Genomic DNA, 143710 nt, shown 5'->3' with positions numbered 1-143710 from the left:
CAGAAGCTGCTGTCCTGTAAATTGCGAATCTTTCTGCAGCCCCCTTTTTATTTTAAAGACTGTATGGAAGTTCTTGGAGGGAAAAGTGGGAGGGTTATGTATTTTTTCTTTTTGTTGTTGGGGTGTCAGTCTACATTTTTGATAGGGTTTGATACCTTGAAGTTTTCCTGATATATTTTGTCAGGGTTAGTTTAGATTCAAAGAATTTCCCCTTGGGGATTAATAAAGTAACTATCTATCTATCAATGCCTATATTATTTGACTTATGCATTAAGAAATATAAACAAAAAGATGGCATCTTGAGCCTCAAAGTTCGGCCCGGACCTCTTACACTTGTTCACCTGTAAGTCCCCTTCCATGTTAAAACCATGACAACTGTGCAGAGTTAATCATTTGAGGGCACACGCAAGTTTCTTCTGCACACTGATTGTGTATTTGATATTTGTACTTACAAGCATCATAGGATGTGATTGACATAAGACATCTGCTTAATGTCTAACATAATATATTGTGGCACCAGTGCCCAGTTCATTTATTTAGTGACAGCAATAAGCATTTATTCAGCAAATCTTCCTAGAAAATAGAGTTTCTGGAGTATTAACAGTTTTGTTTGCTATGAATATCTTGTTTTGACATCCTGGAAAGATGTTATTGCAGGCAGTACAGAGTCACAGAATATTTTCCAAATAATACTTGGGAGGGCCTTGCATGTTTAATAAATCAATACAATATATAAGCTTGAGCCCCCTTCCCCTCCCAATAATTATTAGTACAGTAGTTTTATTGTATTTGTAATTATGAGACGGAGGGCATGTAACATGTCTTCAGGGATGACACAATAACGTCCAAGATTTAAAACTATTGTGGTCTTGGATATGATGAGAGAGAAGATGTAGGAGTCCAGGTGACTGAGGCATCATGTTATAAAAAAAAAACAATAAATATTGACAATTTAAAGAAATCACATATAACTGATAGGTAGGATGATGAACTTCTACTTTCAGTCCTTCATACTATGATTTGCCCCTTTTTAATAAAAAAAAATCAGTTAGTTACAAATTTTACCTGAATGTGCAAAGTCCACTTTTTCTAATTCCTGCCACAATGTAAACTAAATGATCAGTTTCCATGTTTGTATAGGAATGTATCGGTCCGATATGCTGTATCGATATTGGCATCAAATCTGATTTTATTGAGTAGATTGGTTATTGGCTGGGATGTGACTGATCAACACTAAATACAAGCTTAGAGTCATTATGAATTTAATGTTCGTGGTATTGTTTCCATTCTTTCTGGTATGGTGGTCCACTGAACTGGTTTTTGGTTCGTTTTTAGTTTAGTCCCGAAACGATCCTTGTCATGGTTCTGCTTTTTTACTTTGTTTTATTTCATACTGTATTTTGGAATCTCCCACCCATGTGTTTTGGCTTGTTTACTTCCTGCTTTTGTACCTTTCCCCCCCCCCAGAGTTTTCATACACACCTGTATCTTATCGGCCAATCAGCCCCAGTGGGCGGTTACAATCCCGTCTCCTCTTTTCAGTTGTCAATTTGTCATGTCGTCGGTCCTTCATGTGCTCTTTGCGTTCCCGCTGTGTTTCTTCAGTCCCAGACAGCAACCCTAACTAGAGTCTGTAACTATTGCCAAAGTGAAAAGTTTTCTCGGACACAGAATAAATTGGAAAAAACTAAAACATAACATTTAGTGTGAGAGAGTGAAGGTGCTCAGGTTTGAAGTCTTCCCTTGCAACACAATGTTTTGAGAAAGAGAGATAATGGCTTGCGTATAGGGAGGGGGTGTGCTCATATGTACATGAGGAAGACTAGAAGAATCACATTACTCAGCCACATCTCAACATGCTGTAATATGGAAGAGCAGACTCTGTACCCTGGAAACAACTTGCCGACACTGCCATGCCTAATCCTCCTTCGTGGGCAGGAGAAACATGTATTTTGCCATTTATCATTAGCATAATAAGCCAGCACATGGCACTTTGCTGTTTTGCATAAATAGTACACCCCAGTTTATGATTATAAAGAGGCCCTGGGGCTAACTAGCCTCTTTATTCAATTAATGAATAGTTAATGTATTTAAATTAGTCCTGCCTGGTCAATTTGAATCAGAGTGTTGTGAAGACATGAAGAAATACAAATGTGTTTTTTTTTCTTCTCCAGTGAGATGCAAAATGTACTAAAAATATATGAATCAGTGGAAACCTTATAAAATGTGAGTTGTATTAAAATAAATCACATATTGATGTTAGAAAAACATGTCAACCTTGACCTGCTAAAAGAAATGATATTTTCTCTCTCCTTCTCTCATGGATTTTTAAGCCTCAACTGCGGCACTAATCTCATCAGGATTACGAGTTTCACCATTTAGTTTTCTTAGGATCAGACAATGGCGGCAGTTTTTGAGGTGTAATCTAGATGTTGAAGGTTATATTAATCTCAAACAATGAAGTCATGGCTGAACCAGCGCATGTCGGAAGCAGAAGTAGACAGGAAGAGTGGCTTTCAACATGAATATTTCACTGAGGAATAGAGAGGAGGGGGCTGCAGCTACAGGGGTGTTCAGTTAACCATGAGATTGCACACACTACAGAGCGCATTTGGTTAACGTAATTAAGAAAACCCTATGGTGGGAGACACAGAGCATTAGTGTCCAGGATTTACAGTTCTGTCGTGGCCTCTTCCTGCCCCACGCGCACAGCCACTTGGTGTTTATCTATTTCACAAACATTTTTATTTTTTTTGTGTGTGTGCAACAAAAGATTTGTAGTTTAAGCGTAAACAATTCATCTGAACATTTGAATAATTAAGCGGTTATAAAACACTGAGGTCATATGCAATGGAAGTGAATTTGACTGCCAGCGAGATTATATTACTTTTTAAAATTGGTTCACATACCTGAAGGTGCGTGGATGTCATGGTATGTGTAAATTAGAGCTCATGGACTTCTGCTTTTGCTGTCAAAATTAAATCTGTTGCTCAGGCATTTGACCAATTAAGGTAAATTGAGGAGTTTAGTTTGCTCCATGCTGTCAGTCAGCTGCAGCTCAGGGTGAAGCGGGTTCATCTTTTTGTTTCATTGTGGGTTTCTCCTCTGTATCTTTGAGCCACATTGACGAGAAAAATAACAAATATAGCTGAAATAATGATTTTCATTTTAAATTAGAAGCCTCATAGCCCGTTAAACTAAAACACAAAACCTGAGCCAAAATACAGAATAGGATAAAAAAATTAAAGTTTAATCTTTTCTAACTGTATTTGTACCAGCAGACGTCCCATTTGCTTTAAGGACCAAACAATTCCTCTATTAATCAGGAATAAAAGTGACAATTTAATCGTTAGTTTGGGCCCTAGATTACAAAGAAAATGTATCAAATGTGTTGTTGGAATGAAACTAGTATCACAAAAGCAGATTAGACCAAAACAATCGAAGGAATCATTGGCTGACCAACAAGCAATGCAACTTTTACCTCTTTTTATTGCCACAGAGTTCATTTGCTTCTATTTCATTTTTTAAGCACATTTTTAGAGGTTGCAGTTTGTTCTTGGTATGTCCCTGTTCATTTCTCCATTATCATGAGTTTTGTGGCACCTTCTCTACACCAGTTTTCTGTCAGGTTTCAGGTTGGTGGCTGACGTGAAGCAGAATACTGATTTGCCTGAACAATAACAGAGAATATAGAGTCTCTCATCACGAAATTACCCTCCACAATTTCCCTCTCCCTTGTGAATTTTCATAGTTATAATAACTCACCGCCCCTACTATTCTGGATAGATTAATAAACTTCTCATTGCTGCCACATAGGAGAAAAGAAACCTTTGCTCTGTTTAATGACAACTGTAAAGTGGAGGCAATCATGGGATGCCTCCCATGACATTTCCCCGTTCCTGTCCGCTCCACTTATCTTAGACAAATGGCCGTGCCAGGCCACTATCGAGATGAAGCGTTTTCCCCGAGTCATTACGTCTGTCACCGGGGCCATTTCCATATTGAAAAATCTGAAACAATAAACGACGCCTGAGCCTTTAATAACTGTGAAGGAATCATATTTGGAAAATTGCATTGAAGCAATAACCTTTTCTCCCTGTAATTAGATGACAGAGAGGTCCTGGTTTTAATTAAGTCAGCAATTTATAGTCGCACAGCCATACCTCAGCGTGCTGATTAGTATAGGAGGGATCACAGAACAGCGTTGCTTCAATTTGAACAGATTTGATCTAGTAATTACTGTGTTATATGGCAAAGGCCGCAGCAAGTCTCAGACTCCAGACTCTGTTGAGGCAGTGCTCCATGAAGCATGGCCCTTCCTTCCCATCGTTACTCGAGCTGAAAATATGCGGCGAGCAAGTGTCTGTCTGAATAGGTCTTCAAAGGGGGTCATCAACAGAGGACATAATGTTTGAGGAGGCATATTAAGGTGGAATTGTGGATGTGGGGGCCTGTGTGTGTGTGTGTGTGTGTGTGTGTGTGTGTGTGTGTGTGTGTGTGTGTGTGCGTGCGTGCGTGCGTGCGTGCGTGCGTGCGTGCGTGCGTGCGTGTGTGTGTGTGTGTGTGAGAGAGAGAGAGAGTGTGTGACAGTGTGTGTGTGTGTGTGTGTGTATTTGTTTGAGTGCAGCGTGATTTTATGCTGCTACTTAATTGATCCTCTCGGTCACTGTTAAATGTTAACATTTGCAGGAGGGGGCAGGAGAGTTAAGGATGCCGTTTCAGTGCTGTGTTAATAAACATGGCAATTTACTGTCAATTTATGTCCTGACAGGTCGTAATGAAGACCATGAAAAGAAGATTAGCTGGAGCTGTTATGGTAGACCGTCAAGGGACCATCATCATGAGACTGTAGGGACCAGCGCTTGTTGTGTGAGCTGGCAGCCTCTGGCTTGCTGTCGCCGTCCACATGATTGACATTAATGGTCCAGTTTTAGAAAAACAGTGGTAAATTTGTGCTCTCTCATTTATCACATTATACAGACATGCATCTATAGGCGATCAGAACAATAGCGCATGGCAGCCCCCCTGACATATCATTAGTGACATCAAACAGATGCTTGTGATCTGTGCCGCTAATTTCATTAGCTTCTCTGGCTAACCATAACAGCATCTTCATAATGTGGTAAAAGCCTTCGGAGACATTCAAAAGCACTGAATTTGATCTTTTTCTTTTTGTCTGGTGCTTATTTGTCCTTTCTCTCCACTGCATGTCAATAAGTGTGGCTGACAAAATTTCAAAATCACAAACTCATCTATGGTTACCATACAAAATCATGGGTGGCTCTAAAGTCACAGATGTAATCATACTAAGATGCTCAGGAAGGAGTTATGGGCTGTAGGAGTTTAACAAGAAGTGTCTTAGGGATGAAGGTGCTGTCCATGAACCACAACATTCCTGGTTTTAGTTGGTGGGAGACTTTTATTACATGTCATACCTCATCCTTTTCCCATCATTTCCTGTCATCTGTCCACTGCTAAGATAAATAAAGGCACAAAAAAAAAAAAGCCTCAACAAAACAACAAGGAGTGAACACACCTGGTAGAGATCAGAGGGACAGAGCATGGAGACTCCTGCAGGATTTCTCCCAATCTAATATGCAATCCCAGAGGCTTAATGGAAGAATGGGGTTAATTAATCCCAGAGGACATCTCAGATTGAGGAGAAGGGCTCCTCGAGCCCCCTAGATCTTCCCTCAATAAAGGTCACACTTCACAATAAGAGAACAATGCATGTGTTGCCCCTCTGAGGACTTCTCATACTCTCCGTCAAAACATCTAATTTCATCTCCTTCCTTCAATCAGCATAACTATATCGCCTGAGAGCAACCCCCCCCCCCCCCCTCCCAAACACACTGGGACATTAAGTGCTAATACTAAATGTCGTCCGCGGGCTCTGAATCATCCATAGATCTGTGACAAAGTGCCCTCAGAGGCGGTGGAGTCTGGTGCTAAATGTCCGCCACTGGCTAAACATCATTTGTGTGCTGACGTTAGATGCTAAAGACTGTCTCTAGGCCTTGGCTGCGTGACTGTGGCCTGTGATTTATGGGTCATCATTTGGGTGACATTTTCCTCTGGTCCAACATTCTAGTCAGTTGGCATTACAATACTTTCTTTACACCTTCTCTGTACTGTGGCATGTTCGAGGGAGACTGTGCTGTAAGTGTGTGCACGGGCCACAAATGCCAATTCCAGCCTTTGCGCTATTGCTGCAGGGTCTTTCTGTGGCAGAGGACACTCTCGTAGCAAAGCAAAACCGCTAGGACCTTAATACTATGTGATGTAAAGAGGTTTGTTTGCGTATTCAAATGGCCCTAATTCTTCTCAGAGCACTGCATCAAGAGATCAATGTCAGATCAACGAGATATTGGCACAAAAACTGAAACACAGGAACAGAGGGGATTAAGAAAGTAAACATCAGGGTTTTCTCTTTACTTCTTCATCTTTCACTCTTTAGGTTATCAACTGCAAACTCTTTCTCTGACTTGGTTCTCTACTCCTTCATCCAGGAGATAAGGTGGTGGAGGCGTTTTGGCTGCAGAACGAGAGTCTCCCCTGGGCTGCAGCGCAGCTCCTGTCCCCTTCTCTCCCTGCAGCTGGAGCTACCAGAGCCAGATGCTTCGTAGCTCCACCACCCTCTGTCCCCCCTCTCTCTCTTCCAGGAGGATGGTGCCCAGAGAGGAGGATGACAAACGCCTCTGCCTCCTCTTACTGACGGATTTGGACGACCTGACTCCAGCCCCGCACTGTTCCAACCGCCAGCACAAGATGTTGACTTAATGGAAGGGGGTTGGCTGTGGAAGGGCCCATATGCGTTTGTATTGGGAAAATATGGCAGGGCGGCGTGTCTGTATCTGTGTATTCAATAGGATTGTGTGTGTGTGTGTCTTTTCACCTAGCCCAGACTGCCTACATCCATCATGCCATGGCGCTCTGGCAAAGAGTGGAATTCAGACAGCTTCACTAACACACGGTCAGTTAAATTGCCTGTTAAATTGTCCTGGTCCGTAGCTATCTTAGGTGTAGATAAAAACACTGCACTTAAAGCCTGCACTTAAAGGCAGAAATTGTCAAGTAAATGCCAGCCTCCTTCCATGCATAGAGAGAGAGGAAGAGAGTGAGGGAGGAAAAGAGAGAGAGAGAGAGAGAGACAGAGATCCTCTGAGGGAAACATTTCCATTACAAGACAAATTTTTGCAGCGCACTAAAGGGGCTGTATGTGTGTGTCTATTGTAGCTGCCACACCTGTTAGGTTATTTCAGGATTATTTCTAAAGATAAAATATCAGTAATCTTCATTATATTTTCATGGAAATATGGCATTTTTACTATTATATTTTGTTTTGGCTATTACGATATATATTTCTAACTCCACAATACTTTTTTCACTCTGGAAACACTCACAAAATGATCAAAGAAGCCGATTACAGTATGAGTATGAGCGCCAGGCCCACCTGATCAATAGGCTAAATTATGCATGAGCAGCAAAACCTTAATACCTCTTCATCAGCCTTCACTGTGCTCCCTTAATGATTAAAACAACGGTCTCAATCCGATACATTTGACATTTCTCTCCATGCAACCAGATGGAAAATGAAGTCCCATTCTTTTAACATTACAGGGATATTAAGGATAATTGCTTTCCTCCTGCTTGTGTACCTGGAGCAGAAAGCTTTACAGAACTGCTCTGCTGTAACAAGCGATGTAGTGATAGTGAAAGAGCTGGGTTAGTTATGGCCACTGGTCAGTTTTCATAGAAAGATCTTTTACTTTCTTATGAGTTTAAGTGTTGAAGTGCAGCAAAACTTTGTTAAACTTTCCACTAGAGCAACAACTAAAACTCAGATTCTGTGAAGTGAACTAATATCTAGTAAGAAATAAAGCTTCATGCACTAAAATGTTTCATAGGTTTGGATTTGGCACAAAACTCAACCTTTGTGTGTATTGAAATTATTTTTTAAAGACCAATAGTCATGAATTATTAATGCTTGTAGTATATTAATGATTTCTCAAATTGATTCATTATTTTATTGATCATGATAATTATCATTCAAGTCCAAAGTCAGTGGGCGGTAACCTGACACTAAAACATTACATTTCAATTGTTAGTCCACTGACACAATGGTCTCTTTTGTTTTTTTACTCAGGATAATCATAAAAGATTTAGAAATATTCACAGTAAATAGACAGGCTGCCTTTTTATTCCTAAACATGTCGAGTTTTATCCATTAATATGTCCTATTTTATATACTACCCTATTTAAGCCACAGACTGTCACATTTATAGGAGTATTATAACCTTGATAAGTAGATGGATGCGTGCAGTCTGCCAACATAGACTGAGATGATATGGTAGGTAATTTCTATTGACACAACAGGGAACTACATACAAACATTAACTGCATCAATGAGCAGTTAATGTCAGTCACTAGTGCTAATGACCAGTGACTGCAAAGACATCAATATATGTCAATCGCTATTAGAATTTTTATGTTTGCGTGAACCCATGAAAAATTCTATTTAACACGTTAACCAAAGTAACAAAGACAAAACCTGTTTATAATATAATTAAATCAGTTGTCATCAAATCATATTAGGTGTCACACCTCGTACGTCCTTGTTAATGGTAAAAACTCTTTGATTTTTAAAACAGGAAACTGAATTAAGTGAACAGTCTGCAGTTAAATTAGACTAGGTTTAAGTAGTTGAGTAGTAGCTGCATGTCTCCAGAAGGTTATAGTGCATTGATTAAGATCAGCAATAAATCTTCATCTTTAGAATCTGTAATTCACACAGTACCAATAATACATAAACATAACAGACAAATGAACAAAATGTCCAATTTTTAATTATATTCAGAAATTTTACGAGAGCCACAACAGAGGCAGTGAACTCAAACAGTGAAAGCAATTATTAAGCAAAACATCCACCACTTCACCTGATTATAAACAGTGCCAGGTCACTTTTGGTCAGGAGAGCAGAAATCAACTCAGCAGCACGTTTCTGTATTAAACTCTGCAACATCATCATCACTCGAGAATTTTGTGGATGTGTAGTTCGGCGCTAGGGGGCAGAAAAGCTCCACAAGTGGCGATGATGGAGCGCAGTGTGTGTGACAGCGGGACTGAGAACTGCTGCAGCTCACAGGCCAAGTTTGTAATCAGCTGAAGATGGTTTTGTAAGATTTAGACGCTCGTTTGAATTGAAGGCTTCAGATGTACTTGATTCAAATATATTGAATTGCTTTTATTGTGAAGGTTTGCTGAAATGGCGTTCCTTCCATAATTGTGATTTAAGTGAAATCTTGAATACGAATACAATTATCTATTTATAACCGCTATAAACTGCGGATGCCCTATCATAAAGCATCACATAACTATATGTCAGTGTAGACCCCACATGTCTTTATATCACAGGAGTGTAAGGTAGGCCTACTATGGGAAAAGTGTGACTATTTTGTCTCGTGTAGCTGTTGTGCTTGCATGCGTGCTTGCTGGGCAAAGGTGGAGTGGTTTTAAATGTTTTACTTTAGATCCACATGGTGGAGTGCCATTTGTTAAAGGAGATACGACGAGGTCGAGAAGTCAAAGTGCAGTCTTGGTGTATCCCTTCTCCAGTGGTGGCTGAGAAAGCTGGGAACTTTGCGGGAGATTTTTGGCTAAACTTCTGCCCATCTGTTTGCCCATCTGAAGGGGGTAAACCTAACTTTCCTAGTGCAATTTTAGGAGGAAGACAGGGAGTGTGTGAGCACGCGTGCGTGCATTTGACAGAAAAGGGATCCGTGAGAACAGACTAAAACAAATGTGAATGTTTATCACCACACATGCCAGAGTTTAATTGTCTTTGGTTTAACGTGGTCTGTGTGGTTGGGTGTTGTAAGTAGGCTCAGCAGCATAATCTGAGATATTCCAGGTGCACTCTTATGCACAACGTCTCCGCATAATAAATGAAGACTCGGTTTGAGAGGGTTGAAACGGTTCTTGTACCTGCATGGAACCTTTTCCCTTTAATTATTCGCATAAAATCTTGTTAACATTCAATTGAGAACGTTTTCAAGCTAATTGAATCGAACTAAATACGGTGAAATAATAATATGTGATACCAACTTTTACGCGCGCCTTCAACAGCACGCTTGTGTGCGCTTATAATAATGATATTGTCAAGCCCCCGTCCTATTTGGACCCTCAGATGTCGGGCTAATGCGCAGGCATCACACTAATGCAAGGTGACCGGGGGCTCTCCCCTGCGACAAAACCCTACAGCTGTCCTCAAATCAATACATGTCAAAGAAATATGAAAACAAACACCCAGACCGCCGCCACTCCCCTCAGTAAACGGGAGAGCCCCTCTAATCTCAAATTAGGGTTTGATACTTTAGTGGAAAGTATAGATCCACCTACCTCGTGGCAGGAATCGAGTTTACTCCCCTAGAGTCTGACATAAATATATGTTTGATTTAAATCCGGTGCCAGTTACGCAAGAGAATAATTGTTTTTTAGATCCTGCTTATATTTCGTGTCGTGATGCATTATAATGAGCAGCCACCGCCAATCATTGTTCAACCATCATTATTTATTGAATATTATGCATAAATGAATGTGCACGTCTTGATTTGTGTGCTTCCTTTTTTTTTTTTTTTTTTTTTTTTTTTTTTTTTCACCAACGCAGGAGGAGGGTTGCATCTGTTAGGGTCCAATGTTAGTCTTAATTACTGGCCTTCATGTTCTCCCTGGCCCTCAACTGTCTTTAATTAAAACCTTGATTAGGGGGGAGGAGGTCTCGGGCAAGACTATTACCAGATGGGTTTCCAGCAATAATAATAAAGACTTTATCCGCTGCCGCTGCTGCTGCTGCCTGTGTGCCATAAAGCGCAGAGCTCGCTGCCCGTCCATATCAAAGCACAGCGAGCAGAAAGAGGCTGTTAATTACGCCGGTAATTACTTGTCTAATTACGGTTCGTTTGTGATTAGATTTAGAACCGTTTCGCGGTGTATGCAGAGGCTCTCTGTAGCCAGTATGTAGGCTTAACACTGTATAGACTGAAATGTAGTGTGTATCCACAGCGGGGTGCTGCTGAATAACCGGCCTGTAAGGGATGTAGTGAATAAGATCAATGGTGAAGCACTGACCCGAAAATTATCTTTATTTTTCTCAGAGAAGTGCTCAATAATCTATACGTTCAAGGCACAATAAAGTGTCTCCTGAATAAGAGACAAAAATCTCGTCAAACAAATTTCGCCGCTTTCCTTTCTCACCTTTTACATGTTTTTCTTCCCTCCAGAGTTTGGCAGCTGCTTTAGTGAGCTTTTAGTGAGCTCTAGTGAGTTTTCTTAAAAGCAGCAAAGAGGTCACCTCATGTCACATTTTAAAGAGGAGATTTTTGTGTAACCTTTTCGGGAACCAACTTACATTTCCAGTGTTAAAAGAATATTTGCGTTTCGCGAGAAAAGACAGAAAAGCCAAATCAATAATGCATCCTGACACATTCTGTAGAATTGCATATTAACGATTTCAGAGTCCCCACATTATGAATATATCTTGCCAATGGTCTGAAAGTCATTATGTGTGCGCGCAGGCACGCCGCCGCTTTTATATTCAAGACAGAGAAACTTGCAAATAACAATCAGTTCAATTATCCTCAAAATATTTACTCCAGGATAGGATTTGTCATCCAGACACAGAGAAGGAGGGAGGGGAGGAAGAAGTGATTTCTTGCTGCACTATGTGCGTCCATTTTCCACACGGTTTGTCGTCGTTATTGCCTGATTTAGTGTGTGTTGTTTTACATAGCCCAGTTATCTGTGGGGGTTCATGTACAGCGTTGCGCCGCTGCATCTATTTATACATACCACAGAGATCTGCGTTGAGTTTGTCACATTTGGTGTTTTATGTTCTGCCTCCTCTCTTGCTTGGAGCTATAGGCTCTCTAGCTTGTGCGCCATACTGGGCATTTATTCGGATCATGCATTTTTTTTATAATTCTAATTTCGATTTCCATCTGTCTGTCTCTCTGTCTGTCTGTCTCTCTCTCTCTCGTGTAGCTGGATACTTCAGTGTGTGGCCAGTGCAGCAGCGGTACCGATGGTGTAATTACCTCTCCTCATCGGATCCTCTGCTACCCTGCAGCAGGTGCCCCGGCCTCTCTGACCCTGCACAGAATAAGTGCCAGAGGCCAGGTGATGGCATTAGCGAAATAATGTCTATTTTTACGCGCACACCCCGCCTCCTCCATCAGGAGAGAAAGGAGCAGTGCCGAATAACAGCTTTACAAATGCCATTCCGTCACCTGTCTGTCATCATCCTTGTTGAATTGAGGTGAGCTCTTCATGCAATGTAATGAATCGCTATTGTCATGTAGTGGAGGGTAGATAACCTTACTTTACTCACCTTTTTGGTTGACAAATAGGCTATTACTGCATTTATTTTTGTTGGTAGATACTTGCCCACTTGTCCATAAAACAAGAACTAAGATTTTATTTTTGAGTCAAATCTCTTAATCTGTGTTCAAATATTTGGCCCCTTGTTTTCATCAGAGCACGACGATTAGCTGTTCATTTATCCAAAATTGAAATAACATGCTCATCCCAGTCAATGTGAGTCAGCTGGTACAGCATCACAGAAACGATCATTATGAGTGCTCATGGAGAGTTAGAGCAGATCCGACGATGGGAGACACAGCTGCTCATAACAGGCGACACATCAAATACATGATCAAATAACTAAATATAAACAATACAAGGCAGCTCGCCGACAAACAGTCTCAGCAGCACGGTTTATTTCGAGGCCAGCTTCTGCCCAGCCCTGGGGATTATGTATCATGACCACAACTACCATACCGTGTGTTGGCTATATCGCACACCATGAATTACACAGAAGAATGCACAACCTCAGCGCTCAATGTTATTCACAAAAAAACAGACAGATCACAGCCCTAGCATGAGTAAACGGTGAAACCCTTTCAGCGCAGACCATTGCAAAGGTTGTGACAGGTGACAAGAGTTACATTTTATCATAACACAGCTTTAGTTCGATGTGGAACCGCAGATCTTAATATAATTTAGTTAGTGAATATATAATAGAGACTTCCTGAAAGAAGCATATGTTGGAGCAAAATAAAAATAAAAAATAATAAGGAACAGAATAATGTTAAATCTTTAATGCAAATACCGCTTATCAAAGTCAAACTTTAAGATGCACATTTGCCAGAGACTGGTTATTATGTAACATGCACATCAGGTCAACATCAATACATATCTGTTCCTTCCAATAAACTGGCCGGTTAACGTTGGAAATCTATTTTGACAGATGAAAGCTCGTGTCTTTACAGTGATTTTTTTGTTTTAATTCCATGTGTAAACATGTCCTCCGAATATTTCTAACGTGTTCTGAAAAAGACTCTTTTATATATTTTGGTTAAAGTGACCACAAAGTCACTTTTGCCTTAATTATTTAGCTTTTGCCTAATTAGGTTTTGAAAGTAACAACACAAACTTCAAGGTCGAGTTGGTCTGTTACCTACAAATCATAGGTGTTATATAGTTAGTCCTCTTTGGTGGTGCTGAATTCAGGCCAACACCCTTTAGCTGATGCGTAATTTACCTCGCCGTGCGTAATTAACTGCGTCGCAGTCAGACCCCGGTATGTGTAACACTTTATTTTGAACGGCGCAATACGTTTCCATTAAACGTTATTAAAGCGCAGGGAGTGACGAGCTCTCATTTGTCTTGTCAGGACATCTGACAACCTCGTTAGCTCCCATTTTCCCCTGTCAGCTCACAGCGCGACACGGACACTGACTTCAGCCACTCCTGGCAAGTGAGTGATAAATGCGCCTACTCAGCCCTGCGCAAAACAGCAGCATTATTGTTGCCAGCACGAAGCATCAGAATCAATCACGAGCAAGTCTGCGTGGCAGGTGTCAGTCTTAGTTTTTTTATTTTTTATTTATTTAAATATTTTTTTTATTCCAGCCTAATGTCAATCTTTAATCTAATTTAAAGGGTCATAGATTCGGGGCACAATATCCCCTCGTTTTGACTTTCTCTCTCCTGTCTGACTCGGCGAACTGACCATGTGCAGCACCGTCGTTACAGCCCACATTTAACGCTGCACACAGGCCTCACCGGGAGATTACAGGTTTCACAAATTGAACTGTTATGAATATTTGTGAGCAAATGGATGATCTTGTTATTTTGCAGAAAAAAAGGGGCAGAGGAACACTTAATGGCATGGGATCTTTCCGCTCCCTGCACTTTCAGATGTAGTTGTAGATCGAAGTCAGACTTGTCACGTTGAGCCAAAGTGAATTCCTAACATCCAGGACGTGCCTGTCTACTCCGGACAAATTGCATCCAATCACCCCGGGGGAATTCGGCTAATGTCTCGATCCAGGGCCGGGGAGCATGGAGAGAAAACAAATCAAACTCTGCACACAGAGCGTGTAGGGCTTATTAAAACATTTCACACAGGGGAGAGAAAGAGAGAGAAGCGAGGAGTATGTGTCTGTGCATGTGTGTGCGCGCGTGTTTGCGTGGGGGCTGGGGATAATTAGGCTACATTATTTTTGGACACTGTATATTACATTGAAAATATCAGATGACCTCAACATCTTTGCACACATACATTCCTGCTGTTTGAGGAGGCTGCAGGGATAGGCCTGACCGTTTTAACCACTCCATCTGGTATGGAGTGATTGACTAACTTTGGCCTTTCTTATTTATACTCACGTGGGCTTGAAAACTCAATATGCTATGAAAAGCCTGTATCTGTATGCAACAAGTACTACAACAAGTTCTAAGAAAATGTAGGGCCTGTTTTTACAGCTAGTTTAAACTAGAAGTTGAGTTCAAACTTACCTCCTCGTCTCCGCTGCAATTAATCCTAATTTAGATGGATGAAATGCCCCCTTTGAACGCAGCATCAACTCTGTGTGCACCCTCTGCTTTCTGGTAACGTGCTCGGTCCCCTGGACATTTTTCTCTGTCTGCTACAGCGGCAGTAAACAATAAGATCATGAGGCGTAGGCTATGGCAGCATAATGTTCTGCATGGCTAGAGAGGGGAGGTCGATCATTACACAATTTGTTTTAAATTTGATCAGTCAGAGTGAGCAAGGGATTGGCATCTCCCCGGAAAGCCCGCACAGGGTTCCTATGGTTTTAATCTAAGTTTTATATACTGAACGGCCATGCATGCCTGTTCAATACCACATCAACATGTAACTGTGAATACTGTCAGATATTTAACGTTGACTGAAATGTCTGTAATTGGAAAATATGCAGTAAAGACTGGAATTACGCAAATATAGGTCGATGGTTATTATCATGAAGATTTGAGTTGTAAATTAGTTTCCATACTTTCATACAAATTCAGAAAGAACTGTCAGTGTGGTTTAGTGTGTGTGTGTGTGTGTGTGTGTGTGTGTGTGTGTGTGTGTGTGTGTGTGTGTGTGTGTGTGTGTGTGTGTGTGTATGTGTGAGTGAGAGAGGGGGACGAGGGGGGGGAGCGTCGCGTTGTGTAGCAGCGTGGTGACGGCAGAGGGAAAACCGGCTGGACAGATTTGCGTTTACGCCTGATCTGCTTCTGGAGAGCGAGGCTGTGTGGGAAGGGAAAAGGAGCACCTGGCTCGACCGCTGTATCCCATCTCGTTTTATTGACAGCCTGATAAGCAGGGACCAAGCCGTGCGGTTTCCAGCGCGGATGTCGAGCACCCTGCTGCGTTGCACAGTATCAAGGCCTCTTAATGGCTGTTCCTCCAAATAATGGCCCAAACACAGCCAGTCTTGACTGGCCCGTACCTGCGCTGCCCCGGTCTCTTCCTGAGAGACAAGCGGCGGCGCGGTTGCCCATTTGCTCACTGTCTTGTTCAAATTGACACAAACATCAGAGGTTGTGAAAGAGGATTCGGGGCTTTTAGCCTGCCTTAGTAAAGTTAAAGTCCCATTAGGAGTCACTGATGGCAACTTTATAGGGCTGTAGAAATAAAAACGTTTTAGCGCAGGCTGCAACAGATAAACTGTCTACAAATATAATTCATGTTTATGACTAAAAATTGTAATCCTTGAAACAGAGCAGTGCCCGGATGTGCTGTAACATCTGAGCTTTGGAAATGTGTCTCTCCTCCCAGTCCAAATACATCACGAAGAACAAAAAGAGAGACATTTATAGGCCCTTAGAATGGGACAAGGCTGCACCCGTTCTGCCCACCTGTTGCACACTGGGCATGCTCAGATTTAAAAACACAACAACAGCTTCTTGCTCATTTGTTAATACCCTTATATTCAATCTGCCCCTGTCCCCAAGCATCTGTTAAAAACTGCAGCTACTCAGGAGAAATTCAGCTTTTAAAATCCACTGTGGTTTTAGTATTTTAAATTTATATAAACAAAATATTGCAAAGTCTTTTCAGTTTTAAGATGAGCTCATTTCCATTTATTCTTAAAATCCCTGGGACCGCAGCTGGAGCCTGTGTCTTGACAAATAGTGTTTATACATAGGAGGAGATTGATAGCAAATAGCAGCTCTCTAACCAAAAAGCGTCTTTCTTGCTGAAGTACTCTTGAGCAAGTCGTATCAACTCCATGGTCCCTGTATGGTCTAATGTATAAAAAATTGGAGAAAAGACCAATTAGAAAGGAGAACAGCGCATCCTGTATCCAAGAGTGAATAACTGCTCACTGGCCATCTGGAAATTTGGCACAGTTTGGGACAACAAAAGACACTCTGGGATAAAGTAAAATAAAATAATACACGCACATATTAAAAAAAACAAAAAAACGAATTCAGGACGGGGCCCTGCGGAGTGAGTTGTTAGCTGTCAGCCTCTGCGCACAGCAGACACACTGGGACAGTAAACAGGCCGGTGTGCTCCACATGCAGGCTACCTTGCGCCTTCCCCATTCTGCGCTCAGTGTCCTGTCCAAGGTATGACGTCGACCCGTCGCTCCAGCCAATCACTGCCAACTCGAGGCTGATGCTGAAGGGAAAGTTGCTGTAAGAGCCGCAGATTTTTTTTCCCACTCTCATTGACATTTCAACTCCACGACGGATCCAAAGGTAGCTAGATATTAATCGGGACTTATAAGTTTCTGTTTCTGTGACACGGAGGAGAGATCCGGGGCGGGAAGAAGCGGCTTTATACGCACAGGATACCGGTCCGACACCTCTGCTGCCTTTCGTCCGGTGAGTTTATGTGGACTATACTTCCAAACAGTCTCCTTTTAAAATTGAAACCCATCATAACCTTATTTTAAAATGCGTGCTTCTATATTTGTCCACATCTCCCGCAACCTGAAAAGAAGGAACTTGAGTGTGAATGCCGATCATTTGTGAGCCCGATGCACTGGAAAAGTTCGGCAAAATTATTGGTTAAGTTCCTGCACGTTGCCCTGTGTCGTCTACAGGAGGTGTACACCCACACAAAGTGGAACACAGCGAGCTGATTTCGTTTTTGTTGTCATCCATCACACACACACACACACAATACAGCGTGTAATTAGCAATCTTCACTGAGGAATTAAGCGAACGTCACTTCTTTAAAAAGCGCCTATTATTGTGAGCTTTACGCAGGAGAAACGAAAGGCTTCGACCTGTACAGTAAATTCAGTGTGTGGGGGTCAGCTCTACTCGATCCATGGTGGAAATGTCGCCGTCCATCAGCGGAATATTTTACTTTTTTTTTTTTTTTTCCCAACTTCAGACCAAAGAATGCTTCCCCGTTATTTTGGAGAAACAACTTCATATTTCGTTTTAAATGTTGAGTTAAAGAAGTTCATGGTTTTATAATAACGTAACAGATTTGTCAAAGTTTTGGCAGCAACTTACCAAAAGAAGAGTGTGTAAAATGTTCAAAAACATTTTAGCATGCAGGGGGATGACATGGCGTGCGCCTTGATGGTTTTCAGGTTGACTTTAGTGTATGGAAAGGGGCTGAGTCTGGTGTTTGTGTTTTCAATTTTTTTTTTTTTTTTTATATTTCTCTTCTCTGATGAGATAAGCTCCCATGTGTATTAGCCTACTATATATACTTATAGATCCATCGTACAGGTAAAAGTCCAATGTGATTTCCAAACAGTAGCTAGGAGTCTTTTTTGAATGCCTCAGGTCCAGGTTCTTGTATGTTTGGCTCCAGTGTTTCTTCCTGTCACGCTTGCCGAGCAGCGCTGTGACACCATTAGCCCCGGTGTTTATCCCAGCCTTCAGCCTTTTGCCAGGAGAGGGCTTTAGTGGACTGTACACCTTCTGTGGACTGCACAAGGAGCCCATCGCTCCTCTACACGTCTCTCCTCAAACTTTGAAGATTGTGCAGTGTGGAACATTAATTATAGTTGAATATAAGCTAAATTGACTCAGGAGGGTGTAAACCTTATTCATTTGAAAATGCAGTCATGAGGCATGGGGACGTTTATTGTGACAACGTGTTTTAAAAGCGCCTGTAAGCAAAAGGTTTGTGCGTGTTAGACATTTAGACCCAAGTAACATCTGCAAACATTTCCTCCTGAGGAAGCTCCATGGACGTGTCCACGCCGTGATGGAGTTGTGGTTCCTCAGTGTGCTGAAAAACTACTCTTCTGTCGCGCTCCACGTTCAGCACCATCTGCAGATTGATGAAATAGCTGCGCTAAAATCGAACAAGCGTGAGACTCTTTAATTATTGCTTATAAAAAAAACAGAGTTATACCTTATAAAAATAAATAAATGATTTACGAAAAAAACAAAAACTGGCGACGTCCTCGTGAATCTGTTTGCAGTAAATACATGACAGTCCGTTGTTTGATTAATGACAGTTGATCTTAAGAAGAATGCAGCTGCATATTCAGGTCAATATAATTACAAGATGAACAACACTAATAAATAATAATAATAGTTGTATGGCATTTCCCAAATAATAAATTCATAGTTGTTTGACTTTTTATTTATTTACAAAATGTTTTAATTTCAAATTTAATATTTATTGTAACAGTCCTAATCATGCACAACACTGTCAACAATATTAAAAGAGAGCTAATGATAAATCAATAAATAATAAATAATAATAAAAGCTAATAATTTACAATTAATGTTAGATAGAAGAAATAATAACAGAATAATAGAAATAATAATAATACTCAGCAAAAGAATTATATAAATAATTATATAACAATAAATGTGTAAAATATTATAAATAGTATACATACATATATCATTTTGTTAACTTTGCTAAACAGGTGTTACAAAAGAATTGGTGGCCTGTAAATTATATTATTATAATCAGTAGTGAGGCAGCAGCACTTACACAGCACTTATGATGTATGTGCACTTCTGTCCTGATTCAAAACAAACAGGGCTTTAGAAAATGAGTGACTCCAGTTTTACAGACAGCTATTATACAGATTTAATAATACTGTAACACTTTCTGATAGACTTCTACTGATGACCTGATAAACAAAATGTGAGTAAACTGTGACCTCCAGTGGGGCATCATCACAAACAAATATCTATTAAAAAAAATATTTAAGAAACACATTTTTTTAGTAGTTTTTCAGACGAAACAAAAACAAAATACCACCGGATTATTTTTTTTTTCCTATAAAAACAGTACAAATAGGCTAAACTGTAAACTAAGTAAAAGCAATACATTTGATTTAGGTTTGGAGTTTACCCTCCACATCATCCCCTTTCCCTGACCAAAACCAATGTTTTCCACTGCAGCTCTCTCCTTATGTTTTTTTTTTTCTTTTTCTGTCTTTCTTTCTTTTTGTCTTTCTTTCTTTTTTGTATTTAAAAGTTTATAGAGGGGTACAAATACCACATTGCCTCAGGGGAAAATAGCGACCAGATTAGTCTTTCCTTTCAAAGCCTGTGACATTAGTTGCTGCTAATCCGAATTGGGCTAATTGCTTTCCCAACATCAACCCCCCCTCCCCCCTCTTTTTTTTTTTTTTTTTTTTTTCTTTTTTCTTTTTTAAACAGACTCCTACATCAACGCCACCTCCCACAACACCGAGACATGTATATAAATATATTGAGGAAATATTTTATTCCAACATTGTTCCTAGATGCTCTTATGGCCTACTTGGTTTACCAGTGAAGGTTGTGAAAAAAACACAACCCTGAAATCTCTTGAGAGTGGAGACAACGAATTAGCTCTTGGAGCGGATTTACAGCTTAACCAAAGAAATCAATAACCTACTGGAGGTATTGTTTCCAAAAGAAAACTACTTGACACACTCATCGGGGAATCTGTCTTTCAGCAGAGGCAGGTTAGTGGTGTGAATTTTTGACAGCTGCAATCTGTGACAAGTGAGTGGCAATAACATTTGCACTACAAAGGTAGGTCATACAATACTTTGGATGATCAGAGGCCGCTGTGGAGAGTTACGCACGATAAATTCTAATACGTGGACGAGATCTTTGGGCTGCGACTTGTTACATAGAGTTCAAATCTGATATTTTAATTATTAAAAATTATATTTGTCATGACTAAAAACCATTGGCTGTCAACAGTCCCATGCAGCTGTCCAAGGCACTCACTGTGGCTGAGCAACACGAGAACGCACAGTTTAGTAAACACTGAAGTTCAAACTCTGCTTTGGTCCTGCAGTCAACAATCAAAATATTACTTTTTTGGTAACACACTACCTCTACCTTTATTTCAGATCAAGTAAATGCTCTCATAATTTCCTGGAAAGGATTTAAGATTTTGAAAACTGGCATTTAATATTTTAGAATAATGTGAATTCCCTATTAAAAGTTTAGCTCCACCTGCAGTGTCCACTGACTCATTTTTTACAGTAAATTATAACCAACACGATTCCCCCCAGCACAAGCTTCCGTCGGGTGGGGTGACTTATGTGTGTGTGTGTGTGTGTGTGTGTGTGTGTGTGTGTGGGGGGGGGGGGGGGGGGGGGGGTGTTTGTGGTCTAATGCATGTCTAATAGGGGGGTCCTTGACGTGAAAATGTTTGGGGGAACCCCCCCCCCCTCCCCCCCACTCGCTGATATAAGCTGCGGCCATTCACGGTAGGCCTATAGGCTGAGCCACCAGTCTAAGTGAGTAGAAACAATGCAGCAAGGAGAAACAGATGAATGTGCTCGTTTAGTTTACGGGTTGTTTGATGAAGGAGTATTGGCCAAAGTGTTGTTCCTCACCGCGGGACCCTCGGTGACAGTTTGAGCCGGTCCTCTCAGCTCATTATCTCGCCGGCCCACTGAGGGCCTCATTCAAGCCGGGCAGTCCCTGACCCCCTCCTCTCTCCCTCCCTCCCTCTCTGCCTCGCACCCTCTCCCTCTCTCTCTGGCAGCGTCGTTTGTCTACTCATTGAACCCATAGTCAGGAATGCGATGGTTGTTAGGGAGCCCTCTTTCACCTCCGAAGTGTTTTATTGATGAGCTCTGACTTCTCCTACTTTTTCACATGTCAAAGAAAGTCAAGTGTAGGCCTCCATGACTTCATTTCATGGCCTCCCATCCCAAAAAAAAAAGCATTTTTCTCCCCTCCCCCTGCTTATGCTTGTGTCTCTCTCTCTTTGCCCTTTCATGCACCCCCTTTTCTGCTTTAGTTTGGCTTCAACATCCACACAAACCTCATTCTCTTCCACTCGGTTCTCCTCCTTTTGGAGTAAGCGGCGGGGCTTCTCAGTGCTGAGACTGGTGCTGCCCAAAGCCTCGAGTGTATGCTCAAACACGGGCGCAGAGGGGTTGCTTTTGGGTGCGTTGAGGTGTGCGTTAATAGTCAGTCATTCAACCAGCTCAGTTTGGGAGCGTGTGGCCATGGCTACACAGTCATTTGCTTTACTTTATTTACGCGTGCTATTTGCTGTCAGGTCGTAGGAGTGACGTCGCCGTGCCTCGCAAATGTATCCATAAAAAGCAGCCGAGCTTGCCTAAAGGCTGCGCTCTTTACGCATGGTGCTCTTGTTGACAGGAGGGGTAAGACTATTCAGGGGAAGGTGATACTCAAAAGAATCAACAAAAGCACGTGGTGGACATTTTTGATTGTTTTCAGTGAGGCAAGGCCCTTTCAAAGTAAATATGTTTTAATTTGGAGCTTAAAAAAACAACTTTTCCCAACTCATCTGCATGCAGCACCAGAGAGCTTCTCTCCGGGATAGCCTACTTTCGGGACTTGCTATGTTGTTTTATTTATTGTTTATGGAGCAATATAGAGCCAGTTTTCTTCCGTAAAGCTGACGTAGCTGTAAAGAGTAGAAAACTGGTGCGGGCTGAGGATTTGATGCTTTTCAAAGTAAAACCTTTTTGATTCTCTCTACCTGCAGGTCTATATTTGTCTGATGCAGTACCACAAAATTTAGAAAAAAAAAAAAAAAAAAAAAAAAAAAAAAAGTAAGAGGTGACACTTTACAACATGTCCCCCAAACTTTTAAACAGCATCATTATATGCGTCTCTATAACATTAATCGCATCTGTAGAGCGTCGGCTGCTTCATAAAGGGCACGCTGCAGCTCTTTGTAATTTTAATTTGGTGTTACGAGCTCCAACATTCACGTGTGCGCAGCTCCACTGCTAGTTTCCGTCCCCCTTTGCAGCACCAACTAGCCTCAGGTTGGAGCTGAACATGCCCGAGATTCCCTGTGAGGACCCAATTCAGCCTCGAAGAATAGAGCTCTCCGTCCAATAGGCATTTCCGAGGCAGTTGCTTTGCAATAGGGCAATATTCAGCAAGTGAGCGCAGGGTATTTGCATGCGTGGGCTGATTAGTGGGTTGGAAAGACGAGACTCTCTCTCTCTCTCTCTCTCTCTCTCGCTCTCTCTCTCTCTCTCTCTCTCTCTCTCTCTCTCTTTCTCGCTGTAGCTCGGCCCCGTTTCCCGCTTTGGCTGTGGTGCAGGGGGAAGTGTTTATATGGGGGATGATGACAGAGGTCGGGTCGCGCTAATGGGCCAGTGAAGAGCGGCGGAGGGAGGCGAGGAGAGGAGAGGCGAGGAGAGGCGCACAGAGCAGACCAGGAACACATACATTAATACACTTGTTCCATCACCAATCAGCATAGGTGTGTTCATTCTCTTACCCCCACCTCCTTCCACCACCGCTCTCCCTTCCCTCCCTCTTTTCCCTCCCTCCCTCCCCCCTTTCTCTCTCTCTCTCTTTCTCTTCCCCACTCTCTCTCTTCCCGACTCTCTCATTCGCTCTCTCACACGCCAGCGCACATCCTCGCCAAACTCCGTGCGTCCTGACATCTGAGTTCACTGTCAATCTCTGTCTCCTTCGCAGGGATATCCCCTCCGTCTCCGCCGAAGACCACTGGAAACTAATTTTTCCTCTTCTAAACTTCCCGAGAGAGACTGGTCCTGGTCGGCTGTGGTTTTTTTTCTCTTTCTGTGGTGTGGAGAACTGGGCTGTAGCCTATAGTTTACCAAGGACTTTGACAACGACGCAGGATGCCCCAAAAAGGTGAGATCCTGACTGAAAGTTTGTCCATACTGTTACATTATGGATTTATTATTTTGGACATGCAATAAATGTGTTATTATTATTATTATTATTATTGTTGTTGTTATTATTATTGTTGTTATTATAATAGTACTAATCATTATTATTATTATTATTATTATTATTATTATTATTATTATTATTATTATTATAGCTCGTGCATTTTCGGCTGTAGGTTGAGGTGCAGTGAGGCTGTGGGTGTTTTCTCGTTTGGACTGTGCAGCCTGTCTTCTGACTGGACTCTCTCAGAAGTGCGAACAGCCTTTAGCGTCTCTGTCTGTTTTATGTGCTCGATTTTGTTGTTGTGTTTAGGCCTACGGATAGCTTACCGCTTATTTATGACAGCAAAGAGTAAAAAGTCACGTTGGGCCAGGACAGTGATCATCGTGGAGAATGGGGCGCAATGACCCGTTGAGGAAAGGTGTCAGATTGATTCATGCAGGCGAGTCACCCAAGCGCCTTCTAAAAAAGAAAAAAAAGAAAAGAAAAGTGCTCCATGGAGCACTTGCGGAAGAGGCCGGTTTTTAGCATGTTTGTTTGTGTGCCAGTGAAAATACAACTTTCTTCCTCGTTTCTGAGCTGATTCGCTCTGTACTTAATGACAGCGACTTAAACTGCTTTTACATTTTAGCGGTCAGGCTGTGGAGGATTTTCAAATAGTCAGACACAAGGCCTGACTGGCCTCTACGCCTTTAACAGTAAATAGCCCTTCAAATAATTTCAGTCATTTAATAAAACACAACATTTCAATACAAACTGCTACCGCTGTTAAACTATTTGGTTGCAACTATATAAATTAATAAACCAAAACAGATGCAATGATTTAATGCAGTTATGCATATTTTTTATTTTGTAATTTTAAAGATACATTTGTCATAATTCAGACAATGCACTTAAAATAATAATATTAAAAATAACATTAAAAACACACCAGGCCTATCAGCTCTAATATATTAAGATGCTATTTTGCTCTCAGTTGAGATTAAACCTGTTGGCTCTAATTCACAAACTATTCTGTAATATGTAAGAATTTAAAAAAAAAAATTAAAAAAAAAATTGTCCCTCATGTTTATAATTTTCTCTGTTAGCCTCCAACTTGCAGCGGGACCATTGTAGCCAAGGCCTACATGGACAATTTCTGCATGTGAATGTTGAGCGCGCAGGAACCACCGGCCAGAATAAGCATGTTGAACTAAAACACTGTTGTTTGAGATTACTAAAAGAAAAGAAATGCAGATTAGACCGTCGTTAACCTCAGGAACAACAACGTTTGAGCTTTCGACCTTAAATAAATGATTAACCACTTTACACGGCTAAAAGCTACTGACTGCAGCGCACTGACCAGCAATTATACATTATTTTATTCATATATATGGTTCCACATGCATTTGTGAGATTAGGCCAGAGATATTAAAATATAAAGAAATATTTAGAAGCTGTTTTGTTAATTTTCTAGGTTACAGGGTGACGCGGACTATGTGGGCCAGTGTGAAGGAATCTGAATTTGATTAATGACCGAGCAGCCGATTAGTTCAAACATAAAAGAAAGCTGCAATCTAGATGTAATGGCGGCCCCGTACGTGCATCCCACAAACTATGTCTTGGTCTAAACACAGTCTGCTAGACGTCGACATTATAGGCCATTTTGCTCTGCACACAACACAACTTTGCACGGAGGGAGAAAATGAAAACTCCAGACTTCTCCCTCACTGGCCCCCTTTTTATCTGTTCCCCCATTCAATAGCTTCTTTAATGCATTTGTCTTTTCCAATTGAGCGCCCTACTGCGCTGTTGTGTCTTTAAAACCCGCTTTACAACCAGCACCAGCAGCACCAAATAACCACCAAATATTTATAACAAGAAATTACTTAAATATATATATATATATATGCATATATATATATATATATATATATATATATTTTTTTTTTTTACTAAGAAGGCAGGGCAAACAAGACCCACATTCACGCACTGGCAGCGCCGGGGTCATGGTCGTGTGTGTGTGTGTGTGTGTGTGTGTGTGTGTGTGTGTGTGTGTGTGTGTGTGTGTGTGTGTGTGTGTGTGTTTGTGTGTGAATGGTCCCGGAGGGGGTGGATTCATGCCTCCGGCTCTTTGTATTAATCTGAACTTGTTGGTGTGTTTAGTGGGGAAGCTGCGTGTTTCTAGTCGCGGAGGCCGAGTGTTCGCCTCGGGTTTGAGGTATATGGAGGCAGAAAAAGGGGGTGCATTGTTGGAGTCCACCAGGCTTTGTACTCCAGCTTTGTACCCCCTCCTGGTCTGAACTTTTGCAGAGCAGTGAGGCGAGGTAGACAACGTGTGTCACTGTACAGTTTCCCCGACAGACTCCACAAGAGGAGGGTTATCAAGTTTTAAAAAAAATATATAGAGGGAGAGAAGCGTCTTGCTGGGACGATGAGGGCCGATTTCTTAAATAAAAAGAAAGAAGAAAACATCAGGACTAAAAGCTTTGAAACGGACGGTGCTGTAAAAGAGTTGCAGGCCCGATATCAGGCTGTTAGTTAGAATTTATTTTGACAGGCGCTTTCGGAAACAGGCCCAACAGAGATGTTAAAATGATTAACATGAATGTTGTCCCGCGCGTCAATTTTAATTTCTTTGCTTGGCAGCAACATTTAGGTTAATTGTAAATGTAGGCCAGAAAAAAAAAAAAAAAAAAAAAAAAAAAATGAAGATGCAGTAGGTTTAATCCGTGTAGCTATGGCTGTGCTAATGTGTTGTTTTGCTTTGTCCTATAGGGAGACATTAAGTAGTGAAAACGGCAGATGATTGACTAAATTGTTATAGAGTGGACAGTCAACTCTGTTTCCAGGCAAGTTTAATTAAAATCCATACATACACTGAGGATGTTCAAATTCACTGTGCATCTTTAATGTTAAAGAAGCAGATCCGCAAAAAAATTCTAATCGAACGAGATGAGAAACTTTCTGTATTTTAAAAAGAAATGTTGTAAATAATTTTACACTAGAAAAAAAAAGAAAGAAAAAATATGTGTACATCACCAGATTTCTGATTTGATGCTAACCAGTTTTGTTATTTCCTTGTGACGCTCAGAATACCACAACCAAGCCACGTGGGAGTCTGGCGTAGCCTCAATGATGCAGAACAGTAAGTTGTTTTTATGTCTCTTATGTTTTGAAACTTTTGATTACAACCACAAGTTCTAATGTGGTTGCATGGAAGCAGCACCCACTGACATTTTGCTCTGGTTGTTAAAGCGCTATTACTTTAAGAAGCACTTGAAAGGGAAAGAAAGGGATGAAATGTATGTGCAGGCTTAGATTTGCATGACTTTGAAGTGCAGGGAGGAAATATTCCAAGTTATTTGATGGTCGTTTCATTGCTGTTAATTTATAATTCCCCCCCCCCAATGATAGGTAGGCAAGTTATTATTGAACAAGTTAATCACACGTCGTTCTTCTCCAGAGAGAGAGAGAGAGAGAGAGAGAGAGAGAGAGAGAGAGAGAGAGAGAGAGAGAGAGAGAGAGAGAGAGGGGCAGAGAGGGAGAATAGAGGGGGTTGGGTTGGGAGGGAGATTTTTGTTTCTGCTTGAGTTGGTATTAAATAATTGCACAGCCGTCTGCATTAGCGTTAGAGCTGGCTGCCAGGCTGCATACAAGATTAGCCGCGCAGAGAAGAGCCCTGCATGAAACATGAGGAATAGCAATAATGTCTTATGTAGATTAGTCCATATTCTTCACGGACAGACAGCATGAACTAGAAAGAAAATGCTCATATTATAACCACAGGCCTTACTGTCAGGTGTAGGCTCAACTCAGAGCGGGACGATAAATATTAACAACCATATTGTCGTGGGTGCCAATCCAAAAAAAATTAAAAAAAAATAAAATAAAAAAAAAAAAAACATGGTAGATGCAGTTGCTTGTAGGCCTCTGTGTTTAAAGTGGCCCATGAGTTGAATTTCTGTCTAATTCCTGGTGTGTGTTGAAACAAAAAAAGATAAACATGAAACATTTTCTCTCTTGCTGCTGGACAAGAGGTGTATGACATCTGTGATGAAGGTGTGTGGAATAATTTTATTACATTATTCTCCATATACCTTGATGACGTGTCTGTGCTGTAATCTGTGCGCATTAGTCCAAACATGTTTGAATCCAACGTTGGACCATATGACAGTTGGATTGCTTGATGTGTAGAGAGGTGTGACACATGATAAAAAAAATAATAAAAAAAATAAAGAGACCTGTGATGCACAACTGAAGTAAGCTGTTTTTACAAACTGGTGGCATTAGTTTTATTTTACAGGCCACAGCGCTGTTTTTTTTTTTGTTGTTGTTGTTGTTTTTTTTGTTTTTGTATCTTGCTAGCTGTCCATTATAGAGATGATAGGGCCTTATCAAAGCTGTGTGCAATACCCAGTGCTCCTGCTTTGCTGCGGATTGATGTTAATGGGATGCTCCCCTGGCTTAGCGTGTGATGTCTGGTGCGAATTGTCGAGGAGATATCATTGGGCCCGGCCCTTTGGGTTGTCTAAAGGTCGCGACGGCCTCGCTGGCTTTTGTGCTAATAACTCCTGGGTGTATATGGTGGGGAGCGTCCAAATTGACACCATATGTTTTCCTATTAGTCGACTTGCAATAGAATACAAGGCGCATAATCAGCGCCAGCGGGCGAGATCGACTCTGGGCACTTGAGGGAATTGTGCCATGATTAAGACTTAACCTTAGGACAGTCTGATTTTTATGTGATGTCGTTATCTGGCGGTTTTATCGATCCGCAGGATTTATGTGATAGTTATAAATCAGAGGTGATTGAGCAGCCCCGGAGAACCCGCTGAGCAGGACTGCTTAATGTGGGTAGGCCAATTTCATCGTAAGAAGTCTATTAATTCCACTTAATCCTGGAATTACCAAAGAGCAGGAGGGATGATAATGGATTTACTATCAATCAGATCCACGCTGTAAGATTATTACACACGGCGGCCAAAAGGGATACGTTGCTCAGTTAAAACAGGTGTATTTTCCCTCAAATATGAACGCACCCTTTTGCCATTTATATAAAGTGCATAGCTATAAAAGTCTGCATTAAAAGCCGAGTCCTATATGGCACGTTTCAGTGTAAAGACGCCCACCGATTCCACACAACAGGACTGCAGTGGCTGTGAGCATTTGTTGTCAAATACAAACAAGGGGGGAAAAAACTGCATGTCACTTTTAATATGTTAAGAATCCAGGCGCGCCCTCGTTTGTGTGACCGCGCGTAGCCCCTGGCCACCTTAAAACGAAGTCTCTCCCTCGGAGGGTAAACGAGTAGCGTCCAATTTTGTCTGAGTGATATCCAAATGCAGACAGAAAGGGTCGTTTTATCATGCTACTATTTGTCGTGACGATGCGATTTTCAAAAGCAGAGCGGTGTCATAAAGTGACATGCCTGCCACAAGTGCTCCAACTGATCTTTTCAATTAGCCTCCCATGCATGATCCGAGGCGACTTCCGCCTATTTCCAGAAATTAAGCTCAAACTTGACGTGCAGCTAGCTTTATTTTAAAGACAAATGTCAGGCAGGCTCATCATATTTTCCCCCTCTTCTATATTTGGAGCTTATTTATTGCTAAGGAGCCTCTGCTCCCGGAGTCAATGTACCGGGCGGCAGCGCAGGGGAAGGGAGCGGAGAAACAGAGAGCAGCTCAGGCACTCCGGGGAGTCAGCTCTCCCATTTGGCTTCAGGTTTGCGGGTTTATTCTGTGCTTTAGACAGATGCCATAGCCCAGTTTAGGGATAATTTCCAAAAAAACGATCATTTTTAGACAATAACTGCTCATAAAAACGGCTGTTTTGGAGCTAATATCCTTGTGTTTCCTGTCTTTGTGATGCGTAATTATTGTGTGTTTTGAATCATGGAAAGGATTTACCGATTTAATGTCATTTTCTAGAAAGCGATGCTTTTATATACGAGTGCTAATTTAACACATTATTTCAGTCTAATGTTTTATGGCATTGTCGGTGTTGCTGGTTATCATTTCGAAGATAGTTTATGAGTGAGGTGCTGGTCTTGGTTTTACGCAGCTGTACATGGAGGAATGGATAACGGTGCGAGTGTTTTAATACTGAAGTTTACCGGTTTGATAAAAGCTCGGTTGAGATTTGTCGGGGCAGATGACCAACTGGATTTTTAATTTATTATTACAAAATTACATATTGAAATGTTTTGGTTCGGTTTATGTGATGCTGCTATCGTTTATTCCATGTTCTGCATGCGTACCTGCGCAATGTTTGTCTTCAGAGGCGGATGCACTGACCGGTATAATAGTTTCTTAAAAATCGTATTATCACCAGTGCTCTCCGATTATTATTATTTTTTTTTTTACATAGCATATGACAGTTATTTTTTGAAGTAAACTTCTTCTGTCTGCTGTCTTCATGTTGCATCTTTAACTCGGTTATCTTGAACGCTTAAACCATTCTCCTCACCATTACATAAAAAAAACAAAAAACTCATCTGCTTTATCTCATATTTTACCTGGACCGAGTGGTGACGTGACTTGATGACTCCGATGCTTTTGTCTCCGTGTAGGTCACAGTGGCGTAAACCAGCTTGGTGGTGTGTTTGTTAATGGTAGACCGCTGCCGGATTCCACCAGGCAGAAAATAGTTGAACTTGCTCACAGTGGCGCTCGACCCTGCGACATCTCCCGGATACTGCAGGTGACCATCACACTCCTTTCTGAGCAGAAAACAGGTTTACACAGACTTTGTTTTCAGTGCATACAAAGTACCGGTTAATAATTCAATCACTAAACAAAAGGTGAACGACATTACGGTTTGATTTCCATTATTAAATCTATGTTTCCTGTAGCAGAAATGTTACATTCTGGGGTAGTTTTAAAACAGTGAAATTATGACTTATTAGTTATAGCTATAATTCCTTCACTGGAAATATAATAAGGCCGACAAAAAGGAAAAGTAATCTGCCTGCTATTACAGTATAGAGAATAAATGCCGAATATACCATTGAAGGCATATTTTTTGTGTTTATAGACCCATGATGAAGTCCAAGTGCTGGACAGTGAAAAGGTGATAATTATTTGAGCCATCTTAGAAATTCCGTTAATAGTCGTAAATAATGTATGTGAATTGTGTCTTTTGTTTTCTATCCAGGTGTCCAACGGCTGTGTGAGCAAGATCCTGGGTAGATATTATGAAACTGGCTCCATAAGACCGAGAGCGATAGGCGGCAGCAAGCCCAGAGTCGCCACTCCGGAGGTGGTCGCGAAAATCGCTCAGTACAAGCGGGAGTGTCCGTCTATCTTCGCGTGGGAGATCCGTGACAGACTTCTATCGGAGGGGGTCTGCACCAACGACAATATACCCAGTGTAAGTGTATTGACTGTAAGTTGTGTGCATGATTTAATTTGCCACATGAAATGACTTTTTTCCTCATGCAGTGGAGGAAAAGGAGATGGGCATCCAAGCATTCAGTCTTATTAAATACAGTGTGGGGCACGCATTACTGCATATGTGATCACCAAAACACAAACTCAATTAGAAGGAGCCCGCTGTCCATTTGTGTGCTTGCAGGAACACCTTCCCGTGAAGATTTATTGTTATGATAAGGCGCGTGGTGCCGTGAACACCGACATCTTTGTCCCCTCATGCAAAGACACACCGACGCGGCGCTTCCATCTAATCCTAATCCTCACTTTTATCATATGTAATTTGTCATTCAGGTGTCATCAATAAACAGAGTCCTCCGCAACCTGGCTAGTGAAAAGCAACAGATGGGCGCAGATGGCATGTATGACAAGCTGAGAATGCTCAACGGTCAGACAGGAACTTGGGGGACCCGGCCCGGCTGGTACCCCGGAACATCAGTGCCAGGGCAGCCCAACCAAGGTGAGCCTCATTATCACACAGTGGCAAATAAAAACACCTTGAAGCACGCTCGGCTGTAAATTTGGAGCTAAGAAGGATGCAACCGCGCGGTCGAGCTTCGATTTGAATTCTCAGTATGTGATCAGTCACAAAAAAAACCCAAAACAGGCTATTTGACTCGAAGATAGATGCATTAAAGTAAATTCCACAGAGGTCCCCATAAATTGTATGAATATGAATAGTTTTGCAGCTCACTATTCCAGTGGTTCCGGTCCACGGCTCTGTTTGCAGAAAGGTATTGTACTGGCAAGCTTTTGATGCCCTGGACAAGACCCCCAATTAAGACTTGCCGATTAGAGGAAGCCATAGGCCATGCATGCAGTCTGAATGCCTCCACTGTCCCAGACATGGATGTGCGTGACAGCGGCTTGTCCTTTCAGCAGAGGTGTCCATCCAACAGCCTGCGTTTTCCTCCCCTCCTGATGGGGAGGAAGAGCCGGGGAGCTGTGTGCGGGGATATTAGTACAAAGGAATGTTTTCCTTCACACGCAATGATTGGTTATGGGAACGGCCCGCACTACGTGTAATTGCTCATTAGAGAGGGCTTTGTCTCTCATTATGGCAACATGCAGGAGTGTGGAGATGGTAAGGCTGCTGTGGAAATGTTCCACTCCAGAGGGTTTTCCTGTCGGCCTACTGCAGGCCAAATACTCAGCACATTTTCTTATAAGAAACGATACTTTTTTTTTTTTTTTTTGCTTCTTAAATACTCACTAATTAAACAAGTACCTATTAAGCACTGTGTCTCATTTTATATGCCCCCAGAAAGCAAGTGTTGGAATTTAGTCGAAGCAAATAAAAATTAAAAAAATTAAAAAAAAGTATTTGTTTGATGACCGTTTGGACACGTGGGGCTGTCATCAACAAGCAGTAAGGCGGAAATGATCACATTAGCGCCTAAAAATATTTATTTAAATTTGTAATGATAATAGCTAATTTACGATTATTATTATCCTCATTATTGATAACAGTTATGTCCACCATATCAGATTAATTATTATTGGTTCCTCATACATATAATATTGCATTATTAATATTATAATTACGTATAGCCTATTATTTAGATTATATGAATTATTATATTATCGGATAGAACAACAACAACAACAACCATACCAACAACAACAGCAAGAATAATCATAATCATCATAATCATAATCATAATACTATAATGAGTTGTTAATGCGGTCATTGTGTTTTTAAGTATTTGGGTAAAGCAGTTGTCTCAGGGGAACGTAAATATGTTTTCGATCAGACAGCCGAGTAGGCAGATATAATGGCTACATGGAGAGTGACAGGGCCCCAAAAGAAGACAACTCTATCCAAAGAGGAACGAATAAAACTCCGCACCGATTTCGTCTTTCATCCCTTTCTCCTTCTCCTTCGCTGGCTATATGGCTCTAAATCCCTTCCATAGGATTTAGTCTCTCACTTTCTCTTTCACTTTTAAGCGGTTTCTCAAGAGTGTTTTGATCCAGTCTCAGCAGCTGAAAGGTGCCGCAATTGGTTCGGTATCTTTTTTTTTTTTTTTTTTTTTTTTTTTTTTGCTGCTTTTCCGCCTCAGTGGTTGAGACATCGTGATACTAAAGAATGAGTTTATTTCCCAGCGCTTTTATAAAGAAAACAAATCCCATCCTAGCGTCAGTGGGTTTGGCAGACGGATAATAGCTGCACATTCACTCCTTTTTATGGATTATCCGGAGTGAAGAAACAAATAGCGTGGATACAAACTATTGGCCTATAGAAGAATACTTTGTCTATTATGCAGCAAGGGGAATTGTCAAGAAACGTGTCGCATCAGGTTTCCTCCAGTGAACCAAGACTGACACATATAGACACATTAAAAATATTTACGTGAAGTAGGAGGGACAATTTCCTCGCAGCAGAACTATCGGCAAACACTTGCTTGATTTGAACATAAAGAAAACTTTTTTTTTTTTAAATTTAACAAAATCATTTGTTGGTTGTGCATGGATAGCCTTTGGTTTTTAGGAACATATGTAGGCTATGTGTGTTCTGGCCGGCCTGCACCTGTTTCAACTTTGCAACAACCCCAACCGAGGCACAGCTCGCATGCAACTATCCCAACACGTTTACAAACATTAAAAAAAAATTAAAAAAAAATAAAAAAATAAAAAATCTGCATACAAAGAGCTGAAATTCCACTTCATGAGTTCAACCCATGGCGCCACAGACATGAGTGAGATATTACATAAACCTCCCTTTATCAACGCACCCGCTGCTTAATTTCGCATTAACTTCTCGGTGTGATAATGATGTCCAACAACAAGACAGACATTAGTCGATAAGCCTCGCCCTGCAACTGAAGGGGCCTTTGGGCCCACCGCGGACAAGCAGGAACAGTGAATAGATTGGCCTTATTTTGGTTGTTCAGGGGGTTGCATGCTCTCTCCTCACTCATTTGTTTCCAATTGAAGACAGAAATCCTGACTGGCGTGTAGCTGGCCGGGGGACGTGATTAATGATGGTAGTGGATAAGGGTTAACACACTGGACTCAAAGCTCTGTTGACTGGGATCCTCGTGCGCACAATGCCAAAGTACTATAGCCTGTGCGCCTCCAGAGGGAGAGGATCCTTTTGTCATCTCCTCCAATAGCCCCCCTCCCATATATTACACCCACCGAGGGCTCACTGCTCGTCCCTGGCTGTGTCCATAGTTTAATGGTTTCCCTTACTCCTGAAGGCATTGTATCATTCTGAAAAGCGTCTTCTCCTATTCAAAAGTTGGTGGTCACCTCAATGGCTATACCAACGCCCATATGGGAACGACCATTGAGGCACTGCTCTGCCCTAAAAAAAAAAAAAAAAAAATAGGGGGGCTAGAGAGTTTGGGGTTTTAATACATTTCATAGGCTCTGAAAAGAGGCTCGCCACATCTTGTCACATTTCTCTTAACCTTTTGAGAACACACGCCATTGTTGGGACGCGATAAGTACGCGCAACCTTTCCCTCTCCAGCCTGTTTTTCCCACAATATTTTATAAACAGTTAAACTGTGAGGCCTTTGCTCATATTGTTCCTTCTCACGCAGGCAGCCGTCTTTAATCTGGAAGCATTAAGAAGAAATTGCAATAATTCCTCCGTATTTTGAATTAAATTAACCATGATGGGAGCTTTAATTAATGATGTAGCACCGCGCTCTGTACAATTAGCTGTAGGCTGATACAACATGAGGCCCGATAATTAATTATTCAATTAGTTTAAGTGAATGTATATTTCCATTAAATGTGCGTTGTTGTTTCTTTTCAGATGGCTGCCAACAACAGGACGGTGCAGGAGAAAACACAAACTCAATCAGCTCGAACGGCGAGGACTCAGAGGAGACACAGATGCGACTGCAGCTCAAGAGGAAACTCCAGAGGAATCGCACGTCCTTCACACAGGAGCAAATCGAAGCACTGGAAAAAGGTCAACTAATCACTCAATAATGTGTAGCCTGTATTTTAATCCACTGTCTTCAAATTGAAAATAGAAAAAAAAAAAAATAAAAAACGTACAAATGAAACGCAACATGTTCTTGAAGTTTGCTCGAAAATTGTGCGATCAGTTTTTATTGACTTTTATTTGGGGGTGTTTTCTTGCGTTACAGAATTTGAACGAACTCATTATCCAGATGTTTTCGCGCGAGAAAGACTAGCAGCGAAAATCGACCTGCCCGAGGCAAGAATACAAGTGAGTTATCGCAACTTTTTTTTTTACACCACGGTTTAAAAAAAAAAAAGTGTTCAAAAAGTTACCTTTTAAAACTAAGTGAAAATTAAGACGAAGTTATTTCCATTGCAGGTATGGTTCTCAAACAGAAGAGCAAAGTGGAGGCGAGAGGAGAAGCTGCGGAACCAGCGCCGGCAGGCCAACAACTCCTCCAGTCACATTCCCATCAGCAGCAGCTTCAGCACCAGCGTCTACCAGGCCATCCCACAGCCCACCACGCCGGGTAGGTCCAACACAGCTGGGGCCGCACTCCCGCTACCGAAAATAACATTCAAATTAAATGTTAAAATATAATGTGTTGGCTGCATAAACGCTACACCAACCACGTATTAATTTGTCATATACATTGCATAATAATACATTGTAACAACACATTTAACGGGTTGTTCAGACAAACAGAGTCGATATGAAATATTACTAAACAGTAATATGCGACATCCTGCGGATTAATATTAAAAAAAAGGGGGGGGGGGGGGAGAAGTTCGCCTTGCGGTTGTGCGCTCTAGTTCACATGAAGAAGCGGTCGTGCTTTCCTTTTAATGGATGATTGAGCAAAACTTCTCAGCTGACTATCCGCGTAATTACCGAATCAAGCACGAGGGCACACAGGCAGAACTGAAGCTCATGCTTACAAGTCAATCACCTGAGACAGGCACTGTACAGTATCTGTCCAGGCATATCAGCTTGTCAAATAAGGCGTCACCTTCAAGCACGCACTACTTAAACGCTAATGAGACTCGACTATCACGCTGGAGGACCGTGAGTGACTTCTGCGGTTTTAACCACGTTTTTTTTTTTTTTCCCTTTTTTTTTTTTTTTTTTTTTCATTTCCATTCACAGTGTCTTTCACCTCGGGGTCAATGCTGGGTAGACCCGACTCTGCACTCACAAACACCTACAGTGCGCTGCCCCCCATGCCCAGCTTCACCATGGCAAACAATCTACCTATGCAAGTAAGTGAAGGATAATCCTCAGTCAGTAGACAACAATGTTTAAATATATGACGTTTAAGTAACATTTTATGATTATTGATGTGGTTGTAAGAGTGGAGTCAAACACACCAATAACAGTAATTTATTGTGTTTCCTGGCCAAACAAAACTAAGGAGCGACAGGAAAAGAATTAAACTCGATCCGAATCAAAAATAAAATCATACATATGACTACTGAGATGAAAACTATGGTTGGCTAAGCTAATGTAATATTCTCTTCTCATCTGTAGCCCAGCCAGACCTCCTCTTATTCCTGCATGCTGCCTACCAGTCCGCCTGTGAATGGGCGGAGCTACGAAACATACACGCCCCCTCATATGCAGGCACATATGAACAGCCAATCAATGACCACTTCTGGTACCACCTCAACAGGTAGGCAGAAAGTTCATTGCTTACCAACATGCTTGGGAGTTCATAATATCAAACAGTGCACTCTCGGAAATATCTGCCACCTTTCCTGTAATTAGGGGGTACTACATAGCCATCTCTGATTCATGACATGTCACAGCAACTTTTCCCTCTCCTTTCCGTCCATTTGAGAAACTTCACGGTTTAACTGTCTGAGGATCGATATCTCTGCATCCCATATCATTTTCGCTCTGCAGTTGCATGAACGAAGCTCATTTCATCGCCACTCTAGGCCATCATGTCAATCCCACGACTCCAGCCCATAGTTTAGTTCCACCCCATTAGGATGCTGTTACTGAGAGCCATATATACCGGTTATAGTCATGAAGAGTTAATCATGCATAACCACATTTCCTCTGTGGTAAATTGCTAATTAATTTGATTCATTTGCTGTTGTACTCTCTCTGTTTAAATGCCTTTGCCAAAGCCTCAATTTATCGAGCTTGCAAGCATTTTACTGAGCAACCATGTGCAGAGTATTCTGTCTCATTGCAGCCCCATGCTCATCTACCTATTTGCAAGCGTTTATAGCACAATACTCTGTGCTATAAGGCTAACTAGTGTTAGCTGTCACACTTAACTGTGCATGGTGCATCCACTCATCTGATTTAATTCAGCATGTAGACTTCTGGGGCTTTTATTTTAGATTCTCGCTGTGTTTAGTTTTTTTTCTTCCTAACATCTTTTCTCTTTTTGTCTCTGCAGGACTCATCTCTCCTGGAGTGTCTGTCCCTGTCCAAGTCCCAGGGAGCGAGCCTGACATGTCTCAGTACTGGTCAAGACTACAGTAGAGAGAAGAGCTACTTCACCCTGTAACCACCCACTCCACCATCGCCCTCCGGCAGTGCTCCTCACACATACACGGCACAGGAGAGTAGAGAAGGCGAGAGTGGGTTGAGAGGAGACAACAGACAGGAGAGGAGGACAGAAAAGAAAGAGAGAGACTCTGGGAGAGCCTTGGGACGTCTGGGCTTTGTTTTTCCAGTGGGACAGTGTGCTGTTGTGTAGCTCTAGGCACATTCAAACGAGGACTTGGAAGAGAGAACAACGATGGAAAGAAAAAAAAAAAAACGGACCTCTGTAAAGTGCCCGGTGTTAAATTTTTATGGAACAAAAACTTATCTGTTTTTTTTTTCTATTTCCAACTTCAGTCATTGTTTCCTTTTTTTCTCTGGTGTGTTTGTAAATGGCCATTTGTATGTTAATATGAAAAACCAAGATCAAGTACTGATAGATGGACTGCTAGAAAACCATGTTGGTCTTGCGTTTGTTTGAGAGAGGAGAACCTGAGAGATTCTGCCATGACTATCTTTTAATCTGCTTATATCGAGACTTTTTACCAGCCTTTGCATGGTCTCTGGACACTGTTGCATATCATTAAAGACGAAAAGCTGGAGGGAAGACTCTTACTGTGTCAAAAAAAAAAAAAAAAAAAAAATATTTATTGGTCTCATTTCTTACGAATGGATATTTAGCAGAGGAAACCCAAACTCGATCCACCCACTGAAGCTGTGGTCTTGGCTCCTCTGACACGGGCCCGTATTTTCTGGCTTATTAGACACGGATCACTATCAACAGCTCCAAGTGTGCAAAGACGGTGCGGCATGCAAACACAACTTGGACCTCTTGCTTCGGTGGTTGGATTGACTCTTAAGTTACCACGAAGAACATTCAATGTGGAAAACAGGTGTAAAAGAAAACCTGTAGTCTGTAAATGGTAGACTGCGTCTTCGATATAATCCAGTTTGTTTATGTCAAAATGTAAAGTACTTGTCTTCCCTAGAAATCTTCCAGAAAGATTTCTCCAATAAAAGTTGATTTCATTTATATCCCTGAGAATATTCTATAAATGTTCCATGCATCATAAAATACATTTCTTTAGGGTCAGGTACAATTTGTCTCTTAGGTATAGTTGTAATATAGTGTCCTATGGTCAAAAAAAAAATGTGCAACTAGAAATATTTAATTCCTATAATTATGATTAAACATTGCTTGACAGAGTTTTAAACTTAAGTGTTTGGCAGTTGTTTACAAGTACATATCAGATTTAATCATTGTTGATTGTAAAACAGACCAAAGCCTTTGTATTTCATCTAGTACACAATGTTTTGTTTTTTTAAACGATATTAGTCTTGTGTTGCAAAATTTTGTAAACACGTTCTGTTCAATTACATTGGCTTCGAGTTCGTGAGACTGCAGTCGAACCCCGCAGTCCTTATTTATAATTGAAGACCATGGGAGGGTTTTTCTAGCATCATCTGTCATGCTCTTTTGAGTTTTGCATTTTTATTTCAGTGTGTACGCAGAACATGGACACATACTGGGTTTACGTCTGAGCATTGCTTCTGAGATAAAACGTCTACACGCTGTCTCTTAAATATTTCAATTTAATTTTATTTAAAAATGGAGCTTTTTAAATGTATTTTGTGAAAACTATAAAACATTTTGTACAGTAAAATTGTGTCTTAAAGAAAGCCTTTTTGCCTGGTCAATGCTGTGTCGGTTTTCACTAAGCAAGGAGAGACAAAAGTTTGACAAAGTGCATCACTGTTGCAATGTTAAACAACGCAAATCCTAACTAACGGCAGTAAAAAAAAAAAAGAAAAAAAAAAAGAAAAAAAAATAGCTTGTAATACACATAACAACACTTCTAATTCCCACCACACAAAGGTGCACAAAATAGCAAACCTCTCTTGATGTATGGGGCTGAACCAAGTCGACACAGACCACACAGCACAACACCACCACACAATGAGAAAGGTCAAGCAATTCACCATCGCTAGCTCTTGTTTTAGTAGAGTTACGATGGTATGAAAAAAATACAGAAGCAATGAGGAGGAGGGAGCACAGAAGAGAGAAAAAAAAAAAAAAGTCGTGGAATAAAGCAGTCAGTGCCTAGAGCGAGGCAGAGGAGCGATTGTGTGGCAGAGTGAGTTATTTTGCTTCACTTGCTGCCTCAGCGGGGGGCGGGAGGGAGGAGGGGTTGTGTGTGTGTGTGTGTGTGTGTGTGTGTGTGTGTGTGTGTGTGTGTGTGTGTGTGCGCGTGTGTGTGTGTGGATTTAAAGGGGTGTGTGGTAGAGAGAGAGAGAGTGCCAGACCATCTAAAAGGAAAAGATATCCAGGAGAGAGTGAGGTCAGGTAACATTCACACAGCACGTATCAGCACCAAACATCTCACTAAATTGATTAATTGAATTTACATGTCTGACTCGATATCAAATAGTCCAATCAGGAGTTTGGTCAGATTTTAATGCAATTTCTCTATTCATTTAATGCAGTTTATGACACAAATGGAGGAATACTGTCGGAGGGGAAGACAGAACAGACGAGACGACTGCACCGAGACAGAGGAGGAACATTAATAATTACAGAGAGAGAATGAAAGAGAAATTCAAAATGCAAGAAAGACTGCAATTAAGGGAAGTCTAAATAATACACAGCTTTGGGGATGAAATGGTTTAAATGTAATTCTCACTAGGAACAAAGTCATGTAATGTAAGTTTCTGTAAAAGTTCCCTGAAAACTTCATACTTTTTGATCTATTTTTTAATGAGAGACAATAATTTGGAGCTGTAGTGATCCTTATTCGAGTCCCCACAGCAGTAAGCAGAAGCTGACACCCTCCTGTTCCCTGTCAGCAGTTATATTCTGGGCTCTCTTTGTGAGTGTGGGCTTAAAGCACATATGAAGTAACATTTCCCTGATCATTGTAAAAACAAATACATTTTGCGTTGTGTAAACTGTGTTGAACAGTTATGGTTTAAACATTTAAATTCAGGTATTTAATGTGGTTTAAAAAAAAAAGCTGTTGTCCACCTTAATGTTAATTTACCAGTGCTGCAATGTGATGGCCCTTCAATAACACAACCCACAAGACCTCAATTAAAGCAGCTGTAGGAAAACAGCTACGGCTTTGCTTGAGAATCAATAGGACATGAGTGGCAGCTACCAAAGATAAAAGCCTATTCTCTGCACTCACTCCCATGTTTTTCTTTTTTTTTGCCATACGGGCGTGTGACGCTTTTAAGAAGTAGGTTTTGTAAAATGGGCCGACGGCACTGAATGTTCATCTTATGTATTGTGGTTACAGATTCCATTCAGATAAAATATGTTAGCCTACTTACTGTCATAAAAATATAAACACAATAACTTGTTTGAAATACGTGTTGACTTTTGAGCAATAAGAAGGAAACGTTAGGAAGAAAGCTGAAAACAGCGAAACAGAAAACTACAATTCAGCCTGGGTTGTTTTAAATAGTGTACTGTTTCTTACTGAGGGTGAAGTGAAGCGCATACGAGCATCTGAAGAGCCACATGTGATCGTTTATAAAAAAAAAAAAGAAAGTAAAGAAAATAAAGAAATAAAATGAAATGCCACATTCTCTACCAGATTGTAAAATTCCAGTTTTTGTGTCCTTAGGCTGAAATTAATTGAACGATCCTAGTATCTTGAACTACTTATCACAGCACTGTCTAACCAATTTCATCTAACAGGAGGAGACCAACAAACATGCTGTCAATCAAAAATTAGAAGTATTTTAAATGATGTTTATTTCAATGGAAATATTAAGACTGGCACCAATTTAATTCTAAATAAACCTGCACTTTACATCAAGTTGTGACAACACTCAGTCCTTTATGTTTACCGCAGAAGCTGACATTACAAAACTTTGTTGATAGTTTTAAAACTTAAAAAGTAATGATGAGTCATAACTCACTGGACAAAAAGCAAAAGAGCATGTTTGTTGACATACAAACTTGGCAGGGTTAAAAAGTATAAAGAACAAACACACTAGTTGTATGGCAACATGCCCAAATAAATGTATTCTACTTAAATCTACCTGAAAAGTTTACCCCGAATATGTCAGCTCTACAACTACAATATATTGGAAAACTGTTTTTATCTTGACAACACGAGCTTTCATTCATCACCTGTATACGTGACCTGTGTATGTCATCTCTCTCTCTCTATCTCCTAAAGCCGATAAAAGAGCGCTCCATTCATGTATGAAACTGTCAGCTAACACTAGCCTCTCCCAACACGTGTTGCAGATGGTTACCAATACTGCCAGTTTTTACAGGCAAAAATATTCAAAATGGCATCAGCAGCAGCAGACTGCGGAAAACAAAAATGAAACATTTAATTTTTCATGTTGTTTTTTTTTTTTTTTTTTCTTTCTCCGTTTCTCCATGTCACCATTTGACCTAATTTGTTCTTTTGGGCTTGTCATGGCAAAGCAGCTCATCCAGCAAACATGCCTGATGAGGTGTGAAGCCTGCACCCAAATCCAGCTCTCCTACCCTCTGCCCACATTCCTGCTCTGCTCGGATTACTGGAGGTAGACGTCACTCACCGGCAGAGTCTCCGGGTCAGATGGAGGCGTCCCTATTCGAACCTGAACCCAGTCAGGCTGACCACAGATCAGTCATTCTTAACCAGTGGTGGAAGAAGTACCCAGATTCTTTGGTTAAGTAAGTAAGAATCAATGCAGCAATATATAAATATTCCATTACAAATAAAAGTCCTGCATGGAAAATCCTACTTAAGTAAAAGTAATGAAGTATTAGCAGGAAAATGTAGTTCAATTATTAAATTGAAAGTTCTGATTTGGTCCCTCTGACTGAAAAATTATTATATATGACATCATTAGATTATTAATACCGAAGTATCAGTGTGTGAGCAGCATGTTACTGCTGTAGCCGCTGCAGACGGAGTTGTTCTGAACCACTTTATATCCAGTTTTATATCCAGGAACAGCAGATACATGTGAGGGGTCGTCAGATGATTACTGGAGAGGAGAGGAGAAAAAACTAAGTTCTGATCCATAAATCTCCAACTAGACATTTCTGTTTGTAATATGAGAAGTGAAAAAGGTTGGAAACCACTGGTTTAATCTTTATCAATGCGTTGTATTCTAAAAGCTTTTTTTAAAAAATTTTTTTTATTATCCACTGCATCAAATCTTCATCTTAAAAATAACTAAAGCTGGCAAATAAATGTGGTGGATTATAAAGTATATTTCTTACTGAACTGTAGTGGAGTATACAGGTACATTAAAATAGTAAATCGGTGCAGAGTGTGAGGAAACGTACGTAGTTACTTTCCATGTTCATAACACATCTGGTTCAGATACATTTTTTTTTCCAGAGAATTGGTGTTGTGGTGAAATGAAGTAAAAACTGAATAGAAAGCATGTGTTTGGTTCTGTAAACTTGTTCTCTTTTATTCAATGTAACAGAAGTAAATTTTTAATTATCAAAGAAAAATAGAGCGAGAGAATCACTCAAAGCAGAGAGGAACCCAAAGAACAAACAAAATGTACCAAACCTTAAAACAATTCCCCATCTTGGATTTCAATTGGATGAAGTGTTAGTCACCATGTCAGTCATGTACCTTCAAATAACATTTTGAAACACCACAGGTTTCGCATGTTCTTGCAATTTACAGGTGAAAAAAAAAAAAAAATCAAACTGAGGAGATAAAGCGTGGGCTAGCAACATAATGTAAGTTAAATGAGCTTCTCATGACAGTTTGGAATGTGCCAATTTCAGCTGTCAGATTGAGAGAGAGTGTACAGTATATATTTGTATATAAAAAAAAAAAGCGCGCTTGAAATATGGGATGAAATGTGTCCGTTATGAGAAGAGGTACTGTGGATGTTTAGATCGTCACCCCCGGCTGGGTCAGTTGGCAGGTGGTGAAGGCTGGCAGGGTTATCGCAGTTGACATTACGCGGGCCGGGGAACAACCTGGTCGCCGCGGTAAAGAGGACAACGCTGCAGCGTTCCAGGTGTGGGTTGCCCAGGGCGACTGTGTGGGAGTTTTAGAAGTCCAGGTGTTTGGTGCCGGAAGTGCCGAAGCCACAGGCCGGAGCCACCAAGGCCGCCGCTCCTGCCAGCTCCCCCCTGCTCACACGACTCACCGTCTCAGACAAGTCTGGAGGCAAATGTAGTCTCTACAGAAATCGGAGGGAGGGACGGAGGGAGAGGGCAGAGTGTTAGTTCGCAAAACGAAAGCACGGCGGTGGATCAGCGTACGGAAGATGGTACACTTCAGTGATGCTTATTCACAGAGAGCCATGTTGGGTTGAAATTGCATTAGATGCTTCAGCACTCCCCTCAGCACTGGCAGCATGGAGTAAACCTGCTAGCATGCTGCTAAATGCTTCAGAGAGCGTTAGGTCTGTTACGCCTCACAAGGAATATATGTACGTGTGTGTAACTGTGTGTGAGCAAGGGATGTTTTAGAGCAGGGGTGTCAAACTCATTTTTAGTTAAGGGGCCACACACTGCCCACTTTCACCTCAAGTGGGCCACACCAGTAAAATCATAGCATGATAACGCATACATAATGACAATATTTCTCTATGTTTAAATCATTGGTGAAGGTTTTTGGATGATAAACCCTATTTTAAGGTCTTTCTACAATAAACTAGAAACATAAAGACCAAAAACTCAGACATCAGCCCACTGTTTATCTGTCTGGGCTCTCTCCTCTGCAGATTCCCTAACAGCGAGCGCTGCTGCCCGTGGCAACGAGCGCTTCTGCCTCCGGAGCAGACGTCACATTTACGCTGTTTTTGAAGCAATTACCGGATCGATTAAAAAAAATTACAAAACGTTTGTACTCATAAACCTCCATATTCTCATAGAAATGCAATTTATGTCTTTCTGTAATTTTCACACTGAGCAAAGTCATCCGGCGGGCCGAGCTGGACCCCCTGGCGGGCCGGATCCGGCCCGCGGGGCCGTATGTTTGACACCCCTGTTTTAGAGAGTTGTTGTGTACGGGACACAAAAAACATGCACTTACAAGGTAAAAGAGTGCGTTCAGACAAATCTGGATGTGTTTGCGCTTGTGTTGATTGCTGTACTGTAACACAGATGATTATGTTGAGCTAATACCAGAGTCATTACAATCAAGTCTTTGAGCTGTTTCACAGTAAAAGCTTATCTGTGGAGCAGCCCTGTGCCAACTCAAAGCACAAAGACGCTAAGAGGTTAATGAGGGCCACTCATGTAAACCCCCCTAACACCAACACGCTAGCTACTATAAAGCTTAAGAGGGCCTACGCTGCTCTGCTCTCTCTCCGCAACTGGCATGAAAGGCCGCCAATGGCCCTCCATGAACAAAGTGCTGAAGAGCCGCTGAGAGCGTGAGAGGAGGTGAAGTATCTCCGGAGTCAAGTGTGTCCCTGACAATGGTGTTGAGTAGCATGTTGCTCGAGTGTCTATCGAGGAAGTTAAATCTGAATACTGCCATTCTGGGTACAAGAGAAGTTAAACCCTGTAATTTGTCCTTGAAAGAATCTGCCATGACATTTGAAACCCGCTGGTCAATGCCTGCTCTCCCACCCCACCCCTCCACCCCACCCCTCCACCCCACCCCAGCCCCCTAAACCTTCCCTGCCCGCCACATCCTCATCCCCTCCAGACATCCAGCTTTAGGAGTGCCCCTGCACTCCCACAGATACTTATCTTTTTCTTAATGACTAGGTGTTTGGGTACAGGGTTTAAGAGTGTCATTACTAAAAGATAATTCAGGACTACGCATCGCTCTTTACCCCTCTAGGGTAGACTACTTCCACCCTTTATCCAAGACTGTTTTCTTAGGCGCACCGGAAAACCCGAGTCTGTTTTCAGCTGATGTTCATGTCTGATATGAAGCTTTGCGTTTCTGCTACCGCGTCTGACGGTTCAGAGGCGCGACATGCTCAAGCGGTCTCCTGTTCTGTTGCCTTTGTGCGTTTAAGAAGACACATTTGTGAGGCAGGTAGAGGAAAGAAGAGCAGTAATCTTCACGCTGCCCTGCAAATGATCTCAGGCAGGTGAGCACTCAAGACGTTGGTGATGTTGGTCGGTAGAGGTAAGGTTACATGGAGGCAAGGGTGATGATTCCCAGTGGGGAGAACAAACACGAGGTACATAATCAACATGAGCCAGCACACCGATGAACGCCACAAGAAGTTGTTAGAAACCAACACGATAAACCTCTCCCTGTATGTTAAGTCTTTCTCCGACTTCCTGTCTTCACACAAACACCCATGCAAACTCGTGCATTGGCCTTGAGGGGGCCTCCAGAAGCTCTGCTCTGCTTCCACCCCTGCCAAACCTCACCTGTGTAACCTTTCGTGTCTTCAGCTCACTCGAGTGTGATTGAGAAAGAAAAACAATGCATTGATCAAGCCTGGACTCAGTGCTGCTTAGCGCACTGCAGCGGAAGCGCGGTAGAGAGAGGGGTAGGAGAAAAATCAATCACATATACATCATCCTCAGTGGGTGAGTTAAAAAAAAATAAAAAGACATCACACCGTTGTCTGGCTGTCACGCACCCACGGGCCTGGCTACACCGTGTCTCTTTGGCTCTGGGCTCTGTGAACCCACTGAGCCTGTGCAGAGCGAAGGTCAAAGCAATCCAGAAGTGCAGCTCAGCTCCTCTAACCTCTGAGTTCAGGGGCAGATGAGAACAATCAATGGTAACATCAAAGTTGGAGGGAGGAGCAGACAAAACCAATCGATTGGTTTGACACACAGAGGGAAAAGACAGCCTAGTAACAGTCAGCGCACATCACTGACAGCCAATATCAGAGCTGATAACTGTTACTGGTTAACAGGGCCGTAGAAACGTACTTATATTCACCTCAACACACAAGATATACTTATTTCACATCACTCTTAAATAAATGAGGACAATCAAGGAAAAAGACTCTAATTCATTTTACCTTGCTTTTTAGATTATGTAAGTGTGGTTCACTTATTTGAGCCGTGATATGGCAACTGCAGTGCGGCCATGAACATTTGCATTGACACCAAATGAATGGAGGTCAGTCTAGGACTTCGACAGAAGTATTCAGGGAGGCTATGAGTCTGCTTCCCTACGACCTGCACACTCCATGACGTAAACAAGGACATCCGGAAAACCCTCAGAGGCATAGTGGGGTGTATGTGTGTGTGAAGTCTTTCTCTGCTGCCTGGCAACCTTCACGAGGGTGGAGAAAGAGGGAAAAAAAAAAAAGAAAATAAGAAGTGGGTGGTAGTGGTGGGTGTTTGATGGGAGTGGACGGCGGGAAAATAGACCATTGGCTGTGGTGCACTGGTGGAGGAGGGGGGGGGGGGATGTGAAAATGGATGTGTGCCACAATGTTAGTGCGATTATGTGTGTGTGTGTGTTAGAGCTGTGATGTCAGTGTTCCCTCCCTGGTGGCGGGCTGGGGTAAAGGTCCGTGGTTCAGCACCGCTCCACAGCCAGAGGGGCTGAGTCCATGCTGGCAACAGGGTGAGGGGTGACAAAGCTCCAAACGAGCGCTAAGCACTTGAAATGAGCCCTCAGGGCCGGCCCACAGACTAGCTTTGCCTAAGAGGGTTACTAATATCACCATACAATGGACAATTCCCTTCAGCTTACTAAACACACCAAAGAACCGATTCTACGGCGTTTCATGCTGCCAGGTCATTTACAATCTCCCACACAGCTTTGTTTGCGGATATGACATCAGTGGTTCATGGGTCAGAAAAGGCACCAAATCACTGCTTTAAATAATGAGTTGTGTTTTGTTGATTGTTGTTTTATAATGCAATGCAATGGCGTAATATTCCGAGATCCAAACGGACCAAATCTTTCCGACTGGAGCTCAGAAGGAACCCGCTCACACAAAGCAGCGTCATCAAAGGCATTCCACGGGTGGTAACGGCTTGCTAATGACTGGAGTATTAGGTGCTAATTTAACGAGTCATTTCTCCCATAGAGTTTTAGCCACACTTTCAAATGGCCCGTGTCACTGTACAGCTTAGAACTATGGGAAACCCAACACCTTGTTGTAACACATGACGACTGGTCTGGCTGTTCCAATCAGATTAGCTGATGATGGAACATGCTCATGGAAGTGACACGGTATTTACCATAAACACCTACTTAACGCAACCAGTGTTGTAATTTGGTCGGCATTTTATAAGCTCTACTAAATCAGTGAAATGAGAGAAACTGATCATTGTATCACAGCTGAAGTCATTACAATCACGGAAGAAAAGGCGACTAAGCAATCCGGCTATATGCTGTCAAAGATGAAAAAGAAATTCCAGTTATTGCTCTGATGTAGAAGAACTCAGTGAAATATCTTTTTAAATAGAGCAGTAAATTCGGTATTCATAGACAGCGGTCGCACCAGAGGTAATACCGTTAGCCAATTCCATTTGTCTGAGCGCCACAGCTGCAGTGCAGCCACTGTAAACTAATGTGTACATCTGTCCATGACACCAGGTCACTGTCCTCCATTTCCAGCCCCATTTCTACAACCAGCCAAGGGTCAAAATGGCAGCAGAATGTTTCACGGCTGAAACTGGTAGATATTTCCCAGACTCGCTGGTCTGTTCAGTCACTAAACCAAGCTAAATCACCTCCTGGTGCCGTAATCCCTCGGACCTCTAAAGTTACACTGCATTGTGTGGGAAATCATTTGCTGAACCTATAGGAGACGTCAGCACACCAAAAACCCACATAATGAGGTGATGTGCTCGTCTATTCGAGAAGCAAACTATCATCACATTTACGCTGGCAATTTCAGACAATACTTCCGCTACCTTGCGGGGGAAAAAAAATGCAGAAACAACCCAGCATAAATCCCATCACTGGTAATTCTAGCCCACCTGCACCAAACAAAAGCGGAGAAGAAGCTCTACCTTCCTCTTCTTTTGTGGTGACAAAGAGTGTAACACGACCCCTGGCTTTGCCCTAAGAATAACCTGTTGACTAGGGAAGTCTTTCTCCCTCACACTTGGTCAATTTTAGTTTCAAATAATCTTGAATCCATTCATCTTTTTCTAAGTTTTTCTCACATACTTATTTTTGTAAAATAAATGTCAGTACATTAACTGTTTTAGGGCATTTTGGACCTTCTGCTCATTTAGTAGCTTGTAAAGTTGGTGATTAAGGAATTTAAACTTATTCAAGCAATTGGCATGCGCTGAATTCATCAAGTACATAAATGTACATGACATGTAAGGCTGAGTATATTTTACAACTCCACTCTGTCCTGTGGAAACCCACGCTGCTTGAAAATAGTGTAAACTTCAATTATTTGAGTAAAAGAGAAGTGTAAAGAGAATATCAGAGACAGAAAAAGAAGGACACAAATGTGAACTATACTGAAGCTCTTCTCAAGTTTCTTTTTCGGTAATTGGTTGATGGTCACCTGCTCGCTATGTCACCTGCTGCCTGATCCAGGATAATCTGAGAGGCAGCCATACAGACAGTCAGGCGGACTGACAGATAGACAGATACAGACACAGGCTCCTCATCTCTTCCGCTTCATGTCCTAATGCATCTGACAGAGTAGGCAGCAGGCAGGCAGAAGGATGAGTAAGCATTTTGAGTGTAATTATATTCCCAAACACTGAAAGAATGGGAAGGGACTAATAACCGACTGAATTTCATTAAAAGTGAGCGTGTCCAAACAGGAAATTGATTAGCTGACAATATTTCAAGTTCTTTTTCTAATACCTAATGGAATGTTTATTCCTGTTCTTTTGAATAGATAGCTCCTCACTTACCCTTCACGCTCCACAGACTGATAAAAAGCAGCATTTGATAGAATCTGTCATGTTCCTAAATGTGACATGCATGGGAATCAGTCAGCTCTTCGGTGCTTCTGAATAACCAAATGGACAAACAAGGGCCAAAGTGTAACTGTGCTGTAACACAACAACTTGACTTGTTATCTCCGTCATCATCATCTTCTACTAAACCCTCCTCTGGGGTCCTCTGCTTGGACCTGTCAAGAGTTTTGACAGGGGAAGCAGCATGGGGCCATTTTGTCTCTTTTCAGTTCAGTTTTGTTTCTCTTTGGAGGGCAGTGTTGGTATGGACCGTGGGCGTTGTAGGGTGAGGGCACATTGACCCTTGTGGTGGTGGATAGTAAGGAGGGGGGTGGGAGGGGGTGGGTTAGTTGGTGTTATGGACTTGGGCACAGCAAGAGAGTGCTGGTTTGCCCCTGGAGTGACATGGTGCCTGGGGAGAAAGGGAGAGGGATAGAGGGCGTAGAGTACAAACATATCTAAGTGCTGCCTTCACTACCGATAGGCCCATAGCAAAGAGCGCGGCTGCATGGGTTATGACAGCATATCTGGGGGACCTCTTGTGCCCTCCACCCCTCAAACACACATTTTACCCCTCAAACCATGACTCTGATATAGACGTCCTCAGGTTAAAACACTACTGACACTTTTGGTAAGAGCAGGTTTTCTAGCGCTATATAGATGCCCTGCTATAATAATCACACTTAAGAGCAATTCTCTAAACACACTTCTGTTATTTAACCAAAAAAAACAGTTGAATATCAAACTATTCAATTTTGCACAGACAAAGTACCCTATTTCTCCATTGTCTTTTAGGCATAAAAATTCAAGCTTTTAGGCCACTTTGAACGTTTTAAATCAAATGAATGCACTGCAGTGAGACATTTGCAATTTTAAATGCTTGAACAATGTCAGTTTAAAGGAATAATTTGACATTTTTATTTGCTTGCTTGCAGAGCATTAGATGGGAACATTGATACCACACTTATATCTGGTCTTTCAATATAAATCGAGAGCAAACGCAAATCAGCTGAGCTTAACACAACAACTGGAAAGAGTGTGAAAAATGCATCTAAGCTCTGTCTAAAGGCATCAAAGTTATATTACCGACACTGCTAATGCTCACTAGGTCTGGGTATCTTCCAAAAATGTTCAACAGCAGTACCAATACTTTGATGTCAATTCCTGAACAATACTTTTTCTAGACCAATTTTCATAACAAATTTGACCATTTTAAGAAATAGAAAATTATATTACACATTATGGTACAAATGTTTAGTTTTCACGCAGTTTAGAAAGGGAGAGTGTAACCCAGGTTGTTTTCTGCAGCTAATATTAACAGCTGTCCCCTAAACGTCTTACAAGCAAGTTATCACAAGATGCGACAATTTACTGATGTTCCCTGAAAGCCTCACATGCTATCAGTAGATGCTAGCAAGCCGGCTGAGTGCAGAGAAGCCTCCAGTTACTGCAGAGCACTGGAGTCAGACAGATATGTGGCCAAAAAGGAGTGAAGTAAAGCGTTCTAATGAAAGATTTACTTAAGTGATTCCGTCTACGTGATTGGGCCGCCCAAGTATAGGCAATGTATTGTAAATGCTTGGGCTTGCTGACGCTAATGAGTTTACTCCTGCGTAAACGTAACAGGGTAGGTATCGAAATTGGGTATCGCATGACAAGGCATTTTTCGTTAGTAGACGATAAAAAAATAATTTGATCGATCAGTGCCAAAAAAGCGTTGAGGTTATGGACCCTGCACGATATGTCGCTTATTTAATCTGCATAAAAACCACATTGAAAAGATCAAGCTGTGTTTTTGGAGAGGTTTAGTTGCTGAGCGCTTTCTTGACCAGGAGCAGTTTCCAAAAAAGGTTGAACTGTTCCTTTAACATCCCTGCGCTATTTGGTTGTTAATTTTCAGTCACCAAAAAAATTAAAGTCGGAGCATTACCAAGGATTTTTTTCCCCCATGTATTATTCATGCCCTTTTCTGTGTTGCACTCAGTCTACAAGTGCACACGGCCATGTACAAAAACAGACAGACACACACGGCCTCTTTCCAATGCATGTGTCACAGAGGTATTTACAACATAAGCGCACAAAGCAGGATTGTACATCTAGGGTTTCCTAAACCTGGCCTTAGCACCAACACAGAGTCCTATTTATCCGTCGTCATTTGTGCTGTGATGGGAGTTCACACAGTTTACAGGCATAACATTTGGCAAAGTGAAAGGTCGTCTGGAGGTTACTGTGTCAGCCGGGGTAAGTGGCTGACCCCTTGGGAGGGGTGGGGGCGGTGACTCTCACAGAGGAAGTCTGTTGTGATAGCAAAACACAAGGACTGAATGAGGCAATTTTGAAGAAAGAAGGCAGAAGATGACAACATACAGAATTATCTGCCATTTGAAATATTTCCAGTATCATGTGATAATGCTAAAGTTGTCACCACCAGTTTGTAAACCTCATCTACCACCACCTTCTTACTACCATCCTGCATTATTGCAATGGAAACTACAAGACATATGTGACACAGAACTGTGTTTTGTCTTTACATTGTGCCACAAAAAGCAATCCAAAAACACAGCATGTATCATCCTCCTCAGTTAAGGAGATGAAACAAAGCAGAGGTCCATCTGTGTATGAGAATCACTGGTCAGTTCTTTACATTGAAAACTACCTGCACAGGAGCACAGCTTCAAGTTCACCTGCTTGTAATCTTCAGGAACCAGGCGGGAAGTTATATATCTGAGATTCAGCAAAATAAGAAAAGGAGAGTCAGTACAGAAATGTGGAGAGTAACAAAGTTGAAGAATTACAGTAAAACTGTAACTGAAGACAGAGAGAAGATTAATCCAAGAGAAAATTCACCACATGACTAAATTATACGAAGGGGACAGTAAAGAAACTATATGAAAGTGTATGATGTTAACTCTTTGTGAGTACACCAAAGAAAGGTGTGTATATCTACATATGTAAAATTTAACATGCTGATTGTGTTTGTAACACTTTTGATATCCTTGTGGTTCTACATATGCGTGAGAGTGTGTGCGTGATTGTATGCTTGCGCGCATCCGTGTCTGTTAGTCTGCCCGGATGAATAAAGGGGGGGTGGGTATAATCCATCACCAGTTGATAGTCCTCACAAAAAAGAAGCCCTTTTTGCTGAGAGGACAGCCCTTGTGTGGACAAAGACCACCATACTGGGGACTTCATAGGACCCAGCTGAAAAGGTGTTGCCCAGAGTAACCCCATTCACATTAACAGGCATGCTGGCCAAAGCCAGTCATTACTGCTGACTTGGACCAGCCGGGCCACACATAGACCAGCCTAGAGCCTCTAAGGCCATTCACTCCACATCAGCCCACAGGCAAGCGGCCTGAACTCTGCCACTGGGGAGCATCTAGAATTGTTACCATTCTATTCGACTGTCCGTCTTGAGAGCCTCAATATATGCAGGCTTTGAGTAAATTCATAAGAAGCATGAATATACAGTTTAACTGGTTAGAGTCTTTGTCGATTCATAAAAGCCTGAAAATAATGTGTCAAAATAAATGAAAAATTTTATTTCAAGTTGACGTATTGTGTTTTGTTTATGAAGCAGTTTCTGACATTTGATGTAAAAAGTGATAAATTAGTAATTTTAATTAACTTGAATTTCCAGCTACAATTAGTTCGATATCTACACAATCTGGTCAAAAAAACAAAACACCTGTGCCAATATGATATCTTGGGTATTTCACAAATGTTGCTACGGAACGTCAGATTTCCATTAGGCAATAGCTTCTGGTACTAAATTTACATGCAGTATAACAGAGCTGCAACAATTACTGTCACATGGACGGTCACCAGAGGATAATTCATAGTGTTTTGATCAAGTATGCTGCTAGAAATTATTAAAAAAATTTAGCATTTTGTAAAAATTTAAAATGTCTTAGAGTAGAAAATTTCCTCCCCAATATGACAAGACAAATTAGTTGCTTTCATTGGAGGTGGGTCAAAACAAAATAGTTGAAAGCACATTAGATGTCCTTTCTTATGAAGTAAGACATGTATGTATTATCTGACTTGTTTGGCAATATTCAAGTACTTCTTCACATCCACCCATCTTCCCACCACTACAACTGTCTCTGAAATGAGGGTGACCTCTTTCACAATCACACAGTGGAATGCGATGAGAAAAAGGCTGATGCGCTCTCAGTGGACTTGTACTGGGATCGCTGGGGGCTGAAAGGCTTCGTCCCACTAATCTACTGAACTCTCCTAAAGGCACTTTAGGAAACCAAAAATCGGACCTATAATACATCTCCACGCAGAATTCATAACACAAGTTTTAACTGCAAAACCTTCTAGGTAAAAATCAAAAACCTGATTTAGATGTATTGTTCAATCAAATAGGAAAATTACATTTAATGTAGCTACATCAACATATTATGCATTGGATTCTTTGGTATATAAACACACTTCAGTCTCCTACCTCCTCTTTCTCTCCTTCCCCATTTGCCCTCCATCCCCACTCCACCTCCACCTCCACCTCTGTTCTACTCTCCAGTACCCTCCCTGTGGGCAGGTGGTTGTGTAAATTTAGCCACAGCTAGGTGAGGTGCTTCCTGGGTAGACTGTTGGCAAAGCCACCTTTAGGGTGTTCAAGATGTCAGAGGGAATGAGACATCACCTCGACTGCCCTGTCAAAAAATTCACCACCTTCCATTTCCCCCATAACCCCTAGGTCCTGGAAGCACCGTGGGTGATGGGGAATTCTTGTTTTGTGTTTTCTAATTTAGCCTGAAACACACCAGCCATTACCTAACCCAAAGCGCTGGCTGAGTGTTAATTGTGAAGCATTACTAGAGCTATTAAAACAGTGAGCCGGGGCCTGGGGACAACACATGCTAAAGTTAAAAATCAGAGAGACAGCACTAAATGCATGTTATACCCTCCCTGCAAATGACCCCTAAAAGAGGTGACACTGGGGAGGATGTCTGGAATTTAAAACAACGACAAGAAACATAATGCAACAATCAATATAAAAATGTTAACTTCAAATGTAACTTAATAAAAAATACCATGGTATTCAGATAAAAAAAAAAAAAATGTTTGCGGATATGTTGTCAAATGATCATCATAATACATTTTCATCTGCAATATACAGATTAATGAAAGGAGACTAAATACTCACAACAGGATTAAACATGCAGATGTTTCCTCATGACTTCGTTTTTTTTTAGTTTTTATAGACCTTCTTTCATAACAACCCTGTATGATGCCAAAGATTTTTTTTTGTTACTTTTAGTTTAGTTTTTTTCAATACTTTTCTTTTTCTATTAAAGTTCAAGCATGTTACATAAGGTATGGGGGAAAATACCGCTTTTAAAAGTGTTTTTTGCAGCCATTGGATCACAAATTGGTCACCAAAAGAGAGTCCTCACAGAGTCCTCGCATAGTTCATCTTTGGAAAAAATGCAAAGCAAAGAGTAGAGTAATGCATTGGCTCAATAAGACTTATTTCAGTTTCTTAAAATGGATATTGATGCTCGGTCTTAAAATGACTCTAAATCAAATTACAACAAACAAGTGCAGAAATTGTTCAAAAATTTTGTGAAAAGTGAAGCAGTATTATTTTTATGGATCATATTATGAGAGGTAAATATGACAGTGATTTTTAACAGCTACTGCTGTGACAATGATACATTTATTTAGGTATTAAGAACAGTACAACTTTTTAATGTTCTCAAAGTAAGACATATACTTGAGCACCAATGCAGCTCCAGATGTGGATCTTTTGGAGGCATAGGTGTTAAGTGTGCTGTACCTAAACACTGTGTATATAGCTTGTTGCAGTGGAAAGTTTGGTTAGTAAGGTGACTAACGATCAATAAAGACATTGTTTTCCTCATTTCGCAAACCTGCATCTGACAAAATGAGCACAATGGATCGCTCTAAATGTTTTTCTCAGATTTTCTCTTCTTACCGAGCCGTTCACAGTTTCACGACACTTGTAACAGTTTCTTTTAAAAAGAAAAACGCTTTTCTGTCGTTTGGGTGGGTAGCCTTATTGGTCAGGAACCTTTGATCACAAAACCACAAAAGCTGGAGAAGACTAATGAGTAAGAATATTAGTTTGAGCTATGTAATTAGGGTGCAATTATATTCTATGAAGTATGGTTTAAAAGAAAAAGAAAGGGTTAGTACAGGGATGGATACAGAGTGCAGCTGAGCTGAAAAGAATAACAAAATTGGAAAGCGGTCCAAATGTGACTATCAGCTTCTTCATTCTCCCCGATGCCGAGTTAGGCGTTTTGCTGGGAAATGGGCGGCCTGCCAGATTGGGGCCAAGTCAGAGTTGTCAGGGGATTACAGTTCTGCCTTGCTCACTGCAGGGGGTGCGGATTGGGCCTCAATTACCCTGGAGCGGCGTGTTTGATTTGGCCCGGCACTTTTGGGGACAGACCAAAAGCTGAATAATGCACCATTAGCAACTCAAAATCCTGCCCTAAAATGAGTCCACTTATGCATCACATACAGTAATTGTGTGTCTATCAAAGACTGGCAGGTCCACACCAATTACCCTGATAACAACAAAACAATCTATGCATAATATTATCTGCCGAACACCTGTGGGCGCCCGCAAACATCCAAGCTTTCCTGTTTAAAACTTCATTCAAAGTCTGTCCCTGAAGTGAAGTGTCAACTTTAGAGAGCTAAAAGACAAAAATGCAAGTTTGCTCTGAGGTAATGTGGAAAATGTGTGGTGGTATACATTTTTATGTTTGTATTTACAAATGTATGGGAGACTGAGGGAGAGAGTGTGTGTGTATGAGGAAAGAGAGAGAGAGTCTGTGTGTGATGACAGAGTGAGAGTGTGAGAGGGAGAGAAAGAGAGAGAGAGAGAGAGAGAGAGAGAGCGAGAGCGAGCGAGAGGGAGATCCCCCTACTCTGGCTACAGTTAGAGCTGTGCAATTGAATTTCACAGGATATGAGGCAGCAAATGGCATGTAAAGGCTGAAGCGTCAGACAGTTCCTGCCACACAGGCCAGACAGATAAGGGAGGTGTAAGTGAAATCATTAGGTAACTCTGCAGGACATCAGGGGCAGTTTGAGGTTGGCAGGGGGCTACGAGAGCCAAAGGTCCTCCTTGAGCTCCATTGAACACCCACTCAGCCTGATATACATGCACTTACAAACACACAGGGAAAATCACTTATACAAACACGCTGCAAGACAAACAAGGACTCGAGACAGAGACAGGCAAAACAACCAAGCGCTGTTGTTTTTTTTCACTCTCCACCCGCAAATACATGCATATGAACTCACATGGATATGCACTCATGCACACATACACACACCACTTCAAACTGCAGACGCCTCATTTAGGTATCAGCCCCTGTGATTGTGTTTGTCCACCTGGGTATGAAAGAGCCATTCTGGCCTGTGTGGAGGAGACAGCAGTGTGGTACAGCTCAAGCCGGAGCCCAGCAAGCCTACGTCTGTCTCAGGCTCTCAGGGAGGGGAGCAGCCAAGTGTGGATGCACCTCATTACCTCACTCATCCACACACCAATTACCCCTAAATAAATACACCCAGCCCACAGGCAGCAACAATGACATCCAGCCTGAAAGGGAAGAAAGGACGCCGTTCAGAAAGCATTTGCACGCACAGAAAAGTGCTGTTGGATAATGATGAAAAAAAAGTACAGAGAAAAGAAGCAAAAAGAAGAACATGCAGGGGGCTCCAAGTCTTTTAAAGAACTCAAAGACGAAACGGAGAAAGAGAAAGAATGAAACAAACACAGAGCAAGCAGAGTGAAGTGATTCAGAAAATGATAATTTCTTGCTAAATTTCACCCAACACATCCGCAAATGATTATTGTGGCGGGGGAGGGGCAAAGTTGAATTGTTTTAATGCATGCAGCCATGAGATAGCTCTGCCGCCGACTAAAATGGTGATGACTGGAGCTGACATGTATTTGCATATAAGACGGACTGCTTGGGGTAACAGCAGTGTGTCCGAAGGCCAAAGAACACAGGCTAAAAAGAGAGCGAACTAGCAGGCAAAGAGCTCGATCCCCAGAAAGTTTGACAAATTATGGCAGGTGGCATGAAATGTGACAGGAAACACTCGCGCCCCAAAGAGAAGAAAACAGTTTAAGCTGTTAAGAGTGAAAAGTCTCAGGCACTGGAGTGAGAAGGTGAGTGAAGGATGCAGAAAAGGTGTGTGGCAGAGAAAAAGAAGACAGATGTGTTTTCAGGGAAGGGTGGTACAAACATGGAGAGGAAGCCAAGAGTTCCTTCATACGCCCCTTGCCCGCCCTCCCCCCTCTCCACACCACTCTCCCACCTCCCTCCATGTGGGATCTTTCTGCATGAGTGACTCTGTCATACCTGGGGGACAAAATGGTCTCTCTCTCTCTGCCCTAGTTCCTCCCTTCCTCTCCTCTTGTATGTCTGTGCTGTGATTATGGTGAGCCAAGCCTGATTAGCTGTGTGGTACTGTGTGGTACTGTGTGGCAAAAGAGACGTAAAACTACACGAGTGAGTGAGTATAAAGCATCAAATATTTCCATCATAAATACCCTAAAATTATTCAAATTACCAAAGTCCCTAATACACAGAATTTTAAATCTTAACTAAAGAGCAGCTTCTACTTATGTGAATCACTTTTATTTTGGCAGCCAAAGGCAAAAAAGATGATTCACTTCCTCCTCTAACACCTGAACAATCAGGTGATGGGTGGAATGGTAATTTGCTGAGGATGGTGTGTCAGGGAGTGCATCCGCTTGTAATCCCTGATAGGCTGCTCTCAAGTCACCAGGATGTAAGAGCACATCTAAAACTTTAAATAACCCACATGACCAGAGCAGGGCGGTTCACCTGACCAGAGGCAGATTCCTGGTTAACAGAAACAACGGCTGGGAACGTGTCAGTTTTCCACACCGTTGATTCGGTGCGATAAACAGAAGATGATGGATGGAATGGAAGTGAAAGGAGCAGGTTTATTAGGATTCCTTCCTGGTGAAGGGCTAATTGAGAAAGGGCACACTGCACAGATTTTGTGCCACAGGTGGGTGGAGTAGTATTGACATGCTGTGGCAGCATAGTCAGGATTCCTGGTGTACAGCTCAACCCTCAGCTGGAATCCCACTGCATGAGAATCCCTGGCTGTCACATAAAACACAACAAAGCGAGGCCTATGAAGACCTACTGGCCATTTACAAAATCACTTTGTCTTTTACATATATTCTTAGCTGCGGCTGGATGTAAAAATTGTAGCGGCCCTTCACCTCTTCTCTGTCCTTCTTCCCTGCTTGACACGGCCTGGAGCTTCCTCCAGAGCGCTAAAGTGTTTTTTATTTCCTGCACCCTCCAACATCGACACATGCTGTTGTCAAACCCTGCAACACACTTCACACACTGATATACTGTGAACACATTTTCTTTAAGGTTTCTGTGTCTTGTTATTATTTGATTAAGGTCTGAATGCACACATATATAAACATTATACTTTCTCAGAAACCGTGTGAAAAATCGTGACGATGCTCAGCCAATTCCAGCAGTTGAACCTCCTTGGGTAGAGAGGTTTGCGTGACTTGTGAGATTTCACACACTACCTGTGCCTGAAAGGAATGTACAGGAGATATGCAAGATCCTCAAGTACACACCCAGAGGCGCTTCATGATCAGGACAATCCACAAACACACATACAAAAAAGAAATCATTGTGCGTTCGTGTCATCAAAATATGTTCAGTGAGCAGGAGCAGACATGTCAGCCAGTTCTGGCTTTCACACAACAAAAGAGAGATGATTTGACTCACTAATTTCATTCACTTATGACAAACTCACAACTACAAGTGTCTGTGGTTTGTAAATATAAACTTAAGTCATTGAAGGATTTTGAGACTAATGATGGCTTAAATTGATTATTGTCAGTTTTGTGCAAACTCTTCATCTCTTTGCTGCAGTGTTTAGCCTGGGACACCTTTAGCAAAAAAGTTGATCCAAAAATTTAACATTTTGGCTAATCAAATATGTGCAATGAAACACGTCAGGTAGATATTTCTTAAAATTCAAAAGTAAAATTGTACTATTTAGTTCACAATTGCTAAGACAAGGAATAAAATGACAGTCTAGAAACCCAAGCAGTTCATCTCATGCAACATCTTGTTTTTTGAAGTATACTGCTCTCATGATTGCCCAGTAAATCTGATACCCAAGTCAAACAACTTTTCTATTCATCGAAGTTTTACGTCACTTCGGCATGGCATTATCATGATTATTCACTGGCAGTCTGATGTAAATATCATTTGGTGTGCTGATAAGGAAAGATGGAAGACATCTTCATGAAAAGACATCATATACGTTTTTGCTCTCCTGTGCCTCTTCGTGCAAATGATATTTAGTTTACTTCTGTATGAGCATGCCAGGTGTGATATTTTGCTATTGTTCTTTAGTACATATGAATCACCTCAGGAACATGACCTGTTCACAGGTATTGGTAAAGCTTGTTGTGTGAAAATAGGGTTAGTATCCTGCCTGAAGTATTAAGTGTCCGCATACATATAAATCAAGCATCCTCCATATGAACACTCACTTTACTAATATTTTTTTTCTCTCCCAACAGTAAGTAGTCAAAATATGTAAAAATGTATATACGTTCACAGACATGCAACTTTACAAGGTTATTTCAAAGTACAAGACTGAGTTAGATGAATTATACACAAATGCTATCACCGTTGTAAATGTGCATCATCTGTTCATCCATCTAAGTTAGAAAAAATAGTGTTTGTCATATACAGGGCCATATCACAATGTAATCTCTCGCATAATGGTGCAGTTTCAGAATTAGTAGGACAAAAAAAGACACATCCCAGTGATATTGGCCATATAAAGTACATTGGCAAACACATTTACTTCAACTGCCAAATCTCTAAATTAACACCTTTTTGGTGAGAAAGCTCAATTTGGAACACATCACACCAACACCACAGCTGGCATTCAAGGGTAAAATTAATTACTTCAGATACATGTGCTTCCTCTCAAAGTGGCAGACTTATTTGCATTGAGGAACATTCAGCAGAAGTAATCGATGCACACACAAAATACGGCCACCCAATGACCCCAGCCCCGTCTCACAGTCCCCTCCCACCATCCCCAAAGCCCTGACGGCTCAGCCATGCATGGAGGAACAAACACAGGTAGCGAGAGCAAATCAGACTGCAACAAAACACAGAAACATGAATGGGAAGCATTACAATGACGGGCTGGATGCAGGACAATGGGTCCGCTATTAAACAAACGGCAAATCCCAGGATGGGCTGCGGGAGTATGATACAGATTACAGGCACCTAGTCCCTGCCTGGGGAACAGGGGAGAGGGAGAAAAAAGGACACAATATTGCAATCTGACAGCTGACGTCTTCATATAAATGTATGAATTTACATTCCAATTAGAGGAAATTTACATCTTAATCACAGCGAGCAGTGTGTCGGTCCCTCGGTTAGTGTGTTGCTACGGTAATGAGGTGGGATGCCGCTGTGCTTTCTCATCCAGACAGTGATCTGTCAGCAGACGACACCTCCCTGTTATGAGGGAGCTGCACCCTTAAATGCAAACCGCCACCACAATCCAGGAATATTCGCTGAAATCTGTCTTAAATACCAACAAGGTGTGAGCTGCCACCCGAGAATAATGTGCCAAATATGGAGTTTGAAAAACATCAAACATATCTTAAATACAGTGCACTGAACCAGGAGTGTCTTTAACTGTCACTCAAGTGACAAGCTTTCAGTGCTCTATGGTATTCCATTTCTAATTTCCATACTAATAATGGGTATATTATCTTTAATGGTTTGACTTTGTTTTATGGCATTTCAAATGGATGGTGAAGATGTCTGTGGAATTACTCAAACATATCATGTCATCCAATCACATGCTGCTCGGCTGCTAACAAAGGCAGTGTGAGTGGTTGAGATGGCAGGATTGTGAACGTATCATCAATATCCTTCTGGTCATCATTTACATCAGTGTAAATCATAGCATCCAGCTCACCCTCAGGGAGAGCACACACAGTCGACACACAGCATGTGGAAACTTGTGGGGAGAGAAGGAAAGCAATTCAGTTGGGAGGAAACAGTAAAAGCCGGCTGAAAGAAGAACTTATTGTTGAAGTTTCTGAAGTCTGTTTGAGTATGCTTGTTGTGGTTTGGTTCAATTAGCAGACAACACCTGCTGGTTTGAGGATTTGGAATTGAAACCACACAGGCAAACCTCAGGCCCAGGCAGGGTCCTTTCATAAACTCACGAGAGAGAAAAAAAAGATCGCTCTACTGACATCAATTTTAACAAGTCCAGAAAAGAGACAATTTCATGAAAACTTCAGCATCCAAACTGAAATAACTTTAATTCAGTGAAATCATTTACTTGAACAGGATCCGTGATTGCTGACAAAGCAATCCGGAAAAGCAGATTAGCTACCACCAAATAGGAGAACACGTAAATCAATTTAACACAGTCTTTTGCCATCTTCACGCTTGACTTTAATACAGGGATGTGTGAACAAAAAATTGGAGGGAAATGAGGCATGGCTTCTTTATCAGCTACCTCGTAGCCATTCAGACCCCTCCTGCCAGAGACACTGCTCTAATGGCCGATATCTATGGAAGCAGCCTATTACTGGATACTGCCTGTAATTAAGACGAGTCAGATTACACCAGGCCAGTGCATCCCCTCTGATATGTAGGATGCCATTAAGGCCTGAAGTGGTAATACACTTGTACACCGCAGTGAGAAAAGAAATGAAGCTCGTGGTGAAAACAAAACATAAAACACTTAAAAAAAAATGTCGCATGTCCAGTGCAAGTGCTGAATGCGTCCCCAAACATTACATGGGGTGATATGTGGGGCGTGGCTGGGATACCACTTTAGCCTGCAGGGTGTTTAGAGAAGATGCCAGAAAGCTGCACACAACCCCTTTGGCACTTATCTTGCATACTCTAACATTGCAGATTGATTCCCACAGCAATGCTGCTTTGCCTGTGCACTTCTGCCTGAGCATCCAGGTCAGATCGCCTCTCTTTTTTTTAAGGGCGGCTGGGTGGGAGTAGGAGGTGGCAAATGAGGTTCAGCAGTTGAGTTTAGCTTGAATGTTCACAGTGATTACAACTTCTTAAAACAGGCAGCAGCTTACAAGGTGTCAAGTTGACTTTGTGTCTGGAAGCAAATGAGGTGAAAAGGGTGAAGGTGAATGCTGTTAAGTTGGAATAAGGGTCCTGAATGCAGAAGGAGCAACACTTAAAAAGCTGGCTATGATTAAAAAAAGAGGAGCAGAGGATGGAAGCCTCCAACAAAAGAAACAGTGAGTGAGAGGGAGACAGAAGGAGGGACAGCAGCGAGTGAGTTTGAAATGGGAAAGCACTTTCTGTACACACTCTGGCTACTCTAATATTCACCACTACACATGCTTTTGCGCACTATTCCTCATCTAAGCACGCAAACTCTCCTCTCAATATACACTCTCGCGCATTATAAAAATGCACTCCCTGTTAATACCTATCTTGCATAGGTATTAACAGGGAGTGCATTTTTATGATGCTCTCAGTTGCTGGGAAACACACATAAACATCAAGACGCGCTATCTTTTGAGGGGTCTAAGAAATTTACTGTACTGAATTGATTATAAGTTTACATTACTTCTCTTGTCTCCCTGCCAGACTTACGGTGATGCACAACAATGACTGCTGAATGTCAGTGTTTTTAAGGATGTGCATCAAAGGAGTCTGTTTACTTTCATATTTTGTGAGATTGACATGGAGAGATACATTCACTGGGATCTCTCCTCTTGTTGATGTGAACAGGTTATTTCTGACTAAATAAAGTCACTCAGTAAGTGAAAGCTCTGATATCTGAAACAGAGACAATAAATATTGCCGTCATACCTTTGAATGAACAAACAACAAACGCAGTTGTTGAAATAGCAATTACGCTGAGGTTTATATTCATCTTCCTTTTATGTCAAACAAAGTATATTCAAAATAAATGAAACATAATCTTCAGGAGAAACGATACCTGTAAAATCGCAATGCATGTAAAGGATGCACGTCTGAATTATAAGCATGCTAAACGCAAAGCAAGGCAACACACGTATACATGTAGTCTTACACACATTCACAGTGGGTGATGAAGCAAGCGTACATGAGGTCCACGTTCAAACAGTCTGTGTAAGTGAGCGTACAACATCAGGCCATCAGATCACTTCCCTCTCCAAACATGAAGCCTCTAATAGATGTGAAACTCCAGGCCCTGGATCTTTTCACACCACTGAGTCGCAACCCACACAGAAGAACAGGAGGCACAGGATGACAGTGCAAAAAAAATAAAACAACGAAAGGGACTCCACACAGGGCAAACATATTTATGATGCAGGGATCGAGCAGAAATATATCGCATTTGATTTGATCCGGACAAATCTTTCTAGACTTGACAGAAAATATCCTCGTCTGAAGAAAAAAAAAAAAAAAAAAAAAAAATTCATAAGAATCCTCTGACTAACATATGGAGTAACCTTTGTGGCCTTCCGGGACTTGGGGGTGGTGGTAGGGTTACGCGGGGGGGTCTAACGCTCCGAGGACTGTAGGCACGCTAGGGAGAGGTGAGCTGTCACCCCCCATTACGATCACCGCCTGAGCTCAGAAAGGGGGAGGGGTAGGAGGAGAGCAGGCAAAAGAAAAATACTGGTTCCTCACTAACTGCCATCTAGAGCCATCCGTGGGCCTCAGAACCCTCCATCTACGACTGCCTCCTGGGAAACACTTGCACGCAAGTCCTGCTCATTCCTAGCTGGCGGTGGGGCACAATGTGTGTGTGGGTAAAAGCAGGGGTGTGTGTGTGTGTGTGTGTGTGTGTGTGTGTGTGTGTGTGTGTGTGTGTGTTTTAGCAGGGCTGTGTAAGCACAATGTATGGATTTTGTATAACAACAGAACAATAGTGCATGTTTTCTTACTTGCTTCAGCGTGTCGAATATACTGATATTCAGTATGCTTCAGTATTGGAGAGCATCTTGAGGCTTGTTATTAAAGTTTGAAATGAGAGAAAACAAAAGGCAAGAAGTATTTCAGGGGCTCGCTGTTAGAACAAACAGGTTCGATCATCAATAACTGACAGAACTTGCATGCTTCAAAATGATTGCTAAGTTCTTTTCAAAAAGATCTAGGATGGCAGTTAAACTTCATAAACATAATGCCAGCATGTTAGAAGACAAATAAAATACTTTATCTTATTAAAAGATACATGGGTAGTGCCATGTTATGTGCCAGCAGATAAGAAGCTTGCCTCAGATTTGACCTTTTGCTGCCTTTTGTGTTAGTTTGAGTGAGCGCTGCTTAGGCACATTCTGTTCCCCAGATCCCACTCCTAACACCCCTGTCACTCATCATCACTCATCATTGTTAGGGACAAAAGGAAAGTTTGGTTAAGCCACACACTGGAGTATTCTCCCACCCAGAGCCACCCCCCCTCCACCTTCACGCACTTGCGTATGAGTGTTAGATAGCACGAACGCACACACTGAGAAATGCACAAAGAAAATGTTTCTATTTTTGCCGCATAAATACAAAACCACTGACTCCAACATGAGGTCGCAAACCTTTGGGTAAAGCGTCACCACCTTGCCCTTCGAACGGTCCTCCGACTTATCTACTGCGTATCATTAAAGTCTATTCAGGGCTCTATATGTGTCTTAACTGTCCTCCATCATCTGGCTGGGCCTTTCAATAGCCACCTGTGAACTCTGAAGGACAGGGACACTTGGCCCTCATAAAATTCATGAGCACCGCTACATTCAGCAGCCGGCCAACTTCCCTTAATGGCCGACAGCACTTTAAACAACTCTGTGTTGACTGTTGGGTGAATCCTTTTTAAATACAAGCATATTCGCAGTAGCAAGGGTTAAGTAGCTCCCATGATTAGCTGAAACAAATGCCTTTATAGTGTGTTTGGAGATAAAGACACAGAAAGAGGATCAAGACACCCAATTTGTTTTCGTCATTGAGGGATTGCTGACAGAGAAAGCATTTAGAAAAAGGCTAAGTGTCCAACTGATCTGGTATTTCTACTCTGTTGTGACACAAACAAAAGAATGCAGTAGGCACAAATACAGCACTCTATATGTCTGGGGTCCAGAAATAATGGACTTCGAACAATGAGGCTGTCTCCTCCTGTGGAAACACTTTTCAAGGGATCTCGTGCTGTAGTGAACAGGAAAAACATGTTTTTAAAAAAATGCAGACATGTGATGGTCAACCTTCACATAAGAGTATTAAGGAACCAAATTTCTGCTGCCTTCAACTCTGTTTGCGACCAGGCTCATGGTACTGCATGCTAGTAGAGGTATGTGAATGTGTCTGATGGCAAATCTTTGAGATTTCAGCTGAAGGCACTGAATAAAATGGAAATGTTGACCAAGGCTCTAAATGCAGACACTATTGTATTACCATTCACAATGTTGTATTACAACAGCGTTGCATACCTAAACACTGAGCAGACACACAGAGAAATACATACACACAGTCCTCCTCCTGACCCCCCCAGGACACTGAGCGGTGAGAGTGTGGGAAAGTTATTTTTAGGACCCACGCAGAGAGCCTTCCTGAGTTTGATGCTCCTGCTCCGGATCAACATTCCACCTTTGAACCACTCCGACCATGGAGCTGTTTGTGCTCATGACGGCAAATTTAACTTTCTCTGTGGACCAAAAGCAGTGGGGACACACTTTCATTTAAAATGAGACGGTCACTGCCTTTTGACACTATTTTGTCGAGTCTCAATAATAGTCGCGATAATGTTTTTGTGCAACTTTAGAATGGACAATGTTTTCAGTGGAGAACATATGGATTATTGAGTACTTAGGGTTTGAACTTTCAATTAACAAATTGTACCTTTTTTCAAATATACTGTATGCATGATTAGAATTTCTAAGACGTCCTATCTTGTGCGCTCTAATTGACACAGTGGCAGATTATTCATATGTCTCTAAAGTGAAACACTAATATATTTACTGCCGCATGTATGTTTATTAGTTTCCGTGAGCGTCCGTGAGTCTATTGATTACGTTTACACAATTGAACTTAAAAGAACACGAAGTATGAACTGAGCCTGACTAGGGGGGAAAAGCAACAGAGGTTTGACACAGGATTTGCAGTGAACTTATTTGCTACTCTTGCAAACAGTTTTTAAGACTTTCACAAAAAGTGCATCAACCTAAGGCAAAATTAGACAGTATTTTCTCAAACCTAACACTACAATGAGAAAGCCAAAGATACAGTGGAGACCCAGTTTTTAAGCACCAGGGGGGCTATTGGTTCCTCAGTCACTACCATTATGCTAATAGGAGCCCTTTCTGAACATACTTATACATACCCTATAGTGCCACAAGACCCCATGGATGTAGGGTGGCATGCAAGTTATAGCCTCTTTCCTCTCTCTAATGGGAGCTGAAGACAACTAGGGCTACTTTAATCAGATCTGAGTCCAATGTGGCCGGTCTAGTCTGATGGGGGCTGAGTGGTGCATGGACCATGTTAAGGGTTCACTGCTCACTGATGAAACAGCTTCACTTCCATGGCGAATTCAGGCAGACCACACTCTTACTCAGTCTGGCAGGAGGAGCACATATGCCCTGTTTTGTTTTGCTTTAATACTGTCCGTTTGAAAGAAACGTTTCGGCGTTTTGTTGATATGGTATGGAGGGCAGCACATTTGGCTGTCCCAAATATTCTCTTACCGAGCTTTGACTTGGCTTCCGCAAACACAACTGCTATTGCTTTTTATCCCAAGGCGCTTGACAAAAAAAAAAAAAAAACAATAAATTGAAGTTTTAGCCAGTGTCCTCAGTGATTTCTGAACCTTGACCTTATTAGTACAAGCACATCTTCTACACCCAGGCTACTATGACTTCACTTGCACTTCCACTCATAAAAGTCAGTTGATTCATCACATTAGTGGAGTGGACTTGGTTTCAGGTTTGGTTCTCTCAATGAATAGAATTAACAAAGATCAGCATTAAAAACGTCCATAGATTTAATGCAGAAAACCTGAATCACACGGCGCAGATACCACAACAAACAACCCCCTCCCCCCAAAAAAAACACACGTTTGCAGCTCCCCACCCACCAAAGACTCGGCGCAGAGAATTTACAAGCTGGGTCTTTTCAAACACATGCACATTTGCCGAATAGATAAAATCCCTGTTAAATAATAGATGCAAATCTGATGTATGTTGTGAATATTGTTCAGCTGAGGGGTACAATCGCGTGCCACTGACTGGCCTGCACTGAGTTCTCTCTCTCTTTTTCATACACGCACAAACCATAAGCACACCTCATTCCCAAATGTGACTGAGGCTGGTGTGCGCAGAGGGAGGAAGTATAAATTATTCAATTGGAATATTATTCCAAAGGTCCATTCCCATCTGATCGTGATTCTCTAGGCAGATTTCGGAATCACAGGCTCACAGTTTGGAGGATCAAAAGGATTTTTTTGCAAGCTACCAATAGGTTCGGGACATCCAGCAAGCCCATTGCATTTAGTTTTCTCTGAAATAGTCATTGGGATCTGCTATTGAATCACTGAACTCACTTCTCTCTACATACGAGTTTGTTCAGCACTGGCTTTTCTCTGACATTTAGTGCCAAGTATTATTTGAGGCATGGGGAAGCTGATATATGACCAGGCATGGAATACAAACAAACATATAAACAAATACAAAAACAAGCCCTTAGGACTCAGTCTCTGTCTAAATCATTCTGCATTCTGCAAGTCTTTCTTTCCCTCCCTTTTTATTTCTCTCTCAATAAGACGGTTTGTTGCCTCTGAGGAAAAGCCCTCATTTTAATTAGACCTGACCTGAGAATCACTTAACTGCTCCTCTCCGCTTATGCCTTCCCCCCTCCTCTCCAAGCCTTCGCCCTGTTCCTCACATAGGTCCATTAACACCCTTCCCTCGGCACCCACGGGCTTCAACAGGGGGCAGACACAGGCGTTGTCTTAAAGACGTTTTGAGGACATGCCAAAAAACATTAACCTACTCTATACACCTCCCTCGGACTCTTTCAGTTTGGCTTCCTCTTCCCCTTAAGTCTTCTTCTATTCAGTAACACCATAATCTTCTTTTCTGCTCCATCTTTGCTTCCCTCGCACTCCCCTAAAAAGTGAATCAGCTGGCTGATGCCCAGTTCATGTGGAGGGGTACTGGACAACTCAAAACGTTTGCAGGATTAAGGAGTTGATTGTGTGAGGGTTAAAATGCAGTGCTGAATCACGTTAACACAACAATTTCTATGTCATTTTTGGTTAATTATCTTTAACACCACACTGTGGCTGTTACGAGACATCTGTGTTTGTATTGTTGGAGCATTTATATGTCAGCATTAAGATCAAAAGTCCTGAGTTAAAACACCCCAGAGCCTGCGCTCGTGGGGGTGTGCTCTATCAGGTGCCGGAAAGATGATAAAATACAACCCAGAAAGTCCAGTTTAAGTAACTGATCCATACATTTCAAGGCCTATCAGATGCTCAGACTGCACAGCAATTTATAATATTCAGGCAAAAGTTTAATGCAACTTCAGGAGGAATTATTTCATCTTAACAGTGTGAACAGCGGAAATATGGCATTAGCATTAAGGTAAGCTACCGGGATCAGCGACAGCAGCAGCGTGACAGATGATGTTTGGGCAGCATTTCAGCTAAATTTGAGCCCCGTTTCTTTGCCCGTGCACTCTGGATTAACAAACTACATCTACCAAGTGGCCCCATTCAGATGAACAAGGATGTGAAATGTACCCACAAGTCATAAACTTTGATGGCGCTCTGACATTTTCAGTCTGGATCTGGCTTGAACCTTCATCACATCTCATCCTCCACTCTCACGTCTTTCTTTTACAGACTTTCTCTATAGAATTTATAATGCTACAAAATACTTTAAAAAAGTAAATTAAAAAAAAAAACATTAAATCAAAACTAAAAGTTCCCAATACAACAATGTTTTTCTATGGATAGACTACATAACCATTGTGACATGATTTGCAGCAGACACCTCCAAATAGGCTCTCTAATAGAAGACTAATTTGACACAAATCCTCATATTATACTGTATTTGACCCTGTGACCTGCCTCTGGCACCCCACAACCCCACAGGCACATTGCCTGTCAGTTTAAAGGGTCAAGCAAAGGTAAAGAGAATGTAATTGCGTGCCATCTGCATTCTTCAGTGCTTCATCCTCAAAGCATCTTGCATTGTGAAACTAGTGACAGAAGCCTCTGTCAGTTTAATATGAGTGACTGGGAAACTTCTCACGCATTGCGTGTTTGGGAATGTTTCTATCACATATGGCGTGCCTGCCTTTCTCAATACGTATGTGCTTGTGCTGTTGCATGAATGTCAATATCTCTATGTGTGGGAGAAAGTAATGTTTGTATGTGTCTATGAGTATGTGTTAATCTTGTCTAAACACCTAACACTCCCCTACCTGCTCAGACAGGGCCATGGGTTAATTCTGGCTTCAGGCATCATGGCTAATAACTGCTCATCAACCGCAGCTTGAACTCTCGGAAACGTCAAATGTTACCGTGGTAATCTTAACACAAAACTAGCAGAATATTGATGATGCTGAGAGAAGGGAGAGAAATGAATGTACTAAAACCTATCAAATTAAGGAAAAAAACGACTTGCTTAATAAAACTGCTAAATACAAACACATATTTTCCGCATTCCTGAAGTGCTCAGTGATAAAAGCATGAGTCAAACAGAAGTTTAGAAATTAGTTACCAGAACAACTCCATGTGTAGCTGGCGTGACATGCACCTGCCTGACCCAGCTGGTGAGGAGATAGTGCTGTCCATCACCTGTCATTCACCACTAAATCACAAATTAATCCAGATAAATGATATAGAGCGAGCTGCCGGATTCACAGCTTTTCAAATGTGGAAAAAGAGTCAAAAGTTGAAAGAAAGGCATAGCAGCAGGATGTGTGGCAGCAGACTGAGCGGCTGGAGAGAATGTTGTATTCGGTGGCCCCAGGGAGAGGAGTCTTATAGCTTGAGTAAATGAGGTGATTAGCAGGGATGGTGTGGGCTGTCACATGCCAGACACTGGGTTTAGAATCCAATCGCCATCTCATGTGTCAATCAGCGGCCCACCGAGGCAGCTGGCCAACAGGTCAAACACAGTATAGAATGGGCCACGTAGCCGGATCACAACAGTGGTCCTGCATGGGCTCCTATAGACAATGCTTTCTGCAACGAGGGATGGAGGGCTGACATCGTCATGACATTTTCATCTCAGGTGATGTACAAATTAATGACAGCCGATCACAGCGCCAGAGTGCACAACACAAGAACATAATAGGGTATTACAGTGACTAATCTGTGTTTTGGCTGATCTGATGCATGACTGGTGATATGATAAAATGTTCTCTTGGAAATTCCCTGACTAATAACGATGTGTCATCGCCAAGGACTCTGATTGACATTTCATATTATGTACTGTCTTGTATTAACAATCGCAGCCAATTTAGTATCTCAAAAACAACATAGGCGAATAGCACTCATTTTCTTCCAAGCTTATGCTCTAAGGACAGTGCAAAACTAGGACTCCCTTTCCACAAAAACTCTAATAAAGTTCCTTAAACAAGGAAGGCAGACAAAGCTTAGTCTTAACAATGTGCTGCTGGGATATATGACACGGTATCCAGGCCCCACAGAGCTACCGGGATGCTCTACGCTTCGGCCCCCTGGCCTGACCAATAAAGAGGCCTAATTAAAAGACCATTGAGGATAACCACCTTGACTTTTACAGACCTTATAAATCTATACTGGAGTGGCCTATTTGGGGGGTCAGAGAAAGGAGAGGGAGTGGGCCAGTAGAAAGGGTTAGAAGGATGATGATGCCTGGCGAAAAAAGAGAAGGGGTTGACTGTGGGATGTGGAGAAGTTTGGGGGTTGGGTGGGCATTCCTCTCCTCCCCTTCAAATTCTGCCTGAGACAATAGGACTCACTAAGAGCCAAGGACCAGAGGGTGTGATAAGGTAATGATAATGCAATGAGGACCAATCATGAGAGTGAGCTAAGAGGAGGGCCCCTTAATTTGTCTCCAGAGTGGTAGCTCAGTGACAGATTGATTGCTCTGAGAAAGAGTGATGAAATGACAAATGCAAAATGGATGCACCTCTGACAAGGAAAGAAAGAGGATGAGAAATTATGAATGAAAATCAACGAAGAAAGAGAAAGACCATTCAACGTACTGTATATACCGTATATTCATCTTCTTAAATTGACAAACAGACGGATGGACGGACATCCGCAGGAGAGGATTCAGCAAAGGATCTTTGGATATTACGCTGACATTCAAATGAACTTGCAGTACAATATAAAGTACAACTCCTTTCCATCAGCATGTCATTACTGTTGCCAGTTGGTGAATGAGTGAACAGTGACCTGTCAAATAAAGTAAGCAGGACCTACCTTAGATAGCTCATTCTCTCAAGAGCTATTGTGGTATAAAATGTTTCCGTTAATGCAACCCTGTTTGTTGCGGTTGCCTCATTTTTGTCAGTCAAAACAAAAGAGTTGTTAGAGTGCAAAATTCATGCAGGACATATTCATGCATCAGTGTCATGACTAGTTATGTCCTGAATATAACAAAAATGTGAACCATACATTTAACTTAAAATGACATCAGTACTTCTTCATTGTATATTTATGGCTATCGATAGATTTTTCTCACTCTGTTGCTTCTTGATGTTACACCGTAGTAAGTGTGGCAGCAACAGTTTATAATCAATAGCTTCACCTTTGAATTTTCTACCCAATAGCAGAAAAAATAAAACAGAGGTTGGCAGAGCTTCACTTTTGTAAGAGACTTGTCATTATCATCTGCACTGAATTTCAGTAACATTAGGAAGAGGATGAACGCTGTGAAACCTAATGTAAACTTTCTTAATAAATAATTACTTTGCATCTAAATCAGCCCCTGTTTTTGGTTAATGGTTGGATGGCGATGGAGCTGGAAATGGGGCCACAAACCAAAACAAAAGAAAAATGACTGAGAGACTACATTAAAAATACAAGGGTCGGGGTACAACCACTGAACACTGCTTCGTTTATGAAGAACCACTTAGTGACCTCGACAACATACCTCAATAGTGAACTGTTTTCTCTTGAGCTTGAAGGCCAGGTCCTTGTGGTCAGGGAGTTGGCTTGCCAGACAATTCAGGTGAGGTACCTGGTGTACATGTAGCAGGCCTATATAGGACGGAGGGAGGAGATTAAACCTGAAAGCGCTTAACAGTGCATAAAAAAATACAGCAAAGCTACAAGGAAGATCTTCCTGTCCTATCCACAGTGTGCATGTATTATGTGACACTATGCCAATAATAACTTCCTTGGTGCTGGACAGAAGAAGGCTTTCTTATTTCAGTGTAAAATAAGTATTTTATATTTCTACATCAAAATGACACATTACAGATTCATTATGAATTATGACCAACTACCATAATACATTAACCCACATTATTAAAATCAAAAATCTTATGGTGAAAGAATGTCGCTCTGCTCTAGGATTGCAAGATAAAGTTTGAGTATCAAGCAATAATTATTAAATATATGATCTGTATTAGAACAACTATCAAATAATGCTTTATATCTCAAACTGAATTTAGTGCATGTTTACAGATGTTTTGTTAGTTTAAAATATTTTCAAATTTAAGTCTTCATCTGTTTTACAGATGACAAACTACTTCTTTTCATTTGAAAATGCCAAGACAAATTCTAATAGTATACATTTTTTTTTAAAATACATTTTAGACTTTAGACGTTTTTCTCATTTTGATATGACCAATTTCAAGGATCCACTTGCTGATTGCAAAATACAGTTTTTTGAAAATGTTTTATGCGGATGTAGTAGATTACGCATTAAAAGTATTTTTCAGACAACTACATCATAACAAAGCATATAGTTACAGTAAGTAACGGTTACAGTACTACAATGAAATGAAAAGCATTACTGTGGAAACTACTTGTTATCAGATATCTGCAAACCTTTCTATATCAGCTACTCTCTTCTTTTATTTTCCTGTGGGCTGGAGCACGGGTAAAGGAAACTTGCCAACTATTACTGGGACACATTAGAGCATTGAACGACAGGGAACAAAACATTCAAACCAAGAATCCTACAAAAGCTAAGAAAAAGGTCTGGGGGATGTTTTCACTCATTGTTCCTTATTTCATTTCACCACCGTTGCATTGTCATAAAACAGGGTACACACTGTAGAAGTGGGGTGTTATGAATAAGCATGAGAGAGGAAAAGAGAGATCGAGGGAGTAATGGAGAAAGGAAGACAGACAGAGAAAGTGGGGGATGGTGGGTTCTCTACTCTGTGCACTTGGGTGATTTCCCCTTGCCTGATTTGCAGTGACAGGCTTCCCAGCATGCTTTGAGCAGCCCTGAACTGCTGCCGCAAACACGCACGCACGCGCAGCCACATGCACTCTCACACTTGTACCAGATGCGTTTGCACTCATGAGCACACATCAAAACAATAGTACGCATAAATGTATTTCATAATCCAACCAAAGTTTCGCTGGTTGGTTAAAAGAGACCGTTATATTTTTGAATAAGACATTAAAACAATATTCACTGCAAATTTCAAAGAACATTGTATGACATTCATATGTTGAATGAGTTTAAAAGCCACCTGCCTTTACAATGCAGAGGAATGTGATCACTACGGGATGTGCTATCTAAATAAAACATGCTGGTGGATGAGACCAAAATCTGCCATTGAATGTTTTCAATCTCGTCCCTTCATCTGTCACAACCAGGGCTGTCTAACCCGAGGAGGGAGGGGGGGAGGGGGGAATGGAGGGAGAGAGAGAGAGGGGGGGGTGGGGATGAGAGGAAAAGCGCAAGAGTGAGTGGGAGAGTTCGAGAGGCATTGCTAAAAATACCCCACTCGCTTAAACTGACCTTTATGCGTGGAGAGTGTGATAGAGTGATAGAAAAGAGGGAAGCAAGCGGGAGAAAGAGGGAATGATAAAACTGTGCCGAAAAAGTGATGGTGAGGACCGGCAGAGCAAAGACAAACTACGCTTCCCTCCCCTCCTCTTTCTTCGTTTCTTTCCCTCTAACCGTCCCTTACCGGTGTCCTCTCCCCCTACTGAAAGCCTTGCCCTCCATTTATTAGCAGAGCATGCTGGCCATGGAGACATTGAGCGAGGGATAGAGAGATAGAGGCAGAGAGGAAGAGAGAATGATGGTGAGAATATCGATTCCCCAGTGTTGGTCTGCTCTGCTCCAGAGCCTCAGGGGTATGGGACCGGGGATGGAGAGTGGGCGAGGCGAGAGGGAGAGAGGCTCTGCTGGAGGGGGGAGGCAGGGATGGAGGGGGTGAGGGTGCGAGGGAGAGGGGGTACAGCGTGGCAGCTGAATCCCCCCCGGCCTGTCTACTGAGGAGCACGTCTGATTGAGCAGCAGCACACTAACGCGCACTGACAGCCTGGCCTGCAAGGGGGCTGCCCTGCCTCCATCCACAGCCCAGCCCCAGCCTTAATGCATTGCCTGTCTGTATGTGTGTGTATTTGATGGAAAAGAGACAGAAAGATAAGCAAGTGTGTGTGTGTGTGTGTGTGTGTGTGTGTGTGTGTGTGTGTGTGTGTGTGTGTGTGTGTGTGTGTGTGTGTGTGTGTGTGTGTGTGTCTGTGTATGTGTGTGTATGCGTGTGTTCTTACCATGGTAGTCTTTGTAGAGCAGGTTGGTCTCTCTCTCAGAGCCTTTGAATGATTCCAAAGCTATGGCATTGTCACATAGCCTGGTTATGCTGCCCATTAGAGCTCTGTCCTGTAGGATCGAGTGGGATCAAGATTGAGGGAGGGAGAGAGGGAGAGAGAGAGAGAACATGAGCAGGTAATTAAAAGCCTCCTGACGGGCCATCAGTGTTGCAATTAAATTAGGTCATCATTTCCTGTGGCCAGGTCACTCCTGCCCATGGCTTATGCAAGTGTGATGAGGTATAAAGGGGAAAGCACAGAGGGGGGTGACACAGGTGATGTTGGGGCAAACAAATGGACATACACCTCACATCAGTCATACAGCTACAAGAATTCCATGAGAAAATTCAGTGAAATTATTTTACTTCATCAAACAGCATCTTTTACAAAAGGTCTCACAGTTACTGCACAATCTGAAACCCTCACCCAGCAGGGGAGCACAGGAGAAGTGGGAGAAGAACATAGGCTTGATGAGGATAGCTCCCCCTACTGGTTAGGTCGGTGACTTGTCAACAAATAGGACAAATATGGGGTGAATACAGTAGATAGCAAGAATGAGGGAGAGGTATGCAAAAGGGAAGGTAGAGGGTAAAGGGAGTGGAAGGGGGGAGGAGAGAGGGACATTGGGACAGAGGGAGAGAGGGAGTCCTGCATTATTAATCCCTTTGCCTCCTGAATCATTCACATCCTTCTCTCTGTGTTGGCTGCCACTGCCTAATGCAGTTTTCATGCCTTCATGTCTTTTCCCCACTCTTTCTTCTTCCTTTTCATTTTTGTCCTACTTTTAAAGTATGCAAATCCTACCAGTACCACCAGCACTTACAGGGTATCTGAGGTCACTCATGTGCAGCAATTAAAGCCAGTGTAAGAGTTTGGGGTACAACAAATTATTCAAAACATTAATGGCACAGTATGACCAATACTGTCTGTGTGTAAGATACGACCAGCTAAAACTTTATCTGCGTTAGCCATCAAGGCCATAATGACTGCTCTATGCATATTTAAGGTCAAGCCTGATGCTCCTTGACAAAGAATCAAAAGTGCCAAAGTCACAGGAACCCAAAGTGTCCACACCGAGCAGCTCAGTCCAGTGGCAGCAGGGCACAACGAGGTCAGTAACACATGTACGTCCCCCACATCTCCTTGAATTTAAAGAGGTGATCGCGTGAATGGTCATCTCAACTGTTAATCTTTTTCAATTTCTAATTGATAAGGGGCTCTAATAAGTGTCATTTCAGTACTGCAACAATGAAGGGTTTAGCTCAGGTTCCATCAGTGTAAATCCCCTGAACACTCTGAGCTTCAGCTGACGACCACTGACTGGCAGGTCAGAGTGGGGTCCCAGCGGTCACCTCACCCTGTAATATTTTACCCACCGAATGGGCTTACCCAGTTATGGATGTTTGGCTCTATTCATTTTGTTTGGCCGTTTGTTATTAGAATGCATTAAAATATCAAATAAACAGTCTACTTAATATGACCAATGGGTCTGGCGGAGGCAGGAATTACTTGGTCAAAAACCCAAACACATATTCTCCACTAAAAATTGACAAGGATATGATGCTTATAGCTTCAATAATGTGACATAGTTTAAAAAATTTTACCAAATGAAAATATTGAATACAGTAAAAATGTGAAAACAAAAAGTTGCAAAGAACAACGGTATTATTTCACACAAGACAAAAACTATAAACTAAAACAATTGGCCAGTATAATCTTTACAGGTAAGTTTACATATCTAAGTGTATGCTGTCGATGTTATAGACTATACGGATTGTATGCTAATGTATATAGACATCTTTCTGTATCACTTTGTGATACTTTAAGTCTGATTTATGAAAAATGTAAGATTTTCATTAAAATTTTATAATCAGCAATGCTGTAGGGTTCAAAAGTAAAATATATATATTGATGGTTGTGAAGAAAACATCTCTTGTAGCTTCACCACAGAAGGCTGTGACACCAAACAACTGTGTATGACGAATTTGACCCAAGTCAAAATGAATGTATAGATCAGAACACCTTGTAGTCAGAGCAGCAAGTGAGGTGTATATGGATTCACTATAGGGAAGACTGTGTTTTGTGTTACTGTGTGGAATGGGTGTGGTAGCAGGAAGTAGTATGATGGAGAAGAACCTGGGATAGGACAAGGCTAATTAATGTTTCAGATGGACTGTGGCACTGGGCTGCTTTGAGGAGGCTTTCAGTGAGTCGCTCTGCTTCCCAAGCTGCTCAATAATAGATTGAGTATTGTAGACTGGTAGCAGTGGGCTAGCTGGCCGAGACAGTGCGGTCTTGGCCAGGTAGCCCACTGGTGTTAGTCTAGACAGTCTTCCAGCGGCCCAACTCCTTTAACAAAGCTAATCATCTTAGCTAAGTAATGCACTGGCAGAAAGAAGCTCTACTAACATGTCAGTTTCTAAAATACCAAACACACTCTAGTCATCAGCTTGAAGTGTGCAAGTTTCACATGTTGGTGACATCATCTGATTAATTAGACAACTTTCTTTAAACAGCAACATTGAGTGAGATTCACGATGCTATACTCATCATAAGGTCAGAGCATAACAGCCTCTAATTACCTCCATGTTGGCTTTGTCGACCAACACCTGATTCAGTCCAAAATTTCCCCCTCGCCTCGTCTTCCCCAGCTCATTCACTTTTCTCCCCAGGGTGGAAAAAGGGGGAGGTGACAGATTAAGGGTTTGGATGCCTGGCCAGAGTGAGACAGGGGGACCGCTCCCACCACAGCTGACATCTGCTAGTTAGCCACTCTACCTTTTTTGACTAGGCCAAGGCCGCTGTGCACTGAGCATACAGGCCTGGAGCCAGAGCATGTTGTGACAACACAGCTGTTCTATAAGTTAAGCACTGACCTACATTTTGTTAAAAGGGATCACAAATAACAGTGTCCATGCTCTTATGAATGAGCACTATGACGAAGTAGGATATTTAAAGTGTGGGCAGGTTAAAACATTTTGGTAGAAAGTCTCAGATGGCTTTTCTGATGAGTGTGCTTCTGTGGTCGACTGTCTGGGGGAGGGCTGTGGTTTGCCATATGCCTCAGCAGATGACTCCACCTTCACACTGAGAGGCCAGACTGGACACAGACGCATGCACGCGGACTCGTACCCCCCCTCTCTTCCCTCCCCAAGACACACACCCACAAACACAGCTAGAGACACACACAACTGCAAGGAGTGATATTGGTAAGACAATAAATCTGTGCACATGCAGACAATCTCTGTACAGCTTCAAGTAATTAAAGCAGAAACAAACAAACAAACATAGATTTAGGGGGCTTTGAATGAATTGTGCACTTGACTGGGTCTGCTGAGGGAGTGATGCCTGGAGCAAGAGGCCCCTCGCAGGCCTGAGTCATCTCAGGGTGACAACGAACCATAGGGTCAAGAGCAGGCCCCACTACAAAACACTTCATACTTTGCAAAGCAAGAATAAATGGGCCAAACAAAAACGGTGCACAAACATTTAGCATGTTATCTTTACGTCAAATCAAGGTTTGAACAACACACTCTTGGAAATTGGAAGTAAATGTTTTAAGTCACAAAAGAGGACTAATTGTTGTGTTCTTGCAGTACCACACATCTCAGAAACTAGTGACAAACTGTTCACAACTGTTAAACACGAGCAAAACAGTGTGTGTGGGTGAACTGTGTTCAGCTGTTGCCATGTGTCAGACCTCTTACCTGGATAAGATGAGAAGGTACAGTAACGACTGCAACTGACAGCGATGACCTCAGCAAGGCACGGAGTCCATAGAGAAAGGTAGTCAGGGCGTGGCTGTGTCTGGGGTTGTCATGGCAACTCAGGTCATCACCCCACAGAGCCGAGCCAAGAGAGTGAAGCCCAACTCGCAGGATGTTACGTGACTTTGACTACAAGAGCAAGCAAGAAGAAGGGTCAGAAACACAGCAGATGTGCAAAAAGTCATGCAAATGTGTAATAATTAACTGAAGCACAGACACAGTACATACTAATGCAATAATAAAGATCACAGAGTGCTTCTGAAAATTATCTGATGACTGCTTTTGAATCATTTAATAAAGCTGCTGCTGTCTTGGGTAGTATTCCCAAACTCTGGGAGAGAGCGAGTGTACAGTCTGCTCACCAGCACAGACGATCGGAACACAGTGCCCAAACGTGACTGGACACAACTGCCCAATCACAGAAGCCATCTGACACACGCACAATGGACCTGTCAGACAGGCTTCCAATATGGCCGCCACCCAGAAACCCCAGCACATTCTTGGCACCACAGCGATGCTCTGCAGCCAAGGGGGCCTGGGTAAGGGTGGAGTGCCTTCCCTTGAAGCCCCCCCCCCCATAAGAGATCAACGGTAACCCACTCTCACGAGGACAGAGAAAAAAGTGGCTAAAAAGTGGTGGGATATATATCACTGAAACTGAGAGAATGGAGGAGCCTGTCCAAACTGTGAGAGGTTTTTAGCCTTTAGTACAATTGCCTTTTATTTGGGGTTTCTTCGGGATGGCTCCTGATTACTGAGGTGAGAGCCAAGAGTGATTAACAAAGGCCTGGCCTAGAATCTGCTCACTTTTCGCTTTTTTCTAGCCTCCTCTCTCCTTTATCCTCCTCCCCCTCTATTATCTCAACCCTCCCGAAACCTCCTCCACCCCACTCCCCATTGCTTCCTCTCCCAACAGTATGACCTAAGCTTCGTTTGGATCTGGATCAGAATCACAGGGATCTAAGAAAAATAAACCCCATTGTTTCTGGGAGTTTTTCACAGTCGGCTCATAGCTTCCCAAAAGACTCTTGCACTGGACTTGACGTTCATCTTTCTTTACATTATTCAACATCAGTAGTCATCTCTATAACTTACTATGCTTAAATACTATGAGTGTGTGTGTGTGTGTGTGTGTGTGTGTGTGGCTTAGTCACTATCGGATATGCCCTTTCTTTGTTTAGCAGGCTTTTCCGACACAGGTTTTGGGGGCCACAGAATTAGAAATCTATTTCTATGTCTGCAGCTCAGCGGGAGGGAACTGTGGTAACACGACTGTTGCTGTGGCAACATCAGGATGAGAGGCCAAACTTAACTCCTATAGTTTAGCCTATAGAAAAATCAGGGAACAGTGCCAGTAGGGTCCAGCCAAGAACCAGGGGCCAGCCATATAGACTACAACTAGCCTGGGACCACAACCTAATCAGCCAGTGTCTGTGGAGACTCACAGTCCTGCTGCTACTCCGGTCCCACCCACTCGTCTCAAAAGACTCCAAAAAAAAAATATGCTCAGGGAGATTAATCCTTGTTCTAATCTGTTATTTACATAACACAGTTTATATTAAATCTGCCTGTTATGAACAGTGCACAATTGGGGACTTAAGATGAACAAATCAACAAACAGATGCACACACACTATCGGCAATACGGAGCATTTTTGTGCCAATGCCCATGTCGCTCTGTGCTGGTCTGCATTCCTGGACTGTGCCAACAGCATGTCAGGCGGCCACACTGCTTTAATGATGTCAGCAGTTAATCTGGTGTGTGAGTGACAGCGCTTGGGGAGGGAAGGTGGGGGGTAGGGGAGGTAAATCCTGTGTGTGAGTGACAGGGGGGAGAGGTGGCTCCAGGTGACGAGCAGAGGGGTCACAGAATGTAGGTGAACGAGGCGCACACACATGCGTGAGTGCGTGCATACACACACACATGCCTTGTTGTGAAGGCGCACTTAAATGATGTAGAGTGTTTAAAGTGTGGGCATATATATATAATATATAATAACATAATAAATACATATTGTATTTACTGTGTTAAGAGAAGAACACTTGGCCATGTGGAAAACATAAATAGGCACGCCAAAGCGAGATAGACGGGGCCATGGATGTTTCTGGCATTTTGAAGAGGATTGGTGATTATTAAAAAGATGCATGTCAAAGGTAAGACACACACAGCTGAGACAATCAGGTGAGGCCAACCAAAGCAGGTGAGAGAGGTAAACAGACTCAAGTGGTGGTTGGAATGTGACAGAAATGCTTGGGGTCACAGATGCAGATCCAGTATTTTTTTGTTTTTGTTTTTAAATGCTACTGTTATGCATATCACACATTAATTTAAATTCATAATAATTTGACTGGAAACATGGTAAAAAATGACATTACAACCAGACATTTGCAACCTGATACCTGCTGATCAAAGAATTCTCCTTTGATGACATTTGGTGAATAGAGACAAAAATGCACACCTGCCATTAGTGGTACCATATACCTACTGCATTTCGGTGATGTTTTTTTGTCAAAAGCACAAACACCGAGAGGAACACTGATTGACAGATTGTAGATTTGACTATGTGGATTGTCATGTTCTATCTACTTGGACTGATGGGTAATTTTTGTTACACTAATATGGGTAAGGTGAAATAAAAAAAACAAAAGGTATGCCACCTTTGAACATTTTAAACCCACCAGTTGAACTGGTTGAATAGATTGAGAGGTGATTTGGGCTGCTGTTTCAGCCACCAATCTAGACACAGAGTCATGTATTGCTGGACAATATATATTTTTTGATATGATTGATTTTTGTTGAAATGATGTGCTGCTTTGCTTGAAAGGCCTGACAATAACTACCATACTATAGATACTATACATTTCATAAAGGTTGTAGTTGCAGAATATATGTTGTAAAAACACTCTGAATTCAGACTGAAAGTAACAAACACAAAACAGTAATTCAGCTGTGGTCCTTACCATCGGGGCAGCTACATCAAAGCCCTCCCTGTGTATGAGCTCTTGAAGTGACTTCAGCAATGCAGAGTAGGACTCAAGCATGGGACTGGAGAGACCACAGGACGGAGGAAAGGACAGACATAGCGAAGAGAGAGAGAACAAAAAAGGGTTACTTTAGATGTGTAAACTGTCATTGGGACCATTTTGATAAAACTGGGACAAGCCTATCACCACAGTGGCTTAATCCTCTATGACTGCAGCATGTTCTTCCTGACTGTGCTTTTCTGGAGCCACTGAAGCAGACAGATGATCCATATCAAGAGATCCAATTAATTTATTTGGTTGATTAAATTACAACATGACTGGTTCTCTGTCAGCTCCCCGAGGATTTGATTGTGCCGAGACAGACAGACAGATGAGATGCACATATGCACAAACATACACACAACAAAGATGATAAGTGAGAGGGGGAGGGGGGATTAATGGGCTGATATCTAAAATTAACAAGGAACAGCATTTTGTTGTTTAATCAGGGGTAAGATGTGCACCACTGACAAAGGGCATACAGTACCATCACAACAGCATTTAGCACCAGTCAGGGGACGGACGACTGCTGAGCCCTCCATGTGCCTATATGATGGCCAACAGGAATGTTAACCCCATCTTTTTACACAGGACCCTCCACTTAAGAACACCCCACCATTGTAATGACCACTCTGTAGTGACTCACAGTGGGCTGCTATGTCAGTTGTCAATTCGACCTGCAGGCTACAAAAGCTGATACGCATAGATTGGTCACACGCCAATAGCCCTGCATAAAGAACAGTAATACACACTTGTGTTGATTACACTTGGCCAAGTATATCCATGTACTCTATTTCAGTTATTCAGCACGACAATGGTGCCTCCTGACCCCGCTGTGGCTAATGATAGAGCTGGTTTGGTGAAAGAGGAACACCTACCCTCCATGGCCTCTCTGCCCATGCCCCAGCTCTGAGGTAGGGGGCTGGGATGGTGTGACATGCAGTCGAGCAGGAGGTTGGCAGCCATTGTGCGAGACGGCATTGTGTTTTAGCTACCCCTACTGAGCACCCCTCATTCAGGTACCAAAAAGGTCTAGGTGCTTAGCTACAGGGGCTAGTGCGTCAGCTAATTAGGATCATGCACAGGGAAGCTTCTTTATCTCAGTGTTCCTCATTCAGCGAGGGAAGAAAGGAGGAGAGAAGGGGGATGCTTGGTCTTAAACAACAGGATCTGTATCACCTAGAGAGCAATTTGCGCCAATTATGCCTTCAAGTGAAACGGAGCAATTTAACAGCTAGGGTATCAACATGGGGCTGTGGACACGTGCAAGGGGGAGTCTCCTGCTTAGGAGTTTGTGTGGTACAAATGCGTACGTAATGTACTGAGTGTGTATGTGCACGTATTTGCGTCAGTCCTGGGGCGGGCCTTGGGACACAATGGTGCAGTGCAGGTGTAGTGTCCCGCTGTCAAAATGTCTGTAAGATCTATAACCCATTCAGACACTGCAACAGTACCACTATGTCACTCTTACTCAGGGCAGCACGATGCTACGAGTTGTGCTGGAGGAGATGGTTTTTTTTTTTGTTTTTTTTATCTAATATTTTCTCCATCGGGCACCGATACGTTCCGAACTGTCATTTGACACAACAGTTAACGCTGCCTACTTCATAGCCCACACTTGTGAAAATGTGAACTTTAAAGTGAATATCAACAACATTTAATGTGTTTGTCTGGTGTGCTCTGTTAAACAGGGTCTGTTTGCGGATATAAAAGAGGAGGGACTTTATAAAGCCTCTTCTACATCCCCTGTGCTCCAGATTGCTGTATTTACCCAGTGTGTGTGAGTGTGCCTTCGTGTGCCCGTGTGTGTTCAGCAGCACTCTTTGAGTAAAGAGCCTGCATGACCTCTGAACCCTAAGTACACTCAACGCAGGAGAAATCAAACAGACGCTGAGCAAACAAGACCCTTATTTGAATAGACATACACAACCTTTCCAAGAGGCTGAATGACTTGGGCTTGTGGCAAGCTACTCGGAGTAAAAGATGAACTGGGCAGATTTCTAACTGATTTGTATGAGCTGTTAAAGGATAATTATACTGACAGACTCAGTATTTAATCTTCCTTTTTTTTTATTTTTAAAAGGTGTATTTTGAAATCAAACATTTTTACTTTGGATGCTTTAAGCTTTCAATCAGGTATGTAAACAGCGAAATGAAGAAAGCAATAGAGGACAATTCAGCTGTAATGATAAATACTTTTTAATATGTTGAAGCAATTCAATGGATCTCATTAACTATTAATACAAAATCTATCAAATATAAATGATTTTTTTTCTGCAGCTGGAGGTAATAAAAACATTTTAATAGAGTTGAAACAATTCATTCATTCATCAACTGACTGACAGAAAATTAACTGGCAACTATTTTGACAACCATTTATGTGTTGAGTAATTTTCAAGCAAAATCGCATATAAACTGGTCAGAGCTTCTCAAACGCAAGTATTTTTTTCTGTTTTTTTATAATAGGAAATTGAATACTTTTGATTTTGGGCCATTTGTGACAAAATAAAAAGGCACATGAACATGTTAACTTGGGCTCTCCTGTGATGGTATTTTTTTTTTACAATTGTGTGACATTTTACAGACAAAACCATTAATAGAGACGAGATTAATGAATAATGAAACCTAAAGTTAATTGAATTCTTACAAGTGACTCTTAAGCAGAGGGGGAAGGATCAATCCTCTTGACTTTTCTTTGATGCACATGCAGGTTACAGGGCTTATACAGTATGTGCTCCTTAAATTATGGCATTGTGTTAGTGATGTTGGTTTACCTGTATCCTGTGAACAATGCCACGTTTACTTACCTGTGCTCTGTGGATGATGTCTTATTTGTATAACTGTGTTTTGTGGACGATGTCGTGCTTGTGTGTCTGTGTTCTGTGGATGGTGTCTCATTGGTTTCCATGCATTCTGTGGATGATGTCTTGTCGTTTTACCTGTGTGTGGTTGATGACTGGGTGGGATGTTCTGGGAGGTAGAAGCGGTGGCACTTGGCTGCCTGGCGAATTTCTGGCTCCATTGTCTTGGAGACGTCATAGTAGTGCCCGAACCGGGAGGAGGATGCCAGGGCACTCTGAAAAGGTCAACAAGTAAAATTCATGGTAAAGAATATGTAAAATAAAACCATTTTAATAAAGATCATATAAATTACACATCACACCATGGCCAGCTGTTTGTATGCATTTAAACAAATGGTGTGTATTTAACTTATTTCAAATAAGAATAAAGCAATTCATAAGAAAATAACCTTTTTTTTTGTCTTTCTAATATGTTAAATGAGTGTGCCTACTCACACTATGGTAATGCAATTGCGTTGTTTATGGGTCATTCCTCAACATTCCTTCAGCAGAGAAGTTAAATAACCACTACGACCACGCTCTTAATCATTTCTTCACATAAATGTCCACTTCTGGCTGTGAAAGCAAACGTGTCAGGGACGTAGGGGAAGGCGGATGTTTTCCTGCAGCTGAAAGAGAGAGTTTTAGCTCTTCTCTCTCAGTAAAACCACGGATTCCATTGTTAGAGGGGCCCTTAATCTACTCCTAATCTGGATTAGGGCCCCCGGTGTGTCCCTCTCCTGGCGGGACGAGGGGGTCAGCAGGGCAGGGGGGTCAGGGGCTCATCTTCTCTTTGTGAGCTGGGCAACCCGCTTAGCGTTCCATCCCCGCCCTGACGGCCTCACCTTTGATCTGATGTCTTCATCGGGAGAGCGACACAGTGGGCTATGCCAGGAGAGGTGTGTGTAAGGGGAAAGTAAGCGTTGACTCTGGGGGTGAATTTGGGATGCAAATCCTCTGGTGGGGCTTACTAGTGGTTTGTAAAGACGATTTTACAGGGGAAGGGGGAGAGGTGAGGAAAGGACACAGATATAAAGAAGTTTCCAGGGAGAGAGAAAAAGGGAGAGGATCCCCAGGGACACACTGTGTGCTGTTAATCCACATAGCGATATGGATTATAGACCGACGGGGGTAGGCTGCAGAGAAGTAGAAGGGGAGGGTCACCTCTCCTCAAAGCGGAAGAAAAAGTGTAGGGCTGCCGACCCTCGCAGGGGGAAAGGCAGGGATTTGGGGGAAGACAGAGGCGCAGGTCTGGGTCATAGGGTTGAGCGAGCAGACATGTCAATGCACAGGCTGCAAAGTACTCTTGTTTCCCAGGCTAAGCAGGGGTGCAGGCGTGTGTGTATGTGTGTATATGTGAGTTGGGGACCAGTGAAAAGCCTACCTATTGCCAGCTAAGTGTGAGTAATCTGGTCCAGCTCTGAAAGGAGAGGCTGAGGCCTCATTCACTCCACAAAGGAGTTTAGAAGCTGATGGATTTAGTGGTCGAGACAATTGCCAAACCACTAAGACCAGAGAGCCAGTGGTGTCCATTCTCATACCATCATTAACAGAGACACAAGTTGAGCTTTTAATAAGAGCAAACAATCAAAAGGTTACCTGTATTCCACTGTATGTTGTAAAAATAGGATGCCGTCATTACGATAACAGGCAATATGAACCATCATGTAAATCAATCTGATTACCTGGACTTTAGGAAGATTCTGATAGCGCCAGGCAATCTTCATGGCATCCAGAGTGTCCTGAGGTTCACCAGACAGTCTGGGCTGTTCCATCGGTTTGTGGACAGCAACATCATCCAAGATGGGAGCCGGGAGTTCCTGTACACAAAACTGCAATGAAATTCATGCATTTTTTTTTATATATTTGGTAAATGAGATATTGATTTTAATTGCTGAGAAATGTAAGAAGGGAATAAGGGCACGACAATGAGTGTTGCGAGTCAGTACAGCAGGGGGTCTCCAACCCGTTGCTCATGAACTGCCAGTAGCCTGCAAGGCTGCCCAGGTATATTGACGGCTGACCAAGTACATTCGGCCACCCATCCAGCATTATTCATTAATTTATTTTTTAACTTAGCGACGCTATCGACGCAATCAATTAACGAGTGGACAATCTCCCCCCGGTGTCCTGCATCTGTGTCTGCTCTGCACTGTGTCAGTGCAGCAGAGGTTGCAGTGCGCACATACTGCATTGAAAACATAAAGAAATGCATACAGACAAAAGCATGCACACGTAGTTGAATTTAAGCTGTTGTGATACAAAATGTGTGTGTTGAGTATCAATTTGTTATTTTTCACATAAGAGAAGCTTACTTTGGTTTGAGTAGAGCTCAGCTATGTCAATAAATGTTACTAATGGTTGGAGACCCCTGCAGTACAGACTTTTCCTTTATTTACAGTAGTTGCACATGCCATCAGTTTTCCAAAAGTCTAGTAAAATAACAAAAAACTGGGTTTTGTTCATTGTGGTGAAGCAATAAAGAAAAACCTGAAACCAAAGATTTGGGGAGAATCCTGATTACTTGGTCATCTATAAACTGAACTGTGTTTTTTTTTTACAAGAGTGCATGCGCATGACAAAGACTCCAGACAGGAGACTTATTGTTGTAGCAGCAGGGCAGAGGATGAAGGATCCTGGTAATGATGTGAATTGTATAAAAAAACAACATTTGATTCTAAGTCAGACTCAAACAGAAACTAAGATCTACGTATATCATTTCTACAGATGAACAATATACTATTTGTAAAATTCAGACTCGTGCATACATTAAGGAAAAAGCCTTTCACACTGTTTTTCCACTACCAAGAGTTTCCATAAATTTCTATCAAAAAACACAAGACAAAAATCTTGCTAGCCTTGGTTAAAAAAAAACATGGTAGAAATGGGTCGGAAATCTGCTCATTCAGCTGACACGAAAAAAAATATGGATTTTAAGTGAGCAAGATATTGCAGAGCATGTGACTACGTCCAATTTCCTCCTTTAACTGGAATTCTTTGTGCATGTTATTGTAATGCATTAAGTCCAACCTCTGCATCTGAAGATTAGCATACTGCAAATGTAGCTGTGAAAACACTAAATGATGTGATATATCCCCCTTGGGAGTCCCCCTCTCTTAATAAGTCTTTGATATGTAAAGAGAGGGTGAGGCTATGACCCCTCCCACTATCAATCAGTGGGAGAGAGGCCCTCCTCCTGTATGCTGGGTGGCAGTCAGCTTCTGGGGCTACGGTCCTCTTCACAAAGTGATACGTCGGGAAACGTTTCAACAATGCTACAACCATGCCACCCTCGACCTCTCAGATACCCCCGTTGACCCTGACACATGATAAGGAAAGCTGTGTGCCTGCACTGTACAGCGGCAGCTGTTTATATTGTGACAAAAGTAGTTTTCTACATCTTCTCATGACTAAATGATCAACAAAAGTTTTTCAAAGATGTTTTTATGACCGTGTAGCAGTTCTACAAGACGATGTTGAAGTTGATATATTGAGGCCATCTTAGATTCTTTGTGAAATGTATGTCAAGACTTGTGGCTTTGAAAAGGAAAATCTTTGCGGTAGCATGAATTTCTATCCTAAGATTTTACGGAAGATGTGGCATCTCCTCTCATACCTGTAAGATGTCATCAGGGTTATCTTGAGCTGCCGCCAGAAAAAGTTCATGTCGACACACCACTCCTTCTGCCAGGAAGTACTTTAAGATCATGCGTGAGTAGCTATCATATCGGTCCTCCTCTAGAGCAAACAAAGACAACAACAATCAGAATTTCAGTGTTTTATGCCACACACTGGCTGCAAAATCGAAGAAAAGGGTTTAGTGATAAAACAGTTACTTTTTGATGGAAAAATGATCAACCTTAACTCTACCAATGGGTGTTGTTGCCCTTTTCACCATTCATTCAGACACCACAGATGCAGCAGTTCATGACCACATCACAGTTGCTGAATGTAATTGACGTAAGGACCACAATCCAGCTACCTTTTGTAGGGAACAGATAAAGTGGCAATCGACATGGCACAGAAACGTAGGTGTTACTGTGGGGTCTGACTTTTAAAGCGAAGATGACATATTCAGCTCTCTTGTTAGGGTCCTGACAGTATTCCTGTCCACTTTCACCTATCATATCCCCAACCAGCAGCCGAGGTGAGAGGGGGACACCTGCCTTAAGCATTCACCTGACCCCTCCCATTGAACAGAAAGGTACCTCAGCTGGCAGGTCAGCTGACAAGAGAAGGCAGGAGTAGGATAAGACAGTATCTGTTCTCAAAATGCTTTCTGACATCTGGTTCACTTGAATCTGTCTGTTTTTTTTGTGTGCATTATGATGGAAATGGCATCCTTTCACTCCTATGTTTAGGGCATTCACATCAGGTGTTTTTATTATTGTAAAAAGTAAGTTATAATCAGAGAATAAATCTCAGCTGGGAGGGATGACACAGCCTCATCTAGAGGAGCATCTCTGACTGACAAGCAATTGTAAACACCAAACATACTTTCCCTAAGGTAGCCTTTCTTACTGCACACAAAGCAGCCACCCGGTCATTCCACACCCCAAACCCACAAAAAAAAAAAAAGCCTGCATCATCACCATGAAACCCAACCGAGCAGGGCACATAACTCTGCCCAGCATGCTGCTGCTGCTTCCTGTCACAATCAACCATTTTGTAAAGATTTCATAGGCCTCTCTTCACAATGACAAACAGTGGGCACAAGGACAAAGGCAGCAGTGACAGTTTAAGGTAATGGGCATACAGCTGACAGCTTGGGAATGACATCCTGACATGTCATCCTCGAACATCCGGAGAATTCCCCCCTCCCACGTTCCCGGTCTACGTCCTCACCTACAGACTTAGGATGGCCCAGGAAATTCCATGGCTCTTCAATTTGTTGTCGGTGGGGCTCCCTGTTCTCTTATTGATGGGTTTCTAGGTCAGCGGGCCTTTGTGGCTTTCAGCAGGCCCCACAAAGACTCCCAGATGGGCCCTCTCAAGATGGGGCCTATTGTGGTTGTGTTTCTATGGGAGCCTTACAAATGGAACCTCCAGGAGTCATTAGGCTGTTGAGGCGGGGGGTATGAGGAGGGGGCGGGAGGTGGCGTGGTATAGGACCAACAGGGGGTGGGGGACGGTCATATCTTTGAGGTAGATCAGTCACTCTGGACAGTCAGGGGATGATTTTTTTCTACTTAGTTTTTTTTTTGTGCTTATTCTGAAGAAGATTTCATAAAGGGGGCAATGCCGCTGCTTCATATGCCTTCAAACAAGGGAGTGGGAGTGCGAGAGTCCTGAATCATATCTGCTAAAGCTGCAGGGGGAGGAGACAAAATATCTAGGTCAGAATGTTTTCCCCTTGCATGTCTTTGGTCTATGAAGTATTACTAGTTCTACTGAGCAGAAATAAAAGCAGGACAAATTGAAGAATACAGATTTGATAAAAAAGAGAAAGAAACACACCTGAAATCTGAACCAACAGTATTTGTCAACCGACTGTGTATGTCTCAAACTGTATTTCCACTGTGTCTCCACTTCACCAGGCTGTGTTTGAGCAGTTTCTTAGTGTCAGGCACATGATGTTGTCATTTTGGAGACTGTTCACCTTGACACATTAAAAACTGCTGTCATTTCTGAACAGATGTCTTGTCTTTTGACCGATATATCAACCGGGCTCAACTCTGTTAAGTGACTAAAGTTGCTTTGGGAAATTCCATATGGAAGTGTGGATGTCAATACACTGAAGTTTTTCTTTGCTTTTATCACAAGAGCCTTCCATTGTATTTTCTATCACAAAGTTGCATGGGGTAATTTAGAAATTGCTCTATTAGTTTTATTTTTTTTCTATAGTTATTTATACTTACCACATAGACAGTAAACGTAACTGTTTCTATGCAGTAATGACATTTAGAACAATAAAGTTTATTGATAAATTGTAAAATATCCTGCCTCCGTTTCATATCTTTGTAGCAAGTGTTTGGTAACTGCATTTTAGTCGATATATCAATATTAGACTGGCTCTGGTTTGTATGCTGCCCTGCTGCAAAATGTATTTTCTCTTATTGCACAACATCAATCTGAACTGGACCTATAACTGTACACATCATCACTGTCAACGTCACCAATAATACTGCAATTACCTTTAATTATTCTTCAAAGTGCACCTCAAAGCTGTTAAATATTATCATGTAAAAGAATAAGGTCAAAAGTAATTATTGTAGGTAAATTAAGAGGAAAAAAAGACAATTTACTTGAACTAAAGGAATGAGACCATAAATGGTCAACATAATAAGAGCGGGGAAGCTTTGTTCCTCCTCTTACAAAAACACAAGAGATGAGAGATCTTCAGACAGCAGCCATACTGGACTGATCCCCCTCTGGATGACAAATCGGGATGGACAGCTCAAGACACTTCAAAGGCAGACAACGACCAGTCTGATAATTTTATGTCTGTGTCTCACAAACAGGCCATCACAGCTAAAGGGGCAGACTGTAGGAGACGACTGCCTGAAACAAACACAAACAAACACACACTGAAAACTCCCCCCATTCCACCCACAGAACAAAACAGACACACAGACAGCACAGTGTGTGCACACACACACCACTCTTTCAGAGACAAACACAAGAGACTGCACACACACGCATTTCACCTTTACTGTGTCTCTCATTACCAGATGAAATCAACCGTAGATTGATTCACAAAATGGAAGGGAAGAACGCATTAGTGTGTAATCACTGACTCCTGCATCGATTGGGGGGATGAATTAAAGGGCAAAGCAATATCATCAGTTGGTATAGGCCTGGGCTACACACAAATTACAGCTTCAAGGGGAAACATGACTACCTTAACCTTACTGTCCACCAGTGCATACAGCCTAGCCTATGATGAATGATAATAACAATAATAATAATACAGTGGAAGACACTTATGTCCCTAGAAAACCCGCTTACTTTGAATGTAATTCTGAAAACTTCTGTAACACATCTGCAGATAAGCATATTAATTTAGGATCACAGTGAAAGTGTGAACACCTGGGATTCTAACTAGAGGCCTTCAGGTCATTGGTCTATTTGCTATTCAGATAGATGGTGACATACTAACCACAAAGAGCCTGAGAGCACACTGAGAGCTGTAGTTTGCTGAATGCATTAGATGTCTGGTTGTTCATGAATATATAAATATAGCGTAACACCTTACTTTAAGATCTCTACCTCTTGAAGCCTCTTCATTTAGAGAGCTGCAAAGAATTTATAAAAAACAGAAGGCTATAATGAAGCACCATATATGCCCGTCCTTTTCCTAAAGTAATTATCCATACTGGTAGGTAGGTACTGACATCAACTAAGACAACTTCTGCTGAACAATGGTTCACCGTTCTATGGCTCTAGCCAGAGCAAATAACAGGCATCAAAACACCACTGCTTTAACTGTGACAAACACATTGAACTTGTTAAAGAAACCGAAAGATAAAAGTGTAGTGTCCAGAAAGAGTCCAGTGCTGTTGTGAACTTTGCCCATTGCATGTGTAAAGGAGCTAATGAAAAATGTACTCTGACAGCTTTTCAAATAAACATGATGTTTTACATACATTTTTTCAAATGCTTGTCTCCAAAGCTCACTGGAGGAAAACACAGAAAGGCACCACCTGTAACACCCATTATGGGTAACTGCATAGGGACCTACATGCAGGGTAACTTGCCGACTGATCCAGCCACACTACATATTTATCTGCACCCTATTTATAAATGGTAGTTTACACGTGTGAGGCTGACTTTCACCTTAGTTATACTATATTCAGTGGAAACTCAAAAAGCTGAACGCAGTGGTGGGTTACAGTATCTAGTGGACTATTAAGAGAAAGATTTATCACTTGGAAAGTTGCAAGAATTTGTTTACTACTAGTTCTCCTTCATGAACACAAGCTAAATGGAAAGCTATCCACTGCCTTACAGGATAACAAAGTTTCTCCGGATGTATTTTAGTTGCGCCATTCAGGGGCTTACTGTCCATGTTTATTTTCACACTCTATGACAATCATTTGAAATAATTCATATTTACTTGAAACACTGTAGGAGGCTCTCAGCTTTAAACAAAGCCAGGGTAGATGCAGCAAGTGGAAAGTTATGCACATACAGAGCAGGTTAAAAAACAAACATGATTATCCTGCAGAATTGACTCCACCCTGTCAGTGGGAAATACATCACATGTAAGAAATTATGACAGTACTTCATTGGGAACCTGAAACCAAACCAATATTTGATATGAATAATTGAAGACACGGACTCACCTACGAGAAGCACAGTTCCCACTGCTAACCCACCACCTGTTTGTGAAGACAAAAACAATGAGTCACATATCGGTTACATAATTTTTTTTACATATTACTGCATATATGTTTTCTCTAAATCACCGTGAACTACTTGAATCATCCCTTTGGCCAAACGCTGCTTCCTTCATTGTCCTTTTATAAGAAAACCTTTTTGACTTGTCACATAGTGTCCCACTAACCCATGACTGTGTGACAGCAATAGCAGGACCCTGAAATTTAAGCAGCTAAATGGAATTCTGCTAATTTTAATTCATTTTTTCACACTTTTCCTGTTGTGACGTGTCATCAGGGAAAACCGCCAATAATAGAAGTATCTCTCTGAAAAGACATCTCACTACTAAAGTTCCAGTAATCCTGTTGGAAAACTGAAGACCACTGGTAAGGTAAGAAATCATTCCTTGCTGACTGACTGCATTTTCCCTTTTCATTTAACCCAGAGTGCCATGTGATCTGCCTGACATTGCTCCTTCCTTATGCTGCTGCAGCAAAGTACGGTTAATGGCTGATAATCTGAGACAACTGTTACAGGTTTAGGCTGAAAGAACAAGAAATGCAATGTCTGAGCTATTGCCACACCATTAAATTTATTAAAAACCAAATTACTAAGGTGGATTCCTGTTGCACATGAAAGTAGCACAGAGCAGGGAGAAGCTATAACTTTTATCAGTAACTACTCCAAGTTACGTTGCTTCATTAACCATCAGCACTTGAGTTCCACACATTTTTGTGAACAGTGGTCCAGGTGCTTTTATAATGTATAGCGTTTCCCCTTGAGAAATTAATTGCAGTGACAATATGAATTAAAACTGCAAGCAGTGATGTATGGGCGCCGCCTCCCCGACGTGCAGCGCGCGAGGGACCGCGTATCCCCGCTTAAAGTTGCTATTTTTGACTCGTTTCCTGTCTCCAGCAGGGGGCGCTGGCGAGCCGTTTGGCCACGCCCACTCGCAAAACACATCAGATGTATCGTCTCACCACACCGGAAGTATGTCACACGTTTCGTGAGGTTTCAAGCATCCTTTGACCTTAAACATCAACTTCCTGTGTCACGGCGAGACATCAAACTTTACCGCATCGTCACGGCGACACCCATCGACAAAGTCCAACGAATGTCTCAATATATCATCAACTACATGTTCAGGTTATTGTAACCCGACTTTACGTTCATGGGATCAACCAGCTCGACGTAGAATGTGAAAGTATGAAAAGTGTCATTTCCGGTGTCCACCAGGGGGCGCTATGACTATGAGCGAATATGACCCCACAGGTGTCTTCAGGGCGGAGCTGTTATCATACCTGTGATGTTTGGAGAAGGTCGGTCCATGTACATAAGATTTAAAGCAACTCGTAGTTTCATGGCGAGACGCTCAAAATGGCCGCCTCTCACGGGCACACACATCGACGAAAACGAATTATTTATACAACTTTTAATCCCAAACATGTTTTCTATCCATAGAAACTAAATTCAAGTCGGTCGGACAAAATCCCTAAGAGGAGTTCGACAAAGTACAACGTGTAAGAAAATGGTGGACTTCCTGTCGAGTTGACGTAATGGTGCAAAGTAACTTTTTTGTGCGTCCAGGTGTGATACACGTGTTCACCGGATTTCACGAATTTAGGTAAATGTGTCCGCCGGGGGCATCTCTGTAGGGGGCGCTCTCGAGCCGTTTGGCCACGCCCACTCGTGACTCCACTAGAATACGAAATGTTTCACCGGGAGACAAATGTTTATCCACGTTCATGAGTTTATGAATATGATAAAGCCTCAAAAAAAAAAAAGGCAAATCACTTTACATTAGAAGAAGAACGTCTAACGACCAACGACGGACATCTTTACGACATACAACTCGGTACTCGGTGCTCAGTGCTCGGTCGGTACTCGGTGCTCGGTCGGTACTCGGTGCTCGGTACTCGGTGCTCGGGCCGTGATTAGTTCCGCTGCAGTATCGTCCAGGTACCAAACCAATGTTACATTGAAACACACTGTTAGCCTGTGCAGCTAGCGCCCCGCTACATCTCAACGTAGACTGACCGAGCAGATAGTCGAGCGACGTGACACCGGTCGAAACCAGGAGCTGTCCATTTTGAACCGAAGGTCTGGTGCCGGGGATGGAGATCAACTTGCTCCTTGTTTTCTTCTGAAAACTTGTTCTGTTGAACGGTAACCGCTCGACCGTTGGTTTCCCCACACCGTCCACGGAAGCTGCCATGCTGCTACTGACGTGCTGAATGTTTTGGTGCGTGTTGTCCAATCACAGAGGAGCGTGGCGGCGCTCAACCAATGAGGGCAGCGGTTGTTACGACGCCGCGTCTGGACGCTCTCAACCGGAAGTTCCGTTTGTTATGGTGAGTGTTTGGTCAACGCTTTGAATCACACGTTGGTAAGTGACTAAAAGCTCCGCCGATGATTGTAAGTTAGCAGCTATCGTTTGGTTTGTGTTTATGCTTTCTACAAAAAAAACGGGATCTTATATGTTCTTGGCAATAACCAGAAGTTATTTATTGCCTAACAATCTCATTTGTCTGCTATAGCTTTGTGACCTTGTTCGTTCATTACATTATTATTACATCACATTTCATATCGCTGACGCTTTTTATCCGAAGCGACTTACAATCAGTGCATTTACAACCATGAGGGTACAAAACCCAGAACAACAGGAACCATTCATAGCATAAGATCAGAGAATCAGTTTAAGCCCCTTCACCATTACTCTCGTTTTCAGCTCATCTGTAGGCTACATTAAGTAGCTACTGTGCTGCATTGTTTTTTTTCTATTCTATTCTATTCTATTCTATTCTATTCTATTCTATTCTATTCTGCCTGGATTGTCTGTGTTGTTGAAAGCTGACAGGGTTTGGGATAAGCAGCAAAAGATCTGAACATGTGTTCTCACCTGCATGTAAAGCAGCTGCTGGAAAGTGGACTATTTTAGATATTTGTTTTTATTAATCAGTATGTGCAAATATTCAATTTAACTAGAAATAAAATAGAAAATTATTAAAGTAGAACACATGACATTGTACGTTTCAAATTATTTTTTTTTAAACAGTAATGTGCCAGTGTGTTAATACCAAATTTCCAGAGTGTATCTTTACATAAAGATTCAAAATTCAACATGGGAGATTCAAGTAGTAAAGAAATGTACTGTATGAGAACATATCACAATAGCTGCATTGGTGAGGCTATTTATCCTCCTATTGTATCCCAATCCATTCCTCATCAAGACATGGCCCTTGTAATGATCTGTCTACTAATTTACATCCAGTCTTATGTAACTTAATGTAATAAGTGTACCATGGTTGCTTTCCTTCAAGTGCATCATAGTAACACAGAGCAGCCTCGTGTGCCTGTTCACGTCTAGCAGCTCAATGGGAAGTGCTGTGTGTATTTGTGATCATGTTCACTCCACCCATTGAAGCTGAAGGTAAATATGTCAATGGACTCCAATATTCTCTCTGTAAAATTTCCTTTTATTAGTGTTTAACATAACAACATGGCACTTGACATCTAATCAATATGAGCTGATTTTATAACACTAAATCAACACTATTCAATAATTAGGATCATTGTCACTGTCTTACTGTATTCTGTAGCCTCCAACAAAAACTCATACATGTAAGTGACGTTCTGCACTCACAGTATGATGTGGAATGTAATACAGTACTCTGTACATGAATAAATGGTACAAGTAATAATAAAAATGATGGATCAATTACATTAAGCTGCTTTGGTTTCAGGGTTATGGGCTTGTTCACAGTCACACTGTCATGAGAGTTGAATAGGATGGAGCCATTATTGTCATTATTAGGAACACCTTTGCTTTCTCTCCAATAGGAATTAAAAATGTGAACAAGCTCTACTGACAACGAAACTGTTTTTATATATTTTGACAACTCCTAATGTTGTTCAATTGTGTGAACCGCTGGTAGGAGAAAGCCCAGCTTAATATAAATATAATGCCTACTATTAATACTGGCTGACTGATGAGTGATCAGGGTTATCCTTAAGACAGCTGTAGAAAGCGTTGTGTGGCAGAGAGGGGCCAGAGGCAGCACAAGATCGCAGGATGCTGTGATGCTCCAGAGGAAGCAATCACCCAACTGCTCACTTTACAAATGCTCTCAGCAGAGACAGTCCTGCTGTTTTGACAGCACTGTTGAGATTTATATGTGCTGACAGGAGACCAAGGGAATATATCATGACTGACAACACTGGGCATTGTGGAAAGCCTATATGAGACAAATAAGATGCACTGACTGACCTGCATCTCAGAAGGAGGAGAGGTTGCTTCAGCAGTGCAACGTGCAGGATGTATGAACACGTAGCTTTCTCCACATCTTCTTTGCATTGCTTGTCACCTAATTACATATCCCATTGAATCCCAGTTTAACCTTTGGGCTCTAAAGCACTATTCAGTGTGTGTGGTAGTGTACACAGATCAGCATAATTGTATAAAAATAACAGAAATGTCCCGCTTTTCGAAGCGTCATGTTTTCTGCTGTGTTTTTGTCAGCTCTGTCAGCCTCTGTATCTGATTGAGCCATATAATGGCAGCAGTCATAACATGTCAGGCCTTTCCTGGTGAGACTTTTTGTTTTCTTCAGTCTAATTCTGCCATCTGTGTGCAACTGCGAGAAGTCGTCCCCATCTTGTGTCCGGAGGATGCAAGATTATCATCAACATGCACCGTATTTGTTTTGTTTAACATTGAAAGGAAAGTAATATTCTGAGGGCACGAGTACAATAAAGCGTAGGACAGGTTTTGTACACAGCTAATTTTGTCTAAGGATTTGACTTTTTCCATTTATTCAACATTGCATATTTTGAGTAGCTTTATTTTGGTTTCCTGACACTTTTTTTTTTTTTTGCAGATGTTGCATTAAAATACAGTGAGCCATATTTAGCTTGACCTATAGTATGGAGGCATGATTTTAAAAAAATATGTTCCAGTAGAGTTAAAGGAAATCCCATTCTTAAAAATTTTTAGGTTTGCTTTTCAGTTGAGGTGTCTGTCATTGGCTAGTGTTAAGATATATGAGGCTGTGTCGTAAGTCAGGCAGTGCATAACCCAAACTCCTTTGTGAATCTGATTTAACACTAGATAAGATCTCTCAAGTCTTTCCGCACCAGGCCAGCACCACGCAATCACTTGTGGTCAATACAATAAGGCTTAATGTCTGATTTTCCATTCGACGTAATTGGCTGGGGACTCTGTCAACCTACACTTCCTTTCAATTCTTAGCAGTTGTATTCATATCACTTGGCTATTATTTACTCTGGCTGACCCATTGATTGTAGGTTTAAACCCTCAGCTCCTCAAATAGTAACCACGCTCAGCTGTTTCACGGCTGTGTTGCCGTTAGCAACAATGAAAAGAGCAATATGGAGATCAGTCCCTTCAATTAAGCATCTGATAGAAGGCAAGACCTATAGGAGAGACGGGGGTGAGACATAGTACTCTGTGACTGGGACTTTTACATCTGTCACTCCCCATTCAGCCAGGTGTCTGTGTTTAAATCAGCAGGATTATCTCTGATCGCACTGATAGTTGAAACAGACCCCCCTTGTCGCCAAACCTCCTCCTTTTTATAGCTCACATTAAGATCAAATCAAGCTCGGCGCAACAGGACTAATGCCCCACCCTCCCCTGCCTTCTGCTGCCCAGAGGAAGACATCAGAGGTGGGATTCGTCCCCTCTCTGGTCTGCCTGCTTCTCCAGACTCCCTTCCATCTGGGATCCTGAGGGAGAAGAAGAATATCTGACAAGGGGCTCATAAGCCTCTTAGCCCCCCTGTTGCCCAGTTCTCTCTCAGCCCATGTTTTCGTAATTTAGTTGTGTAAGAAGTCCACTGCAAGGCCCTTGTGTGCTGTTTGGATTGAAATTCTCTTTGTGGTTCTAATAGACTGGCCATGTATATCAATTAACACTACTCAGCCATGACAGGGTCAAATCTCTTGAGACCTCCACCGGTAATTCCTTTCTGGATATTTCCTTGTGGCTTCAATATTGTGATTTTAATTAGGTATCAGTTTTGATACACTGTTGTTGTTTTTAGGTTTCTGTCATTGTTGTTTACTATTCCTACATTAGCTGAGTTTCAGTTGAAATTCATTATATTACATTCATGAGCTAAACTCAATGGAAGTTGTTGCACAGGAACAATCCGTAAAAATTTAATGATGCACCTTATTATCCTCATTTGAAGCGTTTTTTCCCCTAGCATATGAATTATGATGAAAATATTTTTATTGAATTAATGACGTTTGCAATTGTTGTCTTTAAATCACTACCTTGAAGAATTGGCATCTGTGTTGATGCATTGGCCATCTTAATTTCCTTAAATGTTGCCACGGTCATAGTCTCAATCCTGAAGAAGTTGTACTGCTATGAAAGAACAACTTTCCAAATGCTGAACAGTTTTTGATTGACGTGTCTGCAATAGCAATGGTCATTAAGCCTCTATATTTTTGTCAGTGGAGATAATAGAAATACCTTCTTCACATTTTATTTTTGCAGTGTCTCAAATTGTTCATTCTAAAAGCTTTTGACAGCTGAGTGGCTAGGTATAATAGGTATTCCTGCTACTGTAGCACTTTATACCCATATTTGGTAATGTAAAAAAATATGTATTCCCCCCATTCATCTGCTTGCGATGGCTCTGCCCTGAATGAACGGGGCTCCCTCAGTAAGAGGATCACAGAGCTAAACACACAATGAGATGTTTCCATCAGCTGCTATTCATTTGGGATCCCCCTCTTTTCCACACTGTGCTCTGTGACAACAGGAGGCCAGTGGCCACAGATGGTTCTGCAGGGAGGGTTGCTTTGACTTTTTTTTTGTTTTCCCATGGACATGTTTGATGTGTAATCCTGGATTAACAGAGAGACTTTGTGTTAATTTACAGCTGTAATACAGCATTCAATTAATGTTGGTACCCCCCAACACACACACACACACACACACACACACACACACACACACACACACACACACACACACACACACACACACACACACACACACACATGCACTGGGTATTAAGAGACAGTGTGGGCTGCCTAACTCTTTGCCCGGGGGGAATTATAGGTAATAGAGATCTAATCAGAGGTCTCTGTGGATGTCCACCTCATTCTGAGTCCCAAAGGAGTCACTGCAGCTCACATATATACTCTCTAAGAAACCCATAGGTAATGCCATTGTCTGTGCACATTCACACACCATCAAACCACATGCACACACACACACACACACACACACTATCAATGACAGAGGGTGCCTCAGAAAACCAGGCGGCTGCATATGGACTCTCTTGATATCAGTCACTGGCCGTGTGATCTTGTTATGCAAAGTCCCTTAATCCCTACCTATGATGAATGCATGCTGGATTGGAGGGAGGGGGTGGCGATGGAACAGAGATATGAGGGCAGCTGTACGGGAGGCTGTCCACTGTGCTTTGCGAATGAGTGCTAACAAAGATTCCTGATCCCTATTCTAGCAGAAGGAAGAGCACATGTGAGATCATCTCTGAGAGTGTATTACAGTACTGCGATGTGAGATGCTGCTAGAGCAAGCTGAGAGCAAGACAAATAGAGATGAACATGTTGCCTTAGTGCAGACCTGAGATTCACATTAACCTTTAGGCCACTTGCTTCCCAACAGAGGAATTAAAGGGCCAGAGGTGTGATTGTACCAGCTGGGGGAGGCCTGAGTTTATCGTTCCTGTGGAACAGCACAAGAGACCGGAGCAGGCTGCCACTGGAAAGGGGCACTTCATTCGGGCTATGTGCCGAGCGTATATATGTCCCCCTTCACCTGCTCAAGCTCTGTCATTCACAGTGGCGGTGAAAAGCAGAGGGTTGCCAGGGGAGATGAGGGAACAGAGAGAAGAAGCAAAGTAGCAGCACACAGGGAGGTGAAAGGATGGAGTTGGTCTTTTCTGGATCAGGAAGGATGGCGAATGGGCCAAAGAGACAAACCATGCTAGGGATGAAAGAATAGATAGAGGATTTAATAGGTGAAGTATAGTTGGAGTGAATGAGAGAGCATTGTGTGCATGTATGTGTCTGTGGCTAGAGAAGACTGGAGGGGGGTAATGGGATTAGGGGTAACACCTTTGGCAGGGCTGGGAGAGCCACCTGACACCCGGTCTGTCGGGAACCTGGGGAGAAAGGGGGTGGAGGTGGCGGGGCAAGGGAGAAATTGGGGGTCTAATCCTTGTCCATCTTTGGGAAGTCATTCCCAGAGCTCTGAGGATTTGGGGCTTTGGTTTCCGCTCTGCTTGCTTTGGTTAATAATACCCTGGGAGGGAGAGAAGACATGGAGAGAGAAAGAGGGAAAGAGACAGAAGGAGATGGAGAAAAAGATTTCTTTACCCTGTGGTGGACTGGCAGGACAGCAGCTTGGGCTAAAAGAAAATGTTTGAAGTGCAGACTAATATCTAAGCCAAGCGGTATCTATTGTTCTTTTATTTGTGTTTATGCAGGTGTGTGTGTGTGTGTGTGTGTGTGTGTGTGTGTGTGTGTGTGTGTGTGTGTGTGTGTGTGTGTGTGTGTGTGTGTGTGTGTGTGTTTTGTGCCCGTGCGTGCCTACGTATGCACTCTGCATGACAGTGTGTAAATACTGGCTTACCTTCCTCCGTCCATCCCACCGGTTGCAGCTTGAGTAAAAGTCAATAACCTGAGTGTGGCGGGGATGTTTGCTTAGAAGACACATGGATCGTCCTCGGGTGTGTTTGTGTGACCATGTTCGCAGGGCCGTTTTATGGGTGCTCGGGGTGTCTTTGTGTTTCTATGGTGCTGACAGAAGTTGATAACTGCTCTAATGATTGTGGTGGTAGCAGAGGCAGCACAGTGTCAGGGACGAGCTGCAGACAGTGCAGAGCTGCTCGGCTGGATGTGTCACAGCTTCTGTGTTTGTCCGTCACCTGAGTACAAGGTGTTGATTGGTCCATCCTACAAGGGATCAAAGTTCAGGGCAGTTTTCTGGTGTGAACTGGTTGCTCAGCCGCTGAGAATGAAACACCAGAGAATGTGCCGTCTTAGCAGTAGGCCAACTGTGACAACCTTGTCCACACCTTTAAAAATTTAACCCCAAACAGCTTTTGTTTTTAGTTGTAAGGGATATAAGCCTACCATACAGGGCTCAGACATACATATGACGACACTGTACCATAACCTCTGTTTGTTTTGTTCTGTAGGTGATGTTCCGCCACGTGCTGGGGAAGACTTTGGGTTTTGTGGGCTACACAATTCAATATGGCTGCATCACACATTGTGCCTTTGAATACATTGGAGAATTTGTGGTGGTTTGTATTGCTGGAATAACTACTGGCCTTTTTCTGTTTTTGTTTTTTTTCTCAAATTGTAATAATTCATATATGCACAAGAAATAATGTTTTTTGTTGTTGTTTTAATTCAGTGCTGTGGTCCATCCATGGAGCCCACCATCGTCAACAATGATGTTGTCTTCTCTGAACGGATTAGTCGTCATCTTTGCAAAATACAAAAGTGTGTTGCAGTCAGTGGATTCATATGCAGTGTTGAGATTCATTTCAAGATTAGTGACCTTTTTGCTGTTGTTGTTTCTCAAAAAAGGAAAGAAAATGACAACACTATTCTATTAATTCCCCTCATCAATTAGGAGATATTTTGCATTTTTTGTGAATTAATGGAGTCTGATTTGTTATTGAGTGATTGTGTACATGCTGTCTTTTCAGGGGTGATGTAATAATTGCCAGGAGTTCATTTGACCCAAATATGAACATTTGTAAAAGGGTAATTGGATTGGAGGGTGACAAGGTCTGCACAAGTTCCCCATCAAATCTGTTCAAGACCCACACATATGTGAGTATGTTTACATCCCACAAGCCCACATTTACTGAAGGTGTCATGCTTTTCAGCTGCTTTTCGTATACATCCTCTGATTACTTACTTTACCAAGGAAGATTTTCTGGCAGCAAATTTGCTGTTTTGCTTCAAACAACCGAAACTCAGTGCGTCTCTTTGGAAGAAGAAGAAAAAAAAAAAAAAGGTTAAAAAGATACAGTGAAATAGAGATCGAATGGACAAGGTGTTTACAACAAAACACTTGATAGTTTGGTTCACCCTAAAATGACAAACAGAATCTCTATGCATAATGCAAAACTGTCTCTCACTATTTCTTCATGTGGGTACCACAGACTATAGACTCATAGTTGTTTACATTTTAGACCGCACACATCCATTTTGTGTCATTGGTCAAAATATCAGCTTTTGACAACACCTATATTTCCTCAGAACAGTGATAAAACCAGAGAGTGAACAGGGGTTCTGCTGCTGAAACTACTGTCATTGCTTTTCTATTACTACTCTCCCCAACACCCACAGCTCAGGCCTGCAATCTCTCTGAAGCCTGTTAGAGTTAGTGCCAGCCGAATGGACAGACTGATGGGTGGGAGGAGGTGTGTGTGTGTGTGTGTGTGTGTGTGTGTGTGTGTGTGTGTGTGTGTGTGTGTGTGTGTGTGTGTGTGTGTGTGTGCGCGCGCGCGCGCGGGCGCATGTGTGCATATGTCCACAAACCAAAGGTTGTGTTTATGTTGCATGTTTTTTGAATGTCTTGTGTATTTTATAGACTATGGGCAAGGTGTTGAATGGGTTCAGCAAAACATAGCACAAAGCCAAGCCTCTAAGTGCCATTCATCAAATGAAAAACAAAATAAATAGGTTTCCTCTTTCAGCTTCACCTCCACATACAGAGGACTGAACTTATAAGAGGTGGCATCACTGTGTTGTGATTTGTGGCCCCAGAATGTGGTGGCACACGTCTCAGTTTGAGTAATGTTTAAACTTGCCACTAGGTGGAGGACAGAGGGTGAAACTGGTGTGGATTTTCTCTCCTGTCATATTCTAGTCCCATAAAAATACTCCTGTCCCACCCCAGTCCCATGATAGTAAAAATAAATATCTGTCCTGTCCCATTCCAATCCTAGTAGAATGATTCTTGTCCTATCCCGTTCCCACGTTGTGTTTTTTAGGGGTCGTAGTACTTCAGCATTGATTGTGATTTTATGTTCTCATCATCCTTTTCTGAGATCATGTTGTGTTGCACTGCACAGTTTTTTATCCACACCATTTGGCCAGCAAGTTGGCAGTTCCAAGATCACTGGTTCATATGGAATTTGGGATATATTAAACAGAAACTTCTATGTCTTTCCCAAATCAGATTCCAACTCAGTTGTAGGCATTCAATTTTAGTGGCTGCATCACGGGTCATCAATCTACACACATCATGCACTGGTCAGGTGGCTACAATCAACCACCAGAGCTAAACAAAAAGACAACAAAATGACTAGCATTATGTTCAAAATAAAGACAATGATGTTTATTTATACAAGAGCTGCATATTTATGTATAAAATCTTAAGTCATTCCCATCCCACCTGCTCCCATTGTCTTCTCCTGATTCCCGTCCCACTCATGTGATGAATAGTGAAATCGACTCCCATCCCACAGGAATCACGTAACCCACTGGTGTCCTGAAAAAAATCTCAACCTCTCGTGGAGAACTATTATTTTTAGGTTTAGGTCAAATATAAGATGATACCTATTGTCTTCCAATGACTTGTCTCCTTCAAATTTATTCACTTATTGTTCATCTGTTGGGTACTTTAGCCAGTGTAGTATGAGTGTAGTAGGTTTCAGGTCACTGAAACAAGTCTGAAGCATAACTGTTGTGAGTTTGGTGCATGACATTGTCCATTAGTTCATCTAGTTACAGACTGATTCACTTCAATGTTCCATTTCAGGATCACGAGGGTTTTGTAATATACACTATAAGGCATCCACAAGTCAGGGTTTCCGAGACTGCATGTGCGGCCAGATTTTACAACGCTGCCTTTATTGAACAGGAATATTATTTATATATATATATATATATATATTATTATTATTATTTTTATTTTTTTTCCCATTTTGAAACATAGCTTTTATTTAAAAAGGACATGCAGTGTCGCTGTGAGAGTCATAATAAAATGTAATAATGGATTATCACTTCTCAATGGCAACATGTCTCAAATCAACTTTAAGGTTTAAAACAAATTATAATTAGTCCACACACATATGATAGTAGCCATGGTGTGATGCATAATAATTTAAGGTTTTATTCTTTTCTCACACAGCCCCATGTATGTGTTGCTATGTTATTTTTTTTATTTTTTTAACTCCCAGGAGCAAAATTACTGGCTTTGTGTGACAGCGTTTGGGGTAACTGCGAAAATACCTGCTGTTCACTAAATGTTTGGGCTCCCTCAGGGAGTTTTTTTTTCCCCCCACGGGATATATGTGTTTGTGTGTGATTATTATGATGGTGTGAGGCATTATGGGCGGACTTGTAAAGATGAATTTTGGAAGGCAGTGCTAGACCCTGTCATCACCTCCTTTTTTGTTCAGACAGACAGGCAGGTCTTCTCCACCCTCAGAGATCCAACAACAGACTAATTGCCCTGTCACCTTTTAGGAATCATTTCTGTGTCTGAGCTATTGTGTCAAAACAATGACACTTGATCCCTAATATTATACCAGAGAGAGAGAGAGCACTGCAAGACATGAGGGAGATGAAATGTCTCTATACATTCTGTTATCTGCAGTAAAGATAGACAGAGCAATATGGTGAAAGATGAACTTAATATTCCTGTATTAAGCTGAACATAATTCCCCACCCCAATCATGTTAACATAATGAGCACTGTAATGGTGTGGTTGTTAAACAACACACCTCCACAGTGAGGAGAGCTCCAGTTTCTGCTTCCCTCGACACGTCTCTGACAGGTACACAATGCCTGGCGTCAACCCAGCCTGCAACCGCGGGACAGGTGCAGTCTTTGCCATCCATCACACCGGAGTCGCCGGCAGAGCTGATCAAAGTGACTCCGCATGCAAATACCACAACTCTGTGTTGAGCTCACTGTAGCTGGATCTTTGGAAGTATGTGTGGTTGGAAATGACATGGGTTGATGACAGTTTCACCTGTTCTTCTGTCAAAATCAGACCTGTTATGTGCCAAAATGACGGTTTACTCGCATGTCTTCCCACCCTGTCTGCAGAGAAACATCTTAATTACAACCTTCATACAACCTTAAAAAAAAAAAAAAAGAATTGATGCTCATGGTTTTTATGATTTATTTGTGATTGAAACTGCAGTTTTCTTTTGAAAAGCAGAATCTGGGAATGTGCATTATCTGGATTCACACCACTACTTTGCATCAATCCAGTTTTAATTCAGAGGTTTTCCCTCGACTTGCTATGTTTTTCTTTTCTTGTTCACACACCTGTGACTTGCAAGGTGATATACATAAGCTTTTATCCTCATGCTGGCCACAGTACGGCAGGTCAAGTTTCAGACCTCTTCACTTTCTCACTTTTCTGAAATATGGCCTGTTTGATCCTTAAAGTTCTTTCTTCTTTAGTCAGGCTTGAGTTTCTCTATGATGTCATTTGTTTTACGGGAATCACTTAGTTTTTCTGTTGTCGTTCAGATGTTGCCGATTTGCAGCGATGTTTTCGATCCTAAATAGAACAAACATTATAAAATTGGCTGTGAGAAGCTTACACATGTTCAGTAAATGATGTTTATGTTTGCAGTGATTTTACTGAATTCTGGACAGGCACTTGACATTTCTTAATCAAACTGCTATGCCTCCAGGGTGAGCACAACCAAGATGATGCTTTAAAAAGAAAGAAAATGAGCAGAAACAGGGGGTTCTGTTTTGGCAGATGACAAACGGGGGTGTTTCTTTTTCCTGTGCTTGGGAGCCAGCATATGTTACCATGTTAATGAGGTGTAATGGTGAGAATCCAGCATGCTGACATATGGTTCTCAGATGACTCCTTTAATGATATTCATTTGTGTCGTCGTTATTCAGCGAGTTGTTTACCTCATGTTAGGTCAACGTGTCACTGGCTTGTGATTATGTCACATCATCTGTCTCAATTATCAAATATGAAATGAAATGCAGCATCCCACAGTAAGACTGAGGCCTCTAATCAGACAGACGGGTGATAGGAATAAGGAATCCAAAGCAGAGGCGTAGACGTGACGTCACCTCATGCTGGATAATAATCTGTTTCTTTATTCACGTTATTCTCTTTCTTCCAGAGGACTTTTGCCGTTAAAAAGTTAGGCAACACAAAAATAGACTCGTGGATTGTGATGCCCATTATGACAATATAATGTGTTGTTGATCCTGTCTGCACATATAGGGGAGACAGCGCACTTAATTAGGGCCTTGACAAGCCTACTCTCCTAAAGTGATGAGATTAATCATAATTGGTGTCACTGTGAATTAGAGCCCGCTTGGATGACCGCCCCACTGGCAGGTCGGACCGCGGTGGAGACCCTTGGACACTGCTGCTAGCCGCAGCTTAGCTCTCTCTCTCTCTGTCTCTCCCTGTCTCTCTCTCCCTCTCTCTCCCTCTGCCCAGCTATCTCAGGCCCCTCTCTGGCTTTGCCCTCCCTGGGTAAGGGGCGCAGATCTCAGCCAACAGCCTAATGACCCTGTTTGAAGTTCTTCTAAATCCCCACCCTCCGACCCTGCCCATTACCCATGACCCATGACCCCTCTCCTAAGACGGTGCAGGGTTAAAGAGGGACATGCAGGTTGACGTTAAGAAAGGCTGAAGCGATTCGTTGGGGGTAGTAGGTGGGGTTGAGGTGGATTTTCACTACATACTCAACTTACTTTTACATTTTAAAATGAAGTACTGTAATTTCAGGGATTTGCTTTCAATTTGATTCCTTAGTTGAGCAGTTGAACGGTCCACATCTTAATCATGTTTGCCCTCTTTCTGTGTGCTGTGATGTTTTTAGGTTCCGAAAGGTCATGTATGGCTAGAAGGGGACAACCTGAGGAATTCCACTGACTCAAGGAGTTATGGCCCAATTCCCTATGCTCTCATTCGAGGGCGTGTTTCCTTAAAGGTAACAGAGGAGCTCTTCTGTATGTTGTCATGTAAAACTTAGGAAATGTGTTCTTTTTAAAAAATCAGGAAGCTAGTTTTATTTGTATTTCTCATATACGGGTTCTAGTGTTGGGTGTTGAGATCTGGGTTAAGCCGTCTAGTGTTTGTTTGTTTGTTTTTTTCTTTTATTTGATTTTGTTTTTGTTTATTAGTCCAATACATCTATCTTAAGCACAATTCATAGATGTGAGTCAGTTGGAAGTTCAAAGCAAATGTGTCTGATTGACCAAAGCCTCGACAACATATTGTCTAGCTTTCCATTCTGCGATGTTGTCATGTCACTGGATGTCATAGCAACCATGACCCTGGAAACAGGTCAGCCAACCTTCTGTCCATCTGATTGGACAGCGGCACTCCACTGGAGGCCCTATTACGACAGCTGATAACATAACAGGATTTTCTGATGAAGTCAAATGCATCATTAAAAGCCACATTAGCAAATGTGTCCAAGATGTGAGATAAAGAGTTGCACGTATTTGGAAGCTCTTTATTTTGTGATTGTGAGTCTTATATCTCTTTTAACCTGATCTTACTCTGTGTCCTTTGTCCTATACAGCTCTGGCCGCCACATAGTTTTGGGACCTTGAGTGAAAGCCCAACCAAACTCAGTGACTCAAGCTCAGACTGACACGTACACTTTGTTTATACTGTATGTTGCTGTGTTTTCAATTATTTTGGAATAAAACTGATATTTACATTTTCTTTAATCAAGCCTGTTTAATTAAGATCAGACTGAGTATTTTAAAGGTACGTTTTGTTTTGGGGGGAAAAAAAACTTTGCGTTCATACATACTTCATTAATTGTGCTGTTTTATAACTGTCAGGCCTTGACTGTCATCTGGGGCTTACAGTGTGTTCATTGTAACTGTGCAGCATTGTAGGAACAGCATTGCGTGAGCAGTGAGTAAAGCTGTGTCTCTGTGGAACTTCTAATGGCAGAGTTGGCAGAAGCAAAGATGAGATGCTGGGGATTGTGTTCATTCAGTATTAAGACTTAAAACAAATACTTAAGTTTTAAATCAACAAATACAAATCATACATATCAGTACATAGACTGGAATTGTAAGTTTTGGTTGAGTTTTACTGTTTGATTTCATTGGATCTGAAATGCACCTAAACCCCATATTTACTGGATGTTTCTAAATGTCCTTTTAAAAAGGGATATCTGTCGAAATCGACAACATACGATGTCAGCAATTACTCGTCTCATTCCCCTAAAAAGATATGATTAATGTCATGTTTACCCTTTCTTGGTATTATGGTAAAACAAAAGCTCTCTGATTGTTTAATATTTCATTAGGCTGCCAGGGCAATTGAAAAATTGTTAACATTTCCCATTTAACTATACAATATTAATGCGCACTTAGTAAGGGCCTCACTCACCCCTGAATACATTGTGTGTGTGTGTGTGTGTGGAAACAAAGTCTCCTACATGCACTCAAGACAGCATTATTGACAGCTTTCTGTAGGAAACGTGGTTTCCGTTATTGGGATAAAGGATTAAGAGAATACTGATTAACATTGCTTTTGCAGATTTCTACTTGATTCTTTGGACTGTATACATTTAAAGTTTTACATGACTGCATATGCACAGAAAATATTTAACAGGGCAAGCAATAGCATGGAGGGAGGAAAAGGGAGCGTGTCCTTGTTTTATATTAAGAATAGTTAAAATCAAAGTAAAAATTTAGTTAAAATAAATTAAAGTAAGTGATGCAGTTTCCATTTCTGAACAAAATTAAAAATTTAAACATAGGCACACAGAAAGGAAAAACTGTTCTGATACAGTATAAAGCCTGTAGAGCTGCACATTTTCAGAACAGAGGGGAAAACTAAGCTCATTGTGATATCATATTTTTCATCAGGCTGCTGACTCTCCTAAAAAGCGCTGCATGGCTGCACATTTGTACCGCTTGCTCATGCTGCTCAGACCTTCCTGGACACAGGGACATAACAGCGCATTCACATACTGAGCTGTGGAAGCTCAGCTGGTCCTTCTTTGAGGCAGAGAGGGACTCTTCTCCTTACAGCTCCCCGGGGGAAGTGAGTTCCAGGCAGCCGTGGGTCCCTGTCCAGCTGCTTCCTCTGTCTGGAGGGGGCCAGAGGGTCAGAGACAAGGCTCTCTGTGACACTGAATTATCTGCCTGAGTGTGATTGTGCCTGCTGGGAGGGACACTCAAGATTGTGTGTTTGTGTGTATATGTGCATATGAAAAATATTTGTGCAGGGCCTTGCTTCAAGCACATCTTTGTTTCTCAAGGTTTTATATTCATCTGTTCTGTGTCAACACAGTGCCACTGTTCAGCTGAAGTGCTGACACAAGTAATCTTGGCGCGTCCCTTTAAAGCTACTGCCCCATAGAGGGAGCTGTGGCTGTTTACTAATGTAGCTCAAACCCTGGTGGATGAAAGGCTGTTTATGATTTGAGTAATGTTAAAGATGCCGTAAAGTAGAAATCAAAATGAGTTTTAAGTTCATAACACCACAGAAATATGGGTTGTTAACTACTCATCCAAATTTGAATGAAAAAAAAGAGACAAGTTTGTTAAATTAGGCTTTGAAATCGTGAGATAATCAGCAGTCTTCTCTGCTGTGAGACTGGGGGGGGCGTGTTCTGAAGAGCTGAAGCTCCGCCCACTCACTGGAAGGTGTTCAGTGTTCAGTATGAGAGTCCTGTGGCTGCAGTTCTTTCCCCACTAAACGGTCCGTCTGACATCCAACCTCTCGGTGACTTCATGCATGATGTCAGTGGCTCTGTCTCTGGTGGATGGAGCAGCCTGCTTTGTGAAAACAGAATAAAATTAGAATGTATTTGTCCAATGAGTGAAACATACAGATGCATATAAATCCAGCTTGTCCCCCTGAGCTGTAACACAGGATTAAAACTGGACACCAGAGACAGCAGACAGTGAGTCTCCAACTACTTCTAATGACCTGCATTACAATAGTGGAGATAATAAGAGCGGAGGAGTTGATTTAGTTCTGTAACGACTGCAACATGCACAACGCTGCATTACATCACATCAATTCATTATATCACATGTCAATTCAAACTTTGAACCTGCTCAGGTCGAGCCAACAGTCTTTCTCTTCCACTGATGTCCCTCCACCTCCACCTCCACCTGCTCTCTGCAGCCTCCTGCACATGTAGTTGGGCTCATTTATCCGGACCAGTACCGGTACATGTAACCGAGAGGGTCGGTGATTGTAACGTTACACCGTCACCGGAGTACAAAAACAACCCTCATTAATCAGGAGGACTAGATCTCCTCTGGTCCGTGCGGCGCGGTCCGGCTACGGACACGGCTGGCGGTCTGGTGGCGGAAGATGAACGGCCGTGAGGGTGAAACTCGGATCGGCTCTGCGCTGCAGGAGAAGCGGTGCAACTGTGAACTCCGTCCGTCTCCGGTCCAAGTTGAAACTACCCATCGTGAAATGATCACTGCAGAGGCGGCTGTTGGTGTTGATACTAAAGTCTCCTTTAGCGTGGCTCTTCATGAAATCAGTCCACCTCTTTTTTCTTTCTTCATCAGTAGGGAATTTAAATAGCGCTGCAGCGCTGCTTTGGAGGTTCTTGCTTCCAGGAAAGATGCACTTGCCGGTGGAGGGAGACGTCCTGTAGCAGCCAGCTGATGTACAATAACAATCAGACCACGGCAGGAGTAGAACTGAAGTCCAGTGGGATGACCTCTTATGCAAATGAGCTCCAGGCTTTTATAGCGTTTCACCGTGTGAGAGGAGGAGCCATGCAGAAGGTTATATAAACCGGCTGTGATCTGACGTAGATAGGTTGTTGTGAGGTAGATAGGTTGGGTTTTAGCCCCGCCTAAAAAAACTTGAGTTGAAGACGGATGAGAAACTGTTCAACGGTCTAACTCCACATTTCAGTGCGACAAAGTTTTCAAACTTTCCACATGCTTTCAGCAACTCATTTCACACGTATATAATGTATTGAGAAGCAAATCTTGGAATTTGCTTTACAGCATCTTTAACAAGGTTAAACCCAAAGATTGGGGATTCACACCAACTCGCGTCTACTGGAATAAACGCTTTTCCCCAAGGATGGAGGCCAGTCCACCCTGAGGTGAATTTGGCACCATTAAAGTAAAGATTGGTCATTTAGGTTTACTGATACAGGGGCCTGATTTGACCTGCATATTACGTGAGGTGCACAGATACATGAGCTATACAGTATGTTGCTTTCGTCATCATACTTTTAGTTGTACGTGACTTTCAAACAGATGACTGGGCAGAGGTGTATATCATTATCATGCTGAGTGGACACAAAGCTGGGAGTGAGGCAGGAAGAGATCGAGATAGGAAGAAACGGACAACAGACAGCTGTGCTGAGCTATGCAGCACTGCAGAGTCAGGCTGTGGGCTGTCAGCAGGGCTGAGGTGTGTCTGCTGCCTCTGTAAGAGAAGATGGGGACAGGAAAAAAAACGTGTATTGTGTTAATGTTAGCTGTATGTTGGAAGAATGCTTGATATCTGATGTCTTAAGGAAATTAATATTGAATATATGCTGAAGTTTTGGCTGTTGCAAAGAAAACTCAGATTTAGGTGTCTGTATGATTTTAAATGCTTGAAATGGCGAAGTGAAAGCTAATTTTCACAATCCCTAAAATGTATTGCTGGTATATGAATATAAGAATTTTTTTAAACGTTTAAAAGATTTCTTTATAATAATTTTGCCTCCATAACAATGTCAAACTAATGAAAATTAAAAGGGTTAGAAATGAAAGTAACAAAATCAGAGAATCATCTCTTCTCTTTTTTTGTTTTATTCCAAACCTGACGCCTGCACAATGCAACTCAACTTCTGACGATGTGGTTGCAGGTTCTGGTGTGTTATGGTGGTAGCAGCTAATGTAGCTTCAAGCAGAGATGAATAGCAGGCTCTCCATGTACAGACGTCAGGAAAGCTCACTTCTTTCTCGCTCCACACTGCCACATTTCTGTTCATTTTCAGACTTGTATTCTTCATCCCTAACTGACTCTGCCTTGGGGCAATTCACCAGATTTTACACAGCTTGCTCGAGAGCCACAAAATCATTGTCTCCAACTTTCTTCTCATTTGTAGGCCTTCTACTGCTTCCCAACACTTTTAAACAAACCTGTGTAAAATCATAACAGAGTTCAGACTTTTTTGGTTTATGCAGTGGAAAACCATTACATTAAAACTGCTGTATCTAGAAATCTTTTCACTTTTTAGGTTTACTTTCCTTTGACTTCAACTATAAGTGACGGGGCCAAATTAGCACAAATTACTTACATGGTGTCCAAATCCTTGGCAAGCCAGTCATCCCTTTGTTGCTGCTCTGCCACAGAATTTGACCCTCCGAAGACAAGGGTTTCCTTAAAATACCCAAATCTTCCTTTTACATTCAGTGACAAATTGAGGACAGCAAACCACTCTCATAAAGTGAAAATAAAGGTAATGAACAGCGACTGTATTGTTTTGGGCTTGTTTTCATATTTACTAAGAGCCAAACTTACCCAATTTCTGATGTCTTTTTTTCTTATATTGTCTTCCTCTGGCCAATGGGGATATTCAGAAAATATTCTACTACTTTTAATAAAAAATGTTGCACAATAGAATTTAAAACAAACATTTTATTCAATTTCTCATCATTGTTATTGACTGGAACAGGGTTCTCATGTTTGCCCTTGCCATTGTATCTCCTAAAAACTGTTGCACATACAAAATAAAAGCATTAAGAAAGAGAAAGATAAGAAATGACTGGAGGGGGCAGAAGGAAAGGGGAACTGGAGTGGAGAATAGTTGAATGCGGGGCAGAAACAGGAAGATAGGCACTACCTGTTTGCTTGATTCCTTAGTTCATTTCAGGTTAATTGAATCCTTTAAAAGAGCAAAGACACGTGAAAAAGGAGAGCGGGAGGCATGGGTAAAGAGAGTAAGAGAACCGCCTGTCACTGGTAATGGCCTGGTTTGTTTGTTTTCATATCCATGGTGGAGAACGTGACCCAAAAGTAAGCTTGGGTCAGACGCTGCAGCATTAGTCTGACAGCCAAATGTCTCTCTTAGTGCTGCCTGCAAACAAAAATATCTCCATTCTAAAGATATACCACCAACATGAGGTCACTAATGAAAACCTACATAGCCTTTATGACACCAAACTTTTGCTTGTCAGACACTTTAACTATGTTGAAGTCATATCAATCTGACTGCTGCATGAAATCAATCATGCTTCAGTGCTCCTCTCTCTCTCTGTCTCTCTCTCTCTTTGCATATTTCTGCTCTGTTGATGTATCCTGTTTTCTTTCTTCTTCACACTCCCTCCTCTCCTATCCACTTGTGTTGCTGTTAGCTGATAAGGGAATTGCTCCTTTCATTGACGGATCCTTTCATTCTCTCCTTTTAATCAAGCCTGTTAGTACTTCTTAATTAAGACATCACAGTCGCGCGTTTGATCACTCTTGCTGTTCTGTGTGTGTGTGAGAGAGTGAGGGAGAAAGTCGGTGAAAGACAGCATGAAAAAGAGTGGGTATACTCTACCAGTCCCTATTCTGTGTGTGAAGATGACTGAACAGCTTCAATTGGGGCAGATACTCCTCCTCCAACTCTGTTCTGCCAGCCCTTGAGGCTTGTGGTGTGTACATCTCCCAAGCCAACAGGCGTCAACCTCCAGAGATCCATACTAGACAGATGGTATTGGAGGCTGGGTAGGATGGCTATCGAGCTCCCTACTGTCAGTTTGTGGTGAAGATCAAACACACCAGGCTGTCAATACTCACAGTCCATTAATCAAAGAGGAAAAAAAAACAAACACAAAGACTATCTGGAAGGCAAAACGTAACTTTTGCCAGGTTTCATGAAAGAACTCAAACTATGAAGTTTTAAAATTCAAAAGTAATCTCTTGTATATTTTTGATTGTGTTTCAAGGTTGTTTGAATAAAGTCAATAGGACAGTAAGGCTAAGGGTTTTGTGAGAACATTAGCCTGCCCTTGGCCTTGGTGTTTCCCCCCCTGAAGGGAGTCAACACTATGAGTGCTCCTTCCCTCTAATGGAGCGGGTGGGTGGGATTATGTGAGTGTATGGGGGTGTGGGGCCTCTGCTGTACATACAGTACACTCACTGAGGGTCCAAATGGAAAGCTATGGGACCTCTGTCCTCGGGCAAGGAGTAATGCAGAAAGGGGGAGAGGAGGAGGGGTGACAGAGGCCTTAGTCTGACAGCTCTGACCTATATCTCCTTTTGCTTAATAGAGAGACGGAGAGCATAATTGGAAGATACAAATTTGCTGTGGGAGCTCTTGCTTCCTGTATAATATTTTCTGAAGTGTATGTGCCTGTCTTTCTTTCTGATGGTCCGCCAGTTATTCAGTGAGTCTGCTTGTGAGTCAGAATGAAAAAGGTACACTCAGTATGTGTTTGTGTGTCTGTGTACGTGCATGTGGTCCCTCTGGCATGTCCTGGATCCCGTAGTGGGATACGCAGCCCTTTCTGCGTGGTTTACTGATGGGGGGCTGTTCGGCTTCCAGACAATTTAGCAAAGGAAACTCTGTACAACTAACATAAACAGACAGAGACTGATCTAGGCAATGATAGGGAGAGTATGCACAAAACAAAGTACACACACAACCATAGACAGATGTGTAGACACATGGATGTGATGCAGAAAAGCTACTTCCTCAACCAGGAACCAAACTCCCTGACACTCACACCGTCTACCCGAGTCCCATCTTGTATTTCTCTCCAATCACTTTCTCTTCTTCCCCATTTTCTGTCCACTAGCTTGCAGCCTTTCTTTCACTCGACAAGCAGTCCATTTGCCCCTAAGGTAGAGGGCAGGGGCAGCGAAAGGGAGGAGAGAAAAAGGGAAAATAAAGAGAGTCAGGATGGAAAACAACTTAGATCCTTGGAGCGGGGCATGGGCCCGAGTGGTGATGGAGGGCTGGCATGGCGAAGCAGAGCATTGCGTGCGTGTGTGTTTGTGTTCCTCTTCAGTCACTGTAGTTCAAAAGCTGAACTGTGTCCAAGCCGTGGTAATGATGCAGCCGGCCACAACAGACTACAATAACCAACAGTCTATTGCTGGCCAATTACTGTCCGCCACAATTATATTTCCAATTCAGAGGTAACAAGGGAAAGTGGCCCAACTCAACTAATCATTTCGAGCAATTACTTTTAAAACTAATTAGAATGTCAGGTTTGGCTGTGTGCGTGCCTGAGCTTGTGGGAGGTTTTTGTTTGTGTTTTCACTTTGTCAAATGGGTGGACTTGAAAGAAGAGAGCAGGAGAAGAGGGCAAGATCAGCAACAGTGCAAGCCAAACATCAACGACAGCCATGGACTGAGAGACTGTCATTATGGGAGTTTTTGTGAGTTTGTGGAATCCATTGTGTCAGAGAAAATGCTGTGTACGTCAGGGACTTTGCTAGACTGGTAAAATGAGTTCTTGGTGATGTCAGCTTAAATGCTGTGAGAAAGCAAACAGATTTCTGGAGCCTCTGAACTGAGGGAGAGATAATGATAAGACTTTCACCGAGTTCAGTAAAAGCTGAATAAAAAGGAGTGTCTAGAGGGGTTGTTCTGCAAAAGTCTTGTATCTGTAGAGAAGATAGGGAAGTACTTTTGACACGACAATGACTCAGTATTATTGTTTAAGATGGGTTATACCATGATTTGTTCAAATCTTTATTTGTTTGAGTTTGGATTAATGAATTGGATAGCATGGAAAGTTAGAGAATTTTGTGTTGTTTCACATACCTCTACAATATTTTGATTGTTGGAAATATATTCATTCATTCAAATTAATAATGTGACACTGATTTCATTTACATTGTTCAGTCCTATATTTAGACAAAACAAACATGCAATAGAAGAAATCTGAGGCATTCAAGAGGGTGGTTAATTAAAAAGCCTTTAATCAGTCATGGTATTCAATCATAGTAAAAACTCATGCCAACGCATCTCAGCCTCTAAGGCCTTCATCAGGGCAGGTACTGCAATTGACTCATTGAGAAAGATGTCAATACTATAAAGGCATATTAACAGACTTAACCATGGACTAAACCACAAAAATGTCTTAAACTCTAAAAATTGTTAACAACAAGGCTGGTTTGTGAGATTCGGTTGACTTAGCTGATACTGAAGTTTACTGAAAGCAGTGGGATATTTTAATTACTTGTCACAGAAAAGTGTTGCACTGTATGCATTTTTTTTTTATTGACTTGGTTCTGTATAATTGCAACTGTCCTCTTCCAAAACAACAACCCTACAGATCTTTTGTGCAAGCAGCTTATTACGACCCACAGCTTCATTTAAAGTTAAGTGGCCTCTAGAGAGCTTATAAATAAGGACAGTCTGGTATCCCGAAGAAGTGACGCAGTTCAGATGACGTCTATATAATGTGAGTTTTTCCTTGTTAGGAGGAACTGGTTTGAGTGGATGGTTTGATGTGTCAGCAAAGTTGAGTGCAGGACACCCCTTTTCATTTCACGTTTCCAACCACGAGCTGGAACAGTTTTTAAACCAGCTTTTACCGCTGCCATGATGAAGAAGGTCGCATAATTTAAAGGATGTAGTTACTTAAATGGACAACACAGTTCAAGGGATCATTTGAATCCAAACCATAATCTTTCCATGGCCAAGTGGTTTCTGTGTTTAAACCTAATCAGGGGCGTTAAGTTTTGAGGGTAGGAACAACCAACCTATATTGTCATATGGGATGGAGGACTAATTGTTGTAAAATGCAGCCATCGTGTTGATAATTAGACTTTTACTGTAGGATCCCTTTGCCTCTACAGAAAAATAAAACAGTTTGAAGGAGCATTTACTAAAGCGTCTACTTAAATATATGATGGCATACCAGTGTTTGGGTGCACATGGACTGTGTGTGCACCAATATTTCCAATCGGAAAATCTGCAAGATGGGCTGTGTTATATATTTTATGAGTCAGGGGGTTTCTTTTTATACCATAACATTCTTAGGCACGTAGATACCTGATATACATACAGCTGGTTAAGACACGCACATGTGTTTTAACACAGTCACTTGTAAATATAAAAAACTTGCTTTAAAAGAAGTGGAAGGTCCACCTCGGTAACACAGATTAATTAAAAAAAATGCACAGCAGGGTTATGGTAACTCACACAAGTCTAGTGACATGTTGTTTAATGTTAATAATTCCAGCGTTGAACAATGCTTTGCAGTATGTAATCATTTTAATCTAATCACATAAATTGTATCATGTCGATAATTTACTAAATACAAAGTTGGTGCTATTAGTCCTCTCAGGTAGTGTGGACAGAGAGCCTTTAAACAAACAGCAGCTAACCCCCCCCCCTCCCCCGCATCTCCCCCTTGCACTCTTTGAATGACAATTTGTGATTGAGTCATCTGACTCTAAAGAGTGCACCAATCATTCCTGTCTCTGGTTTGCATTAATATTTTCATGTCCATCACCACACATGCACTACAGGCCTTACAATTTAAAAGAAAAAATCTTGGAAATTTGCATGATGACTTTTGGTCATCATCGTCCAAATATACACCCAGATGTACTGTACACAAACAAAAACACAGTAAAATGCCTCTAGTAGTTGTCATAACAGACCACCCCTGATGGAGTGATGTGTCATTAATAGACGGCTTGCAGCAACAGCATGGCGTTACTGCTCCCACTTTTATAGGGCCTTGGTGACAGTTCTGATTTTATCAACAGGCCCACTGGATGTGAAACAAGTCAGTAAATGTCTGTCAGGTATTAATTGTATTAAACATTTTAGAGAGGGAGTATGACATTCTACAGTCAAATACTTTGTAAATAAAACAAGTTGTGTCCTCTGTTAGGCACCATAATTAACAAGAAATTTCAATAAATATTCCCGATCCTGATTCTGATTAACTTCAAATTAATTTGAACGCCAAAGTATTTACCTTAGTTACAAAGACAAGATAATAACACAAATCATTACAAGAGCTAGTACTATGGATGCAATGCAGGATACATTAAAAGGACTGTGTGATAAAAGAAACTGCTACAGTAAAGATATAGCTAAAAAAAAAATTCCCCATTGGTAGTTCATGCTTTTGGAGCATTTATTGCAAATGATGTGGATGAAAACCTGACACTTAAATCTGTAGCACCAAAATTTTTGTTAACCTGCAGCTCTGAAAATATATTGTTGTTGATGCAGAAAACAGATTACATTCTTGAATCTGGTCTCTACTGTCTACTACTGTTCTCAGGTGTGCATGTCGATTTATTGTTTAGAACATAAGTCAGAGGGACTTGTGATCTTTTCTCTGTGCAGCTTTTTCTATGCCTCTGTGCTTGCAACAGACAGTCTCATTCATGTGACCATGATATCTCAGGAACACCCTGAGGGAATTTCTTCGAATTTTGTCACAAACGTTCAAACGGACTCTAGGATGAAGTAATTGGACTTTAGTGGTCAAAGGCCAAAAAGTCAATGTCACTGTGACTTCACAAAACAGGTTTATGGCCATAACTCTATAACTTTATACCCAAAAGGTCAAAGGTCTACCGCACTGTGACATGATAGTGTTCTGCAAAAATCCTGTCCATTATTCATCACCATAACCTACAAACAGAAGCGGGATTGTGAACATATTTCACACACCCACATTTGGTCCAACATTGAATTGGTAACACCAATCTTGGTTGTTCACCTCAAAACTGTGTTGATTGTGTGGCTCTTCTGCTGCAGGGTTGAAGCCATGTGTGACACTTCCACATGTTCTGTACTGTCATGCGCACAACTTTGTCTTCTATCAGAATCAGCCTTTCTGGCCAAATTACTTCAAAGTCTTTTCTACATATATTATACGAGTCTGTCTCTATATGAGTGAGATGTAAACTGTAACTTGACCCGTTGGTAGAGGCATACAACTCCGAGATGGTAAAATGCCAACATTAATGGATGAATTGTTTTGGCTTAAAGTTACAAATTAAAACAATTGAGAGGGGGACTCTATTCTCATAAGAATTTGTTTCATGCCATTACACAGTCATGTAATTATCATTGTGGAAATTACTAATTAGGTAAAAAGGGATCCACAATTGTTGATTGTCATTTCTTATCCATTGCACTGTAGGAAGAGACAAATAATAGATAGACAGAACATTTTAATGTTTATTTTCTACCTCTTTGTAGCTTGTTGTCCTCGCTGATATGCAATTAGCTGACCCATTAAAATGTCTTATTAGTCACAATTACATATCTGCCACTTATGTTTGTCTACGGTTCAGCCAACCAGTCCTTGTCAGAACATCATGGCCATTATGTTCACTGTGAGGATCTCTAGGCTGGGGATGTAGTTTCTGTGGTTTTCTTTAGTGGGCATACTGGGAAGGAGAGAAACCGAGGTGGAAGAAAGAGAGGCAACGTAGAGAGGAGGGGCAGTAGGAACCAAAAGTGGAGAAAAAGAGGAGAGGTACTTTGATTGACAGTTGTCTGGCCTGGTGCCTGCTGAGGTTGTTCCCCCCGCCGACTGCTATTATCAGCAGAAGGACTTCCCCATCGCCTTGGCAGCGACTGTGTCACCCCTCTCCCCTGGAGGATGGTATCCCATTTGGGAGGAGATGAATAGGGGTCCCCTCACCCCGTATGAGGTCTCTGTGGACAGAATCTTTACAGAGGGGAGCACAGTGGAGTAAACAGACTTTATGTCAACACCAGCATCTCCGACATCTCGGTATGAAAAAACTACTGGTCTCCCAATACTTGGGTTTCAAACGGTCCATTTGGCGAGCTTGTGTCTGATTACTGCTGTGAAAGAAGAGCCCATCAAAATTACAATCAAGCACTTTTCAATATTTTCAGATTTATTCTTATTTATCTTAAATATGTGAGATTTTGGCTTTTAAGTGTCAGATTGTCCAGATTCACAACAGTGCTATGCTGTTCAGAAACAGGAGTTACAACAGTTGTCTGTCACCATTTGGTTTAGCTTAAAATGTATGTCATCTTGAAATTAATATTAGAATTAAAGTGTGGTGAGGGTGTGTGACACAATGCAGGAGCGGAGCTGCTCTACGTTCGTTTGTGTACTGAATGATGAATCATTGAGGTTCAAATTTAGCATCTTTTTAAAAATGCTGAACATTATTCACTTATGGTAATTAAAAACTATCTGAGTGATTCTGACATGGAACTAATGGAACAGCTTGTCGTGACATTTGTCCCCACTTTAGAATTTAAAGCTGCGTGTCTGAGAGTATTTGAGGTACACAGTTCATTTCTAAAGGAATGCAGACAGCTCACAGACAACACACAGGCAGCTGCACTGCCAGGTGATTGGCATGTTCAATGTACTGTGTGTAATACAAGTAATTCCTTCACTTAGGCAGGTGTGTGTGTGATAGAAAGAAAGAGAAAACACCAGGAGATGCAGAAAGAAAGAAAGTGTGTGCAGGTGTCATGGACAGGTTTATTAAATTTTGTTCTTTTGACAACATCCCTGCAGCTGTGGGTGTGGAGATCCTCTTGACTCGCTCATAAATTTACATGTGTTGTTCTTCCTTACTCTCGTACCAGCAGTGAACAGGCCACCAGGAGGGGAAATCGGAGGCTGGCCACATGAGAGCGCAGATGCCTACAATTTGAAGTCCATGTCTAATATTATCACACATATGATTTTCTTCCATTAAAGAGCTATCTGGGTAAATGGTTACGCTTTTATCAGCAGCATTGTGGCTTGATGTGGTTAGAGAGTGTGATAAATACACAGGACAGTATCCCTGGTGAGAGACTATAGAATGTATTGTACACCTATACCAGGACACCTGAACCAACTCACCTGCACTGTCATCCCAGAAAGCCTACCTACAACACCCCCCCCCCCCCCCCCCCCCCCACACACACACACACACACACTTCACTTCCTCACTCTCAATTTAACCCTGGTGTGTGATGGGGCCCATGGTTAGGCTCCTTGCGGGTGTTAATGGCCAATGGAGCAGATATCGTAATGAGTGATCAATCTAGTTGCTTGCCATCACAGCAACACATTAGCCATTCATACAAATTCAGTCCACTCGCCCAAGCAGAAGATCTGGATGCATATTTAATGTTTATCTTTTACAGATCTCATTTAAGCAGACCTGTTCGTGGAGCAAAGTCTTTGAAAAGGTGGCAAAGTCCATGTGAAGTCAGCGCCTGCTTGACAGAATCAAACGAGTTTGTCCTGCATCCCTGGAAGTGATGCTCCTCTTTTTAATGAAGAAGCCGGAAATCCTGCATCTGTGAATGATAATGTGATGATTATTCTGATCTGTTGAAACTATTTTACAATTAACACTAAAGCTTGGAAGAGGTGCATTACATCAATTAAACAAGATCAAAACAAAAAAAAAGTCAGGCAATGAAAGAGAGCTGATGCATATAATGTCAGGATATAAAACGTAGCAACCCTGGGAGATCCAGAGAGAGGGGGACAGTTGCTGAGAGTGTCTGCTTTTAAGTACCTCAATCATGCACCTGTCACTCCGTTTCTTCACGTAGACGTCAGTGTTTACCAAAATGAGGCCTGACAGAAGACATCAGTGCTGGTTTGTGTGCAAACTGCTTATGTGGACAGCCTCATGGAGGCAGACTCGTCTTGCACACTGATGCATTTTTTTTTTTGTTCATTTGAGATCCCATTTAAGACTGTTTGAAAGCAAGATAACCTTATACTTGTCTGGAAGCAATTCTGTGCCTGTTTGCTGACACAGCATGTGTAGAGGACAGTGTGCATGTAGGCTAATATGTATGACAGTACAAGTGTTCCTTAGTTACTGGCAGGCTAATTGTCTAAGGATGGGGAAGTACAGTCACGAAACACATTAAGTATCTCAGTAAGTTATACTAACCCTGAATTCATTTGCAATGGAACCCCCATTTTGAAAAGCTCAACAATTGCAGCATCATGCATCCCGAACGAAGTCATCCGAACAAAGTCTGAAAGCAGGTTTCAGGCAAGGCTGGTTCCAATTCAACTGTGATAAATGGGCAGATAAGACAATCAGTGCGCACTGTGACATAGTGCAGTGTTAGCTGTCAGACCAGTGCTCTGCTGGGGAGTTCAGGTGCACCCATGGTCCCGCAGCCGAGGAAGGAGGGAAAAGCACGGGCACAAGGAGGTGTCTTGCAGCCTGTGTGTATAAATACCCAAACTTCAGTATTAAAGGTGACAATTAGTTTGAGCTCAATTTCTGTGCCTAGTCTACTGTCAACCATGTATGTGCTATTGAGGCCTGTAAACATGGAGAATGACATTTTTGGAGAATTAAATCCACAGTGTGTTAAGGACCTGTATCAACTTTTGCAGGAAATCACTGTCTCCTCAAGCCAGGATGGAAAAACGAGTCTGCAGTTGAGAAACTTGTACCTGTGTGAATTGGTGAGTTGGCAAGATACTTAAATACCATTTGCCAGTTAAATGTAAACTGTGTGCTTGGCTGACTGAATAGTGTATGAATGGAGCAGGCTGTTTGAAGTGTTTCTGTTGTATTGTGTTGGGAAATGTGTACATGTGTACATGATTCATTGTCTCCAAAGGGTGCCAAGTCACAGCAGGGAAGTGCCCACAGTGCACTTCTCTCATCTCCAGGATGCAATAATGAGTCTAATTGTGTGCTGCTCACTTGTACAAATCATGAGGCTGTTACTGCTTCTCTCTGTAGCTCATTCCCAGCAGCGGAACAAGTGCTACTCTGCACGCAAAGCTCCCACCAACACCAAACCAAAACACTTTGCTCCAGGTAACACATACACACACACACACACACACACACACACACACACACACACACACACACACACACACTAGACCCACTAGACCCAGACAAAAGTAGTTCAGTTCACGGTTGTGGTGATGTCACTTTTATCACCCTTAGCACTGTGATCACCTTTGTGTCATATACAGTAACTAAGGCATTCTCGTGGACAAACTGAAAAGTTTGTTGTTGTTTTTTCAAATTGGACAGAAATGTAATGTTAACGTCAGCTGGGAGTGTCATTTTCTTTAAAAGTGGAAACAATTGTGTGCAGTCTTATGGATGTTAAGTTACGTTTTTTGTGAAAATATAAATTTTTGTCTGAACAAAAGACGACAGCAAATTTTGCATTTATGCAGGATTATATGGCTCGATGGGAACCTCTAGGACGTGAAATATTTTATGTTGAATTTAATATCCTGTGCAGCATTAAGAGTGCACGGTAGATGATCATCTTTTAGCAGCAGTCATAGTATTCTACTCTGAATTGGGCAGTAAGATTTTAGTTGAGTTATGAAAGCTGGAGCAAAGTGAGCCAGCTTTGAGTGAAGAAGTTGATATGACAACACTGCCACCTAGAGGCGTGGGAAGGAATGAGGCAAAAGAAGAACGTTAACTAAAAACTCTTTCAGATATAGTTGATGTCAAAGGCCAGTACTAAATACATAAGCAGCTTCCCTTTTGTAGTATCATTCCATATCACCAATGTAAATTTGAGGCTCTATGTGTGCATTTCTGTGCACCAGCATGTGTTCAGCACTTCTCCGCTGTGGTTATCAAAAGGATAGAAAAAGACAATTCTGGCCACATTATGGTTACATCAGGTGTGTCATCCACTGAATCCCATCTCCATTGAATCCCATCTGTCCGGCAGAAGTAGCCCAGCACATGCTGACCTGCTCTCATTTGCTATCGGAGAGACGGAGATGCGGGACATGACTATAAAGAAAAGACGAGGCAGAGGAAGAGAGAGGGCTCACCTGTGAACCAGAAATGCCCCGTTCAGGTGGGACCTGTTTTGACCTGTTGCCACAGGGACCCTAATGTAAGAGGTTAGAGGGGGAGTGGCCATCTGGTGTGTGTTTATGCCTGTGTGTGTGCGTTTTTGTTTATGTGCCAAAAGGCCTTAATAGGCCATTGGATTTCTCTAACAGCTGTTACCATAAACAACATTAAAAAAAAAACCCCACATAATAAACCATTTCAAAATGTCTCAAATATGAAAATGTACTTTTATCAACACTTGAGATTAAACATAAATGAAATTAAGAAATCTCTGTTTTTATGATTGTAACTTGCTTAATATTGGATAACATCATATGTCTTATTCAACACTACAAAGGGCTTGTGATTGAATCTAAAAGACATAATGACAAACTCTTTCAACACACTCACATGAGCCTCTTGTGGTATATATTTAGAACTGAAACCAATATAAATTTAAACTGTGTTTTAGTGGCAGAATGTCAGACAGGGAGCAGACTGAAGAGTGAAATGGAAAGCTGATGAGTTAGCATCTTTTATCACGTGTTATTTAATATTTCTTGCTCAGCGAATATGTTGGAGCTCTTTAATTTCAATGTCACTTTAGTTAATATAGACCCTTTTCTTATTTGTGTGTTTGTGTTCATAGCCTTTGACTTTAATTTTTTCTTTTTTTCTCTAGAACTAGTTCTAGTTTTCAATTTCAGGATACGTTTTTATGATCAGTATTGACTCATAATAGCATGATGAAGACAAAACTGAAATCCTTTGACAATGACAATAATGTGATCCTCTATTTTTTTACAGTCAAAGGTCAGTTGTTCGTACGATTGTAACGATAACAGTCAAAACAAAACCACACACACTAATCGGAACAATAACATGCATCGACTCAGACACGGAATGACCTTTGTTGTTTGTACAGAAGAGCTGGTTGTCTCACAATCCACACTCATGCACGCAAACACACGCACAAGCATGCACAAACATATACGGAGACACACTCACCTCTTGAGAGTATCTAAAAAAATCTAATTGGGATTTAAATTGGTTAGAGGCCTGGGGGCCTTGTTTGGCTGTGTGGCTTGTCTGTCTCTTGTTTCTTTCTCTCTAAGGTCATTTAGAAAGTGCTTGTTTAGGGATGAGTGATTAGCAGAGATGTCCAGGGGCTTCCGACTCATCTGAGGCTTCCTGGAAAGGCAGGATAGACCTGCTACAGTGACATGGCTGAACAGCACAGGCTCCGGGGCTTTACCACCCAATACAGTAGGGATTCTGCTGTGATTGTGAATCACTGTAACGGAGGCTTTTGTGGTTGAACTGCATGTGTGAAATTACAAATCAAAGCTGGATTTTGGAATTTTCTCGAGTAAAGGTATTGCAGCAGTGTTATATTCTCTGACCCAGACCCTTTAATGCCAAGAGACAACATGTTGCCACATTTAAATGACGGCATTGAACGTGCATGTTTATGCGCGCCCAGGGTAACACATGAACACAAACAGACAAGCATTCAATGTAACAAAGTCCTCTGTTGAACCTGACATCCAATTTAACAAACACCAGTTTAAAGTCCTGTTGACAAGACGCAGGAAGCGAGAAGAGAAAGAGGATATGACATGAGGAGAAATCGGCTCCTTCTGTTCCTTGTCACTCCAGATTATTGAAGACTTACCCAACATGCACCTGGGGGAATCAGTGTCTGTCCACCCGAGTCTCTCTGTCTCATGTTGCCCTGCCTCCCTCCGACACACACACACACACACACACACACACACCACACACACACACACACACACACACACACACACACACACACACACACACACACACACACACACACACACACACACACACACTACTTTTTCCTCTCTCCTTCTTATCCTCCTAATCAAATGTTTGCCTCCTGTGCAAACATTTGCATTTCTTTTGTTTCCTTTCTTTTTTAAATTTTTTGTATAAGTGTTTGAACTCCAACGGGTCCAGAGCGGGCATGTATGTCAGCCTGTGTATGTTTATACATAAGTGTACACATGTGAGCAGATGTTTGCTCGAGGCAGTCTCGCATGTCCGTCCCAGATAGCTCAATAGAAATGTGGGACAAACTTGAAATCACAAAAGAACTTTGCATCGCGACATATTCGGCATGCATACTGAATAACTAATTGGACTGTGATCAGTTCATCTCCATCAAATCACGCTGTCCACATTTTTTGGGCTGACTATTCATTACATGACAATTTATTATAATTTGCATTATTTCTACGTGTTCAAAGAGGAGGAAAAATACATCTGTTAATAGCGCGAATCCCTTGATAATGTCCCTGCAGAATAAGCTTCTGCTCCCCATCTGATATTAATAGGTCTTAGAAACACAGCTATAGTTATTACAGTTATTTATACATTTTACTTCACAAAGCCGGCATACCTCAGTGAGCACCAAATATATTTTGTCAAACTCTTTAATGGTAATTTAATGAACCGTGACCTTTAGATGACAATTAATGCCAGATGTATTTCCTCAATGTTCATTTATTACTGGCTAATTTTACCTTGCCTGCATTTCCTCCTGTGCGGATATTCATGCAAGTCTTGTTTAAATGAGCTCTTCATCATTAGTTAGCCTCACCAGGACAAAGACTTCCCCGTCCACTTCCTGCAACTGTATTTGAAAATCCAGCTATCAATTCTTAATGAATATGTTTATGAAAAGCAGAGACTGATACATTAGCTGCCCTTTCATCATGGGTGATTCAGATAAAGATGGTGTACTCAGATAGGTGCATTCATTATCGGGGTACAAACAATTTAAAGTTAGACTTTGACATGTGTCACAAAGCTTAAAAACCTCATTAAATTTGATTCGATTGATTGTTTTATTGACAGGGTTGATCCAGAATTAATCAGGCTTTTGAAGTGCTTTTAATTTGTAAGCCTTATCATACGTCTGGAACAATATTTTTTTTTTTTTTTTTTTTTTTTTTTTTGGATCAAGTGAGACGGTCATCACAAGATCTCAGAAATATCTAGTTTCCTCTTGTTCCTTTTTACCCCCACCTCTACTCACTATGTTTCCAGTCTATCATACATCCCCCCCTTACTGGGATCAGTGGGGCCATCACGCGCGCACCTTTGATGTCTCCCAGAGTTAAGCTGGTTTTGAAGTCAGATTAGTGAATTGTAAACACCCTTTTAGACCTTCAGACTCTCTCCGCAGAACGAGGGAGAGAGAGGGAGAGAAAGTGAAAGAGTTGTGGGATTAACCCGTACACCACAGCTCAAAGGTTAGTCGATCTAAAACAACGCTCCATATTGCCAAGTGCAAAAACATAAATTGAGGTGTTCAATTCATTTATCATCTGCTTTTCTCCCCTGTCTCACCCTTTTTCATTTCAATTGATTTCATTTCGGGGATGCTAAAAAGGCTGGATTGAAGCAGACAATGTGTGGGAGCAAGAGTGCCCTCTCCACACACACACACACACACACACACGCGCGCGCGCGCGCGCACACACACACACACACACACACATGGACACGCACACACACATGGACATGCATACACACACATATATACACACGTGTACGGAGAGAGGGCAGTGTTTTTCAGACGAGAAGCCCGTCTGTCTCTTTCACATTCCATTAGTTCCTGGAGCTACATCAGAGGGCAGAGAGAGCACAGACATTCCTGCAAGACGCAGATGTCAGGATCAAAAGTCAGACTGACTCCTGTACGCAGCAGGGGAGAAAGACAGAGGAAGAAAAGAGAGGGAGAGAGCAAAGGAAGAGAAAGAATTTATGCTGGGGTATGGCGAGAAAGCGCGGCTGCATCTTTTTGAACATCCTGTGTGTTGAAACCCAGACAGTATATATTCACTCCTTCAACAAATCCTCCAATTTTCTGCAAACAAAGGCCTCATCCACTGCCGTGTGTTTCCATCTGCACCTGTAATGCTTCGTGTATTTACTGTTCTCAGGGCTATTGTTGCTATTGTTCCTTACTGCTCTCTCGCTGCCAGGCTGATGGGAAACCATGCACCATGCTGCCTACATCTTGTGCCTTGTTTCAGTTATTAAAAGGCACGGGACCAGATGGTCTGTGTGTGTGTGTGTGTGTGTGTGTGTGTGTGTGTGTGTGTGTGTGTGTGTGTGTGTGTGTGCGCGCGCGCGCGTGTGTGTGCGTGTGCGTGTGTGTGTGTGTGTGTGTGTGTCTCCAGGTCTACACTCTGGCTCCAGGCTCTTCCAGAACTGGCACAAGCCCAACTGGGTCATCCATGCAAAGACTCACTCTCTCTCTCTCTCTCTTTCTCTCCTCCTCACCAAGAGCGCATCTGTGTAGGCCTTTACATGGGGAATGTGTGTGTGTGTGTTTGTTTGTGTTTGTGTGTGTGTAGTAAAGACAGTATGAGTTATAGGAAGGACGGGGGGGGGGGGGGTGGGGGGGGGGGTGGGGGGGGTCTGGGCGAAGTACGACTGCTCCTCAACAAAGCATAAATTCTGTTCTGCATATGTCCATCTCTCCTCCTGGGTCTTTCAGTCTCCCTCTCTTCTGTCTGTTTATTTTCCATCTCATTTGTTTTATTTTTAATCTCTTCCTTCCTCTCATCTCGAGCCAGCAGAGAAGCCAGGTGAACATTCAGTGAAGTGATCAAGGGATGCTTTTATTTTTATATTTTTTGCAGTTTTCACTAGATAACTATAGGAAGGAGAAGAGGCAGGAGGAAAAAAAAAAACTAAAACATTGTGGGACTGGAAAGGGGGAAGCAAGAGGGAGTCAAGGTGGGTAACAGTGAGGTGCAGACATATGTGCAGGGACACTGAAGTAAATGGCAGAGGATTGGAGGGTAAACACTCTCAGCATCTGCTGAGAGAAAGATAGGAAGACAGAAGGAGTTAAGAAGAGCCATGGGCCTAGTAGAGCTGTCAAGACGGCCGGGGAGCCGCAACACTGCAGACTGTCAGGAAACATCGTGTCCCTCCAAGAACAACCAGAACTTGTCTGAGCTCGCAGTGTGGTTGGGATTTCACAGATATTTCTTTAAGTAGACAACCACTATGTTTTAGTAGGTGCTCAGAGAGCCTACTCAAATATTTACATGTCACTGTTACATTAAGGTGACCTGAGATGGGACATCAGAGCTTAGAATTCAGCTCAGAGCTTTACAGCGGATCCTTCATCCATCATACTATGTGCATTGCTGTTATGAAACAAAGATTACAATTTGACAAGTGGGAGAGTGCTCAGTGTTTCTCTTCACATCTCCAACTGGCATGATACAATGTATAAACTGTAAATATATTTTATCTAAGGGGTCCCTGGTGCTTCACTCCTGCCTACCTGTCACATGGCTAATCTCGGCCCTTCACCACCTGCCTCTCAGCTTGCAGAGGCAAAGGGCACTGATTACATTAGTCCTCAGAGGCCTGCCCAGATCAATACAGGCTCACTGTTCAATCCAGTGCAATCACAGCCACTTGCTAATGAGAGGCAGAAAAGTACAGACAGAGTAAAGAAAGACAAGAAAACTGATGCAGCTCTGTTCTGTATTTTGTCATCAAAGGGGAATTGTTTTATAGATTTGTCTTTTGCGGACCGCAGACACTCCGAGCTCCAGTTTTCCTTGATCAATACCACATCAGGTTTTTTTGCATTTACTGTAACAAGACTGTGCTGATCTCACTCTTTTATCAGATTCCTTTCATATGAAGTGTCTGTCTTCCAGTCTGCCTCTCTCCGACTATCCCATTGTCTATTAGGGGCTCTCTTTTTTTTGGATCGCTCTTTCTCTCTCTCACACATCGCTGTTTAATGATGGTAATTTTCCACCCAGGTCCGAGTGTGAGCTGATGTGGTGAGGCTCTTGGCCTCCCGCTGTTCCTGATGAGGCATGATGGGAAATTACCCAGAGCTCTCTGTTGTCAGATTGTAACTCACTGTTTGGTTGTAATAAGCAGGCAAACCGCTGCATGTGGGTTCACACACACACGTACGCGGACACCTCTGATTGCGTGCATTAATTACACTGTGTGAGATCACCACAGTGACCACAGCTGTGTGGGCCACGCCTTGCTTTCCGGGTCACTTGGGTCATCAACTCCCCATAACAGTTACAGGACTGTCACTGTCAGACACAACAGCACATAATGAGAGTTCTCCTCGCTGTGCTCACTGTTCACATACCACTGAAACACTTCCCTCCATCCCTCCATCATTTCCTTTCCTTCACTTTTCCTCTGCGTCCTGTTGTTCTGCTCAACGTTTCCATGTTGTCGATGCTGTTGTGTGTGTGTATGTGGCCGCCTGCGGTTTATTGACTGACGTGAGGGAGGTACAGGGCTCACTGGGACACCACCGCTGGGTGAGTGGATGGTGGTGGAGAGTGTGGAGAGGGGGGCTGCCCCTGTCACTGTGGTGTGTCACCTCTGCAGCAGCGCTGTCACCAACAAATGGAGCTTTAGTGGAACCCTGTAAAGAGAGTCCTGCTGAGGTACTGTTTGAATCAGCTTGGGGCCAGTGGGGGACTGCAGGTTCTGTTTGATCAACATCAGCAGATGTTGGGAGCATGTCCACTGTCAGCTTAACTACAGATGACCATCCGCAGTCAACACAGACAGTGGGTATTTATTTTCAGTACCTGTATATTTAAGCAAAGTTTGAGAGAATAGCATGTCATATTTTTTTAATGAGAAACAGAGAGTCTGCGAAATCGTTGTATTGGCAATCATCTGGATCAAAGTTAGAAATGCCTTTAAAAAAATATTCTCCTGTAAATTCTATAATATTTAGGGTCTGATGTGGTTCAAAAGAATGATTAGTTAAAAACAATAAATGCACATCTCTCCCTTCACTAGCATTTCAATCATCCAGCATCTAATAGTATGTAAATACCTTTTTGAGGAATTCAAAATGTCTCCTACCTCACTTTAAAGTCCATTCTCAGTATGTGCTGCTGTTCATAGTAGCTTGCAGTAAGTTGGGAAGTTGGACCACAATTGTCTTCCAAACTAGTGAAGATGCATGTCTTAACTCTAGATTCAAGGTTAGTGCAAAGAAACTAAACCTAAATCCATGAGCATATGAAAGTGAAACCAACCTTCTAGTTTAAAAATTCTGCATTAACATTATTCTGAACAGTGAAGGTTAAGTGGAGGTGGACTCTAAGTTCATTTTGTTTTAGCTGTTGGATAAGCCAAAAATGATATGAAATTCAGGTGCCTAGCCCAAGACTGTTTTGTCTCTATTTAAGTCATTTCATGTTGAACTTCAGTCTTGTGCCTTAGATACGCCGTGAGTTTTAAACATATTTGGAACAGATCAAGGCTGAATTATGAATGAATATGAATCTAAAACATTTAAAAAAGAAAATTATTAAAAGCAATGTGTATGTTGTGAAAAGTAAATCATCAAATTTAGAATATTTTAAAAATGTCCATGATATTATTTATTGTACATTCATTGAATCAGGGTGAAAAGATGATGTAAGGACCTCTATTAGATTATCCATTTTACTGTGAGGCCACTCTGATGCACAGAGGATCTCCACATCACATATTTTATATATCTGTGATATCTGTATCATATTGAGGGCATGGTAATTACATTTCTCCCTGCAGCGCTGGCTACCGTGCCCAGCACCTCTCTGCATCACTGTGGAGATACCCTTCTGAGAGAAGCTTTAACTAATGGTTAACAGTCAGCATTACAACTATCGTAGTGCCGCTGGCTGATTGTGGGCAAAATGGCAAGGCCCAACTAAACTGGTGTGACTGAAAACGGTCTCAAGATAGGGCAAAGTCAGTCCGGCTCACACACGCACATACATACACACATACACACACCAACACACACACCCAGGGGCCAGGAGCTGACAGTAAATAAAACCAGAGTCCCTCCTTAATTAGCTCTCAGCCTGAGGGTGAAAACACAGAGAGAAAGTATGTCAGTCTCTCCCCGTGTTGGACACTAAGCTGCCACCCAGTCCTTCTGACCTCGGCAGCCAAGAAAAATGGCATTTCAGCACACTGGTTTGTATGCAGATGTAACTATATGCTCTTTATTTACTTAAGTATGAGATGATCATTTTAAAGTCAGTGTTTCTTACCCCATTTTTGTTTGGATTTTTTTTAACTGACACAGACTTCACGATAAACCAACTGCCTTACGCAGAGACAGCACAAACAGGCAGTTAGACATGCACTCCAATTAAAAGTAAAAATAAAGTTAATTTAAATTTAGGTCATGAATGTCATGACATATCTGAGTTCACTGAGGTGAAATTATAAAAGCTGATTAAAGTTAACAGCTACAATGTAAAGTCAGTATTTACCTTTGATGCCTCAGCCTCTCACTCAAACCTTCATTATGATTTGAAAATACGTGCTCTCCATTCAGCAGTTGTCCATGAGTTAGCGTCCCTCGTCCACATTTTTAATAGGCTATACGCATTACAATAATCAGTTTTAATTGTGTCCCATTTATTTTGTTATATTTCTAGTGATTCTTCTGGATATTTATTATCACAACAGAATACAGGAAATTATGTGAAGCTGGAAAAATTATTTATATAAATGACGAGTGTCTTCTATATAAAACCTTATCCAGTGTACAGCTTGTTTGAAGGACGGCCAATCAGCTGATGACAAGGACTGTAACAGCAGTGCACTACTGACCCCTGCTGGTGAGAGGTTTACCAGGAAACAGAAGTCCAGTTAGCGTTTAGGACCACTATAATGTTTTTCCTGCTTTTTGCATTATAGTTTTTTCAAGGCCTATACCTGCAAATTTGATCTAATATAAATATTTGGTATTGGTTTATTTTTTTTAATTTAATTTTTTTTTTTTTTTATTATGTACTGTTTATAACATGAGAAAAAACAATCAAGACACTAATCTATTTTGGAGTACTTATCAAGCCATTCATTTTCACTTACATTATCATTAGATTATTTTTCATAGAATCTTTTGGGAATATGATGTCTTTCTTGGATTATTCACAAAAGTCAGGAAACATGGGATGGGTTATGAGTTATGAAATGCGACAAAAATAAATAGGAAAGATGTCAGATCTGCGTACATCTTAACCACATGGCCACCAGGAATTAAATCTGTTTCATCATTTAACTTGTACAGCACTACAAAACATCCAAACAAATACTACTTTCTGCAGCGCAAACACAAACTGGGCAATTTTCCTTGCCAAACAGGCTTGTGTGTCACACCTGACTAAACTGTGGCAGAGATCTTTAAGAGCAGCGGATTTACACCTCGTTGCCCATCTGATGTCACTGAGCCATGGGTCAGACGGAGGTGGAGAGTGCTTGTAAGTAAGACCTCTGGGGGAGAGCAGCTACAGGAGGTTAAGTAAATCTTGTAGTGGACAAAGGCTCAATCAGATGGGACACAGAGGGGGTTTGCTATGACTCAATTCCTTCAGCTACGGGAATAAAGGGATAAGGTGAAGTACCTGCTTGATATGTGTATTGTGGATCTATATGTTTGTGTATCTCCTCTTTTGCCCACAGTTTGAGTTTTTTCTAAAAACAGATTCTTGCAAAGAAGGCCAGCAACTGTATGAGATCAGACAAGCACAGGACACACGTCATGAGCCAGCGCATGGCAGTGGCCCTGGAGCCATGGCTGGCTATGAGTGGACTATCAGTCGCCACTGTAAGGAAAGGCCCAATTAAGAACATTAATTATGCTTCCTTGGCACTAACTCTCTCACCCTCTTTTTAGCCTGGAGAGCATTTAAGTCTGAGGCCATGGCTGCACGCTCCCTGTCATGCTATAATCCAATCTAGTTGAGGAAGTTTGTCATGTTTGGCAGAACTGGACTCGCTGGGATGGACTGGGATATCCAGATGGACAGAGTAGCAGAGTCGAGCCCATCCACAGGGTAAGGATGTGTAGTCGCACAGAAAATGCGGTGTGATCTCAAAGACTAATTCTACGAGGTTCTCCTAATGCACTGTGAAAAACCTGTGAGGGAAGCATATGCAACATGTTTCACATCAGCATGCCTCACAGCTCTTTGCTGACACAGAAAACGCTAAACTGATACAAGCTTAATGTCAATTAGGATTTACAAACACAGTATGAGCGAGTAGACTGTGGAGAATATGTGCAGTATAACTCTGTATACACTAACTTAATTATAGGGAGTGAAACCTTCTTTTTCTGTTAATATGCCCATAGTGCCTGAGGCATGCTGCCTTAATATATAAAGGGTTTTATCTGTGAGGGTTTGTTCTTCCTTCAGACTTAGTTCCCCTGCTTCTCTGTGCACTAATTAGTAACATTATGAGGTTTACTAATTGTCATAGATCATCCGGAGTGTCACCTAAAGCACCATTTTTCTAACGACATAAAAACTTTGGTGATTTTAGCGAGTACTTCTCAACAACAGATTGGAATAAATATATTTGGTTCATTGAAAGGGCATTTCTTTAAGAATTCAAATGGTTGACAAATCAAGGACATCACCCCATTACAAAATCACAGTCAAACGACAAAATGTGGTTTGGTTTATGATTAAATTAAAACTGTTAATGCAGAGCTAAAATAGATTTTATATGAAAGTGATCCCAAAAATGTCACAGCGCTCTTTGTTGCATGTGAAATGTTTATTTAGAGCTTAGATAACTGAAATAATACAACTCAAATAAGCATGTCCCATAGAGAGCAAAGAGTGTGAGTTTTTAATCATCACTTCCTTGTCTCTGCTTTAGTTACAGTGATAATTAAATCAGCTAGGGTAGTGGTTCAAATGGAAACCTCAATTTTTTCCATTGTTTATTTCACTGATGGAACACAAGAGATAGCAAATTGCTGAGAAATCATACCTTACTGCTGGGGCTGCTTGGCCTGGGAATATTTTGTGAGCTCAACAGAAAAAGCAGCATACCTGCAGTCATGGCCAGTTGGGTTTCAAATAACAGCAAAAGTTTAAATCTACAGTACAGAACTTTTGTTCTCCCCCTGTGCCAGTGAGATGGATTACAAAAACACTGTCAATACGTGCTTACGTCATACACTCTGCCATACCTTACTCTGTTGCGACTATTGCAGCTGTTAAATGGTATTGCAACCGCCACAAAAAGACTCGTTTTACCATCAGAATTCATTTATTCAGTCTGATAACAATTGAAAAGTCTAGCAGAGAGGCATTATTTAATTTTTTTTTTATCCCCAAATACAGTCTGGTATCCCCATTCAAGTTAGCATAGGGCTAAGTCGAAAGTTAGTTGGCTCGGCTTGCGCAAGTCTGTGGTGCGCATGCTCTGCCCATGTTCTATTTGCATTCATCCGGTTTGCGTGGGATGTCTCACCAAACAACTTGCCCTGCATTCCAATATACTACCAAACTATTTAGTATGCCAAAAAAAGATTCAGTATGTCCCAATACTTGGTATGTTAGACGTAGGATGGCAAAAGTACCAGGATGTCCTACTACATCCGGTCGTATTTTGCAGTATGCAGGCCAGCATGCTACTCAAACGGTTCTGACCCACAATCCTTAAGTAGGAGGAGAGGAAGAAGAGGCATTAAAAAGAAGCCTGCTGGTTCCATATTGCATCCTCTTTTTACTTAAAACGTCACACTACGGATCGTGAGCTATGACAAAGTGGGTCAAAGTTCAAGACGCATTTTTATGATAAAGTAGTATCTCCCAATACTACATACTACATGCTACCGTACATACGTTTTAAGGGTAGCTGCAGTGCGTACTAAAAGTAAAAAGAAATAGTATGTGATTCGGAACACAGGGATAGTATTTTATGAAATACAGAGAGATGGCAGTGGTAAGTTTAATCAGCTTTGTGTGAACTCGTTTGGAAAGGGTTTTAGTATAATGTTTACTTGCATTCATGTATATTTATATCATCCAGCACTATAGCTTTAACAAAAGTAAGAAAACTAAAGATTGTTTGTGATCATTGCCTGTTTTTCACGTCTCCTGGAACTTGGAGTTCAATGCTCAAAGTAATGAGATTTAGTGTAGAAACTGGCTTCAGAATGACGTCCTGCTTTGGCAAGATGCTGTTTGGCAATTGGAAACGTTCCTTTATCCATTCAACTTGAAGTATTAAATTGTAATTCTCTTGTCAAGGCCTATGTTTATGTTTTAATATCAAATTGTGGGATGATTATTACTTGATTTCACACATAAACATGACAAAACTTTGTTCCCACTATTGTGTCAATCAACAACTACTGTTAATAGCCTATTGTTGTATTAGGATTGATCGTACAAAATCTGCTACATAGAGTACAGTGTATGTAGTAGATGCCAATGGAAAGGTCACACTTCAGTTTTACAAGATCTTCAGTGTGTTTTTACAGATCAATCGGTGATCAAACCTTGTAAAATGAAAATTCTAAAATGTTTATGGAAAAACACATGCTCGTTTCCTGTAGCCTACTAAATGCAAGTTAAAATGAGCTAGTTTGTCTCGGTGACTGCAGAAACTAATACGCAGACTGGTAGTATTAAAGCAGTTTCCATTCAAGGTCTCTATCTGCACCCAGCATTTGCAGTATCCACTGCTGGGCATTAAACGTGGTGGAACAGTAACATTATCACCAAAGATGGTCACGGGAATGATTCGATGTGAACTTTTAACCGCTGTGCATCCCCACATTTCGCTGACGGAAAAACTCAGTGTCTTGATTAACTTTAATGTCCATTACTGTCCCGACCCGCGGCCCCCAACCGAACGCAACTCGGTCGATGATCCCGCGCTAAAGTATTCCCAGATACCAGACCTCAGTTTTCATGGCCAGCAGAACATTAGCATGCTTATTGCTCTCACCGATTATCCCCACTATGTACGGTACATTAGCGAACTGTGTGATTGGCCAACCCCCTGCCTGCGCAATCAACAGAGAGCGTGAATGAACGATCAGCCATTAGCAGGTCGGGTGTGAAACTGTGAAAATGGGCTCTCACACCAATGACTGCAGGAGGCCTTGATTTGCTTTAGCCTAGCCTAGCAGCCTGCTAGCAAGGCCTTGCACTTGTTACACTGTGTCAGGGCATCAGCTAGCGTTAGCCTGCCCAATGTAATGCAGTGGAACACAGACTAGTGTAGCGTGTTGAAGCCCAGTCTAGTGGAGTGCTGTGTGCAAGATCATAGTAAGACTCCTTGCTCGCATATGCTTGTGTTTAATGCAGCGACCTGCTTCTGCATGGTGAGTTTACACATACCCTGCAGTGAAGGTAGCGTGTGTGTGTGTGTGTGTGTGTGTGTGTGTGTGTGTGTGTGTAATATCAGTAATCAGTGTACCTCACACTGGCAGAGTATAACTAGGCCTGGTGTGGTGAGAGTGCTGGAGACCAGCTCTCTTCCAGCCCACGTCGACTGTTTCAGTGGCTCTGTGTGTTTGTGGTCATGGATACTGAAATTGGAGGCTCCAGCTTCAGATGCCACCAAGACAGCCAAGGCCCTTAAGGTCCAGGTAAACGGAGACGGGTCCGTGTGTGTGTTTTGTTCGCTATTCATAGTGTATTTTATTTTTTAATGGGGTTTTGTTCTCTCGTACACCTCTATGGCATCCACGTGTGTGTGTGTGTGTGTGCGTGCATGTGTGTGCGCATGCCTGTGCATTAATGATGCATTTATGACCTTTGTGCGATACACGAGGAAAGAGACGAATTCAGTTATCAGTGTTACAAGAATGCTCCAGATAGGGTCCGACTAAGTCTCAGCGGAGTGCCGTGTGTTTGTGTATTTGTGTGGATCAAGCAGTGTGAGCTTTCTCTCTGTGGATAGGATGCTGTTGGAGATGCCAGCATGAAGGCAGCAGCATGTTAAGGGTCAAAAGAGGATTTTTAGATGGACAGAAAAAAAACACGAGAGAATAGAGCCAAACGATCCTCATCTGCAATGTGTCAAAGTAAATGTAAAAATGACACAAAATGATAAAGGGAAATTAACTTATGAGGATGTTATCTCCTGCAGCTCCACTGCTGGAGGTTGTTCGGCAGGTCATTATTTGCAGTCTTTTTGCACCTTTGTTGCATTGAAGTATCATAGATAATGTGTAGAAAAGTTAAATAACAAGTTTCTCTGTGATTTTGAAACCACTATATTATTCTTTTTGGAGAATACGTGAATGGTTTAGCAGCTTATTCATGGTATGTAGAAAGGAGACAGTATTTAAACAAGCTCGAGAGGAAGATGGCACATTAGTCCCAACAAATGAAACAACACACTTCTGATCAGTTTTCTTCTTTATCGAGTTTGACAGTGTCGAGGCGTGGGCATGAGGAAGGCGAGAAAGCGAGATACAGCCTCATGCTTATTTGGTTTTTCCACCTTCACACCCCAGTCTAATTTCACAGTACAGAATTCGGGCTGCATGATGGTTCATCGTGGATCGAATCAGTGGACCAGAGTGGACTGGAGGCCCGCTGACTGAGCCCAGTATTAGATCCACACGCTGACGCCTGCATGTGCATGTTTAATTCGGTTGTTATTGTGGCTCATGTGTGTCCCAACGGAGCCAGGGTGCGTTGTTTGGTTCGCAGGCCAGGTTTTACTTCCACTCACTAGTCTAAATGCACACATGAAAGCTGATGTGAGGTCCCTCTGGGCTGCTCCCCCGCTTCATGTGTGAAAACCTCAAACTCTTATCTGACGCTGACTACATTAGTTTAGCGTTTTTTTATGTGATTGATAGAGATGGCGAGGACCGGGTGACAATTTTTTGGGTCAGATTGTTTGCATGCACTTATGCTTTTATTTTGTGAGTCATGATAATTGGCTCATACATAAAACAGACTAATACATTTCCATCCACAATGAACTCTTTTTGACATATAAGAATGAATCGGCCAATTGCATGGGAAAGTAATTGAATAACCTTTGTCATTAAGCCTTTATGTTTGTAAATTTTGTTACTATTCTGTTTGTTATAAAGTGCAATAAGGAAGTATGTATGAGTAGCTGATGGAAGACAGTGAACCCACATAAAACCTTGCATTTCACGGATGAGTTGCTCTATCTGTTCCAGTACTGTTACTTAAATGATGACCTCTCCGTTCCCCGCCACTGAACAGCTCAAGGACCATCAAATCTGTATTCCACTCTGTCATATTCACATCACAGCACTTATCCAGGCTCCCCTGTCCATCAACAGAAACAAACATTTCATTATGGCTCTAAATTGCTGGCGGATCACTAATTCATCTCTCACAAACTCACATCTTTCTGAATAATAGAATCAACAGTTCTTCCATACGTTAACATCTCACTTTCTGCATGCTCAAGTCCTAACAGGCTCTTCTGTGGGACGTGGCCAGTGGCTGTGTGATAAGGAGGCTAAATAATGAGTAAGCTTTAAAACAAATAATGGATGAGCTTTACTATTAAACTCTCACACTAGGGATTTGGAGATTAGTGTCGCTTTTTGATCTCATATCCTCGACCCGTTGATGTGGCAATATAGATGCCGTTGCCCTGATCTTCATGCATAAGGCGTCATAATAATGAGCACCAGGATGGGTGCAGCAAGGGACAGTGATACAAACACTGGGTGCATGTGATGTTAAGTGTAAGCACTCTTAACTGGATTCACCTGATTTGTGCCTGTTTATGCCCCAATGTGCTCAGTCGCGTTAGATATACAGCACCGGGGCTCATTATATGGCCTAATTCAATTGACCTGGAGATGTAAACACATGTGTATGTAGATATAAGAGGGCCAATTAAGAGTGCTGCAACACTGAACTGCTGGGATTTGTTGTAACGTGAGGATAATCACCTCAGAGCGTCAAAAGTAATAGTGAGAAAACTAAGGCGTTAGCTATAATGTGGTTATTGTTTACACGGTAGACAAAAAGAAAGAGAAGGAGAGGGGGTCAGTGCAGGCCCAGCTAGTGTCCCATGCTTACTTGGGTGTAATGACCCATCAATGGTGACATCTTGTTTCATCAACTTCTGCTTCCCTTCACTTGTCTGTCTGAGCCCGGTCTCTCCCGTTCTCCTGCCCTTCTCCCCTCCTGCCTCCTGAAATCCATCTTCCTCTCATGTTTTCTATTTGTAACTGCCTGTCTGCCTCTGCTAGATGTAAAGGATAACCCTGAACCATGTACTGCAACACATGCCGTTTCAGAGCATGTGATATTTTGTGATTCAGTGTCCTGTTAGGGCTGGGCGTAATGGTTAATCTCAATATCGTCCAAATGTTGCAAATGTATGTGCAACTTTAACAGTCAAACTGGAGTTAGAAAAATTAACTGTTTTTAACAAAAACTTAGATTACTCACTCTGTTATTATTTTATTACATTTTGCATGGAATCATTCATGTATATTGTCAGATTTTGCATGTTCACATCAATATGATCGTACCATCATAATTTAATTACATTTAAAGCATATAATATTTAACTGATTCCATAATTTTGATGATAAAACAATTGTTCTACATCATTTTATGATCAAAATGCTACAAAAAAGTAAATATTTTGGCTGTTTATTATTCTGTGACACTACATTTGAGTTTTGGACTGTCAGGTAATTTAAAGATGTCACCGTTATCCTGAAAAACTGTGACAAAACAGCAGAATCATCAGAAAGTAATTGTTAATTGCAGCTTTTATTTTTGGCTCTAATTCTAATTGTTGTACAGCCTTATCTGTTTATGTTTTATGTATTTAGCAAATGCCCTGTTAGGGTTGGGTAATGTGGATCAAAATAAATATCACAAGATTTTTGACCAAATACTTCAATATCAGTATTGCGATGATGTTGTTGGGATAACTATCATTGCTTTCCCAAAATATATACACAATGTGATTTTTGATAATCATCAGTAATGTGGACATAAAGACTAAATAGACAGAGGCAAAATAATAGAACAGCTATAACAGTCTGGAAAATGGCATCACGTAACTGTAATCCAGCCTTCAAAATCAGGAAAAGAAAACGCTTATGCTGTAAGACGATATCTTGTGCCATATAACAATATGATATAATATTGATATATTTCCCAGCCCTAGACTCTGCTTTCTTTCCCCTTATTTACTGTCTATATCTACTGTGCTACATAAATAAAGGCAACATGGCTTTTTGCCTTTATTTATGTAAACAGTGGTGTGAACCACAAATGACATAACAGTATAATTTGCACTGTAATTGCCTCTGTCAGATGTGTATGTGTATGTGTGTGTGTGTGTGTGTGTGTGTGTGTGTGTGTGTATGTATGTGTGTGTGTGTGTGTGTGTGTCCGCCCGTCCGTGTGTCCGCCCGCGCGTGTGTGTCCCGCGCGTGTGTGTCCCGCGTGTGTGTGTCCACGCGTGCGTGCGCGTGAAGAAGCAGGGGGCCCAGCTGACGAGGCCTCTCACTGGGACACTGGCAGGCCTAACTCGCCGCAGGCCCGGCTCTCAGCTCCACCTCTGACAGGCTTCATACTTATTGCTCAATGACATTCGATGTTTTCCTTCAGTTTGCTGTAAGATTGATTTCCCAGATATGTTTGAAATATCTCCAGAGCCCTAGAGCAGGGTGACTGGCACAGTGGCACAGAGAGAGAGAGAGAGAGAGAGAGAGAGAGAGAGAGAGAGGTGGTGCAGCAGGGGAGTAGAGGAGAAGATGGTGTGTTCAGGGCAAAGGAAAAAGTAGTAAATATGAGAAACAAGACAGATTGCTAAAAGTTGCATTTAGGGGAGCAACTATCGCTTTAATTGTTTTTATTAAATGTCAGAAAATAAGGGTCACCTTATAGTCGAGTGTTTAGCGTGCATACAGTTTCAAATGTGCGCAGATGTCCTCAGCATTGAGTCTCTGGTTCGACTGGCTGGCTGGACTTTTGCTGCATATTATTCCTGTACTCACTTTCCCTACATTTACTGTTTCTCCACTGTCACTGTCAATTACAGTAAAAGCACAGAATACCTAAACAATATTCTTTAAAAGAAATTCTTAAAATAGTGAAAATAGCCATTAGATTCTTATTCCAAACCCAAAGTAAAGACGCACTGTGAAGTTTTCTTGTCAACAAACAAAACCTATGTTTGAATGTACTGCTTAATATTTTAAAAACATTTAAAATCAGGATTTGTTAACCTCCTTGTTCACTAGCTTGCAGCTTGTTCATGCATTGCCACACTTGTTTTTGTATATGCAACACCCACTGGTTGTGTGGCAGTGAAAAAGTGTGGTACTGATGACAGGGCTGTGAAAACATTGCACTGTAGTGCTTATCAGAAACTCTGCAGAGTACCTTTAAAACAGGGGTCTCCAACCAGAATCTTGTGAGCTAGCCAGCAGTACTTGTTGAGAATTTAGCATGTTGAGTATCAACTTGTTATTGTTCACATAAAATAACTTTATTCAACTGGCTATGTGAATAAATGTATATAATTTTGTCAAAGTAGCTCTGAGAGGAAGACAGGTTGGAGACCCCTGCTTTACAGTCTCTACATTTCTTGTTTTGTCCAACCAACTGTCCCAAAGCCAAACATTTTTAATTCACAATATTATAAAACACAGTAACATCGGGTCCTGTAGTTGACGCTGCTCTTTACTCTGAGGATAATAAGTTCAAAATAAATGGGGACAGTTCCTATATGATCCGGCGAGGCCTGGCGGTCCCTCTGGCGTGACATCGAGTTCATCTCTCTCTGCTGAGGTGCTTATCATGATGAAATTTTCCCCTTTGTGAAAATGCATCATCTGTGCATATCACATTGTCACATCTCATCACTGACATTTCATCACATTTACTGCTTTGTTTTCTCTGGAACACGAAGGAGGAGGGGGGGAGCACAGATCTACTGTTTTAAACTCTTTAATGCAATTTAACAATGCCACATATTCTTTTCACGTTTCATTGGGGTCCTTTACGTGTGAAATTGCGGAGGCTTGCCTAGCCTGAGCGACACGGTACAGCAGAGGCAGGGTCATGCCGAAGCGCCAGATGTGGGAGGGAGAGCGAAATTAATTGCTACACATTGTTCAGTGGGTGTGTGCGCACCTTCAGTAAATTAACCGCTCTCAGGGTGTGACCGATTGAATAGCGGGAATTAGGTATGAGGCCTCTCACTCACAGCTGAAGCCAACTCCAGGCATTGCATCCAATTAGCTGATCTGCCCCCAAATTCACATGCTTAACTTGTCGTTTGTTAGTGCGTAAAGAAGGAAAACATTTTTTGTGAACAACACACCGCGTTGTT

General features: G+C 41.9%; 3 protein-coding genes across 12 annotated transcripts; 2 read left to right on the top strand and 1 right to left on the bottom strand.

Moving 5' to 3' along the window:
* The first annotated feature begins 23279 nt into the window (after window positions 1-23279).
* pax6b (paired box 6b) lies at window positions 23280-38292 on the top strand. 9 transcript variants are annotated; one of them, XM_069174633.1, is made up of 14 exons: window positions 23297-23385; window positions 26182-26255; window positions 26498-26551; window positions 27442-27465; window positions 29978-30108; window positions 30442-30477; window positions 30562-30777; window positions 31131-31296; window positions 34605-34763; window positions 34945-35027; window positions 35139-35289; window positions 35907-36019; window positions 36288-36429; window positions 37171-38292. In XM_069174633.1, the coding sequence occupies exons 3-14, from the start codon at window positions 26539-26541 to the stop codon at window positions 37254-37256; spliced, it is 1320 nt and encodes a 439-aa protein (XP_069030734.1). In that variant the 5' UTR covers window positions 23297-23385; window positions 26182-26255; window positions 26498-26538; the 3' UTR covers window positions 37257-38292. The 9 variants fall into 9 exon arrangements, with proteins under 9 accessions (XP_069030730.1, XP_069030732.1, XP_069030733.1 ...); XM_069174629.1 differs by lacking the exon at window positions 26182-26255 and having other exon boundaries at window positions 23280-23385; XM_069174635.1 differs by lacking the exon at window positions 27442-27465.
* A 1168-nt stretch (window positions 38293-39460) lies between these two features.
* On the bottom strand, window positions 39461-95017 carry elp4 (elongator acetyltransferase complex subunit 4). The gene is made up of 10 exons (XM_069174639.1): window positions 94834-95017; window positions 92760-92795; window positions 88091-88212; window positions 86160-86294; window positions 84574-84710; window positions 81572-81656; window positions 78552-78740; window positions 74806-74914; window positions 72215-72321; window positions 39461-43421 (listed from the first exon to the last, which is right to left on the bottom strand). Exons 1-10 carry the CDS (start codon window positions 95009-95011, stop codon window positions 43290-43292), a joined length of 1230 nt encoding a protein of 409 aa, XP_069030740.1. The 5' UTR covers window positions 95012-95017; the 3' UTR covers window positions 39461-43289.
* On the top strand, window positions 94906-108501 carry immp1l (inner mitochondrial membrane peptidase subunit 1). 2 transcript variants are annotated; one of them, XM_069174641.1, is made up of 6 exons: window positions 94906-95147; window positions 102000-102107; window positions 102221-102309; window positions 102519-102645; window positions 107643-107753; window positions 108351-108501. In XM_069174641.1, exons 1-6 carry the CDS (start codon window positions 95031-95033, stop codon window positions 108420-108422), a joined length of 624 nt encoding a protein of 207 aa, XP_069030742.1. In that variant the 5' UTR covers window positions 94906-95030; the 3' UTR covers window positions 108423-108501. The 2 variants fall into 2 exon arrangements, with proteins under 2 accessions (XP_069030742.1, XP_069030743.1); XM_069174642.1 differs by having other exon boundaries at window positions 95135-95182.
* The last annotated feature ends 35209 nt before the right edge of the window (window positions 108502-143710 follow it).

Source organism: Embiotoca jacksoni, unplaced genomic scaffold (assembly GCF_022577435.1).
Source record: "Embiotoca jacksoni isolate LCO1_2020_lvr unplaced genomic scaffold, fEmbJac1.0.p SCAF_6, whole genome shotgun sequence".
NCBI classification, from domain to species: Eukaryota; Metazoa; Chordata; class Actinopteri; family Embiotocidae; genus Embiotoca; species Embiotoca jacksoni.
The sequence above is the reverse complement of the archived record's forward strand: the minus strand, read 5'-3'. Positions and strand labels throughout refer to the sequence as shown.

What these genes read in the sequence shown, in the direction of transcription:
- immp1l (XM_069174641.1), top strand. Translation starts at nt 95,031, where the DNA reads ATGTTTTGGTGCGTGTTGTCCAATCACAGAGGAGCGTGGCGGCGCTCA. An exon ending in TGTTCAAGACCCACACATAT is followed by an intron (nt 102,646 to 107,642) that starts GTGAGTATGTTT and finishes TGATGTTTTTAG; the next exon opens with GTTCCGAAAGGTCATGTATG. An exon ending in GAGGGCGTGTTTCCTTAAAG is followed by an intron (nt 107,754 to 108,350) that starts GTAACAGAGGAG and finishes TGTCCTATACAG; the next exon opens with CTCTGGCCGCCACATAGTTT.
- elp4 (XM_069174639.1), bottom strand. Translation starts at nt 95,011, where the DNA reads ATGGCAGCTTCCGTGGACGGTGTGGGGAAACCAACGGTCGAGCGGTTA. An exon ending in AGAATCTTCCTAAAGTCCAG is followed by an intron (nt 84,711 to 86,159) that starts GTAATCAGATTG and finishes TGACCTTTTCAG; the next exon opens with AGTGCCCTGGCATCCTCCTC. An exon ending in GCTCTACAAAGACTACCATG is followed by an intron (nt 72,322 to 74,805) that starts GTAAGAACACAC and finishes CGTCCTATATAG; the next exon opens with GCCTGCTACATGTACACCAG.
- pax6b (XM_069174629.1), top strand. An exon ending in TGCCCGAGGCAAGAATACAA is followed by an intron (nt 35,028 to 35,138) that starts GTGAGTTATCGC and finishes TTTCCATTGCAG; the next exon opens with GTATGGTTCTCAAACAGAAG. An exon ending in CAAACAATCTACCTATGCAA is followed by an intron (nt 36,020 to 36,287) that starts GTAAGTGAAGGA and finishes TCTCATCTGTAG; the next exon opens with CCCAGCCAGACCTCCTCTTA.